The 144,179-nt window shown below is 40.2% G+C and overlaps 1 protein-coding gene across 1 annotated transcript; it reads left to right on the plus strand.

Moving 5' to 3' along the window:
- The first annotated feature begins 29,889 nt into the window (after positions 1–29,889).
- On the plus strand, positions 29,890–89,404 carry NOX3 (NADPH oxidase 3). The gene is made up of 13 exons (XM_039234124.1): positions 29,890–29,937; positions 30,565–30,660; positions 30,762–30,872; positions 32,115–32,199; positions 40,754–40,899; positions 43,936–44,117; positions 47,609–47,738; positions 53,153–53,245; positions 55,953–56,206; positions 63,534–63,693; positions 74,784–74,930; positions 79,213–79,337; positions 89,278–89,404. The coding sequence occupies exons 1-13, from the start codon at positions 29,890–29,892 to the stop codon at positions 89,402–89,404; spliced, it is 1,704 nt and encodes a 567-aa protein (XP_039090055.1).
- Positions 89,405–144,179: the final 54,775 nt, after the last annotated feature.

The raw sequence follows: 144,179 nt of genomic DNA on the forward strand, positions 1-144,179 counted from the left end.
CATTGGTGACCTTTGAGAAATCAATTGGATAGTATCCCAGGAAAATAAATGATCTAACTTCCCTATAAATTGATGACCTTAAAAGACATGTGCCATCCCTACCAAATATGGGAGAGCACTTTTCACAGTTAGAGTGATGACAGCCTCTTACGTCCGAATGGGAAACTTTGAGTCCCCGCAAAAAGAAAGAATGAAGGAGCAGACAGCTCTGAATTTGGGAGTCAGCAGAAATATTGAGCAATTTTTGTAGGTACTTTGTGTGGCCTTACTCATTGTTTTGACTGCTTGAATAAAAATAAAATCACTTTTGGGGTATCTGGGTGGCTCAGTTGGTTAAGGGTCTGATTTCAGCTCAGGTCATGATCTTGCAGTCCGTGAGTTCGAGCCCCATGTCGGGCTCTCTGCTGACAGCTCAGAGCCTGGAGTCTGCTTCAGATTCTGTGTCTCCCTCTGTCTCTGCCCTTCCCCCACTCCTGGTTTATCTTTCCTCTCAAAAATAAACATTAGAAAATTGTAAAAAAGTTAAACTCACTTTTTAATGTTTTTATTTTAATTCCAGTTAGTTAACGTACACTGTAATACTAGTTTCAGACGTACCAGACAGTGATTCAACACTTTCATACATCACTCAGTGATCATCACAGCAAGCACACTCCTTAATCCCCATCACCTATTTAACCCATCCCCCCACTGCCCTCCCCTCTGGTAACTATCAGTTTGTTCCTTATAAAGTACTTTTTTAAATTGAAATCTTTTATCTTTTAAAACATTTATTTATCTATTTTGAGAGAGAGGGAGAGTGCCATATATGTTACCAGAAGAGGGGCAGAGAGAGAGGGAAAGAGGGAATCCCAAGCAGGCTCCAAGCTGCCAGTGCAGAGTCCAACTCGGGGCCCGATTTCACAAATGGTAAGATCACATGACCTGAGCCGAAATCGAGAGTCAGACGCTTAACTGATTGAGCCACACAGACACCCCAGAATGCTTTATTTTAAAAGCAATACATTTCCTTTTCTTTTTTTTAAATTTTTATTTATTTATTTATTTATTTATTTATTTATTTATTTATTTCTGAGAGAGAGAGAGAGACAGCATGAATAGGGGAGGGTCAGAGAGAGACGGAGACACCGAATCTGAAGCAGGCTCCAGGCTCTGAGCTAGCTGTCAGCACAGAGCCTGACACAGGGCTTGAACCCACAAACCCATGAGATCATGACCTGAGCCGAAGTCGGACACTTAACCGACTGAGCCACCTAGATGCCCCAATACATTTCCTTTTCTAAAGGAGATGAAAATCATTCGTATATAGGCAAACTTTGGAGGTAGTCATGGAAATGAAACTTTCAGAATGTAGAAACAAAAAAATCATAGTGATCACCATGAATTGTCATAACTATCCAGGGAATATACCTCCCATGAGTTGCCCTAGCCTGCCGGTGTTCTGCCAAGGGCCCAGGGTCCTTGAATATCCAGATTCAAGAGTTGCTTTCATGTGGCTGAATCTTATTTCTGTTCTTTTTTTTTTTTTTAACCTTTTATTTATTTTTGAGAGAGAGAGAGAGACAGCGTGAGCAGGGGAGGGTCAGAGAGAGAGGGAGATACAGAATCTGAAGACAGGCTCCAGGCTCTGAGCTAGCTGTCAGCACAGAACCTGACATGGGGCTCGAACCCACGAACTGTGAGATCATGACCTGATCCGAAGTCGGCCGCTTAACCGACTGAGCCACCCAGGAGCCCCGTCTGTTCTATTTCTCACCTCTCTGAATGTTGTACAACCGATTGCTGAACATCCCCATCTTTAAGGACCCCTGACATCCCAAACAGCCCTAGACCCATGAAAGCCCAAATCAGGCTCCAGCGTTTCAGCTAGAGAAAGAGGTGATCCTTCCAAATATGTCTGTGATTGACTGCAATCATCAGCTCCTAAATTTTGTGACATTTATTCGTTTCATATATTTACCGATAAGTTTGTACAGAACAATGAGATGACTCGTGCCGGCAGCAGAGTCTTGGAGGTAAACTGAGAACTTGTCCAGAAGATAATGGCAGAGGTGTTAAGATGTCCCATGTTCCCTCTGTTTTCAAAAAGTGTTTGGCAGTCACCCTCTGACTCCCAGTAAGCAATGACTCGGGTCCCCACTCTTATCCGCCTAGCCGACAGAGTTAAACACTGCTTCTCAGGACAGCCTTATATAAATAAGTTATGGACAATATATTGCCAGCTTCCACCACCTAATAACATCATGTATTTTTTATGTATTGTTGGGATTGGTGAGTTGGAGGCACATCCATTGAGATGGATAATGGTTGTGCTTTTTTATTTTATGCACTTAAGCCTTCTTATTGAGAACTGCATTAATCTTGTGTTTTATAATGGTGAATGCCAAAGAGGTGTCTCTCCCTCTCTGTTAAAAATTTTTTTTTTTGCTGTGGTTTCTAAAGTACTTGCTACTTCTGTTTATCCCCTGCTTAGACATTTTTATTAGTATAATTGTTTTTGGAAGCATAAACCAAAAGCTAGAACCTACGGAGACCAAATTCCCGTGGAGCAGATTTATGATCCAATATGAAAAACTCCTGTACTTCGAAATGCAGTCCCCAAAGTCAAGAAGGATTTGATGTCAGAGTGTTTTTAAATCATTTCCTAGAGGAGATCTAATGCAAGTGTCTGGAGATTGCAAAGTTCCAACAAATGGAGTTAAATTTCAGATTAATTTGCATTGATATCAAGGAGCATTAGGTGATTTAACAACCATCATTAGTTTCAACTTGTTATACAGATTAAATAGCTATTTTCTTCTAAATGCAAACACAATGGCAAAACACAGAACTGTGATTTAATTGTTTTAAATAGATTGTAATTTTGAATATTTCTAGTATGACAGATTTCCCCAGCCCGTCTCAGACAGGCAATGCTGCAAATGTGAGAGCAAGCACCAATCCGTGTAAACACACCATTACACACTAGGACAGAAAGCAGAAGCAGACATGGAGGGCTTTGCAACTGCAAATCTACACTGACATTCTAACAAATGTCCCAGCTTACAGGACATCAGCAGTACCAGGAACCCATAAAAGATGATGGAGACTACCGCCTTTATTTTGTAGCTGTTTAGAGGAAGAGGTTAGATCAGAATGCAAGGCTCTGTCTTCTACAATGTTCTTTCCACCAGACCATACTAGGTCTATATGACCTTAGAAAACCAAGGCAATAATATGTGCATGAATTTTCCATCCTTCAATGACAATTTGAAGATCCCCATGATCACTACAGGGAATCTGATGTTAATATTTTTTAATAGTGAAAGTAGATGATAAACAAATTGGTTTTTATCTGTCACCATACAAAATCACACTATACAGTTTTTTCTATTTTATTTTTTTCATTTTTATTGAGGGTTCATGCAACTTATTTTTACTGTTTCTCTAAATTTGAAATCATCCTTTTTTTTTAAAGATTTTATTTTAATTCCAGTTAGTTAACATACAGTATTAAGTTAGTTTCAGGTGAACAATATAGTGATTCAACAATTCCATACATCAATCGGTGTTCATCCCCTATTTAACTCATCACCCCCACCCATGGTAACCATCAGTTTGTTCTCTGTAATTACAGTCTATTTCTTGGTCTCTCTCTCCCTTTGCTCATTTGTTTTGTTTCTTAAATGCAGCATATGAGTGAGATCATATGGTATTTTGAAACCATCTTTAAGAAGTTAATTTTTTGATCTTCATCTATTGCTTTCGCCTAGGGTGTAGTAATTGTGAATACTGTTTTAAAATTTGAAAAGGAATAGCTGCATCATTCTGATAAGGCTGTGAAGAGCTATTACATCTCTACCATCAGTTACTCTACCACATGGATCTGTTTTCATGCTAAGCCTAAGAATGTAATTAAGATCATCAGAATAAGGATCTGAGAGGACAAATCTAAGGTTTATAAGCTGCCATGCTCATATCAACATTAAAAATTGAAATGTTGCACTGTTGGTGGGAAGGTGAACTGGTGCAGCAACTATGGAAAACAGTATGGCAATTCCTCAAAAATTAAAAATAGACCTACCATATGATCCAGCAATTCTACTTCTGAGTATTTATCTAAAGGAAACAGAATCACTATTTCAAATAGATACCTGTACCTCCATGTTCCCTATTGTAGCATTACTTACAATAGCCAAGACAGAGAAATAAACTAAGTGTCCACCAATGGATAAATGGATAAAGAAAATATGTTGTCTATACAATTACGTATTTTATATTATATATTTATGTATAATAATAATAAATAAAATAATAGGTAATTATATTTTGTATATGTAAATAAGCAAAATATTGGCTATAAGAAAAAGAAAATCCCACCATTTGTGGCAACATGGAGGGCCTTCAGGGCATTATGCTAAGGGAAATAAGTCAGACAGAGAAAGACAAATCACTGTATGAGCTCACTATACACATATAATCCTCAAAAAACTCAATGCAGAGATATAGAGACCAGATTGGTGGTTGCCAGAGGCAGAGGTTCATGGTGGGCAAAATGAGAGAAGGTGGTCAAAAGGTACAAACTTCCAGTTGTCTGGTAATTAAGTCCTGAGGATATAATGTACAGCATGAACACTACAGTTATTTACACTGTTTTGTATATGTGAAAGTTGCTAAGAAAGTAGAAGGTAAAAGTTCTCAGCACAAGAAAAAAATTAATAACTGTGACATCACGGATGTTGATTTAACTTATTGCAGTGATCATTTCATAGTATGTACATATATCACATCATTATTGTACACGTAAAACTAATACAATGTTGCATGTCAATTATCTCAATTATTTTTTTGCTGGCTTAATTTTGTTTTTTTGTTTTTTTTTTAAATGTTTTATTTATTTCTGAGAGAGAGAGACAACGTGAACAGGGGAGGGTCAGAGAGAGGGAGACACAGAATCCGAAACAGGCTCCAGGCTCTGAGCTGGCAGCACAGGGCCCGACATGGGGCTCGAACCCACGAACCGTGAGATCATGACCTGAGTCGAAGTCGGACGCTTAATCACTGAGCCACCCAGGCGCCCCCAATTATCTCAGTTTTTAAACATTGAAATGTATGTGTTTTGCAATAGCTAAAATGTACTGGGCACTTACTGTGTGCCAGCCCCTTGCCAAGTGTCTTGATATTATTTTCATTTGATTTTTAGAATAAAAACTATAAGGTGAATAGTATTGATGTTTCTGTGTTCGGTTGATGAAAGAGAAGTTCAGAGAGAACTTGGTCAAGACCATATTGCTAGCCAAAGAGAGAATGAAATTCTGGTCATTGCAGTCTGATTGCAGAGCCTTTGCTATTGACCACTATGATCTGACTGCTACGGTATACTTCCTGTCTTCCATTCTGTTGCAGGTAATTGACAACCCAAACCTGGTCAAAATAGTGGCCTTAGCAAATCTGATTCCAAAAATAACATAATCAGAAAACAACAACACGGTTTCCTGAAGGGGTCCAAAGGCAACCCATGAAGAGCTTCGCTTAGACCAGATTTAGGACCTTTCCATCTTCAACTGTGCAGATCACAACTTCACAAGATTTGAACGCTCTTTTTCCAATGACCTCAATCAATTGCTTTCAATTCCTTATGCAAATGAATTTACAGATACGTAAATGCCAACTCACAGCAGAAACACAAACCTGATAAATCTGTAATGAATGCAGCCCTTATTAACAGTCTATGGTTCCAATGAGAAATCTTGTAATTTACAGCAGTGGCATAATTATTCTATTTCCTGTAAACAGCTACTGTTCTGATACTGAGTTTGTAGCCTGTCACATGGGTGACAGCACAAGTACATACATAGCTGTTTGTTTTAATAAGTCAGATACATTGATGGGTATACTCTAGCAATAGCATTGTGAAATAAATGTATGAATGTGCGGGAACACTTATTAATGGAACAAATTAAAACATTAAATAAGAAGTAAATATGATAGGCAATGAAATCAGCATAAAAATAAGATATTTTATGTGTTTTATAATATTTGCCTTGTTACCTCTATATTTATCCATTTGTGTCACGTTTCTTAGTTAATCTCAGAATGACAGATGTCACCACAATCACATCCCATGTGAAGAAAAACAACCACATCAATGTAGTTATAAAAGGAATGGTAAACCGACAATCAATCAGGACACATAAGCATATGTAGAAATACTTTGGAGTCCTAGTTCTGAAATATTGCTACCAAATACCAAAGAATGACTTAATTATCTGATATCACTGCTTTGAGTAAGCTTTCCATTATTTTACTTCAAAGTCTAAAATACTGATGATGAGATGATTCATAGAGAGTGATGACAGTAATCTTTCACCTTTGTTATATCTTGAAAGGTCACTTGGTTTTATGGACTTTTATAGACACTTCTTTCAAGTAATTGTGTACTATATATCAGTGAAATCGGATGTATAATGTCGGAAGAGAAAAAGATGCTCCAGCCTAATTTTACCCTCCATTTTCCAGATTGAAGGTCACAATGATGTGTTTACACATTAACTTAGTCTGCTCAAAGAAATACATCTTGGATAACTCCAGGACAACAGAAAATGATGTCATGAATCTTAAGTTAGTGATCCACAAGCTTTCCCCATGACAACATGTGTTTTGTTCTGTCTTCTTGCTCTGTAGTTTGTTTATTGGTCTCTCCCCTACCCTAACGTATAAGCTCTTTGAGATGGTTGATTGTAACTTCTTCCTCACTGAAACTTCATGCTCCTCTTTAGATCCTCAGTGCTAGCACACCATAGACATGTGATATGCATTTGTTGAATTGAGAAAGGAGGGGAAAAAGAAGAGGAAAAAAGAAAGGATGAAAAGAAGGAAGGAAGGAGGAAGGACGAAAAGAAGGGAGAAAAAGAAGAGAGAAGGAGGGAAAGGAGGGAGAATGTAAAGAAATGGGAGGGGCAAAGCAAAGAAAGAGGAGGGAGGAAGGGAAGAGAGAGGAAGAAAATCTGCTCCATTCTTTCCATAAACTAAGAGACTCCACCCTTGAAGTCCTAGCAATGACATAAATGTGAAGGAAATAAGAATTTCCAGATGAAGATATTCATGCAGATACTAATGATACCAAGAAAAGGCATCAGCCCAATGTTCTGCTGCTTGCAATTTAGAGAAAACTTCTCTGGTTACAATGTACTTGGAGTTCCATTCAATTAGGTTAATCAAGCATGAGATCATACTGATCACTGTTTTTTAATAATAATTTTAAAACACTCAAGTAGTGTTTTTTAAGTGTCTGGTAAGGGTCCGATATTATGCTAGCCACTGAAAGAAAAGCAAAAGAAGTTGTGCAATCATCCATTCATTCAGCATTTATTGAGTATTTAGTAATTTGCCAGATGTGCTGAACACTTTCTCTGCCCTTGAGATAATTACATTGTTCCTGGGAAGCCAAAGCATGCAAGTATAAAATAGAACACTATGAGAACACTGAGATAAGTATAAGCATTGAATAACAAAGGTAGTATTACCCACCATTTAGTAAGTACTCACTATGTGTCACTCAACGTGCTAAGCACTGTACATGCACTATTTTATTTATTGCTCACTGTGTTATATACCCATTGTCATTGAAATCCACATTTTGCAGCTGAGAAAGCTCAGCTCAATGCAGTTAAATAATTTACCAAAGTCGTCAGCTACTCAATTCTCTTTTTAGCTCCAAAGTTCATGTGCTTAAACATCACACTCTACCACCTCTGATCTGCTGCCTAAATTTGGGGTTGTAGATAATATATTCTAGTGAATAGATATTCTGTTTTGGCTAAAATTAGTTTTCTTAAAAAAATTTCATGGAAGAGATAAAACTTAAGACACAGGTCTTGAAATATCAGCAGGATTTATATTATTTGAATAAATAGAAGAAAAATCTGATAATATAAAGGTGAAGGCAGAGAATAGCAAGTTCAAACATGTGAGTGCAAATTTATGTAAAATGATGAGATCTGTCAAGATGAAGATACTTTAATAGGATGGAAGTTTTAGCCCATAACTCTACCAATGGATATGCCCAGCACGGTAACCTGAAGTTCATGAAACACCATCTTCCTCTTTCCCATCACCACTCACTGAATGATACCAAATTCTGTTCCCTTTTGAGGCAGTTTTCTGATTCAATTCATTGGTAGATCAATTTTAAAAGTAAAGAAACCCCTCCTATGTGCCAGGAATTATTCTAGATATGTAACAACAACAAAGCAAAACAAAACAATAGGCTATATTTTTAGGTGATTTTTGGTGAAGTGAAAGAGAGAGAGATCTCTCCACTCCCACCCCTGTATCCCCATTCAGCCAAAGGCTGAATTTTCTCTGGCCAGTACTTTTCAACCTGGGCTTCTTAGTAGAACCACTTCAAGAAACTTTAAAAGATAATGATATCCAGGCCAAATACAAAAATTCATTTCCAACTGATTTTGAAATACTGCTGACATCTACATTGTTTTAAAGCTTCAAAAGTGAGGGGTGCCTGGGTGGTTCAGTCAGTTAAGGATCCAACTCTTGATCTCAGGGTCTTGAGTTTAAGCCCCACATTGGGTTCCACGCTGGGCATGGAGCCTACTTGAAAAAATACATTAAAGCTTCAAAAGTAGTTTGAATTTGCAGCCAAGTTTGAGGACTATTATCACAGGGGACAGGGAAGAAAGCAAGCACAAGCTCCCTGCTATCTCATGGAAGAAATCTGTAGATTTCTGTTGCATGGCAGGGACTATCAGCAAAAATAACTAACATGTTTTATGCATGTTGCTGCACTAGACCCAGGAATGGAGGTATACCATCCTAATGTATCTTTACAATCACCTTATGAGTATTCATCATCCCCCTTACATGACTGTGGAAACTGAGGGTCAGGAAGGTTTGTACTTCAGCCAACGTTAGCTAGCTGGTAAGAGCAGAGCCAGGAGTCACAGGAACCCAACCTGTGTGCCTAAATCTGCTGCCTGTCAGGTTTAAATCACCAATCCCATCACCAAAGTGCCAAGGCTGGCAATGCAGAATGACCAAATCATTAGTGCCCACCGGTACACAGACCAAAGAATAAAGCCAGAAGTGAACATTTAGGACTGACACAAAATGAACTGTATTATAGATTCTACACAAAGATTGAGGAATATCATGTTGTCAATTTCCAAAGTTATCCTTACATCGTTTACTTGGCTAACTATGTACTGTGCACATTTAATTAGCAGATCCAGCACCATCCAGATAAACGACTAGACAGATAATTAATTTTGCTTAAACCCAACACTGAACCTGAATGGCATTTCTATTCTACCTTCCTAAGTGACCCAAAACTGAATGGATACAATGACATAAGCTTAAATAATGATTTAGTAGAGCAATTACCAAACATTAAAAATTTTTTTCTAAATTATCTGCATGATAAAGACTACTAAATTTGCACATAAGTGAAAGTTTGTAAATTACTCAAGCCAGGTGAGCCGAAGAGTATTACCAGCTGCCCTAAATTGTAACTCATTGTAACTAAAATTCATTTTGGTACACACACAAATAAATCATGCCTGTCCTCAAGGAGCAGACATAAATATGTCCGTGTGCGTGTGTGGATTAGCACAATATTCACATGTTCTTTAACATGGAAGAGCTTAGATCAATCACAGCGTCTGCATGCACTGGCAAGCCACAGCATTACTGGATCTAAATAAACAATGGATACTTTTTTAATTTGTAAGTGACAGAATGAAGAATATTGTAGCTTTCCCCAGCAGACTGTAACAATATTAAGGTAAATCAAATTTTGCACCTCATTTATTTAACAATGTCGTTTTTCAGTTGCTATAGGGTTTTTTTTAGCCTCTCCGAACACAAGGCTGCACAAATTTCCCAGAACTTATTTTTGAAAAGAAAAAAAAAAAAAAAAAACTGTTAGCTCTCGAACACTTAATTATAATTGGCTACGCTTCTTTTCTTTTATTAAGTGATAATTTATGAAAGACTACTTCAAGATCGTCTAAAATGCCTGCCTTTGGAAAGATTGAAGCAAGGGAATATGTAATCACTATGTAATGTAATCAGAATATTTAATTAACATGTAATCATAAAAGAAGAAAATACTCTCATAGCATTTGTGCCCCAAAGTCAACACAAGAGGACTGTGTTTAAAAGGCTATATATGATTTTAGAAATATTTTTAATGGCGATAACATGGTTTTTTAATAAAATATTTGCTCAATAATTTTTTTTATTTCAAATAGAGAATAAAGCACTTGACCTAGAACAGTATTGGAAGGCTACTACCTCTGGTTTTTAAATCAGTTCACATTCCTTTCCACAGTCCCCAGTAGCCACAGAGCTCTGATCACTGTTCAGTTCAAACACTCCCTCCACCCCAAAAATTTCTTCTTTCTCTTGAGTCCTGGGTTACTATTCGGGGCTATCCTCCGACACCAAGCCTTTTTTATTTTTAATTTCATTTGTTTTCCTATTTCAGGATCCATAAGAACATAAAGAAATGCAATCACAGAAAAATCACTGAAAAAAAGAGGAGGCCACACAATTTTATACACCAAATCAATGGCAAAATGCAGGTCAAGAGAGGAATTTGAGTAAGAATCATAAAAGTAGGGGCATGCAGGTGGCTCAGCCGGTTAAATATCCGACTCTGGATTGCAGCTCGGGTCATGATCTCGCAGTTTGTTTAGATAGAGCCTCGCAGTGGGCTTTGTGCTGATGGTGAGGAACCTGCTTGGGATTCTCTCTCGCCCTCTCTCTCTGCCCCTCCCCTGCTTATGTGCTTTCGTTCTCTCAAAATAAATAAATAAACTTAAAAAAAGAATCATAAAGCTAATACTCAGAATTATGGCAACAAATGTAGCTCAGAATCAAATGCCTTTAGTATATTCTATCCCTGGACACCAGGTGGCTTAAAATGTATTACTTCTTTTGAAAAAAATCTTCAACACACTGCATATATCTCCTTGGATACATGTGTGAAAGTTTCGTTAAAGCAAGTACCTAGAAGAGTTGCTAGGTGGCAGGGTGTGCAAATATTCAGGATAGCCTCTTATTACCAAATGGCTTTCCAAGGTTGTTGTAACTATTAACACACTCACCCACAGCCTGGAAGACTTTCTTTCTCCTTACCCTTGCCAACTCGATAGAGCCTGGCATTTTAATACTTGCCAATGAAGCAAGTATAAAAGGAGACTTGGTTTCTTCAGTTTGTATATCTCTGATTATTAATAAAGTTAAATTTCCTTTTACACGTGTATTGACCAATTTGATTTCCTTTTCGCATTCTTGCTGAAACTCATTGTCCGGTTTCATTTGCCTAGTTTTCTGTTAAAAAATTTTATAGTGTTTATCTTCCTTATATTTTATCTTCCTTATATTAAAGATTCTAATTCTGGGGTGCCTGGGTGGCTTAGTCGGTTAAGCGTCCGACTTTCGCTCAGGTCATGATCTCACGGTTCATGGGTTCGAGCCCCGCATCGGGCTCTGTGCCGACAGCCAGCTCAGAGCCTGGAGCCTATTTCAGAGTCTGTGTCTCCCTCTCTCTCTGACCCTCCCCTGCTCACGCTGTCTCTCTCTCTTTCCTAGAAATAAATTTAAAAAAATAAAATAAAAAAATAAAGATACTAATTCCAATCAGTTATGCACGTTAAAAATTTTTTCTTAGTTTTTATATTCTTCAAGTACATATGTTGTGCTTTATTATATGAATTAGAATTTTAATTTCAATGTAGTCAAATTTATAAATCTTCTTTAGAGTTGTACTTTTTATACCTTGCTTAAGATGTCCTTTTCTATTCCCAGATAAATTTATCTTCTGTATTTTCTTCTTTTTTGGGGGGGGGGGGGTTTTTTTTTGTTTTGTTTTGTTTTGTTTTTAATAGTTTATTGTCAAGTTGGTTTCCATATAACACCCATTGCTCATCCCAAGTGCCCTCCTCCATGCCCATCACCCCCCTTCGCCTCCCCTCCACCCCCATCAGCCCTCAGTTTGTTCTCAGCATTCAAGGGTCTCTCATAATTTGCCCTTTAGGCACTTAATCCACACAGAAATGATGTGTGTTTGATGTGAGATGAAGAACAGATTCTATTTTTCCTCTATTGAAAGCCATGCTATCTTCTTATCATGTATTAAATAGCCCATCTCCTGCCCACTTGCAGAAGCCACCTCTCATATAAGATTTCAAACAAGATGAATCTGCTTCTAGACATTATATTCTGTACTGTTCAACCACTGTTCTTATCCCCTAAACACACCTTTTTATACTGCTTTATATTATGCCATATGTTTTAAAAGGAGCTTTATATTGTTACCTGATACAGAAATTGTCTTTGTTTACACCTGGTTTTTTTGTTTGTTTGTTTGTTTTGTTTTTAGAATTTTCTTAAATACTTTGGGGGAACTATTTTCCATTTTAATTTTTGAATGTCACTCAAATTCTAAAAACTTAGTGATGGGATTTTAATTTCAAGTGCATTGAACTTAAAAACTAATTGGGAGGGACAATGGGATCTTCCCATTCATGAAAATGGTATATATTTTTTATTACTTCAAGACTCCTTCAATGTTCTTCAACAAAGTTTTGTAATGTTCTTTATATCTTTTGTTAAATTTGCTCCTGGCTACCTTATAAATGATTTTGCCATTGTGAATAGGATTATCTAATTGATTATATTTTATAAATTGGAAGTATATTAACTTATATTTGTTAATCTTATATATACAAACTTCCCTAAAATCTAAATATTTAGTAGCTATAATATTTTGTCAGTTGATTCTCCCAGAGTATATCTGTAGAAGATCATTTGTTGTCTGCCTTTTCTTTAAATTTCTCTATAAATTGTAATTCTATTTCCTTTCTTGGTAATTAGTTTCATGAGAACAAGATTGGGTGACTATAGAACACCTGTGCCTTACATGGTATATTAATGGAAATGCTTTAAAATTGTATCTTTAAGTATGAGATTAATATATCTTTTGTTAGATGACTTGCTTTGGCTTGAAACCTCCTTCTACTCTTAGTTTAAAAAGAGTTGTTATCATAAATGAATAAATGAAGTAATGAATCATTACTTTTATTCAATGATTTTACTTTAATATTGAGATAATTATATGGATTTTGATCTGAATTTGTTAATGTAGTGAGTAATATTTAGAGATTTCCAAATCTCTAAAAAAAATACTTGCTTTTCTTAAATAAACACTAGTTAATCCTAACAAAATATTCTGTACACTCTTATATTCAATTTGCTGGTATTTAGCTTATGAATTTTACATCATGTTTCAAAACAAAATTTGTCTATAATTTTCCTTTCTCTTACTTTCCTTATCTAGTTTGATTGCCAATCTTATACTAGAGTGGAATTGGTTTTATAAGATATAGATCTCTTTTAAAGTTTCCATAAAACTTTCTTCTAGGGGCATCTGGGTGGCTCAGTCGGTTAAACATCCAACTTTGGCTCAGGTCATGATCTCATGGCTCATGAGTTTGAGTCCTGTGTTGGGCTCTGTGCTGACAGCTCAGAGCCTGGAGCTGCTTCAGATTCTGTGTCTGCCTCTATCTCTCTGCCCCTCCCCTACTCACACTTTGTCTCTCTCTCTGTTTCTCAAAAATAAATAAACATTTTTAAAAAATTTTTTAAACTTGCTTCTAAAACTTCTTGGGCCTATTTTCTTATCATTGCTTTGGGGAAGGAGAGGGTTGGATTTTGACTACTCATTTTGTGAATCATTACCATTCTACTCAGGTCTTTTATTTTCCTTGTTGTATATTGCACTAATTCATGTTTTCCTGGAAATCATATATTTTGTCTATTTTGTTTCAAAATTTTACAGTTGTCCATAATAACGGATGCTTTAAAAAATCTCTACTTTGTTGGTTAGTTGCTTCAGTTCTATCTTTGTTATTTTGCTATGCTTACCTTTTATCATTTCATCTATTAGTGATCATCATCCCTTTATTACTTCTTTGTCTAGAACTCATTATTGTGTTATGGATCATAGAGGGTGATATTACGAACACCCCCATGTGTCTGTCTCACAGTCAAAAATAATAAAACTCTTGGCCAATCTTTATTCATTTGTTGTACCATTCACCTTCTCTTACTGCTTGATTATTTTAAAACAAATCTCAGATATTATATCATTGTATCCATATATATTTCAGTATATATCTCTAATAATAAGAACTCTTTAAAAATATAACCATAGTAGCATAGTCATACCTAAAGATTAAAATATATATATTTAATATCACCAGATCCACTTAGTGTTCAATTTTCCTTGCTGTCTTATACATTTTATAGTTTTATTTTCCTGTAAGTTTTTATTAAGGTCCATACACTACAAATGGTTAATGTCTCTTAAGTCTCTTTTGATGTATAGATTTTCTCCAACTTTTGCATTGTTTTTTGAAGAAATCAAGCCAGTTATCCTACAGAGTATCTCTTAGTCTGGAATTTGGTAAATACAACCAGATATTACTTTACATAGTACTCCTTTTATAGCCCATATTTCCTGAAAACTGGTGGTTATGTATAGAAATCTGATCAAATAAAAGTTTGGGATATTTTGTTTGGTAAGTACTAAATAATGTTATGTACCATAAAGAGATGTGTAATGTCTTGTTGAATTTCTTTTTTCTTTCTATTCATAATTTCTGGTTAAATTTCTTTTTCTTCCTCTCTCTCCCTCTTTTTTTTTTAATGTTAACAGTTAGTGGCATAATTTGCCTAAATTCATTTCAGTCGGAATTCGTGTCAGAGTTTTAGTCAGGGTGCAAAATGATAATTTAAAAATTGTATTGGGGCGTCTGGGTGGCTCAGTCAGTTAAGCGACCAACTTCGGCTCCGGTCCTGATCTCACTGTCTGTGGGTTCGAGCCCCGCATCGGGCTCTATGCTGACAGCTCAAAGCCTGGAGCCTGTTTCGGATTCTGTGTCTCCCTCTCTCTGACCCTCCCTTGCTCACGCTGTCTCTCTCTCTCTCTCTCGGAAATAAATAAAACATTAAAAAAATTTTTTAATTGTATTGTTCCCTTTGGAAACATAAGCTTTCAGTACTCTGAAAAAGAGGAATTTTGCTTCATCAATTGTTTGGTTCCCTTCTGTACAATTTAAACAGAAATATAAAATTAAAATATAAAACTGTTAGGGATGCCTGAGTGGCTCAGTCAGTAAAGCTTCCAACATTTGCAGGTCATGATCTCACCGTTTGTAGGATTGAGCCCCACAGCAGGCTCTGTGCTGGCAGTGCCAGGTCTGCATGGGGTTCTATGTCTTCCTGTCTCTCTGCCCTTCCACCCCCCATTCGTGCTTTCTCTATGTCTCTCAAAATAAATAAAACTTAAAAAAAATTCTTTTATAAAAATTTAGATTTTTTCCATTTATCAGTTTTCAAATTAATGAATTGGTGTTCCAACAGCTTCCAGAGGTGACAAAAAAGTACTTCTTTTTTAATATCTTTTATGATGTCATGGATTTAACCATATATTTGCTGAGACACTCTGGTGGCTTAGTTGGGTAAGTGTTTGACTTCGGCTCAGGTCATGATCTCACAGTTTTTGAATTTGAGCCCCGCATCGGGCTCTCTGCTGACAGTTCAGAACTTGCTAGCTCTCTGCCTATCCCCCTCTCATGCTCTGTCTCTCTCTTTCTCTCTCAAAAATAACAAAATAAACATCTTTAAAAAATTTTTAAATAAAAAATAAACATATATTTGCTATTTTTATTGATCCTCAAATTGTCTCATCTCTGGCCAGTGGGAACTTTTTCAATTTGGCTCTTACGACTTCCTGACATGTTACTGGGAGTCTTTGATAGAAAGCTCCCTTGCTTTCTGATATGACAAGATATTCCAGGCTCTCATAAATTTCCTGCTCCAGACCTGGACTCAGCACTTCTCCATGGATTTGTGGTTTCTTTTATTGGTAAATGGTATTTAGAAACCACCACCTGAGCCAAGAGATGCTCATTGTCAATTGTCATGTCATTGTTCTTTTTTCCTCCTCCTAAGCCTTTTTAATTAACAAATTAGAAGATAACCTTTTAGAGAAATATATAGCATGACTTTATACGAATACCTCTAGTGCGAATCTGTAATTATAGAGTTTCTTCTTAGCCCCATTGTTCTCACACCTATGTTAGTGTTTCCTCACCACTGAAAGCCTTGGTTTTCTTTTCTTTTTTTTTTTTTAATGTTTTATTTATTTCTAGGAGAGAGAGAGAGAGAGAGAGAGAGACAGCGTGAGCAGGGAGGGGTCAGAGAGAGAGGGAGTCACAGACTCTGAAACAGGCTCCAGGCTCTGAGCTGGCAGTCAGCACAGAGCCTGATGCGGAGCTCAAACCCACGAACCGCGAGATCATGACCTAAGTGAAAGTCGGATGCTTAACCGACTAAGCCACCCAGGCGCCCCTGAAAGCCTTGGTTTTCAATGACGTCCAAATAAATATTCATTTTCTTTATCCTTCATTTACACACAACAGTCTCAGAATGATATTACCACTAAATGTGTATTTTATTTTTGTCCTTGTGGTATATATCTCGAAATGTAGTCCAGTTGTCTTTTAAAAATAACTGGGAATAATTCCTCTTTGCATAGTTATTGTTCTTTCATTCTTAATAATTCAGATAGAAGTGCCGGGGTGGCTCAGTCGGTTAAGCATTCAACTCTTGATTTCTGCTCAGGTCATGACCTCACAGTTCATGAGTTGGAGCTCTGTGTTGGGCTCCACAGTCAGCATGGAAACTGTTGGGATTCTCTCTCTCTCTCTCTTTCTCTCTCTCCCCTCTCTCTCTCTCTCTCCCTCTGTCTCTATTTCTCCTTGACTTGCACTCTCTGTCTCTCAAGATAAATATATAAACTTAAAAAAAAAAAGTGACAGAATCAATCCCCTGCATCTAGTAAGGTCACAGCCTTGACCAGAAGTCTAGAAATTAAACTTATACAGATACATGTTCACACAATCCATGAAATCCAGATGAAAATTGGAAGCTTTCTTCATCCAGATATTTTGGTATTTGCAAACATCTGAATAGCTGAATTGTTTTGCCTGGACACTTGAGTTCATGTGGATAAACATCCAGTTTAATTTCTGGTATTTATTTCAAAAGGTTTTTAAACACTTAATCTATGTTCTGTGATATTTTAACCTTGAACATGATACTTAAACGCTCAGGCACCCAATGAGGATACTCTACTGCAATCTAGGTCATGTGATTTGAACTGAGGTGTAAATGCACTGAAGAAAACCTAGTAGATCTCACAGGTTCAAAAGCTTTTTCTCTGGATGTACACTAAGTGGGTTTTAGGGGCACCATCTTTTCCAGGTCATTTAGTCAGTTGTCTGACAGAGACTTCACAGCTCCTCAGATGTGTCATTTTCCTTTATGTTATCGGGTTCCTCAAATTTAGCCCCCCATCTCATCCTAAAAGTTTTATTTCTTAATGGAGAGTCATATATTTCAGCACTTCCTTTTTCTATGTCTTAAATACATCTTAACACGATTTTTAAAAGATATTTAAAAATTAAATTTATCAGGGTGCCTAGGTGCCTCAGGAGTTTAAGTGTCTGACTCTTGGTTTTGACTCAGGTCATGATCTCATGGTTCGTGGATTCGAACCCCACATCGGGCTCTTCACTGACAGCATGAAGCCTGCTTGGAATTCTCTCTCTTCCTCTCTCTCTCTGTCTCTCCTCTGTTTGTGCTCTCTCTCTCTCTCTAAAAATAAATAAATAAACTTAAAAAAATAATGATAGAAAAAAGAAAACTTCTTTAAAAAAACTAAATGTATCCCTTGGCAATTTGATTTGTAGGCTAAGGAGAGCTAAGTTTTACAAATGGAATACTTTTAAATAAATCATAGTTAATTATGCAAATATATCAAATAAATTTGGATACATAGTTAGATGGCTAATTACAGTTCAGAAAGGTTAGAAATTGTAATACTGTTTTTTAACTTGGTTAATATAATATTATAATTGGGGTTGCTTTGATCATGGGGAATGTCGGAGGCAATAATTTTCCAAGCTCGGCTGATTTTGAAATCATATGGGTATGTGTATTAACAGCTTAATATAAAGTGTGGTACTGTCCACAAAGTTAAAAGAAATTATTTTTGTCATAATAAGCTATATTAATTTAATTAGCTGTGTATATAGTTATATTATTCATTTGAAAATGAAAGGAGAATATTAGTTGATAGATCTAGTTTTTAAAAGAGACAGAAAAGAATTATTTGATATTTTAAGTCCATAGGAAAATATTTCTGCTTCGTTGGGTTGGTTTTATTATCGTATATGTCCTAGAATTTGTGGATAACCACTAATTCCTGTATTCCTTCAGTAAGTGTTCATATGGGGCTTGCCAATGTATTAGTGGCTTCCCTCCTTGGTTCAACTTTCAAGCACATTCTCTTGGGCTATTGCAACATCCTCCTACTTTGCCTTCTGGTTTCCTAGCTCACCCTTTCCAGTCCATTCTCCACCCAGACACCAAGGTCATCTTCTGATATAGCAAATCTGAGGCCTGTCCCCCTCTGTTTCATGCTTTGACAGGGCTTATCATCCCCTATGGCGGCAGTTCTAGGCTAATAGTCTATGAGTCACTTCCAGCCAATGGATCTGTTTCTTGGTCTCATACTGTGATGTAAGTCCTGTTTTGGGGTTTTAATTTAAATGTGTTTCCCAATTTTAAAATAAGTAGATTTCAGGGGTGCCTGGGTTGCTCAGTTGACTGAGTGTCCAACTTCAGCTCAGGTCATGATCTCACAGTTCACAAGTTCGAGCCCCACGTCAGGCTCTGTGCTGACAGCTTGGAGCCTGGAGCCTGCTTCAGATTCTGTGTCTCCCTCTCTCTGCTCCTCCCCTGCTTGTGCTCTGTCTCTGTCTCTCAAAAGTAAATGTCAAAAAAATTTTTATTTATAGAATAAAGAGATTTCATATAAAATTCTAAAAAGCTAACTTTTCTTCAAAAATTAAAAAGATCTGATAATGTTGGCCCACATTGCTTCTGGAACTAAGGAGAGGCTACCCCTTTCAGATGAGGTTGATGGCAGCGGCATCTTAGGCCCTGGACTCACTGACATCAGCTCCACAACCATCTGAGTCTGTGACCCCTGAATACAGACTGAGATCCCAACCGATTCTTCTTACAAGGCAGGAGTGGGTTGTATTGTGTCCCCCAAAAGATATGTCCAGCAGGACTGTCAGAATGAGACTTTAGTGTAATACGGTAAGTAACACAATAAAGGTAAATGATCTCAGGATGAGGTCAGTGGATGAGGATGGGCCTTAAATATGATGACCAGTGTTCTTATAAGAGACAGAAGAGGAGAGGACACAGAGACACCCAAAGGTAAGAAGGCCATATGATGGCAGAGACAGAGGTTGGGATTATACAGCCCCAAGCTGAGGAACACCAAGAGTCCCCACCAGCAGCCCTGAGAGAAGCACAGAAGGGGTTCCCCCTAGGAGCTTCCAGAGGAAACTAATCCTGCCCAAGTTTTGATTTCACACTTCTGAACTCCAGAACTGTGAGACAATACATTTCTGTGATGTGAAGCTGCCAACGTTGTAATACTTTGTGATCGCCATCCTAGAAAACTACTAGGTCATCCTAGGAAACTACATCCCCATTCGTCTCTCTGGCCTCTCCTGTCTTCTTCACCTCTGTGTCATGCAAGGCACACTCACATCTATGTGGTTTTGTGACTTTGTTTTACACCTGCCTCCCTCCCTGCCCACCTCAGAAAACTCTTACATCTCTTTCTGCCTGGTTGAATTCCAGGCTCATAACACAGGACAAACTCCTCACAGATCTCCTCCTCCACATCCCCCTAACTGAGCAGATTGCTGCTCCCTACTGGGGATACCCCACCTTGCCATATAGCTCCCTTTCTACCACTTACCACACTAGGCTGAAATTATTCTAGGATAAGAAACCTTCCAGAGGAGCTCATATTTGAACCAGTCATTGAAAGAGGTTAAGGTCATGAGGCATGTGCTGGTTAATTTCATACACCAACTTGACTGAGCTATGGCACCCTGTTGTTTGGTCACACGCCTGTCTAGATGTTACTGTGAAGGTATTTTTTAAATGTTTTAATATGCACTTTTTTAAGTTTGAGAGAGAGTGTGAGAGTAGGGGAGAGGGGCAAAAGAAGAGAAGGAGAGAGGGAGAGAATCTCAAGCAGACTTCATGCTCAGCATGGAGCCTGATGTGGGGCTCAATCCCATAACCCTGGGATCATGACCTGAGCTCAAATCAAAACTCAGATGCACAACTGACTGAGCCTCCAAAATGACACCCCAAAATGTATCTAATATTTAAACTAGTGAGGCACCTGGGTGGCTCAGTTGGTTAAGTGTCAGATTTGACTCAAGTTATGAGCTCACGGTTCTCAAGTTCAAGCCCCACATCAGCCTCTGTGCTGACAGCAGAGAGTCTGCTCAGAGTCTCCCTGCTTCGGAGTCTCTGTTCCCCTTTCTCTGTGCTCCTCCCCCACCTGTGCACTTGTTCTCTCTCTCAAAAATAAATGAACATTAAAAAAATAGCTTAATATTTAAACCAGTAAACTTTGAGCAAAACAGATTACTCTCCATCATGTGGATAGGCCTCACTCAATCAGTTGAAGGCATTAAGAATAAAGACTGAGGGTCCTCACAGTAAAAGGAATTCTCTCCAAGATGTCAATGTAGAAACCCTCCTTGAGTTTCAAGCCTGCTTCCCTTTATAACTTGGACTCAAGACTAACATCAGCTCTCACCCAATTATCCAGCCTTCCAGCCTACTCAACAAATTTTAAACTTTCCGGTCCCCACAATCTCATGAGACAATCGCTTAAAATAAAATAAACCGATTGTGTGTATGTGCCCCTGACTAATGTGTGTGCCCCTGACTAATTCAAGGCAGAAAAGAGAAGGAAGAGCATTCCAGAAAGCAGGGACAAACACAGATGTGCTTCTGAGTTCACATGTGGCTGAAACATGCAAGGAGACAAAGCTGGTGTGGGGGCTCCAAGGCCAGCCTCTCACCGGAATCATTTCAGACACAGACACAGAGTCACAGCGTGATTCATTGTGTGCTTGAGACAGACAACTGTGGTTGCAGAGACGAGATGAAAGCACAACAACCACAGATGGACATATCAGTTAGGGACTCCTGCGAAAATCCAAGTGAACCGTAAAAGAGGCAGATAGTGAGGCATGAGGAATAAATGGGACGGGACAGGTTGGGATACAGAGGCAGAGTCAAGTGACGTGAGACTGATGGCCAGCTTGCTGAACAGTAACTTCTGCAGACTGGCCTACGTGTATCCATCTTGGCACCCCAGGGCCCAGCACCCCTGAGACACAAGGCTCAATAAAGTTTGTCAAGTGAGGAGCAAATGGGGGTCCATCCAGGAGGAGAATTGAGAAAGGATGAAAGGCAGTCCTATTGCTGCTACGCAGAATGGCCATTTTCTTTTTCCCTTCGGCAGCCTTTGAAAGCTCTACTTTCATCTTCAAACTCTGTGTCGTCTAAACATAATCAGGAACAGTGTGGGTCTAGTTTCCCACAAAACTTAGTCTCCCTCGAGCTCTGCCTCCAATTTCACAGGCATCCAGTCTCATTCCATTCCCATCTTCCCATTTTCCTTTCCCAAGCCTAGGAAATGTGACTGATGAGGTTGAGGGCAAGGTGATCAGTGAGGAGATCTAGCCTGATGGAAGTACAATCAATGTTGGTTTGGAGAATTATTAAGTTAACAAACTTAGGGGGAAAATTGTATAGGTAGGTGAGACCTACCTATGCAAGGGGAAGAGGCAAAAAATGAAGAAGATGCCAAGGCATCACATGGCATTTTGCAGTCATCTCACAAAACCATTTGAACACAGTTGGAGTTTGACCACACGGTTGAGAGAAAGGCCAAGTTGCATGCTCTACCACCTTCATCACCTTGACAACACATCATCTTTCTTATGACAATAATGACATACCTAGAAACACTTTTGCAAATTAGGTAAATACTAATTATAAGCTGAAAGATATATGGCTAAGCTAGCTCCGCCTAAGGAAATAAGGGGTGGGGTATCTGAAAGGAGGTTGTACTACTAACACAGAATGTGATAAAGAGGGAAAATTGAAGTTATGTATACAAGAGGTAAAGCCTGAAGGGCAGATGGATTTATTCATAACCAGTATCAATTATTCCAATAATGTGCACCTGTGATCTTCAATTCATTGGATCCTTTTGGATCCAGTCACCTCGTGGAAAGGACTTTGAACTGAAAAATAGAAGAGTGGCAGAGACTGTAGCTAGCACCTGCAGCCTCAACAAACACATCCACTGGCTGGAAGAGTAGATGGAGAGGGATGTGGGACTCGAACCAGCCTCAAAAGTAACAAGAGACTGATGTACTCATCTTCAACTTGCTTACAGGAGGTCACTGTTCTTGACGAGCAATCTAAGGTAGACTCTGCCATTACTTTGCTTTCTCCTCATGGCCAAAAGAATTCCTAAACTATTGCAATGGGAAAACTACATTTTAGTTTTAAATTATCTACAAGGCATTTCTTCAAGACAATTATCCTATTAAATTGTACTCTTCCATTGGAAAAATCTACCTTGTAAGTATAAACTTTTAAAGTTCGACATCAAATGTACACTCTTCCAAACATTACACTGTGGTGAGCTAGGGCAGAGTAGCACTAGATGACAGTTCCTGTCATTACATGTGTCAAAAACAGCTTAATGGCACCAGTCATCCTGAATAATATTTTTTTTATTGGATCAAGTTCATCAGTCAGGCCATCATAAAATGTCCCCAGCTCTGAAGACCAATCAAAACAGGAGCATTTATGCACATGGGGGAAGTTGCCATCGATGGTGTGGGAAAGCCCTCTGTGCATCTGTCTTAAAAGCAGCATGATCTTGAACTCTTGGGTGGCTGTCAATTAACCATCCAACTCTTCGTTTTGGCTCAGGTTATGATCTCACAGTTCATAGGTTGGAGCCCCATATCGGCCTCCACACTGATGGTACAAAGTCTGCTTGGGATCTTCTCTTTCCCTCTCTCTCTGCCCCTCCCCTGCTGGTGCCTTCTCGCTCTCTCTCACTCTCAAAATAAATAAACTTTAAAAAAAAAAAAGGCTACATGGAGCAGGCACGACGGGCTTGCAACTCAGCCGTGAGATGTGCTAACTGGGAGATCTTAGCATAGTTGCTGAGTCTCTGCCTCTCCACACCCTCCTCCTCTGTGAAAAGCACCTTGTCATACCTTCCACAGAGTGATTCTGTGGGGATTCTGTATCACAAAATGTGAAATGGCTGGCACCTGGGAGGCGCTCCATTCCCTAGGCTTCTAGAGAGTGATTAAACCCTCCTTGTTAGCACTTCCGGACCCCATCCTGTAGCATCAAGCCTCCTGAAGAAAGCACTTAGGACGTGGGTTTTGCTAATTCTTTTATCTCTACCCCCACACACTACAAAGATGGAAACAGAGGTGTAGGAGAGATGCAATGCAATAGCTAGTGGCCTGGGATATCCCAGGCTCTAGACCTGTTTCTCTGCTAACCAGCAATATGCCTTTAGACTAGCCCCTAACCTCCCCATCTGTTTTCTCCTTTGTAAAATGAGAATATTGCTCTGAATTATCCCTAAGATTTCTCTCCGTCCTTAAGTATTACGATTCTAAGAAATTTTGATTCACCGTATGGGGCTCTGCAAACCATCTCTAAAACAGATCACTCGGTCTTCCTGTGTGTGCATGGCTACGATCATCATGGCGGATGGGTTTGTCCCATTTTGCCATTTTCTTGTTTAGTGCTTACTGAACACTCAAGAGACCTTGCTATGGCACCAAGCAAGCCTACCTCCTTTCTTTCGTTTCCCATTTTTTTAAATTTTGTTTTTAGTTTAGCTTCCTACTGGTCCTTTGTCGACATGATGATTCTTCAAAGTTGTAATAATGCAACTACTGACAGTTGGGCAGAATGATAACAAACTGCACATGAGAAATGAACAGCAGACCATTTCATCCCAGCAGAAAGATGCCACCGAACCTGTTGAATGACTTTGGCAAACACGCAATGCTTTCTCCAGCTTCTTTATCGTATCTGATGATTTTACTTTTTAAAAAATACCAAACCTTTATTTGATCCTCCTGTTCTTTTCTGAACTCTGATCAAACAGTCCCGCAGTTTGGCACACTACCTTCTAAGGCACTAGGAAGATTAAAAGTAAACTTTCCAGCTTTTCTAAACAGATCGTGAGAACAGAACATTTCAATAGATGTTCATTTGCTTTCTTATCTGCTACCAGAAAATTCATGGCAGTTGCAAGAAATATTTATTTATAGGAAGCTTGTTTTATGTTACTTCCCCCCTCCCCTGTCTATTAAATCAAATGGATGTAATTAATTCATCGCGTGACTCCTCAGAACCGGCCCCTACAGCACATGGGGGATCAGGGAGCATGCGGCGTGAATGAGCAGCAGGGAGATGGTTTAGAAGTGCTCTCCTCATCACAAATATGTGGCTTCAATATTTAGTTGTTGTGGCAGAAAAACGGCAACAAATACATGAACTGTAAACCATCTGCCTTGAAATATGTTCAAATATGAATGTTCATCTTGAAAAATGAAATCTATGGAATCCTGGCATCCACTTTGACTTTTGAGAGATGAACAGCTTGAATATGCAAAGAACGGATTTCTAGACTAGCCTTCTTAAACTTTAAATTTTCGTGAACTCCGAAGTTAAATGATTCATTGCCTAGACAGGAAAACTTCCTTCTCGTTTTTCAACTTTAAGGGAAAACCCTGACAGCTTGAAAATTCGGGGACTGTATCTATAGAGGGGTTTGTACAGAATTCTCTTATGTGTTAAGAAACAAAGGAATGAATGTGATTCTGTTTATTTAACATCTACTAAGTTCTGATGCCGGACACACTATAAAACGTGTAAAAAGCACGATAATTCTGGCTTTCACCAGATCCCTAAAACACAAAGCTTAAACTGGCAAAAGTGTACATTGTAGTGCCACTTCGTTTGGGGTAAGAAACGAGTCATTCATTCTGCTCTTTTTTGAACCATTATCCCAAGGTGAGATGATGCCAGTGTCCTATAAGAAGCTTTCCAAAAGGCTTTGAGAAGCGTTGCAGGCAAAACTTGATGAATACAAAGAAGATTTGTGTTGCAAATGTATGTGAGCAATGAGGAAGATAAAGGCAAGAGAATGGGAACCAACAAACTTTGGGAACCAAACCCTCCGGGCTTAGACCAAACCGCAAGTGACCACAGGAAGAGGTTTGGCAGGAATATTTTTTATTTACTGTTTGAGGTTAGGGGGCGGGGAGGTTGGCGCTTTTTAAACTCTCCTTTTAGGAGACACAGAAACTAAAATTTGTTTTCCTCCTTCTCATCTTCACAGCATATAATTTTGAACTTGATCCACCTCTAGACACAATTCTCTCTGGAGTAAATCCTCACCCAGCTCTTTGTGCATCGGTGATCCCACGTGGCCCCGGCCACTCGAGGGTGCGCTCACATTTAATGGTTCTGTACTTATTGCACGTCCACCTGCTGCCTCACTACTACACTGGAAGCTTCTCAGTGATGGAATCCAGATCCCTTCTGCCCACTGTGTCCAGCACTGTGCAATACACGCGCTGGTCTCAGTAACTAATCTTTTGTAATTATGAAAGTTGAATAAATGAAGGAATTATGCCATCAGTAGGGGGAAAGCTTGACCTGGATAAGGTTAACCACATTTGTGACACAGCATCATTTTAAAATGATATTAAGAAAGCACAATGTTTCCTGAAATAAAAATATGATACACTTAATGCAGTAAAAGGTGAGGTATTGATGATATACTTAATTAAAATTCATTTTATGATCAGATATATTTATTGTTTATTTTTTAATGCTTGTTTTCTTTTGGGTGGGGAGACGCGCAGAGAGAAAGGGAGACGGAGGATTCAAAGTGGACTCTCGACTCTTCGCATGGCTCGAACTCACAAACTGTGAGATCATGACTTGAGCCAAAGTCAGATGCTTAAGCGCCTGAGCCACCCAGGCTCCCTGAGATCAGATATATTTGAATGTATGGGCTTTGTTTTTTCTTTTATTCTGCTTTTCCTTTAAAAATGGAATTTATCTAACATGTAATTTGTCTAATATAATTATATAATTATCACAACAGATCCTCCTCAAAATAACCATGTAAGGATGTGAGATGATATGTGTTTGTATTTTATTCTTTATTTTGTTCATCCTTTTTACTTTAATACATGTTTACATTGCTTTAGGGAAAAAAAACAAAAATATGTTTAACACTAGGAAGAGGAAAATTTGACAATGCTATTTTTATACTGTTAAGTACTCTGCTATATCTACAGGGAGCTTAGATTTTAGTATGCAAAAAAGTTAGCAGCAGAAAAATTACTAGATGATCAGTCTTGCCCTGGAGGTTCAAAGCGGTTCTTTGTTGGGTCAACTGTTCAACTATGAAACCAAAAAGGACCAAAAATATAGTAGAGCAAATCCAGTCCTGGAATGTCGTCTAGACAGAGTAGAATTTGTGTTCATACACACAATCAATTAACCTACCTTTATAAATATATATGTTCTGTTTCCCTCCTACTTTTCCCACTTAAAAATCGTTTGTTATCAGTGATCTTCACAAATGAAAAAAACCCACATCATCTTTTGCGGTGAACTGGAAAGGCCAGTGAGTGTGCTCATTTAATTAGAAAGACTGTAATCTGCTTTGGAAACAAACAATGCAAATTTCATTTTGTTTGTTTTGAGGAAATTCTAAGAAATAAAATGGGCACTTCTTATCAGCAATGAAAACAACTAGGTGAAACTAATTCTAAGCCTTTACATCATTTTAGTAGATTTTTTACAATTTCCTCTCTCTTTATATGCAACCCCATTAACCTGGCCCTGATTCTAGGAAAATGATTAAGATAGCCTTGATTTAAATTGTAATCTGTACAGATTCCTTCACTGAAGTGAAAACTGAGGCAGACCTTTGGGTCATGATAGGCATCCCCAAACTTTCCCCAGGTAAATTTAAACTAATGAGAGCAACCACATCTCATTGATCCAAACTGAGAGCTTCAGAAAAGGAACCCAGAAGCTGAATGGAATTGGACGTAGGTGTGTGGTATAAGATATCTTGAGTGTTATGAAATCTGGTTCCAATATTGTAAACCAACCAGTGGTATCATCAGATTATTCTTAAATGTGGAAATAGAAAGGTTGAGATGAAAAGATACGTACATCCATTGCACAAAAGTGTTGAGCTCTGGATGAATTTGAATATAATTTGAAGTTCACATATTTTTCATTTGAGTAAACTAAATATCCCTGCAAGTTCCACAAAATAAAATGTCTGAAGAAAAACACTGAAGTAAAGTCATGAGTTATACTCTTATAATACAACCATGAACCATTTCTGTGGGCTCTAAATGAATAATAGCTACACTTGAACACAACGTGCCTTTACATATTCAAATGAGGAATAAAACACATGGCATTTTGGAAATAAGAAAGGAGCATGAAAAGATGTGTTTTTAAACCTAAGCCGTTACATTTTATTTTTACTGTAGCATTAGGAATATTCTAAGCAATTAACAAAAAAAAATGAGACTATGCATTATTATTCAGCCATACATGCTTCTCATTTGTAACGCTGTGTGAAGAGTACAGAAGGCTGGAAAGTTCCAGCCTTCCTCACACTTAGTGAATCTAAAATAGACAAGATAGTATAACATTCTAGATGTATTCTCTCTGAATTAATTTTTATAACCCAGCTGAATAAGGCCTCTAAGATATGTAAATCCTAAACACTTCAGAAATAACAAATCATTTCATCATGGAAGATTATTGGCTTAAAGAAATGAACATGAAGACTTTACATCTTTATATTGCTCACTATTAAACAGGCTCCTGAAAATTTTTCACTTAGTGTGCTCTAACCTCAGGTTAATGCTGTCAAAATACCTGTACTTTTATCTATTTCTAGAGGGGAAAGTTCCTCAAGAATGATGTCTTTTTCTTAAGAGCAGCAAAGTTGCTAGATTTTTACTGGTAAATTTAACACTTCCCCCAAACAGGCGTCATCTTCCGTGAGTGGGAGTGTGTGTATTTGTGAGTGTGGGTGTCCGCGTGTTGGTTTGGGAAACTGCGGGTGAAGACCGGCTCCAGGAGGTAGATATGATAATGAGCCCAAGAAAACAAATGGAGAAACAGGCTCAAAAGACATCACCTAGTCAGGGCCGAATGACAAATAGAAAATGCATCCATTCATCAAAGCACTTAACCGGCAATTCCAAGTTCAAGATGTCTAGAAATACTGCTTCTCTCTCTTGGCTATTTTAAATAATGTTGCAGTAAATATAGGGGTGCATATATCCTTTTGAATTAGTGTTCTCATTTCCTTGGGGTAAATACCCAGCAGTAGAATTACTGGATCATAGGGATCATTTTCATTCTCTTTATGTTGAAATAGACAATGTACATAATCATGCATAATAACTTATTGTTTGTAATTAATACATTAAATTACACTAATTCCTAGAACTTAAATGTGCCCAATTTATAGGAATGAAATTAATATCTATAATGAAGTATGTTTGATGAACAAATCCATATATTAGTATTTAATAAAAAGCACAGTATAAGGTAGTGGTTAATAATAAAGTTGCTCAAGTCAGAGAGAACCAAATTCAAGTCCCAACTGCTCCTACTGCAAGAAACTTGACTGGGCCGGTTTCCACATTTGTGTAATGGAGCTTTTAATACCTATCCCATAGAGTTAATGTATGATTCAATTGGACAATACTAGAAAAGTTCTTAGCCTAGTGCCTGAATTATTTAGGATTTAGGAGGAGGAAGATGATGATGATGATGATGACTGAAGTGATGAATACCAAATTATTGCTCCTACCAGGTCTAAATTTTTTTTTAATTCTTGTAAGACCACTAAACAGATTCACCACATAAAGACAGAGCTTAGGCAATTGTTTCCTCCTATTTTCATCTTAATTGCCTGAAATTTTTAAATGAAATACTTAGGCCAGGACTAACCAGAAAATTGCCTCAATCAGAACAACTCTGTCTACCATAGTAGTCATAGTTATTGTATTTAACATGTATTTAACCACAAAATCGTGGACTGGCCAGGTTCACACACAGCTCCTCTTGGAATCACTAAGCATAGAAGGACATTCTCATCTATGTCATGAGTGGGCCAAGAGGGATTAGGAGGAAACCTAGAATTTATTCCATCAATCCCACAAATATCATCCACTTCATTCTTTATAGTCATACTCAAAGATCTTTTTTCCCTTTTCTTCTCCATCTTCTGAAAGATTGTTTAATTCATATTTATTTGCCACTATTCTCTATCTTCTATAAAGGATTTTTTTTAAAGAGCAGGGAAAAGAAGTAAAGAAGTAGAGAAAATAAAGTAGAGAAAGTTCAAGTGAAGTGTTTTGCTGTATCCAACCCTCGGCAATGAGGTTATTTCTCGAATTTACATAAAGACGCATTATCATATTGACTGCAATCATGTAGAAAATGAATGGGATATAAAGTACATGAGGATAATTTCATAAAATGAGCTTTCTTTTCTTATGAAATCTTTGAGGAAGAGGATCATTAGACAGAGACTTGCCTTGTATTCAGCCAGGTCAGGAGGCATGTCAGCCTGATGATATGACTTTGGCAAGAAGTCCTTAATTAGAAATTCTTCGAGAGCAGCTCCCACTAGGTGCTTCCTAAGATAAAAAGACAAAATAATCTACCAGGGAAGCCCTTACTCAGGATACAACATCCAGGCTCAGGTGAATGAAAGAAATAATTTGCTGACAGCAAAAGAGCAAAGCTGTCATGATGGGCTGCTGGATTTTGAATGAAAGTGTCTCCATCATATTAGGAGTAAGTATCATTTTTGTTATTCAGTTTAAAATGTATATATTAACTAGTTTTTGATTTTTAAGATAATTGTAAAGGAATGCTAAATAGCTTGAAGTATTACTTGGGTAAAAGACTAAACCTTGTTAGAAAACATTCAGTAGCTATATTTAATTTACCCTTGCAGAATCATGTAAAGTTGTTTTTCGATTGAGTTCATTTTTAATTATTTTTAAAGTCAAGTAGTTTGTTTTTGCATAATGTATGAACTGTTTCTCTAAATCAAATGAAGTCTTTGAATTAGACTATGAAATTGGAATTTTTCTAGAGTACTTTCTGAGTTGTTTTTAAAGATTTCCTCCTTTTGCCATCATCGACTTAAAACATTAGAGCAATGTTGATTAAGAAGGCTTTGTAATTTTCATTAAATGCCTTAAATATACCCATATGTGTTTAAAATCTTTTTTATAAAGTTAACAATTTATTACCATTGTAATCAACAGTTTAATCTATGAGAAATAAGTATCGAGTAAGTGTGATTAATATTGAGAAGCTCTTTATTTCATCCTTTAAAAGAAGAACCCCAAGTGATTTTGAACAGAAGAAAAGATTGAAGATAGTATTGATTGGTCTCTTTTCATTCAACACTAGCTCTCATGGCTGGGAGTGAATTTATATCTGTTTATCGACACATTCCATTGGTATGAAGAGGAAGAGTCTTTCCTTTACACACGAGTTATTCTGGGTGTAAGTAGAGTTGGTGACTACCATCATCATTTCGGAAAGCATTCCATCTTTCCTAGCTTCCTTACTCACTGCATCTCTCTTGTGTCTTTATATATGGACAGTCAACACTGGCTTGGGCGCGAGCATCTGCAGTGTGCCTGAATTTTAACTGCATGCTAATTCTCTTACCCATCAGTCGAAATCTTATTTCATTCGTGAGAGGGACAAGTATTGTAAGTACTAAAATAATTCCAGTTGTTATGATTTACTAGAGCAAGTGCCATGAAAGACAAAAATGTACTTTACTGTGAAATTCCTAATAATTCATGTTGGGATAGAGGTTCATTTCTTTGTAAGAGAAGGCCTAATGGTGAAAACTAAAAATCAGAAATTTGTACATTTAATTTGACTTATGCGCTTGCCATTCACTCCCTGCTTGACATTGGAGTCTTTGTTCAGCCTTTCTCTGATACATTTGCTCCATTGAAAAGAAGATGGCTAATAAAATTGACCTGACTCACTAAGATGCAAGTATTATAACAGTTTGAACTACTACCATTTCTTTTTTTTTTAATTTTTTAATGTTTTATTTATTTCTAGAGAGAGAGAGAGAGAGAGACAGCATGAGCAGGGGAGGGTCAGAGAGAGAGGGAGTCACAGACTCTGAAACAGGCTCCAGGCTCTGAGCTGGCAGTCAGCACAGAGCCCGACGCGGGGCTCGAACCCACAAACCGCAAGATCATGACCTAAGCGAAAGTCGGACGCTTAACTGACTAAGCCACCCAGGCACCCCAGAACTACTACCATTTCTAATTGAAAGGAAACAAATGAGTAGTTGAGTCAAATGCCACTAAGGACACATCTCTCTGAGCTCTCAGCCCAGGAATGCACAGTCATAGCACACAGAATTTAGTATGTAGATTTAATGGGACATAATGGGACATTTCCTAATTATATTAGCTTCACTGTTTTAGATACTGTGTTTCCTGCTAAACAGGGTAATGTGCTATACAGAAAAATGAGAACTTCCATAACTCTTACTAGATGAAATGATTTATTATACAATCATCATCATAATTTTATGAATATTTAGATACAGATGAACATAAGGCCTTTCTTTGTGTAATAAGGAATACTTCATAGATTACTTAAGCCACATCCATGAGGGTGTTGGTTTCCATCTTCATTTTCTAAACTAGTTGTGGCATGGATATTAGCAGGTTTATTCTAGAAGCTTGACTTACAGCCAGGGAACTTTTCTCACTTTCACTTTATTGAGTTGAAATTTCAGTAAAGCCAACAATAACCATTTGGTTTGTCCATTGGGCTAATTAATGGCCACTAACTTCTGGGCCCCACAGCTCCACCTTCAGGAATTTAGAGGCAGAGCCTGAGTCCAGCACCCTTGGCACTCAGGATGCTGTCATCTCTATGATTTTTCTTTAAAATTAGACTTTTACTTTATGTTACTCTAGTGCTGCAGAGGACCATGGAGGAGGCAATTAGACAAAAACCTCAAATTCCACAAACTGGTCGCCTATGGGATAGCCATTAATGCAAGTAAGTGTTTCTTATTTATTGCCCGGTGGATTTTATCCAACCTAATGCCTAATTTGATAATTTTGCTTTAATTTCCCCCTCTGCCAAAGGCTCACCTTAAATAAATCTTTGCCTTCCATTTGACCACATAAAACTTACGTAAAAGGATTTTTAAATTTCTAATTTACACTCATGCAGTTTTCCCTAGCAAGCCTTCAATTTATCAAGGAAAAGTATATGAAACTTCATTTTCATTTGTGAATAATTAAACTTGTTGATAATACAACAATAAATACCTACTTGCAAAATGAATACTGTGCTATTCAATGTAATCCACATTGGAAAGAAAACTGACCTATACTCAAAATCTCATTCACAGTCATAGCAAAATGACTACCAAATGACATCATAGGCAGTAAAAGCAAAAATAAAGCAAGATTGGATGAATAAGGTTCTGAATCGTATTGAGCTAGTGGATATAAAAGGACCTTGAAAAGATATGAAGTTTTATAGCATATAAAGTGTTATTGTTATTTCTTGAATAAGAAAACAAGAGAATTCAAGAGAAATACAATAAAAATTAGCCAAGGTCTAAGGTTAAACCCTAGTGAGGAAGAAGCCAAGTGATAACCACCTCGTTTGTGGTTTTGTTGGACAACAAATAAAAGGCTATCTGCACAATAAAGAGTTATGGTTCAGGACTGTTTCCCTCAAACTAATTTAACTATAAAATGTTTTCCTCATTTGTTTTCATCCTTTCATGCATAAAAAATAGCAGAGTAAAAAGAACACTCAAAACAAATGTGGATTTAATTAAGCAACAAGACATGACAGACAGTGTCCAAGTGCCAATTAACACAACTTTGGGTGTGCAGAGAAGTTGTGGGGAGATTTCCCTATTGATTGTCTTCAGTGCCAGAGTAAACAACCCAGGAAATGTTTGTGAAAGGTCTTTGCAGTTTGTTAAGAAATAAGGGTAAAAAGACATTGTGTCTAGAGAGAAACCAGCCAAGGGATGGGGGGGCAAAAAACAAGCTAATGCATCTTTATGTCCCAAGACCTACAAAGGGCTGAGTCCACAGAGGGACCAAAACCCTCTGATGAATGAATTAAATGCATGAAGGTATGAAGACTCAGGGAAGCAGATTTCAGCTCAGATAGGGAAGTCTTTTCCAGACCTTCCAAATCATCTAAAATTAGAATGAGGTTCCCTGAGAATACGGAGTTCCCTGTCATGGGTGGTGTCAGAGTGGAGTCCAGAATGATCCTTGCAAGCCTCTTCAGAGAAAGAATTCAAGGGATTTCAAGGCTTCCTTTAAAATCTTAATAATATTGGGGTTCCCCAGGTGGCTCCATCAGTTAAGCATTTTCTTGATTTCAGCTCAGGTTTGATCTCACAGGTTGTGAGTTCAAGCCCCACATCAGACTTTGTGCTGATAGCATAGAGCCTGGTTGGGATTCTCTCTCTCCCTTTCCCTCTGCCCCTTCCTTGCTTGGTCACTCGCTTGTGCTCTCTCTCTCTCTCAAAATAAATGAACAAACTTAAAAAAATAAAATATAATCCTAAGAATATTTAGTCCCTGCATTAAAAGAGGAGATAAAACACAGTAAAATGGCAGGAAGAATATTATCACTATGCAATAGGTTTAAGGCAGAACTGGACTCTAAGAGAAAAAGAGAAGGAACCAAACAACCTACAGCATCAAAACACATCAGAAGAGGAAGCAAAAAATAAAGAAAAATGTGTTATGCAATAGTTTTCTCCTTAAACCTTTGGGTATGTATATTTCTATGTAATCATAGATCATTAGAATAGATGCATTCGTGATGTATATCGAATATCTCCCATGTGCAAGATACACTAAGAGAAGCTAAAACCTGAAACTAGCGTAGTCAATACTGTTTTCAGAATGGAGTCTGATTTCGCAGGGGCAGCAGTTGACTAGAATCACATGATCAAATTATTTAATACTCCTGCTGCTGACTGGTCCTGTGATCTAAGTTTTTGTATGCCTTTTTGCTTGATGGAATTAAAAGAACAATAACACAATCTACCCATCTCCAGATGTGCAGACTAGTTCTCAGGACGGCCCTCTTGGAAACCTACACAGTACAAGGTCATGCACTTGCCACTATTGCATAGAGAGTCAAACCCAAGGTTAGGATGGCCCGCATGCCCCGTTCAGTGAGCCCTGCCCCCTCCCCCACCCTCCCTTCTCTCCACTCGCCTTTGCTTCTTCCCATTGGCAATACCCAGCCACTGGGTCCCTGAGTGGGCTGTGCCCTTGTCCCTGTTAAATGCTCTGCCTTTCCTTTCTCAATGCAGAAGACGGCATATGCAGGACTCTCTGCCGGGCCCGCCTTCCCCCTGAGCCACCTTTCCTGGGGACCTCAGCGACACCTCCTACCACCTAGTGAAGTTTCTCAGACGCGGATGGCCTCCAGGGCTGAGATGTGCCTTATGCACCTTGCCTTTCCTTGCCCCTGGCACATAATAGGTCCTCAACAAATATGGTCAAGCCTGAGGATGAGCAGGAGTCGGCCAGCAGGGGATTAGAGGAATTTGTGGGAAAGGTCCAAGCCGCGACAGTGCAGGGGCTCAGGGACCCAGCAGCGGCTGGGGTGGGGGAAACACGGCGTGGGCAGAGAACAGATTCACAATGAAGCTGGTTGTCCCGGAGGAATTCACATTCTGCCGCTACAAGATGAATCAGGGCGCTCTTTCTCCCTCCTTCCTTCACGAATCCCTGGAGAGAAGGAAGCATCCCCTCGGGGCCTTCTTCTGCTTGAACCCCCACTGCCTTGCCGGGCTCCCAAACCCCCCAAGGGCTCCCCAGCAGGGTCAGACTGCTTCTGAGAGCCAAGCGCTGGTCTCCCACCTCCATGGCAACCAGCAGCACGGGGCTGTTTCCATTTCCAGCAAAGGCAGGAGGGTGGGGAGAAAGCTCTCTGCTTCTCCCAAACCCTGACATAGCAATTATTACATTTCACACTAACTAAGAAATGCGGCTGGCAACTGCGCTTTTAGAAGAGGGGAAAAAATGTTAAGCCCTCGTTTCGTAGATGCCCCGTGCTTTTCACATTTTGTCCTTCTGGTGTATTCACTTGGGAAAAGCTGAAAATGTCCCCGTGCTTATTTTATTAGCATCGCCCATTATGCTGCTTTTCAAATAGCCGACTGGCTTAATAGAGGTGTGTAACCTTGGAAGAAGTGCATCCACATCGGAGTTTGCGTGCCAGCCCCTAATTTCTCATCCGTTCCTCTAGAAGTTGAACTGCAGGCTTTAATTGGTCAAATCATTAAAGGATGTAATTAGAGGCTGGTGGAAGGAGGCTGGGGAGGAGGAGGGGAGAGGCAAACAATGGTATCTATAATCAAGGGCATCACCGAAAACGCAGTGACAGGAACTCTTCTTTTGGCTTCCTGCCTTCCCGCTCGCCTGCCTATGATAAGAGCTGCTGGAGCATTCGCCAACCACTAATAAATCATTTTCAGGGACCTGTAACCCCAGTGGTATAAAAATCCCGGTATCACAGCCTCTGCGTTCTTATTAATGTGGATCTTTTTGGACTCTGTGGTCCACAGTAGACAAAGACCCTTCCAACTGAAGAGTAGTACTGTGAGCCTGAGCTTCCTTCAAAGGGGGGTGCAAATAGTGACCCAGACAGCGTCCATCCAGTAGGCTCCAGGGGTTTGCAGTGACTCACGTGCAGCTTCTGATGAGTTGCTAAAATGAGTTCACAAACCTCAATAAACATACGAGGTTGAGAGGAGTGGTCTCTGAAAAGAGTACTGAGAAAAAAGATTTGGAGAGCCTGAGATAGAGAACAGTGCCAGAGGCCCAAACTCTTCAGGACCACACCCCTAAAGAATTGCTATGAATCCAGTTGTGCCAGAGGCATTGGGGGCTGCAAGGACGCTGTCTCCTTGGTCTTGTCTAGTATGATTTTTTTAATAACTATATTTTTATTTATATTTGAGAGAGAGAATGAGCAGAGAAGGACTAGAGAGAGAGGGGGACAGAGGACCCATAGTGGGCTCCACTCTGACAGCAGAGAGCCCGATGCAGGACTCAAACTCAGGAACTGTGAGATAGTGGTCTGCACTGACATCAGAAGCTTAACTGACTGAGCCACCCAGGTGCCCCCTGTCTGAATGATTTCATGTGGTTTAGAAATGAGTGCATGCACGGGGTGCCAGAGTCCATGTATTTCTGCAGAAATCAGCCCACAAGCTTGAACGTTTGGGTAAAGCGCAGCCAGGATTTGTCCCTGGGTCCCTATTTCTGAAGGCCACTTAATTAGGAGGTGACTAACTCCAAAATGACTGTTATCACTGACAGGCAGGCAGAAAGATAGCAAGAACTGACTGCCCTTCCAAGATTCTCCCTCAATTATGCTTCCTTTGATCTCCGGAAAAATGAAAAAGAAGGAAAGAAAGAAGGAAAAGAAACTTTCTCAGGGCAATTGGCTTTAATTGTAGCCTTTATGATTTTTTTTGTTCATTCTTCAATAAAATCTCCTTATTTGAACTCAGAAGTTCACACACCAATTAAATGTGCATTTTGTGGTTGGTTCAAGACTGCTACTGTCTTTTAACTGTAGAAGTACTTTGGTGTGAAAATAGGATTGTGGAAAGACCCAGTTATAGCATCTTGTAACCTGGCATTTGGGTGGATTCTGGAAACGGGTATCTTAAGCTCTTCCATGGGCTCAACAGAAAGTCCTCAGAGGTATCAGAGCAAGCACACCTGCATAACTGATGGTATCGAATTTGCCACAAACCCCACAAAGCCCCTTTTAGTCAGTGTTGATTTTGAAAACTTATTAAAACATGTGTTTCGTGTTTGCATTACTTTCCCATTGAACTAAGGATCCCTTTGGGATGATAATTGGTCCCAGTTAATTTTGATGGAGATGCGGGAGCCAGACAGCCAGAAAGAAGCCGAGATATTGCCTAGTTAGTTTCAATCAAATTGCCCATTTTACAGATAAGAAAGTGGGCTGAAAGAAAGAAACGAAGTAACGAGAGGCAGCCTTCTCCGTGTCCTGGCTGTAGCAAATCTAATTCTAGTAACATGATAGAATTCTGATGAGTAAGAGAGAGGAAAGGCAAACCATATCACTATTTGATCACATACTGGAAGCACCTGGCCCTGTCAACATAGATGACGTGGCTATTCACATTAAAACAACTGAGGTGTGTAAAGGGAAGACTAGAAAATGCAATGTCTGAAAACAACCCAGCGAAATAAGTGTCTCCTAGGTATTTACCAGGTCCCAGCCACCATGGGGCTGGTAAGTAGGATACCTTGAGTTCCAAGCCAAGATCACAAGAAAATTAGGGTTAGACCTAAGAGGAAATAAAATGTTTGGACAAACCAGACGGCATAAGTAGTTTTCCCTCTGAGAATTCCTGGGATAAATAAAATAAGATATTCTACTTTTTACCTTCTATGTGTAAAAAGAGAACAAAATGGAGGTAGTTAGAGCAAAGGAGCATTTAAGACATGAATTTTAAAGTACATGAAAAAAAAGCTAGAAAGAGTAGTTTTCAACATATTCCCTCAAGAGCTACCTCTTAAAAAGCATCTTGGGTTTTCTTATACTACTTCATTAGTTTCTTGAGCTCTGTTATGGGAGACCTGGCAATAAGAGTAAATAACTAGTTCAATATCTTTGCTCATTCAATACGTGCACTTAAACTTAGTTTAACAGTGTCAAATTCTCATGTGGAAATCAATCTAATAGAAAATAGATTGTGATCAACAACTTCTTACCCAGGTGAAGGATGTTCTAGAATGCAGAATATAAAAGACACAGAATCTATCCTGTTTCCCTTCTGCTTGTCACATGTGGATTATGGAATCGTAACTGTTGTCACTTAAGTTGGTTTGAAGCTCAGTATCTACTTCTGTAAAATGGGGACAGCGCCTCTCTGTCTAGTGTGCTTTCCTCCACAGAGGAGAACTGAGGACAGCCAGAGGCTGAGGGGTAAGGGTAAAGGGGCAGAGAGGGAAGGAGAGTTTCCACCCACCTGCAAAGGTTGTGATTAGTTTTAAGAGCTATTTGACTCTAGATTAAAAACACCAAGTGAACCATTCAAAGAGCTTTAGCTAAGCCTGCAGGAGAAATTAGTTTTCAGTGAACAGTAAAGTATAACAATTATGAATCCGTGAAAAGAAGCAATATAACTTAAAGGTCAAAAATTGAGCTCTGGGGGCATCTGAGTGGCTCAGCTGGTTGAGCATCTGACTCTTGATTTTGGCTCAGGTCATGATCCCAGGGTTGTGGGATTGGATTGAGTTCTGAGTCGGGCTCCACAGTGAGTATAGAGCCTGCTTACGATACTCCCTCTCTTCTTTTGCCCCTCTCCATGCCTGATGGCTCTCTCAAAAAAAAAAAAAAAAAAAAAATGTAAAGGCGCCTGGGTTCAGGCAAATAGGCTTTTATCCCATCCTCGCCATTAATGGACGACAAGTGCCTGAACTTTTTGAAAACTGGTCTGTAAAATGGTAATTGAACAAATACCTGAGGATTAAATGAGATGATATGCCTAGAGCATTTATAATGGCATTTGGAGTATAGTAAGTATTCAATATCTGTTAGTTCTGAGAAGTATTACCTATTGCTTTTTTTTTTTTTTAACTTTAAGATAATTACCAGAAAACAGCAATTAGGAATACTGCTGAACATGTTTGTGTTCAATTTAGCAACTAGTTTCCATTTCAAATAGAGCATATTGGAAGACATGGGTACCAGACAAACTTCCTAGCTCTGTAGATGCTGAGACTAAACAAGGCAGCTCCTTCACAGATATGCCGCATATAGTGACAAATGGAACACAAGGAAGAAACACAATGCCTTTTGGGTGCCACTCTCACAAAACCCATAAGGAGTGAGTCAACATCATGGACTCAGAAATATTATCATGTGCTTTGCCTTCTTAGGTGGGTTTCAACCGAAAGCATATTCAAATGGATTTCTAACTTGAAAGCTGCAGGAAATGGTCAAAAATGTGTATCAGCAGTGAAAACACTACTCCATCTGCATCTGCAGACAACCTCCTGACCCTTTCTCTCTTTCTATAAGCTCATCGTCACTCAGCAAATCCTTTAAGTACACACTGGTAGCAAGCAATGTGTCCAGTGTTGATGTTTCAAGATGAATAAGCCTTGAGGCATCAGAGCCCATTGGGCAACATAGAGGTAAATGAATATTCATAACAGTAATTTCTAGGAAATGTTATAATCAAAGTATCACTGGCGCCTATGGAATTGAAGAACATGTTCATGGAAAACAACTTTTGAGTTGGGTCTTAAAGCATGAATACAACTTTTCAGCGCAGAAAAAGGAATGGTTCTGATCGAAGGAACTCAGGGGGCAGAGAGAAAAGCTAAATAGCAGATGGCATTTCTAAATAAATCTGCTACTCGAACCACAGAGACCAACATGCTACCAATATTCTCAGAAGTTTCTGCTGTTCCTTTTTCCTTCACTCCCCCACACCTCAACCCACAAAGTACAGCCACAGAGGACTCCAAAATTTGCATACAACATGGGGAGACTATAGAATAGTAGTAGCCACTGCTACTTTGCATGGTGGACAGGGAAAACAGGTAGCAACTGGGAAGTTATCTACACCCTGAGTAATGAATTCTCATTTCACACTTGAATCTGATCCCAATGGCTGGTGTCAATGGGTCACCCAATAGGGCTTCCATTTATAGGAACAGCATCAAGAGAGCCTTGTCTGGATGTTGTGACTGCTAGCTTCCCCACAGATTTCACAAGAGCGGCACTGAGCACGGTCTCCTCGGGCTACATGATGCTGTGTTCCCGATCTTACTCTCTTCATTTAAAATGTAGACCTCACCAATTCTCAGAATTAGAACACTGAGTTTTCTTCTGAAGAATATACAAAGAGGATTAGTTCTATAAATACTAGTTTATTTCGATCCTCTAGGAATAACACATCCAAATATATTGTGTATACGTGTCTGTGTAGGAGCATATATACATATATTCTAAAATATATAAAGGAAGAATAGAAAATATAATGTCTGAAAGAGAACAAAAACTCTTCCCTGAAATCTATCATAGATGCCATGTGCACATATGTCCATGTATATGATATACAGTACTCTAGGATAATGCTCTGTGATTGCTTGAAAACTATTATAAGATATAAAATATGGAATATACATATAACAGAATACGTTCTATATAAAATATGGACTACATATACAATGGAACATATATATAATTATGCTGTGATATCCTAATACCTATCCCACTTGCAGAATGAGCATAGGTTTATAATTAAATTAGGATGAATTGAGATTTGCTTTATTTCTTCCTATCATTAATGTGAATGTGGTGAATCATACCATATCTTTAGAAGTGGCCAGTCCACTCCATTCAAGACACGGTGAAAGATGCACAGATAAATCGCTCTTTGCACATTACAAAAACCAGAACAGGGAAACTTGACCATAGAGGCATTGTGTTTTTGAGTAACCACAAAGAAAGAAATCCAGGTGGCGCATGTCTGACGTCATCTCCTTGGCCGTAGCCATCCACACCGTGGCACATTTGTGCAACCTGGAGCGCTACCACTGGAGCCAGTCCGCGGAAGCAGAGGGACTTCTGGCTGCACTTGCCAAACTTGGCAACTCCCCAAATGAGAGCTACCTCAACCCCATCCGGACCTTCCACACAGTGAGTCCTTCCATCCAGGCTCCCCGGTTTCTCATCTGAAACAGCCTTTCCTTTCCCGATCCCTCGATCAGGAACACTGTGTTTCAAAAGCTTTAATAAAAGAGCTGGAGAGAAGTTTTTGCCAAATATGAACATCAATTTCACTTTTAAAAAAACTGCTATTTTGGGGGGCACGTTGATGGCTCAGTCGGTTGAGCGACTGCCTCTTGATTTGGGCTCAGGTCATGATCCCAGGTTTGTGGGATTGAGCCCTGCATGGGGCTCCATGCTGAACGTGGAGCCTGCTTAAGATTTTCTCTGTCCGTCCCTCTGCCTCTTCCCCCTTTTGTATGTGCTCTCTCTCTCTCTCTCTCTCTCAAATTTAAGAGAGAAAAAAAAAAAGATATACTTGGAGTGCTAGGGTGGCTCAGTGAGTTAAGAATCCAACTTCAGCTCAGGTCATGATCTCCCGGGTCATGATGTCCCAGTTCGTGAGTTCAAGGCCCACTTTGGGCTCTGTGCTAACAGCACAGAGACTGGAACTTGCTTCTGATTCTGTGTCTCCCTCTCATACTGCCCCTTCCCCACTTTCACTCTGTCTCACTCTCTCTCTCTCTCTCTGGGAAATAAGCAATTTTTCTTAAAAAGGCATTTTTTCATAAATGTTGCTAAGAGGTTATAAGCAGGAAGAGAAACTGATGCCACTTAATTTATATCCAAACATAATAAATACACCTAAATAGGAAATGCTGCAGCCTGTTAAAACCCTGATATTTTAAATTTTAAAGCAGTTCATGATTAGATATTTTTTGTTGCTGTTGATGTTAGAATCATAAAGCATGTGAAGTGCTGTCTAAATCCAGGGATTATAAATTGGACGTCTTCATTTTCAATTTGCAAATTGGTTTTGGATCTCTTCTCCGGTGTCATATTTTGGCACACATGTGCCTCGCTGGTTTGCCAAATCAGATACTGGGCAAAGTAGCTAATTTCATAATCAGACCTGCATGGCTAGTAGCATCATTAATGCTAATTACCTGTGTGCACAGAGTGGCAGCACATGTGAGAAACAAAAAGAAAACCAAAAAATGTAACGTCAGAAATCCACCTATAGAGATTACGAGCATCCTCTCCCTTCATCCACCACCTACTCCTTTCTTCCTGGTTGATCAAAATATTTTATCATGTCCTGCCCTATTGGAATTTGTATCCAGCATGTTGACCAGGCTAATTAAGAATTAGCCCAAGAAGAACCCTAATACAATGCACTCCAGCAACGGAAATCCCTCTGTTACCATCTGAGCCATCTCTTTAATGACCATTTTGCCCGTACAGCCTTATTTGAAGAAGCAAAATTCAAAGTCTCTTTTTTGGGGAATTCTTCCAAGGCATGTCCCTAATTACACTGTGATGATTTCCAGTATCAGGCTGTTGATGAGGTAGAGCTGCATTTTCTTGGCTGACAAAAATTAGAAGCACAAGTTTCAAAGTTATAAGTTGAAACTAAAGATGGCTGTAAGCCTGTGGGAAGGCCTGCGGGGTCACTCACTTGAGCTGCAGTATTTATCTCGGCACTTACGGAGGGTAATGCTTCTCCCCACCCTGCCCCAAGGCTCTGAAATGCTCGCTGTTACAGACAACCCAACCAAGAATAAGCCTTAATATTTTGAAAAGACTATAGAGTGGATAGTATTTATTATAAATGCTTTTAAAGGAATTTAACAAGATAATTAAGTTACTTCAATATAGTCCTCTCAAAATTTTAGAAGCAGTATACTATGTAAGTGCTACTTAAGTTCAAGTAATACCTTAAGTTAAATAATAACTACCTTGGGGTATTTGGATAAAGATCAATAATACAAACTGATGCGCTTGGAGAAAGTATCAATAACACAAAGTGTACATGATAGAGTATTTCTAAAGAGATGTAACAGCATTATTTGAGAGGATACATGGCAAATCAAACCAGTCTATAAAAGTATGTTGCAAGAAAAGGGAAGTGGGGATTTGCTTTAATAAGGAAAGAAGAATGATTTGAAATTAGCACGTCCTATGATCTAAATGGATTTCTAAAATGCCCGAGTACACTTGAAAAGAAACATCTTTTCAATGTTTTAGACATAGCCCTTTCAATTCTATTTCAACTATTTGCTGTATGAAGAAAAAAATAAACAAGAAGTCCCTATCCAAATTACCTTGAGGTCTCAAAGCAGCCCAAATTAATGAGATTTTACTGACAAAAGATACAGTGTGAGTTTATTGAGCTCATGGTCGGCTCAACGATGGTAACACAACGTATGAATACCAATGACTTGGCAAGAATATGGAAAACTCACAGCAAATACAAAATGCTTTGTGGTTCATATTCTAAAAGGCTATTTAACCATCCTGTGCACTCACAGGTCAGAATTCTGGCCTTTTGGCAGTGTCTCCCCAAAAAGAAGAAGACCTGGATCTTTATTGATCACCTAGGATTTACAAAGCCATTTTCCAACCCTCCCTGAGGTGGCATGAAAGAAATGCAAGTCATGGTCCTTCCAATTAAAAAGCAAGAGCAAGGAATAACTACCAGGGGGACAGAATGTGCAGCTGCTTTATTAGGAATGCCCCTGAGGGATCTCTCAAAAAAAAAAAAGTGTTTATTAATGTTAAAATGCAATTACACATGGCAATCCACACTTTTATTTTAAAAAATCAAAAACTTGAAACTTGGATTTGTTTTACAGGATTTTATCTTAAAAATGCATTTTTATATGTTTTCTTAATTTCAATTGCTCATAATAACTTTGACCTGAAAGTTGATTTATACAGATGGAAAAGATGTAAATGATTAAATGGCGTTTGATGAAATTTGAGCAAAGCAAAAGTCTGCCACCAGATGGAACAAAGGAAAGAACAGAGAGGCTCCATTCTTGGGTCATAGAGGGACCCTTTTTGAAGCTCATATGCCCCTGATTAGGACGTTTTGAATGACTCCTTGCTTGGACTCTCAAATATTGACCCTAAAATGGAAAAATAGAACCAGGGTATTAATGTCATGGTGCTTGTTTCTTTTAGAACACCATCACTGTGTCACTAACGACAATTGCGGGTGTTACTGGCCTGATCATCTCTCTGACTTTGATCTTGATCATGACCTCTTCCACCGAGTTCATCAGACAGGTCTCCTATGAGCTGTTCTGGTACACACATCATGTGTTCATCATCTTCTTCATCAGCCTGGCTATCCACGGCGCAGGGTAAGTCCACACTGTGCTCAGAGTATAAGATTTTATCTCTGCGAACCTCAGAATCAACTTAGCAACCCTTTGGATGGGGAATAAGAAATGGCAGGGACTAAAGGAACTTTCACTGGAGCAAGCACCTTATTTTAGAAACTGGAAAGAAGCAACATAGATGGTGAAGTATATTTCTTTTTCTTGCTAACTGTTGGGGGAGACTTGACCTGTTTATAAAAAGCAGAAATTTTAATGAATGCTGAAAAAACAGTAGACCTATGTTTCATTCAGAATATACTTCTGTGATCGAAATGACCTGCAGTTAGTCAAGATATATATTTTGGACACCTCGATTTCACTTCTGCTTAACCAAAACTGCCCACTAGGAAACCCTGTGATGGAGAGAGAAGGGTGTGTGAGATGACAATCAGACCCAGGCTCTGCCTCTAGTCATCAGGGTGGCTACGTGCAAGCCCCTTATATTCTCTGAACCTCAGGGCACCTGGGCAGCTCACTCGGTTAAATGTCCAACTCTTGATTTCCGCTCAAGTCATGATCTCATGGGTCGTTGGGTGGAGCCCTGCATCAGGCTCTCTGCTGTCACTGCAGAGCCTGCTTGGGATTCTATGTTCCCCCCTCTCTCTGCCCCTTCCCTGATAGTTCTCTCTCTTTCTCTCTCTCAGAAATAAATATTTTTTAAAAAATTCTTTGGACCTCAATTTTGCCATCTGACTTCTGGGATTCTTTCTTGCCCAAACATCCCATATAAAGCTGTTCTGGCATTCAACACCTGTCTGAAACTGTTAGTCTCCTCATCAGGAAGCTAGAGTAGACCCTGAAACATAGCACCCTCAAATATAATGTTTTCAGTTCCTTGAACAGTCTTAAAATGGCTCTGGACAAACCCACCAATGAATGTCTATTAACTAGTTTTTTCCAACATTAATTATTTCATAAGTTGATGTCTTTTTTTTTCCATTTCACAATTTTCAAAACACATCCATGTGCATGATCCGTTTGACCCCAACAACAGTCCTGTCCAATAAAGACCCCACTTCACAAGGAGGAAACAAGTTCAGAGGGTTAAGTGATTCCCTCAAGGTCCCAGAACAAATAAATGCCAGTATCAGATGTAGGGCACCAGGCTTCAGACAATCAAACCTTTTCTGGTCACAAGCCCCTAGAAGAGCCCTTCACGTGCTCTCATTAAACATCCCTCCACACCTGCAGCAACGTGGGCAGGGATGTTGCAAACACCCTGTGTGGTGCTCCACCAGCTCTTCCTCTGCTTCCCACACCAGCAGACGCCCTCTCTTGCACACCTTCGCCTCCCAACATTGCAGCTGCTGCATGTAGAGGGGTCTGGTACTGGAGGCAGGCTCTGCTTCTGCCCTGACCCAGAAGCACACGGCCGCAGAGACTGTGGGACCTAGCAAGTCACACACACGACACAATCACCGTGAGTCCCGCCTCGGGGCCCCTCTGCAGCTCTGCGTGATTCTCCACCACCAATCCTCTTCCCCACACTAAATGCTCCTTCCAGCTCAGCCCTCCACGTCTTGAAGTGGGTCACTTCTGCTACGGCCACAGCCTAAGCCTGACAAAGAGGCCCCCACCATCCTCCACCTCCTCTGACACACAGACCTTGTAGACAGAAGCATTCCCTCAGGGGACTTTACCTGGAAAAACTGTCCATCACTCTGCTCATCCTTACAATCCTAGTCAATGTTTACATTTATGTGCTGTCTAACTAATGCCTTTCTAGTCTTTAAAATTTCGGCAGTTGCCTCTTCTGCACATGTGATCCCTCACCCTGACCTTCTGTATTTTGGGTAACAGGATGGATGGTCCCAAAGGGCTCCCCCAAAGACTGTCAGTCCTCACTTTCTCTGTGGATTCTCCTCCTGAGGCTGGGCAGTTACCTCGGAATCACATTTGAGAGGCTCTTCATAACCCATGTGTGTCTAGAATTCCTTGTCCCCAAAATTACACACACAGCGCCCTGATCCTGCCTTCACGCAAGAGGATTTCAATGGGTGGTGTTGTGTTGGAGATATTTTTTAATATCCAAATACATTTCATAAGATGAAATATTTTAGTCATTTTAACTTAGTTGAAAGGCTTATTTTGGGATAAGGGTCTCATTTAATCCTCTCAGCTTGAAGTATTCTACAGCTACTGTTTACAGCGAAAAGTAATTTGCAAATTCTATACAAAATGCCAAGTAAAGGAGGATTATTGGAATGTGTTAAAGCCCACTAATCTTTCTATTATGGGATAGCATAGATGAAGACATAATTTTTTTTTTTAATTTTTAAAAAGATACCGCATCTGTGAAATGTTCTGAGGTTTCTTTAGATAATCTGGGGAATGTTACCTAGAGCTTGAGAATGATGGTGTTAAAATTTACAGAATTTTTTCCTCGGGTTTTTATTTATTATTTGCCCTTCCTGTGTCTGGTAATCATCTGCTCACGGGAGATTCACAGATAGTTGTGCTCTTCTAAATCAAAGGGATGTTATCATGTTTGGATGACTTTCATGAAACAGACTGGGCCAAAGGCCGAAATATCAGTTCCCTAGGCTGATGTCTAAGGTCCCCAAGGCCATTGCCACTCCCTCCTCCCATACCCAACAGGGCAAAAGGGGACATGTTACTTCACATGTTACTGCCCAAGATGGGAGCCTGTATGATGCTACAGTTTCTCAGTAGCCTATTTCTCAAAAATAAGTCAATGTATTTTACTCATAAACACCAAGGAAGTGAGCAACTCCCAGATTACATAACCTCAATCGCTACGCTTTGCGGCCCGGTACACCATTGGGTATACCAAAGCAGCTTGCCAAAGGTCAGTCAGTATTACATTTGTGGCAAATATAGCACAGCATGATTACAGAATTCTTGATCCAGTGCTCCATTCACGAAGGCAGGCTTCCTTTTAGCTCTCAAATTCATCAACACAGACCTGAAGACATACTTCACGCTGACCTATTTTGACTCTGCTGAACACTACACCTACTAGTGGTCACCAGGGAAAAGAATATCATTATTCAGGGCACTTCTGACTTTACTTGAAAACTTCTAGGTGCTCAGAAACAAATCCAAAAAGGGGAGATGTTAAATAAATCTGAAAAAGACCCAAATAGTACAAAGTTAGCCAATTAGCCCGAATCAGCAATCAGGACGAGATGTAACCTAATTAAATTCAACAGTCTACAAAAGGGTGTGTTCAAACAATTTCCCTTCATTATGAATTCTCTAATATAGACACTTTCAATTTAACACAGGATACCGCAGAGGGGCACTTCTTTTCTGGGATCTTCAAAGTTACTTGAAGCTTCTTAAATTCCTATTTTTAAAGATGCTTAGAGAAATGAATGACAGTCCAAATTTCAAGACAGTTGAAGTGTTATTTCAGAGCCCACTGTAGAGGATATATCTGTAGTGTCACAAGACTGCACAAAATCAACTTTAAATGTTTAGGTTTTGTTTTGTTTTGTTTTAATGGCAAGTCGGATAGTTCGAGGCCAAACTCCCGAGAGTCGACTGCTCCACAATGTCACCTTCTGCAGAGACCACTATGCTCAATGGCAGACGGCCGCCCAGTGCCCCATGCCTCAATTTTCTGGCAAGGAGCCTTCGGTAAGAACGCACCCAAGAGCTTTTAAAAATAGCTGTCTCCACAGTTAAAATAGCTAGAGCTTTATGTGCTTGAGAAAAGAGCAGCCCATGTCACCACTAGACAAAGCCAGCTCTTTATTAAGTGTGCTAATGGAGAAATCTAGTTCTGGATCATTTTAAAAGAGGTTTACTGCCAAAAGTACTCTGTCCATTTTGAAATGGGCTTTTGTGCTCACATGTAAATGCGGACGTCTGATATGGTAGAATTCATAGCACCGCAAACACGAATGACCGACCCTGTATCTGATTTACCACCCTCTGCTCAGCAAACTGGGCTCCTTGGCCCCCTGCGAAACTGCCTTCTCCATCCTAGGAATTACTGGCCACACTTCTCAAATGAACATTAAGCAACAACCAAGTGAGAAGCATGCCCTCTTTATTAAGCTTGCCTTCTTGCTTCCTACAGTTTCAGGGATCAAAAAAAATGGGGTCCTAAACACATTTACTTCCTATTCTAATTAAGCTTCCATGACTGAAATAATGATGTGAGGCAAAAAGAGACCTAATTTATTAGAGTCAATGACAATGTCCACAAGATCTGAAAAGGAAGATTTCCTGGGCATGCTGTAATCATTACCATTTGTGGCATAGGTAAATAGAAATATTTACGGTTTTCTTAGAACAATGCAAACTTTGGGGCACCTGGGTGATTCATGAAAGCAAATAAATGAAGCCAGCAGATTAAAACTAGAAGGACACAGTACCCCAAAATATGTGTCATTAAAAACGGGGTAATAGTATATAAATGGTGGGGATTCAGGAAATTAAGTCATCAACTTATGAAGACTCTAATAATTGGCTGTTTCTGAAATCTTCAAATATATTAAATTAAGCACTGGATTTTAAAAGTGAAAACTGCCTGGAGGAATGTTTAAAACCAAGAGAAACAAAATGGATGTGCCCATTAGACTGTGGTTCTTTTAATGGTCAGTATAGATTGTCTCTGTCTTAAACTCAACTATCAGTAGCCACTACCCAGCCTTCATATTAATGAGGAACGGGAATGCCTCTCTAAAATCTTCAGCTACAGCGTCTCCATAAAAAAAAAAAAAAATCAATACTCTCCCACACCTCATGAATACAGACCAGAGCCCGCTCCAGCAGCGCATGCTGACATTAATTATTATTAAAAGGGGGGAACTTACCCATCTCTCAGTTAACTCTCCCCTGCTACACCTCCTTGCACACCCAAACTCATGTTGTCACTCTTTCTCATTATTTTTAATGGATCCTGATTCAAAGCATGTGTGGGCTGTGCAATTACTACTTGGCTGGATGTACAATATTCTCTCTGATGTCTCATAGACACTGAATCCAGGAGGCATCCCAAGGACGAGGAAGGGCTCTGCATTTCACTGCACCACGTCTACCCATCGCTTCCTCTTTGCCTCTCTTAACTGCATTTTCCCAGTACTTTTATCGATAGAACATTTATCAATTCACCTTCAGTGGTGCGCTACGGACCGTGTACGGTCTCCGAATGGAGAACACACTTTGTACAGCACGTCGTAGGCACTGAACGGATCCAGGGAGCTGATTACACCCGTGGTCCCCTTCTATCTCAGACTCACAGACACGTTCAAGGCTCCAGACTCTAGGACTGCTCATGCAATCTATTCTCCAAAGAAGCCTGGTCTTTCTTAGACAAAGAAGCGCCTCATTTTATTTAACTGTAACATCAGCCACAGTAATAATAGTAATAATAACAACGACAATAGTAATAATGACAATAATAAGACTAACGCTTTCTAAACTATTAGGGAATTATGTCAACAGTATAGGAGGAAGCTTTCACTGAGGGAAAGCCAATTCAGCAAATGTTTTCTCAATAGCTGTTATATGCGTGGAGCTGCTCTATGTGGAAACTTCAGAGGCATGGTTCCTGCCTCTGAAAATCTTATTGTCTAGAAAAAGAGGCCATTTATAAACACACACATAAAATAAAATCAGAGCCAGTGTGTTCTTATTTTCTTGTAGGAATGAAAAACCAGGAGTGAGAGTGGAAGAAACAAGTTTCATTATTGCAGCTTTTAAATCAATGTAGCTTTATTTCTATCATAAAATATTCACTGTTGCATGACTTTTTGAGTATTTTTGGAGGAGAAAAAGTCAAGCAAAGAAGCCACAGAGTATTTTAGCATTAAAGAAACTCAGATGCCTAATAAGCCTGCCCCTTTGTTGAACAGATGGAGGGCTAGTGGCCTAAGATGTGGTTTCTGACCCGTGGTCACAAAGGCCATTCCCAGGAAAGCCACTTCAGGGAACCAGAGCTTCAACTCCATGGCTATGAACTTTCATCTCTACATGCTTCAACATTCATTCTGAAACTCTAGCCATCTCTCATCCCTCATTTTTCTGCTCTCTGCTGCTATCTATGAGAACATACCCCTGACACTGTATTTATCTTAGTGAATAAAGCTAAAACATTTAAGGGCCTGGAGGAAACCCAATTAATAATTTCCTCCAACTGTCTCATTTTACAAAACAGACACTTTCAACATAAAAGGCCAAAGATGTGGGGCGCCTGGATGGCTCAGTCGGTTAAGCGTCCAACTTCAGCTCAGGTCATGATCTCGCAGTACGTGAGACGCGAGAGATCGCCCACATTGGGCTCTGCACTGACAGCTTTAAGTCTGGAACCTGCTACAGATTCTGCATCTCCCTCTTTCCCTGCCCCTCCCCTGCTCACGCTCTGTCTCTGTCTCTCTCAAAAAGTAAACATTTTTTTAAAAGGTCCAAGATTTGCTTCAAGGCATAGGGGAAGAATGGTAACCCCAAGATCAGAAGCCAGGTCTTCTAAGACCCTGTCCAAATTCTACCTCACACGCGCCCTTCTTGCTCTGGGGTATGGCCTCCTTCTGTCTTTACTCACTCTTGTCTATCCAGATCTTTGCTGTAAGATAACCTACTATTCACCTCTGGCCATTCCCAGCCCTCACTCCCTAACTTCCAGGGGCTCCAGAAATACCATCCAATGAAATCAAACTGAGCTTTTTCATCCTGAAGCATTTTACATACTAGAGTAGAGAGAGAGCTGAGGATTAATAGCTTACATTCCCCTTCCTGACTAACTGTACGAAGAAAAACAATCCACTCCATTTTATCAACATGGAAAAATCAGAGACCATGACTGATGTGACACCACCAGAATGAAGTGTGTGGTGTCTAAAACTTCCTACAATGGGTGCGGAAGATTATTTGTAAAAATAAGTAGAGACTATGTGAGTGGTTTTGCAAATCTCTCTCTAAGCTTATACAGAAAGAATTGCATTCTTGCTATCATTTCTGTAAATATCCACACCAATTCTGAAAAAGCTTTCTGGTTCTTTCAAGCATAGGAGACCTAAAGACTCACTCCTTTGATCCAATCCCGTCCTTCTTGTCTACCCCTTGCTATCTTCTCCTTTACTCTGCTCATCATACTGCCTAAGCACAGCCTAGGTGGACAAAAGGCTTTGTTCCCTCTGCTATTCTGAACATGTTGCTGAACCCCACTGAGGCAGAAAAGAATAAGCAGGTCAAATTGCTTTGTGTTGCCTGCGTAAATTGAGCCTTTATCAGGCAAACAAGAGGCTCCCCAGGAAAAAGCAAAGAGGGCTGATGTCGGTGAGAAGAGGTGCCACGCAAACAGAGCCAACAGTAAACAAAAGAGACCCAAAAACACAAGAAAGATAACAGAAGCAAAAATAACACTAAAGGGCTTGTGACCTGTCAACACAACAGGCAGAGCAGGATAATGGGTAAGAGAGTAATGATCAACAAAGATGGGGAGTCAGCCAGAGAGGGGTTAGTGAACCTGGGTTCAAAAGTGTGAGACATCCTTCCCACTCCTAAGGTAGTGTGTTAAGGTAGTGTGTCAGGAGGCAGGTCCCAGTGCATTTGGGATCCCAAGCAGGGAATTTAGGAGGATTATGAAAGGCTCGAGTCCCGGTGCTGGCTCCCCAACCTGGAGTTCTGTCTCCCTCGGCAGTTCTACCCATTCCCACAACATCGGGGCTTTTTCTTCTTTAGATGAAGAATTAAGCTAGATTTCTAAGAATGTGTGATATCCTAAAATTCAACAAATGACTGAGTATCTCATGTTTGGTAAAACAAGGGTCAGGACCAATGTCAGCATTAGACAGAAAGAAGCATGATTACATGGAAAGTACACAGGCCAGGCAGTCGGACCCTTCTGGGATCAGGTGTTCCTGGTGCACCAAATTGCCCTTGTGACCCTGGACAATCTGTTTGATCTTGTTGAACCTCAGTTTCCTCTTCTGTAAAACAAAGAGAATACCATATGCCTCGTAGGGTTGTTTGGTATCTGACCTGGTACAAATCTTCCACCAGTTTATGTATTTATTTTTTAATTTTTTTACTTATTTTTGAGAGACAGAGAGAGACAGAGCAAACAGGGGAGGGTCAGAGCGAGAAGGAGATACAGAATATGAAGACAGTCTCCAGGCTCTGAGCTAGCAGTCAGCACAGAGCCCAACACGGGACTCAAACCCACAAACCGTGAGATCATGACCTGAGCCCAAGTCAAATGCTTAACCGACTGAGCCACACAGGTGCCCCAGTTTTCCACCATTTTAAGTTCCCATTCCTTCCAAGGGAGGAGGATGCCTTATGTTGTATACAACCACCGGTACAAGACTAGCCCACTGGCAAACCCATCATTAATAATGCAGATTGTTCTTATAAAAGGTTGACATAGGATGGAATTTATTAAGAATGAAAATGTTCACCATCACAATTGTCCAGAAAATAGTGGAGGATTGTGTTCTGATTCTGCAAACCTAGATTTAAAGTTCTGAGATACCACCTTTAAGTTTTATTCCTGATAACACTGGATATGCACGCCTGTGTGGGTGTGTGTGGATATGGGTGTGGATTTGGGTGCTTCGTCAGGCAGACACCCACGTTGTGATTCATCATTGGCCCAAAAGTATTACTGTTCAAAATGTTTTTGTGTAATTTCCCGTGTCCTTTGTTGGCTCAGGAATGTAGTTTCATAAGCCTTTGACTCTGGCTGAGTTGGGAGCATTTATACGACCCTGTCGTATGTAACATAAACATCAATCTGCTTTCCTATTTCTTTGCAAATTCAATTATTTCTAATTACATAAAGGCATCATTGATCAAGTAAGCATAAAAACCAATACAGGAGAGTTTAATCTCTTAAATAAGCTTGTACACTTCAAAGAATAATTGAATGTTATAGTATTTAATACAAGGAGATATCTTTATTGTTGATAACTGGCCCAAAGTTAAAGGAAAATGTCTGAATCCCATCATGTTATATATTGATTTCGTTCAAATTGAAAAGATTTGGATTCTATTTTCATTTCATTTTCCTCTCTCTCTCTCTCTCTCTCTGCTGCTCTCCGCAGGCTTGGAAATGGGTTTTAGGCCCTGTGGTCTTATATGCGTGTGAAAGAATAATTAGGTTCTGGCGGTCTCAACAAGAAGTTGTCATTACCAAGGTACGCGTGTAGCTTTATGTCTGAATAAAAGCCGGAATGTAGATGAAAATTTTTTATTAGCCCAAGCTTTTAATTTGCCATTTTTATGGCAGAACTGTCTGTAATTTAGAGGCCCATCTTCTGTTCTAATAATTGCTTGTATCCTGCACATCTTTTAGTGTGACTAATTTTACTGAAGACAGGGATCAGGGCTCCAGACTGGTACATGGACTTCTGTCTGATAAAGGTTATGGTGCTGCATAGAAGCCATCGCTTTTTCTCTTTCTTTCAGTTTCTCATTAGAGGACTTGGGGGGGGTGCTGGGTGGGGGGACTAAGCTTTACATTGGTCATGGTAACTTACACTATAATCACTTCCTTCCACATATGAAGTCAGGAATTTTGTAAGCACACTAATAATAGACATACATTTTCAAGGGCACACGCTCCCACTCAGAACTACTGAGCAGAAGACGGGGGGGTGGGGGGGAACAGTCACACTCAGGTTCAGAGAGGAAGAATGACAGTGCCCCACCTAGTGAGTGAGGGCTCTAAGGAGTGTTTTCCAAACTTGTACCCCTCCTCACAGCTCTCCAATTCTACCGTGTGCTGGAAGAAGATATGAGTACCTAGACCAGGAAACATGTCTAGGAGATTGAAACGTACCAAATACCCCGCCCCCGGTGTTTTAAACATCCAAGAAGAAATACTCTGCTAACCAAACCTGTATTGCTAATACAATATTAACAGAGTGCTCTGACTCCTAAACTGTCTTCATGGAAGCAGATGCATAGAAATTGCTTCATATTTCTGTTTTAAGCTGTTTCCATGTTGCTGCTTTTAAGTTAAGCACCAAAGGATATCAGGCTACGTCAAAAGCCAGACAGTAAAACTTCTGGAAATCCACTAGAGCCGTTACTAGGGAGACAATTTAACAGCAGAATCAGAACAAATATCAGTAGGGAGATGGGTGACAGAGCTAATGATTAAAATGCTGTGAGATTCTCTTCTGAATGGAAAAATACTGTCACAGGATCTAGACATTTGATTTCTTTTTCCCTCCACCTCCTGCCACAAAAGAGGACACAGAGACCTAGACAGATTTTTTTTTTCTTCAGAAAATGAGATGGAAATCGAAGAAGGGAAATTAGTTCTTTCCTTCCAATAAGCACCAAGTTGCAAAGCTCCTTTTTTTTAAAGTTTATTTATTTATTCTGAGAGAGAGAGAGTGAGAGAGAGAGGGAGAGAGAGAGGGAGACAGAGAGAGAGAGAGAGAAACTCAAGCAGGCTCCAAGCTGTCAGCACAGAACCGAATGTGCGTTTGATCTCAGAAACAATGAGACCATGACCTGAGCCAAAACCAAGAGTCAGATGTTTACCCAACTGAGCCACCCAGGGCACCCCATAAGGCTCTTAAAAGAGCGATTAAGAGGGATGCCTGGGTGGCTCAGTAAGTTAAGCACTGGACTCTTGGTTTTAAGTCAGGTCATGATCTCATGGTTCGTGAGCTCAAGCCCCATGTCCAGATTGGTGCTGAAAGTGAGGAGCCTGCTTGGGATTTTTTTTCTGCCTCTCTTTCTCAGAATAAGTAAACTTTAAAAAAAAAAAAAACAAAACAATAAGAAGAGTCTTTGCATGCTGCTTCTCTCCACCTAAAACTCAGAGCTTAAGCAGGATACTGGAAGAGACCCAACTAAAATAAAACAAAACAAAACAAAACATTTCACAGGGAATTTGAAGATTGGTTTCCACCTAGAATGAAACAATCACAGGATTGGGGCATCTGGGTGGTTTAGTCAGTCAGTTAAGCGTCTAACTTCAGCTTAGGTCATGGTCTCACCGTTGGTGAGTTCAAGCCCTGTGATGGGGCTCTGTGCTGACCGCTCACAGTCTGAGACCTACTTCTGATTCTGTGTCTTCCTCTCTCTCTGCCCCTCCCCAACTTGTGCTCTCTTTCTCTCTGTCTCAAAAATAAATAAACTTAAAAAAATTCTTTTAGAAAAAGAAAAAAATCACAGAGTTAATCAACCAGAGATTGAGAAAAGATACAGATTATTGAAAACAGTAAGAAACTTGGGTCTACATTTTAAAAACATGGAGATACTTCTGTAAGTATTTTAATAACTCTAAGCATAATTAAGTGCAATGGCTGACATGCTAGCTTCTATTCTCTTGGTCCTGGTCAACTGTGCTACCGAAAGCTTAGCCATTTGAGACCTAAAGTCACATGCCAGGCACCACATGGCACCTGGGTGCAGCTACCCACTTTTCAAACAGTGATCCAAGAGAGACAGACTTCATGCTTCCTAGAGTTGCTGAGCCAGATATGAAAAGGATGACCAAGATCCTTGGAAGTTAATGGAAAATACTAAAATGCCTCCAAAAAGCTGATTTTAAGATTTAAAAACCAGGGCGTCTGGGTGGCTCAGTTGGTTGAATGTCCGGCTTCGGCTCAGGTCATGATCTTGTGGTCCGTGAGTTCAAGTCCTGAGCTGGGCTCTGTGCTGACATCTCAGAGCCCAGAGCCTGCTTTGGATTCTGTGTCTCCCTCTCTCTCTGTCCCTCCCCCACTCGTGCTCTGGCACTTTCTGTCTCTCAAACATAAATAAACGTTAAGAATTTTTTTAAATAAATAAATAAAATGTTAAAACCTCTGATGGAACAAAAAGCCAGTCTCTTCTTCTTTAACCTGAGGAAAAAAACCAAATGATCCCTCTGCTCTGATTTAGGTGGTGAGCCACCCATGTGGAGTTCTGGAACTTCACATGAAAAAGCGTAACTTTAAAATGGCGCCAGGGCAATACGTCTTGATACAGTGCCCGTCCATATCCTGGCTGGAATGGCACCCCTTCACCCTCACGTCCGCCCCGCAGGAGGACTTCTTCAGTGTGCATATCCGCGAAGCAGGAGACTGGACGGAAGCTCTATGTAAGGCCTTTGGGGCAGGGGAACAGGCCTTGAAGGAGCCCTGGAGCCTGCCAAGGTCAGAGCCCATTTCTTTTTTACATACAAGTTAGAACCGTAGAACAAATAAGGCATTTTAGTGCATCGACGTGCTTACCAAATCCAGCAATACCTTTATTCTAGATGGCAAATTTTAATCCACTTTTTAACTTTGAGAACCTATACAAAACGTATAATTTAGTGGATTTCCAGTAGAGGCAAGTACATTTCTTTAAAAAAAAAACAACAACAACAAACAAATGTTCAACAAAGGCAGGCAGCAATCCAGGAAGAAGGAACATTTTGCTTCCTCGGCTACAAAACAGCCCTTGGCTAATAATTATACGCAGGCTGTCAAGAGTAAGAAAGCCCCGTGAACTTTTTTGCTCTTCCCTTCTGAGGTCTTTAAATTATATTTGTCGTTTTGGTCTTCATAAGGAGGACACTTTACGGTCAGGATGAATCCAGCGGGCCCCCTCCACTGAAGAAAGAGCTAAACAGTGATTGATGGAAGCTCACAGAATGACAAAATGATCTGAGAGTCAAGAAAGTTAGTTGTGCCTCTTTATTCAGCCAGTCTTGCTTGTGTGTAGACAACAAGTATTAATTAACCTCCACTGTGTGCCAGAAACACGGAGATGGCAAGGTGCCACCTCCATTCTCTAGAACTCTTGGGGGTCCAATGGAATCAACATCAACATGGACGCAGAGGGTTTAATTGTGCTGGAGGAGGATGCGCAGAGGGTCGGTCTGAGAAGGGTGAAGAATGCTCATGGCTTCTGTATTCATTTTTTAGGGTTGTGGTAACAAAGGAACACAAACTGGTTGGCCTAAAGCAACAGAAATGTCTTTTCTCCCAGTTCTGGGAGCCCCAGGGCTGCATCTGAAACCCCTAGGGAAGAATCCTTCCTTGCCTCCTCCTGGCCTCCGTGGGTTTGCCAGAAATCCATGGTGTTCCTTGGTTTGCAACTACAGCAATTCGGTCTCTGCCTTTGTCTCCACAGGGCGTTCTTCCCTGTGTCTGTGTCTCTGCGGCATCTTATAAATACGAGTCATATTGGACTAAGGGCCCACCCTCCTCCTGTATGACCTCATCTTAACTTGATTAATTACATCTGTGACAGCCCTATTTCCAAATAAGGTCACGTTCTAAGGCACCGAGGTTAGAACCTCAACATATCAGCGGGGAGACACAACCCAACCCACAATGACAGCCTATTCAGACTTGCCTGGGCACCAGACCGAAGTCCCAGAGAAAATTACCAGGTCTTGGCCTCTGTTAGCAAACAATGGCTTAAAGTCTATTCCCACTCTTACAGCAGGATTACCCAATAAGCAGGCAAAACCTGTTGTTTAGGCCCCCAAGAAAGAGGGACACACACACAAAATGTTGAGAAAGACAGTTTGAAAGGATCTGATATTTCAAAAGAACCATCAAGAGACTCCTTCTTCTCGGGGCACCTGTGTAGCTCAGTAGGTTAAGTGTCCGACTTCAGCTCAGGTCATGATCTCCTGGCTCATGTGTTTGAGCCCCACATCCGGCTCTGTGCTAACAGTTTGGAGCCTGGAGCCTGCTTCAGATTCTGTGTCTCCCTCTCTCTCTGCCCCTGCCCTGCTCACACTCTGTCTCTGTCTCTCTCTCAAAAATAACTAAACATTATAGAAATTTTAAAAATTAAAAAAACAAACAGAGATTCCTTCCTCCGCCATCCTTGGAGGGTATCAGGAACTACCAAGCAGTGGCCAGTGCCCTAAGAAACTAGGTGGTGAGCACTGTCAGGATACACTTAGAATGGAACTTCCTGAGGGCAAGGCATTGTCTGACCTCCTCTATACGTCCAGTGCCCAGAACAGTGTCTGACATGTATTGGGTACAGAGTAAATATTTAATGAAGAATTCATGAATACCTAGACCCAATATGGATGCCTTAGCTCATTTACTTTAACAAATATTTACAGGAGGCAAACTAGGCACTAGAATAAATGTAAGGCTCAGAATCTATTCAGCTTCTTGTCCCTCTTTCCCCCTTCCCATAGGACACTGAACTTTAACTATGTAGCACTGTGCTTGGTCATGTTCAGTAGGTAGGAAGACTCACATGGCTTCATTTCAAACGTTGGAACTAAAGAGTGGTATGATAACAAACCAAGTACAGTAAAACCTTGGTCTGTGAGCATAATTCTTTCCAGAAACATGCTTATAATCCAAAGCACTTGTATACCAAAGCGAATTTCCCTATAAGAAATAATGGAAACTCAGATGTTTTGTTCCACGACCCAAAAATATTCATATAAAAATGATCCCAATGATGTAATATCATATAAGATAATAAAGAAAGTACAAAATATTTAAAATTATGAACAGATTAACCTGCACCAACCTTTGAAAACCTTCGAGGCTGGTGTGAGGGAGACGAGAGAGAGGAGGGTGATTGTGTAGGACGACTTTCACTATCACTAACGGAATCACTGCTATCTATTGGCTCCAAGGAATCTTTTTCTTTTCACGCAACTTTACCAAGGAACTTATCCAATGACATAGAATGAAGTAAAGCATTCCTAAGCTTATTCTTGTCTGGAAAAACAAAGGACTGTCCATAGGTGCTTTGAAGTGACAAAAAAAATACACTAGTGCCAGTTGTGGGCACCTTCCATTATTCTGAAAAATCACTGATGTCTGCCAAACACCAGGGCCTGAGACCGAGCATCCGGGCATGGGAGACAATCACCCAAAATCCCATAGAGAAGGAGGGGGGAGAGAAGAGTCATTGGCTCAGTTGTGGTCATGTGACATTCGGCCTCACATACTACTCGTATTGCAAGACATCACTCCTTTATTGAGTCCAAATTTATTCGACATGTTTGGGTGTCTTGTGGAATACTCGCAGAACGAGTTACCTGCAACCCAAGGTTTTACTGTATAAGCAACATCTATTGAGACCAGAGCCCCAAGTCAGCTGACAATACCTAACTACTACTCCATTTAAGACCTTCTCCTTTTAATCATGGAAAGGAGGGGCCCCTGGGTGGCTTAGTCAGTTAAGCATCCGACTTTCGCTTAGGTCATGATCTCGCGGTTCGTGGGTTCAAGCCCCGCTACGGGCTCTGTGCTGACTGCCAGCTCGGAGCCTGGAGCCTGTTTCAGAGTCTGTGACTCCCTCTCTCTCTGACCCTCCCCTGCTCACGCTGTCTCTCTCTCTCTCTCCTAGAAATAAATAAAACATTAAAAAATAAAAAAAAATTAAAGAAAAAGGAAAGGAAGCCATGTCGCAGAATTCTAAGATTCAGAATGCAGTGCAAATGGTTAAAATTGGGAGTAAAATTAGACACGTACACATCCCTTCCCTCCTTTTGGCGTTGCCCAGATCACCACTTTCATCCTGTTTCTAGCCTGGTCTCGCTGTTAGTGTATACACTTACCTGGTCTATTAACCAGCCTTCCCTTCTGCAAACCAGCTGGCATTTCAGCCAATACCCCAACAAGAACTCAGTACATGTTTCTCAGTAGTCAATATGCCTTCTATCTGTGGAGTGCGCCGTCAGCTCAAGGCCCAACACGATACGTCCTCTCCCACACCCCAAAGCCTCCCTGGGCTTCTCTGCCCCACCCCCTGAGTTTCAGCCCCCCCTTGAACTCCGCCGTTCTTCCAGCCTTCCTTCTTGTTTTTCTCTTCTAATCACCTTTACCGCTTCTGTCCCCTCCATCCTGAGCACGCCTCCCCAGATCTCTGCTTGGCTGTTCCCTTACTTCCCACAAGCGTTTGCTCAGAGGTCTCCTAGTGAGGCGTTTCCTTCCTGCCCTGTCTGAAGCAACAACCCCTAACTGACTCTGAGTAACCGCTTTGTCCTGTGCCCCACTTCATTCTTCTGCAGCGTACTCATCACCACCTGACACACTGAATGTCTGCTTGTTGATCTGTTTCCCAGATATCTTCCCACACTAGAATGGAAGTTCCACAAGAAAAGGGACATTATCCATTCGGCTCACGTTGTTGTGTTCAGTGTCTAAAATGGGCCCTAACCCTTAGTTGATACTCAGTAAATATTTATTGAATGACTAAAAATGAGTTGTTGGAAACAGTGCAGTTTTCCTTCATTTGTTAAGCTCATTGACCTCTGCCTCTATACATGTGGAGGCATATTTGTTTAACTCTTCAACATATGAAGAATCAGAATTTTACTGGACTTCCTTGGATAGTTTTATCTCTTAATGTTAGTTTGATTTTGAATTGAATCAAACATGTTGGAGGGAGCACTATAATTGTTCACTGCTTTGGACCCAGAAAGGATTTTTGTAAGTTTATTTATTTATTTTGAAAGAGAGAGAGAAACAGACTAAAAATGCAAGTGGGGCAAGGGGTAGAGAGAGAGAAGGAAAGAGAGAGAATCCCAAGCAGACTCTGCACTGTCAGCACAGAGCCTGACTTGGGGCCTGAACCCACGAACCAAGAGATCACAACCTGATCAGTACACTTAATCGACTAAGCCACCCAGGTGTCCCCAGAAAGAATTTGAATCAGCCCCAGCAATCTGTGAGGCCAAGGCGAGAAGCAAACCTGTACAAAAAGCTGGGAAACGTCTTTATTCCAAGCCCAGGAAAAAGGAAGAAAATGTGAGCTATTTTAAAACACTTTGCCTTTTGAGGTAAAACGGAGGAATTTCTCAGAGTTGATGCTAGAGATTTACCCTAGCTTCCTAAAGCCCAGGATTCCAGTGTTTGACAGCCTCGATTCAAAGCCCAGTTTTGCATGTCATCTCAGAGAATGTATGTCACTGTGTGCCTCAGTTTCCCCATCTGTAAAATAAAGATGATAATAGTAGTACCTAAGAATTTGTTTAGGTTTAAATATGAAAGTTTTTAAAAAGCCCTTAACATAATGCATAGTGTAAAAAAAAAAAAAAAAAACCTGGCTATTATGATTAGCAAACTGTGAAAGGTCACCTACCCCAGAGATGTCCGGAACGGCAATGATGATGGGGAGGACGTGTATATGAGCAAAGGCCGCGGGTGCAGAGTGGAGGGTGGAATTGATGAAGTGGACGGGTGTGCCCCTGACTATAAGCAACAAGGAATGTGCGGTGTGGATGTCAGAAATGGTCATCCTTTCCTAAGCGGCATCCTTAAACTCTGGATCCAAATTGAAGAGGAAGTAGCTAAGTGAATTCGATACAAGAATTTGGGCAAAAAGAGTCAATTCAGGATTGCAAAAGGTCTCCAGAAAGGGAGACATTTTTGTCCAAAAAAAGAACAATCAAGGTGTAACGATAGCTACAATCGCCCATTTAAAGACCTGAGACGAGAAAGGGAAGAGAGCTGGTGCGTGTTCCTCGGGAAGGCAAGTGGGGGAAGCTGTCAGAAGACAGACTTCGGTGAGACGTGAGAAAACCGACCTACTGCATTGAACTGTTCCTGCGTGGAACATGGTGTCTGGGCAAGTTAACAGAAGAATGCGATCCACTGTCGGGTCGTGGAAGGAAGGAGCGCTATAGTTTCAGGAAAGTCGGACTCAGTATTTCCTCCTGCCTTTTCCAGCTTAGATTCACAATTCATAAATAAGCGGAAATTTATTTATTGTATATTTCTGCGGATTATATGACACAATTCTCCTTTGGGTTTAATTGTTATCTTTTCAAATCAGTGTCAAATAAATCCCCAATACAACTAATTATAAAAACAATTAACGGTAAGATATTTTAATCCTTGGACAGTTTCATTTTTTCTCTCTCAATTCCCCTTATCTAATTATTTATAAAATAATCTACAGTGGGCTGAGATACTAACCCTTTCTGGTTAATGACCTTTTATTTTTATTCTTCCATTTCCATATATCAATATGTAATAAGGCCTTATTAATTAAGATTAACTTGAAGAGAGTTAATTTGAATTATTAGGAGGTCTGGCATATGGAATATTTAAAAATAAAACCCAATTGAACTTTCATGAACACAAAGTAAGCCCAAATGGGCCAACCTCGGGTACCTTCAACAGACACCCCTTAGGGAATGGTTATGAATAACTTAGAAGCCTTTTAATTAGCATATCTTTGTTCATATGTAAATGTGTGCTTTTGGAATAGTTGAGGTTATTTAATACATTCTGCTGACTGAAATATTTTCAACGTCCCCTTTACAATTTATTCAACAAATTGTTACCAAACAGCTCCATTGCAGAGGGCATGTGGGGAGTGAAGATGGACCCGGCCCCTCTCTCCGGAGAACGTGTTGTCTAGTGATCAGGACAGATGCAAACCAAATCATGCGCACACACCCAAAAAACTGTAAAATTACAACTGTGATGCGTACTCCAGAGGGGGGGTACATGGGGCTATGAAGCATATAAGAGGGGATTTAGCCTAAATCCAAAGGATCCACAAAGCTTCCCCAGGGAAATGATGATCCAGATAAGACCTAACAAAAGGATAACTATGAACCAAGACCAAGTATTCCTAGTGATTGCTTGGATTAACACATGCAAAGGCCCTGTGGCAGAAGGGGGTACTGAGTATTTTAGGAAATGAAAGAAAAGCCAGTGTGGAGAACTGGTGTTGAGAAATGGAGTCGAATCCGAGGGCCAGTCTCTTCCAGACCATGTTACAGATGATCATATTTATTCCATAATATATGCTTCATCCTTACAAGGAAAAAATTGCTAAGCAAAGACAAAACATCTGTACCATTCCTGGCCTGATTATCACAGGTTCTGAGCTCACGTAATCTGAAACAACAAATTTTAGAAATTCCACATACCTGACAAATGATCTCAAAATTATATTTATTCCAAATGAATGGTTTCTGTTAGATGAAAATGATATGAACGTACTAAGATGTGGGACTGAATAAGTAAAATTAGAGGAGAAGCATGTTAGCAAAAAGACAGATAAGCCTTCTAAACCTCCTTCTGCTTTATTCCTTTGATGGTATAAGAAAGAAGAGGAGAGGAGGAAAGGGGAAAGAAAGGCAGAGGAGAGGAGAGGAGGGGAGGGGAAGGGAAGGAAGAGGAAGGGGAGGGGAGGGAAAGGAAGGGGAGAGGAGAGGAGAGGTTTCATAATACCTGGAGCCGAAACAAGCTCTAGGAACTATAAGAGGAGCTGGCCATGTGGAAGGGGTGTGGGCTCAAGCCAGAAAAGTCATGCTTTGTCCCACCATGAATGCACCTGGGCTGGCCTATCCAGTCATCCCCGCCGTGAGTCTAGATCCCCAGTTCCTCATGCTAAGTCCAGGCTCTCCAGACAGGGCATTTTCAAACTCAGAGCCAAGACCCTGCACCCAGTTACAAACACATCCTGCAAAGAGCAGTGGTTGAGGATGGCTTTGTTTTCAAGAGTGGAGCATTTGAACGTCACAAAGGCCACACTTTGTGATTGCAGGCTGGCGGTGGACGGGCCGTTTGGAACCGCACTGACGGACGTGTTCCACTACCCGGTGAGCGTGTGCATCGCTGCAGGAATAGGGGTCACACCCTTCGCCTCCCTCCTGAAATCTATATGGTACAAATGTGAGTCACACACCCAGCTGAAGCTGAGCAAGGTATGCGAAAAAAAAATCATTAGTTCACACTTAACGTGGATTAAAAGGTTCCACATCTTTCTATCTATCATCTGCCAATTCTTGGGGAGGATTTTAATTAACTATGAGGGATAAATTCAAGGATCCTTAACTATACTTATGTTCTTAAAAATCTCCATTCAGTATTACATTTATGAGAAGGGTTATGTCTAATCTTGTTAAAGATGACAAGACATAAATTTTATTGCTTCATTGCCATTACAGGACATGTAATTGCTCATGTCAGTAAAATATGGACAGGCTGCAAATGGCTTTGTGACTGGGCTACAGTTCGTGATATGAACAGGCAGCCTGCCCCGTAGTCTCTTTAGCTTGATGCTATGGTTACAGGGTGCAATTCAACATCTTCCTTCCGTGGACTCATAGTCTTAACGAGAATGCCACTGTTGGAATTCATTGGCCTGCCTACTTGGTATTGTCAGGCTCAGAATCTCTTCTGTCATTTTTCGTGTGTTCTCTGACCAGATCCCTCCATGGTTACCTTCCTTCCTTTGTCCTACCCAGAGACTGTCCATACTTTAACCATCTGAGGACCAGCAGCAGACACCAGAGCGGCAGGAAAAAGGGAGCCATGTTGACGCCGAGTGGTGTCAATTCAGGAGGACTCAGGATGTTAGGCGAGCCTGGTTCTGGTCCTGATGCTGCCGCTTCTTCTCTGGTTCACACTTTGGCTGCACTTTCCCCAACTGACAAAGGGATTTGCTTAATTAGATTAGCCTATCTGTCTAACATACTTAGATATGAGCATCAGTCTTATGATATGGCCCACAAAAGAGAACTCTGTGGTCAAAAGAACTTAAAGTACTACAAATCTCACTCTAGAAGATTCACATCATCTCTTACCCTATTAAATAAGTTCTATAGAGAAGGACCTCGTTCAGTTTTGTTTCACCCACTTTTGTCAAGCTTCATTAGCCGTGGAAAGTTTCTCCACCTAATATTTATTAAGGAATAGCCTTCTCTGAAGCACCGCGGCAGTACGGACTAGAAGATCTCTACAGCTGGGGCTTTCCCAGCTAAGAAATAAGAATAAAATTAGCTACCATTTCATGAGTTTCCAATGACAGGTGCTTGACATATATTTTTCCCATTTGATTGTTATAACCTTCCCAACAACCTTATAAAGTAGGTAATACAAAGCCTTTTTCCCAGAAAAGGAAGGTTAGAGAAACCAAAGTGTCTTCCCTAAAAATACATGGGTAATAAAAGGCAGAATCAGGATTCAAATTAGATCCATCTGGCTCTTTCCACGACATAACCAACATATGGTTGATATGACTGCCACCTTTGTGTTATACGCAGACAGGGATTCTCTGACCAGGTTTCCTGATCTGCACAATGGAGAAATATGAGTCCATATCCAACATGGAGTTTTAATACCAAATAAAACAAATAAATAATGTAATGTGTAAAGAATGTAATGTAAATGTGTATTAACTGATATAAAAGTTCATTATCACTGGCAAAGATGTGGATAGATTACTAATACTGCTGCTACTGCTAATAGCTTACACTCTTCAAGCCTTGACTACCTGGCAGATAGGAAGTTAGGGCATTTTACCCATACTTACCATTTTTATTCCCATTTACAGATGAGAAAATTGAAGCTGATCACAATGATAATAGGAATGATAGAGTCATATTATCAAATTGTCATAATCGCTCTTTCAGACAAGTAACATCTTCAATTTACTACTGAGGAACCCAAAGCACAGAGAGCCAGTAAATAGTAGAAGAGACCAAATCCAGACACTTCTTGTGCTAAAGCCCATCATCTCTCTTCTCTACCAAAATTAGTTCAACAGTGTCTTAGTCATTTGGGGCTTCTATCCCATGATACCAACAGAAACGTATTTCTCATAGTTCCGGCTGCTGGGAAGTCCAAGGTCAATGGACTGGCTGACGTGGTGTCTGATGAGAGTCTGCTTTCTGGTTTATAGATGGCAGTCTTCTAGCCTATAACTTCCATAGCAGAAGGGAGTGACAGGGCTTTTTTCAGTCTTTTCTTGTTTTTGAATCAGCAAGAGTCAAATTTGTTGTCTTGCAGTTTTCAACTCAATGAAGACAAAATAGATACAGAAGTCTAGAAGTCTGGAGTCTTTTTTATGAGGGCACTGCTCCCACTCCTGAGGGTTCCTCCTGTATGAACAAATCACCTCCCAAATACCCAACTTTCCAATATGATCGTCTTTGGTGATTAGGTTTCAAAATATGAATTTTAGGGGACATAGGCATTCAGTCTATGGAAGAAAACAAGTAAAACAGCTACTGTTCTATTTATTTGGACCTCACAGCAATGCTTTGTTGTGTTTTGTGGTGATTTCCCAATCCTCCTAAGCTTTCTCTTTCCTCTTGCGGTCTATGGAGTAAAACTGATCCATACAGGCTGCTTCTGCCTTCATGGTTTTCACAACACTAAAGGTCATGTTATATTTCACATGGAAATGGCAATGGATTGTGGGTCTGACTTTCAGTCACTTATTTACTCAATGAATATCTATTCAGCACCTACTATGTGCCAGGCCCTTGGATACCAACATGACAAGCCTCTCACTTTCCTCACACCAGACTCAATAACACCTCACCCTTCTCTCAATATTTGTTAGCCTTATACTTTTATGTCATGTTCACAAAGGATCTCATTTCCCTTAACTAATTCTGAGCTCCTTGCATGTGGCTTCTTTAGATACACATAATGAGATATAGACACACACACACACACACACACACACACACACACTATAACTTTTTAATAAATCACTTAGTGAATAAATGTCTCCATGCCAAAACGAATGAACAAATGGTTTCTATGCAGTTTTTGATAAAATTCTAGATTACTAAGATTAATTCATTTTTATTTAACCAAAAAGGCTATCTGTTCAGTAATGTTATAATCCAAATAATATGTTCCAATTATTTTACTACAAATAGGAAAAATTCTTATAAGAACCCACAAAATCTTAAAGCTCATATAGGAACCCACAAAATCCTAATGTCACCTCTTTCATCACTATTTCATTGTTATTTCTGGGCTCTGTTTATGGGGTTTCTCAAGGCTGTTCAGTGGGAGAGTTAAGCAGTTACCAGAAAACTGTAAAGCAGAGACATTGATCTCTATCCAAAAAAAGCAAAAAAAAAAAAAAGCAAAAGAACAGAAACCAAAGGATTGGAAATTTAAAAATGTTTTTATAACTTACAGAAACTGGGGGCAATATTGGGGCAATAGTCCACTAAAAAATAAAGGTCAGAATACTGGCGTATGGGAGAAGACAGCTAAAAGCATAAGATCACAAAATAATTTGAGAGGTCTTAACTTCCCAGCTTTGCATATGACTGTGAAAGTCAGCATCAGTACTGAGACTGGAAAATGATTCCTCTGAAGTCACCCAGCTGGTTAACCACAGAGTCAGGGTTGGGCCCTATGTTTCTAATTTCCACATCAAGGCTCTTTTATGCAAGAAGTGAGATTTCAAGCTATTGAATGTTTAGGCTGAAAATTATGCTTACGATCCACCTTGTTAGAATCTACAAGTAGGAAAAGAAGTTTAAGAATTTTTGGGTTTTTTTTTTTAATGTTTTATTTATTTCTGAGAGAGAGCGAGCGAGCGAGCGTGAGCAGGGGAGGGTCAGAGAGAGAGACACACACAGAATCTGAAGCAGGCTCCAGGCTCTGAGCTGGCTGTCAGCACAGAGCCCGATGCGGGGCTCAAACCCACAAACCGTGAGATCATGACCTGAGCCGATGCTTAACCAATTGAGCCACCCAGGCACCCTGAAGTTTTTCTGTTTTAAAGCCATGTGTTGGTTTGAGTATGGCTATCATTAGGCTTATGTAACTAATATTTGTCAGGTCCGCCTACATTCTTTTGAGATATAAATACTCTTTCCATGAAACTGTCAACATCTATGTAATTTTTAAGTGCAGGAGAGCACAGCGGTACATATTTATCTAACAGCGTCTTCGCAATTATAGATCTGGCCTATAGTTTTCAGATTGTTCTCTTCTGTAATAAGGAAAGGGGAAAATGCAGCATGGGGTTCTGAGCTAGAATTTTAAGCCTAGATGGTTGACTGAACTAGGTGGGATTTCATCCTCCCTGTATAAAAGACCGGTTGGCATAAAAGCATATATTTTTACATACAAGCATGATGTTGCAAGTCTACAATAACAAAACCAAAAGTTTTGTTGGTTGTTACCATTGTGAACTGTTCTCTCTTTACCCTTCTCCTCTGCCACATTATTCTAGAACACTTCTAAGTTAAATGCAGGAGAATAGCCAATGGGATGCCAGCTGCTTTTTTTAGGATCGTGTGTAGCATTTTCTATTTGAAGCTGGTGTTTTAAATTTTCTTTCTAACTATCTTTTATTTTTAAAGATGGTGGGGAGGAGGGGGAGAAGTGGTTAGGAGGAAATTTCCCAAGAAAGCAAAGTAACGGTAAGTAGAATGATGGCTCACCAGGGGAAAAGAAAAGGGGAAAGGCTGTAATAAGTGAAAGGTGTGTTTTCAACACCGTCGCTGAAGGCAGATGAGCACAGAACACACCTTCGGGATGAGGGAAGGAGATGTGGGTGGTTGACGAGCCCCTGAAACAAGTCGAAGGAAGCTGAGTGCTGGGGGTGTAAATACCCCATCGCAATGAATGTCCTCCAGCGCCTGCCTAACGGGATGATTAATTCCACATCACACTCAATTTGTGAAGAGAGCTTTTGAAAAAAATTAGGACAGTTTGCTTGTGCAAACTGTCAAAATGATGAATGAAATAGGTGTGTACGAATGGGGAGGGGGGATTGCAGGCATAAATATATTGGCTTATACATTTTAGTTCCCCTAATGTCACAGCTGTGTAGACAGGGCTAAGAGAACGGCCAACTGGAAGATTTGGTTCATTTTCTTAACTGCATATGTAATGGTCAGACTATAATAAGATAGATTACAAAAAAACCTGAGATAATCTCATTTCTTTATAAATTGTCTTCCTTCATCGCCTCAATAATACATAACCATGATAATGGGTATTTATAGTGTGTCCCATGCAAGATGGCCTTGGGTTCTTAACCTAATATAATAAACAGATAATTCAAATAAAAAGACAGCATGGGCCAGTGGGAACAAGGCAAGGCAGCCAAGAAAGGCAAAAATCCATACTCTACTTAAATATATTAATAAAACAAAGGAGGGCCCACTCTCTTTTCTAATGAATGAAAAATGCACTTAATTTAATCTGTTTAGTTTGAGAAATTATTTGCTTTCCCTTTTCCTCACGCTGAAGCTCTGGCTACTCCTGGAATTGATCATCTCTGCTAACCACTGACAGTGCTGTAATAAATTGAACTGGGCCACAGAGGCCACGTTTACCTCTCCAGAAGACACCTGTGTCCCCCATCTTTCACTAGACAGCCTCAAAAGACTTCAGTTCTTCATCAGGACTCACCTTTGCCCTGTGGGGAGGTGACTAGTATTAATAGTTTTAATATTTTGGTTTATTAACCACACAAGCCATGCAAGACTATAATGTCCTTGTAAAAGATTCAAATAAGATACTCAGTCAAAAATCTCCCTTCATTGGCCTTTGTCCCCAGAGTACCACCACCACCATTTTGTTCTCAGGGATTCACCATCAACAAGGGTGAGTGTCGGGTCGTTCCCTTGCTTCTCCCTGCATCTACATGCACAAACTCACCCATATACATATCAGGGTGTTATTTTATTCACACATAAACAGAGATGTGGGTAGGGAGAGACAGAGATGTGCACTGTGTTTTTTTCTTGTTTCCTTTTATATAACATGGCTTCGAGCACCTTCAATGTCAATACCTACTGATTGGCTTTCATTTTACTCAGTGCCTTCGGAGCATCCCAAAGTATGGATATCTCACAATGTATATGATGATTTTAGTATTAATGAACATTTTGGCTGTCCAACAAGTCTTATTAATGAGAACAAACAGAGGCACAAACAAGGTCAGTCCTCACAGGGCAAAACAGTAGTATAGCCATGAAATAATTAACGTTAAAGATCTTTTAAAGAAAAAGTCTGGGAGACTAAAAGTGAATGACAAAGACTGGCCTCAGTCTTATAATGGTTAATCAGAAAAATTATTCTATAATTATATTTCCGTAAAACGGAACATGGAAGCCACAGTAAGGAAGTTTCTCAATAAGAAAAAATATTGCTTCAAAATTTGTTTGCAATTATATTCATCCAGAGGACTTTCACAACATCAACAAAATAGAAGCCAGGACAGTAATAGCTACCCTTTATTGAGGATAAGAATCATTTATTTATGTTTTCAAATCAGCCACGATCTTTATCTTTTTAGAGCGAAAAATTCATTTTTTGGAAAATGGTCATGATTCCCTCAGTAGAAAGTCTCCGTCACCCTACTTGTTTGGAGTTTCTATCAGTTCTGTATTTTGTACTGCATGGCTGTCTTAGCATATAGCATTTAGTTCAGGCTGCTATAACAGAAAAACCATGCACTGGGTGTCTTAAAGAACACATGTTTATTTTTTTTCACAGTTCTTGAGGCTCAAAGTCTGAGATCAGGGAGCCCACATGATTGGGTTCTGATGAGACCTCTCCGGTTTCCAGATGGCCACCTTCTGGCTGTGTCTTCACATGACACATAGAGAGAGCTCTGGTTTCTTCCTCTTCTCCGAAGGACACTAATCCCATCACTCTCCTGGTCATAAAGGCCCCACCTCCCAACACCATCACATTGGGTTTCAACCTATACATTTGGAGACAACATAAACATTCAGTTCATGATAGTGGGGAACAGAGGGCGCTGTCCAGAAGGAGGAAGGTCACAGTGTAACTCCACTGGCCTTCTCCTGGGTGGAGGCCTTGGTCAAGGTCAAGGTCAACCATGGCACTCTTTAAATGCCTCCAGTGGGTTTAGTACACACAGAGCCTGGAGTGCACTTGGCTGGTAAAGAGGTTCCTTGTTTAGGACAGCATCCTTTGATCAATGTTGATGTTCAGAGACTAGTGTTGGAGATAAAGCTTGGTTTCACCTCTTCTCAGTGATCACCACCTCTCTAATTCACAAGTGACCAGTGGGAACACAGACCCCCGAGTAAGGCAAACGACTCCCTTTGCTCTCTCCAATATAGATTTGTGGTATACATTCTGGAAGCTCCTCCAAACAACAGGGAAGAGAGCAGAGATCACAAACCACAGCTCTGAGCACCTAATGCGTGTGTCCCACATTGTGCCGATGCTTCCGTGACCACAGACCCTCTCTCTCATCCTCACAATAATCTTGTAGGCTGTTGTTCTAGAGGGTGGTGGGGTTTCTGCTATTTTACGTACGTGGTCATCTAGGTTCGTGTTAAATAACCTGCCTCCAGGTACCCAGCCTGGAGCTGGTGAAGCCGGAAGTGTAGGACAGGTTAGAGGACTCACGAGCTCACAATGTCTAATTACTCTGCCTCACCACATCATAAAACCGTGTCTTCAGGTACAATCGCCTTCTCTGGAGAGGAAATAAATAAATAATTGTTGGCCTCGGGAAATTGATTTAGGGTCTGAAGAAACACAGATTGCATCTGTGGAGGTATCCTCTGCCTGTGTTCAGAGATCACTCTCCAGGCGGTGAGACAGGAGCCTCTAACAGAACACCTGTGGACCCTGCTAGTAAAGGCAACGGGTAGCTGTTCTTGTTTCATTTTCTGAGATTGCTTCTCCAAAAGCAGCACAGATCCATTTCCTTCTGGCCCCAGATCACCTTGACCTGGTCCACATGCAATTCTGCAGAGGACCAGCTGCACAGATTGTGGGTGGCACTCGCAAGAGAATACAGTGCCGCATGTTGCTCAGACCCAGGCCTGCTTAGGTGGAGGTGGCTGAATCTGGCGTGGTGGTTCATGCCAGGAATGATGTGACATGAAGTCTTGTGACAGGCCATGTGTACACAGAGCACTCTAAACCCATTGTGAGCTGCTGGAGCAGTCTCCTAAAACGTCTAGGGATCTATTATACCTCCAGAAATGTGTGGGATGAGTCCTGTAAAAGCAATAACTTTGTTACTGTGAAAGTTCTGAACTTTCATCTCTTTACTGAACATGATTTTCTACTTAACAAAACTTTTTAAAGTAGACTTAAGTATTTGGGGCCCCTGACACCAGCTACAGAATTCTGGAAGCCACGCTTTCAACAGGTAACTGATTTCAGGTTTTTTTATTTTGCATTTTTGGAGACTGAGGAGAGGTGAGTGTGGGGAAGATCACAGGTGTAGCCTGTAGTTTGGGATATTTGTTCTACCAGTGACCAGGTCCTTCCTACTGGACGAAATGCTGAAGTCGAACTGTCCTGTCCCTTCACAGTGAGTATCCCTCACCGTTAGAAGGATGAAAGGGAGTCAGAGTAAATAGCCTCTTTCTCCGTTCAAAGTCTCTTTTCTTCTTTTTCTGCCTGAAGCACTTCTGAGCCTATTCAGCTTTCCTTCATTGCCTCTTGCACCAAAGCTGCTCTGTGTCACCTATAAGTCAATTACAGAGGGAAAAACACACAAAGCCATTATAAGGAAGTAAAAAGTATAAAAGGCTTGGAAAGCCCTAAGAACGCTGACACGCTGCCAAGCCACAAGAAAGCAAGAACAGGCATGATTTCTGTTTGAAAGGATGAGGGTCAGAATGTGCAGGAAGCTAAGATGTGGGCATTTTTCAAATAAGGATGATTGAGACTGGATTTGAAATTGACAAGTTTTCAAAAAAGTAAACGGGGTATTTTTCCTACATGAATGTATGCTAAGCACGTTCCTTAAGGAGTGGAAATAATAGAAAATAAGTCAATGGTGTTTGTTCTAATCCGAATGCCATCATTAATGCTCCTGGGTAAAACAACCTACTGAGAATAAGAAGGAAGGGGAGGTGCATAAGTAAGAATGGTATTAAACCCAATCAATAGGTTTTCTGTTTCCACCAAGAGCAAAGCAAGTCAAAAGGAAGGCTAAGGTTTTCAAAGAATAAGTTTTTTAGGTTTATTTATTTATTTTAAGAGTGGAGTGTGCACTCCCATGTCAGGGAGGGGCAGAGAGCGAGAGAATCCCAAGGAGGCTCCATACTGTGAGCGCAGAGCCAGACATCTCAGGTTCATGAGATCATGACCTGAGCCAAAATAAAGAGGCAGACGCTTAACCAACTGAGCCACCCAGGTGCCCCGCAAAGAATAATTTAGATTAGGCACTACACGAAGTGAAAGGAAAGAAGATAGCAGTACTCATCGGCAACCTAGGATGCAAAACCAGCCTCCCTTGCCTCGGGATTCTTCGTCAGACTTGGTGCAACACTCCCCGGTGCCTCCCCATCTCATGCAAAGTCAAGATGGCACCAAGCCCCACATCTGTGCTTCCTGGCCTTCCTCTCAGACCTCATCTCTTACTGGCCCCCCCTTCACAATCCAGCCACACCAGCCCCCTGGCTCTTCCCCAGAGGTCCCACTCCTTGTTTCCTCCATCAGTAGGACTCCTGTCCTAACCGTGGCTCCCCCTGCCTCCTGTGCATCTTTGCTCAAATGTTCCCTTCCCTTGACCATTCGACTTAGTATTGCCGCCCTTTCCAGCCTGCCTTGTGTTTCTCCATAGTACTTATCACCCTCTGATGTTTTCTATGTTGTGCTTATTATCTTCTTTCTTCTCCATCTAAATGCAAACCCTAGGAGAACGGTAAATTTTTGCTTTTTTTGTTTGCTCTTAAAGTGCCAGAGCCAAGAAGAGTCTTGACATAGAGTATGCATGTAATATACATTTGTTGAGTCAACAAGTGAGTAGATAAACACAATCACTGTACTTGTGGGGGTCCCTGGGGTGCTCACCAGAAGCAACCATGGCTCAGATTTACGACTGCCAAGAAACAGTCACTCCTTTGGGGGCTAACGCACTTAGAGATTATTATTTGAGCTACAGTAGTGCTGTCCAACAAATATTGGGCTCTAATTCTTAAGAGAAAACGTCTTAACCTCACTAGCTTTTGCTCTTACTGACTGTTAATATTAGAAATTCCTGCACAAACCTGGGGGAAATAGGCAAGATGTTTAACCTTCAAATACATACTGTGGTATGTTTTTTTCTTCAGGAAGTTGATCTGTTAATTAAATCTCGTCTATAAGATTCATCATGATTGTGAGCTTGCAGGCTGGTTGGTGGAGACAGGAGGCAGAGAATACCACCTAGCAGAGGAGATGTTTCCTGGTGGAGGTCAAGGCCAGCCCCCTGGTAGATCTTGTTAAATAACAGGGATGTCTCTTTAGTGGGGGATGCAAGAAACAGTCATGAGCAGCAAGGAATAGGCTGTGAGAAAAATCAGGAGAATTAACAGATCTATCTCCTGTGGTTTCTTCTAGGCACAATTATCTAAAACTCAAAGCACAAAAACTAAGCCTTTATTTCAGCAGATCCATACTACTTCTTGCCACACACCATTTGTTAAACACAGAGTTAAAAAAAATGTTCATAGACATAATTTCATTATAGTAGTTGACACACAACCGTTACTGCCAGCCACTAGCTTTCTTGGACACTGATATGTCTGGCTGAGGGGAAACTTCTGGCCTGTGGGCTTCATTCAGCAAATTACCATAATATCCACCCTCCGGAGGTCATGATGGTGAAGTGGATTAGCGCACAAGCCTTTGGGGTCTCTGGAGAAGAGAGTTCAAATCCCGAGCTTAGGTCATAAGTAAAGATGAAGGGGGTTGGTCTAACGGTTTATCCCCCTTGGGGAGCCACGAAAGGCACAGCTAGTTATGATTATTAACCTCACTGAAAAGAAGCACAGCCAGGAATGTGGTGAATTGATCCTCATCCAGTGAAACTGGCAACAGCCCACAGACTCCTGACTCTGAATTCACTCTGGACTTTTTCAAACACAATGTGAATTTTTTCAAAAGAAATCACAGTGTGACTGTTCCCTGGCAGAGAGAAGCATGTCATTTTGCAGAAGTGCCCATTTGAGCTCAAATGATTTAATGGAGATAAAGTAGTCTGTGATTATCAGCACATTATGAAAAGAGGGACAGATCATGCTCTTGTCTTCTCTCTTGACAGGTGTATTTCTACTGGATTTGCCGGGATCCAAGGGCTTTTGAATGGTTTGCTGATCTCTTACTCTCACTGGAAACACTCATGAGTGAGCAAGGGAAAGCTCACTTTCTGAGTTATCATATATTTCTTACCAGCTGGGATGAAAATCAGGTATTGATAAGATGCTTAAAATGATCAATATTACGTAAGTCATCTAATAATAGAGCGAAGGGAAGAGAAACAATGTCAATATTGAGCTATATAGTTATCTGGCAGCATGGAAGACTTATTTGCATGTTCTTAAATAGGAAAGAAGAATAAAATAAAACCAGATTAGAAGGGTTATTCAAATCATAGCAATAAAAAACATCTACAGTTAACTTGCTGAGGAATAGATAAGACGATTAGAAAAGAGGTTAGTTAATGGAAGATAATCCCAAGCATGGAAATCCAAGAAAAATTATGTCACTAAAAGTTGCATTTGTCATTTCAGTGATACCAAGCAAATATAATTGATTGCTGTATTGTCTTGTTCAGCTCCTGATTGGGTCTAATTCTGTGCTTTGAGCTATTCAGAGTTAAATAGGAAAAACCCCCAAGTGTTTACATTCAACATTTTGTATTGTAAGGTATGTGAACGTCTACAGAAAATAAGCGGTAGGAATACATGATTTATCTAGAGACTTCTTTTTCTTAAGGCATTCTTAGAAATTGTGTGTACACATGTTTATTCACCTAAGATCAAGATGATCTTCTGTTGTGGAAGGTGTTTGGAAGCATATTGTATTAATGAAATATTAAGGTGGAGCTTACCAAAAATAATGTATATCAAAATATTGCACTAGGGCAGTATTTCAGTGTTGATAATATTGAATGATAACTACTAAGTTTTATTTTTTTTAGCTCTTCAAATGTGGAAGCTAACAATGAAGAGATCGCTAGGTTTATGAAATGTTATGTTCTAATCAACACTTCTGTAGCTGCTCAGATTGATATTTACTTTAAGGAAAGTATGTTTGAACCAAGATTTGCATTAATCACTAAATTTACAAATGAATGTGCTCCTGAGAGTGGGTGTTGGGAGTGCCTTCTCTTTCTCTCCCTCCCTTTCTGTCTCCCTCCTTCTCTCTCTCTGTCTCTCTGTCTCTGTCTGTCTGTCTGTCTGTCTCTCTCTCACACACACACACACACACATGCATGCAGACTATACAGGACATCACTGAAATTTGTCCAGTAAGACTTAGCTTGAAAATAAATAGCTAAATGAATTTTTAGGGTCTTATTTGCAATAGGCCTTAGATATTTATTCCTCTGGGATAATTTGAAAGACAGGTTCATTGGGAACCAGGCTTAAAACATCTTAATGAACTAAATAGTGTTAATTATGTTTTCCAAACAAACATTTTCCTTATTCAAATGGGATTTTTGACTAATGATCCTCTTGATGAAATACAGACACAGCCTTTGTGTTTTGCTTTCAAGTACAGTGCTTGCCCTCTGCTTCTAAAGTGAATGGATTCTGAGTGTCCACCTAGAAATTTCCAGTCTTTTGGGAGTTTTGAGACTGAGGCTCTGTTTGATTTTGTGACAGTACAACTCTGCCTGGTCCTATCTCTGCCACTTCTAACAGTGTGCTGTAAGAAACACTTTTTTCTGAATACAAGTAAATTAAAATAGACGTGTTCCTAAATTTTTGTCGTGACATGTTGAAACTCTTTAGATGCTCAAATTCCAGGAAAAAATAATTGGTGCATTCTGTCAGCGAGGAATCAAAAGGCTGTTTTAGAAATAGCCAATTGTTAAGCTGAATTCAACAACCTCAAAGTGGCAGAACGACAAGAACAGAAGGGACAGATGGAAAAGGTATTATGAAGGGCAAATCAACAGGGTTTGGAGATTAATTGGATGTTGGGCTGAGAAATATGGAACAAATATCATTCCAAATGTTTGAACATCACTGATTGGTAGTTCGACAGGATCACTAACATAAGTAGAAAAGTGCCCTTCTTTCTATTAAATAATGCCCAACCTTCTTAGCAGGTGCTTTAAGGCCCTTCCTGACCTGATGGCAAAGAACTTGTTCCATTCCATTCTCACCATGCTTCTCTGGGCTCCTCCAGCACAGGAGCCACCGGAACAATGGCTTGTATTTGCATGCCTGTGGGTCTTCCCTCTTTGTTCCCGCTCCCTGACAATCACTTAACGTCTTCTGTCCTCCCCACTGCCTACTGCAATGCATGGTTCTTTAAAGCTCCATTCCCTATATAGCCATCCCCAGTTTTCTTAGTCAAAATTACTGGGGGCTTCAGCAGGGAAATTTGTTTACTTCTCAGGAGCCCTTTGTTTCTGTCTCTAGTTTAAAAAAAAAAAAAGGATCAGTGGTCTGACTTATGTCATTGTAGTTGTACACTTGAGCTTGCCCTTCCTTTGATGACTAGCTCCTCACAAAGCATAGACCTTCTCTATTTCTTTTTGTGCCACTCACTCATTCCTGCTTATAGGAATCGTTCAACAATTGTATGGGGAAGTAAATTGAAGTCACAAAATATTTGACAATTCATTTTTAGCTAAGGCGATCAATCTGGAGGGCCAGAAAAAATTCTACATAAAAATATGCTTGGAGAGTTCAAGTTCCAAGACTCTTGGAGAGTTCAAGTTCCAAGACTCTACCCAAGCAGGAAGATGAGGTCATGGGAGAGAAAGTTTGGAGTCATCTTTATAGGGTCGGCTAATTGGGAGCATGAAAATGAAAGTTCTTTGGAGAGAAGTGCCCCAAAAGTGACTACGGACTGGGAAGGCAGCTCTATTGTGAGACAGGATAATGTCCTAGGAAAAAAAATGTAACATTTCATCCTTGAATGAAGAGTCGGAGAGAAGTAGAAGAAATAGGATTATACAATGCATATAAAATCAAGGAGAAGCAATGTTCAGCCCTGTGGTTGGCCGAGAAGCCAAGGAGGGCAGCTCTGAGTTGGTCACTAGATTTGGCACTTGGTCAAGGGTAAATTGGCTGCCTCTGCCTTTTTACCTGCTCACAGCTGAAACCAACTAACTGCATGGCATCAGTCAATCCTACTGTTAAGCAAGAGGGCCGTGGGGATGCAATACCACACTCTCATCTGGAGGCTGATACTACTCCCTCTGACCTTGAGTTCCAGTTCTGATAAGAGGGCTTCTTTGAGTTCTCAAAGCTCAATCCCCAACTACACCTCAGTTCTCATTCCTGAGCTCTTCTCTCATACTTCATGCTTCACTCTTCGTCTTAATAAACCTGCCCGAGAAGAGGATCCCACCATCCTCTCATTATTGCTCCCTCTCCTGGAGTCGCTATTCGCAAACTCGATTCCAATAGGAATCTGGACACCTGGAGTCAGGCTTGCCTAATGGCAACTTCCTGCAGCCCGGGTTTCTGCGCTTCTACCATTGTCGGCCATCACCTACTTGCTCATTGGGGCACCTCCATTGTTTTCTGCTCACCCATCCTATCTCTGGCTGCTTTCCTGGCCTGATGAGACCAGCCTGGGAGGGCAAGTATGCAGCAGAAACCTGGGGTAAGAGTTGAGCCTAGCACTTGTGAGCCAAACTAGTCAGGAGGAGAACAAGTCAGGGGATATGAGCAAATGGAGTGCCAAAGAGTGAACTACATGAACTCAGGAGCTGTAGGGGGGTCTAAGGGATAAGCATGGAGGACATAAATCCCAGAAGGTAAGAAGGAAAGTAGCTACCAGGATTCAGCAACTTAAAAAAATCATCAGTAGACAGTGCTATGCCCCAGGCTCTTAATTATCAACCGCTACTTACCTGATGGTTGGGTGCATCTGTCTAATTTGAAGATAAACAGTTGGGCACAGAGCTCCAACCATGGATGGCTATGCTTGGCCATCGTGGTCCATCTGCCAGACTCAGCATCCTCCAAGCATTGAACCTGGACAGTACACTTCAAACTGTTTCAACCCAGTCGGTGGATCTTATTGTAAGATCTAGCTTCTTCCTAGACATTTCCCATTCATTTTAATCTGGCAGTGCCCTTCTCAAATCCCTGAGGTTTAATATTAAGTGAAAGAAGACAGGGGTAGAGATTAATTTTTCAGAAGTTTGGAAGAAAAAAAGGAAGTACCTTAATGTTTACTTTCCTTTACCCATATTTACTGTATCACTCTCAGCCCTCAGCCTTGCAAAGAAAAATCTTTCCAGGCTCACATTATTACACATCAACCATGGCAAAGGCCCTGTGTTTCAGTAGTGCCCGAGGCAGAATACAAAGATAAATGAGATGTGATGCCTATCCCAAAATGCAAAAGCAGTGATTTCTGATAATAACGATAAGCATTTCCAGCCCATGAAGAAGTTTTTTGAGTATTAAATCTGCAAATGAACATAATTGCCTGATCTTTAGTAGCACATTTCCATTTTTTTGGGTAAGTTTCACCTGATAGCACAATTTTTCTTTTAGGCTGTTCACATAGCTTTACATTGGGATGCAAATATTGATGTGATCACAGGGTTAAAGCAGAAAACGTTCTATGGAAGACCTGACTGGAACCATGAGTTCCGGCAGATGGCCTACACCCACCCCAGGTAAGGTGCTCTCTTTCCTCTGCCTGTGGGAGCCTCACGGGAGGTTGCTGCTCAAGCAGAAAAGTCTAGGGCACAAGCTACTTCATGTGCAGTAGTGGGCACCTTGGGCACCTTGTTTAGAAATAAAACCTAGACCTGAGAAATGGTGGTCGTGGGATTTCCTAGGAACCATGGACCTCTGTGTGACTAGCTTACAACATTTGAACATTAGCAGTGGAGCTGAATTTTTTCCCACTTAAACTCAATTAAAGATGACATTTCTTAAACTACCTATGTCTTGAGGAAATGTTCAGTGAACACAGTTGATCTCAACTTACCCAACTGGAGAATTCACATATGTCCAACTGTAAACTGTACCTAACATGTTTAGCAAGACAGACAAAAAATGTTATAAGACCAAGCAGAGATTTAATATGGCAGTTAAAGACCCAGGATTTGGAGCCTGAGTACTTGGGTGTAGATCCTGACTCTGCCATTATCACCAGCTTACCTTGGACAGGTTATTTATCCTACCACTGACTTAGTCTCCTCTGTAAATTGCAACTACTAACAGTGCTTACCTCTCAGGCTTCTGTGTGGGTTAAGTGTGTGAATACATATAAAACACCTAAAGGAATGAATTCAGTAATATTAGCAGCTATTATCATCATCATCATTATATCACTTATTACTGTATCATTAACATTATATAATAAACTTCAATATAGAGAAGGAAGAGCATTTGCTCTGGGACCATAAGACAGGAGTGAAGGCTGTGTTTTCTGATTCTAGAAGTTACTGGCTCTGTGACCTTAGTGAAATATAGATGATACCATGAGGTCACAGTGTTTTTTTCATAATTTAAAAAATACATAGCTTGGTAAAATGCCAAGCACTAATGCAAATATTTATCATTGTTATTCTATGTCCCCTAACTTGGTTTTTGCTCTGAATCCCCATCATCTATGGCTCTTGAAAGTCAGTATGTCTTATGACTGTCTTTGTTTAAAGAGTAGTTTCCATATTTGAAGAAAGGCCAAGGAAGTGAGGGAGTATGCCATGTAGATAACTGGAAAGGAGCAGAACAGCATGTGCTAAGACCCTGAAGCACCAGACACTGTTCCCAGCATGATCCATGAGGCTAGTAAGGGTGAACACAGTGGGTAAGAGGAAGAATAGCAGAAGGCATATAGGAGAGGTAACTGGGGGACTTTTGCAGACCATTGTAAGGCTTTGGATTTTATTCTGAGAAGAGAAGTCACTTAAAGGTTTGAACAGAAGAGTGACATGATCTGTCTTATGTTTAATGAGATCACTTCTGGCTGTTGTGAGAGAATAGATTATAAGTGCCCTCGGGCAGAAGTGGAGAGTCCAGGGAGGGGGTAAACAGTGGTAGTGGTTTGGATTAGGACAGAGCAGGTGCTGAGTGGTGGTTGGATGCTGGTATTTTGTGAAGGTAGAGCTGACATGGCTTGTTGATGGATTAGATGAGAGACTGGCATGACCCAAGCTAGAATGGGAGTTACCCTTACTCATTCGGGGATGGCTAAGAAAAGCAACTTTGCAGGTAAAGAGTATCAAGAGCTCCATTTTTTGACATGTTAATTTGAGATCCCTATTATACATCCAAGTGGAGACCTCAAGTAAGCAGGTGAATATGAGTCAGGCGTCAGAGTTCAGGCTGGAGATACACAGATGTGATGTCAGATGTGAACTGTGTTAGAACCATGAAACTAGACGAGATGGACAAAGAAGCAAATTCAGACAGACAAGAGTTCAAAGAACCACCATATTTGGAGGAAAGGACAATATATTCTTTGTTTGCAGGTCACAGAGTATAATATAAATTACTCATAGCTATCAGATTAATCATGTTATTTACATCTTCTACATCCTGACCTTTCTTCTGTCCACTTTATCAATATTGAACCATGAAGAGTAAATTAAAATCTACTAGGGTCTTTCTGACTAACTCCCTGTTTCCATCTCTCCTCTCCCTGCAGTGGTGGTCTTCTCTCCTCAGGGTCATTGCTTTACAAAACCTTCTATAATTCCCTAGCATGTTTTCTGCTCTTTGGAATGCTCTTCTGGTGAATATTATTCATCTTTTGGTCAATTTGGTTGCTCTTCCTTACATTTTTCTTATACTCTCTTTGTGCCAGCACTATTCCATTTTCTTTTTTTATTAATTGTCACTGAATGTGTGAAACTTCCCCCAGACCAGCTGTTTGAAGGAGGTATGGTAAGGAGGGGTGTGTGGAAGGAGTTACCAAGTCCAAGGTTCATAACCCATCCAATTCAAGCTTTGTGAGACCCCCAGCCAATGCTCCGTACCCTGTGCCATGGCAGCCTGCCCAAGAAACCCCAGGCCCAAGCCAAGAGCATTCACTGCAGAGGCTCTGTACTCCATGCCTGCCTGCATCCACCTAGGAAGGAGTCCATTGGAGGTGGTGGGAACCATTTCCTGACCTTGAATCATCCTGAGAGTAAAAGATTTCCAATAAGAGGGGCCAGAAAAGTTTAACCTTTAACTTGGTTGAGGGAGAAAGGGAGAAGACCAGCTGTGCAATCACTCCCACCCTCAGGTTTAGCCTCAGGTGACCTGTAAGAGCTAGACAAGCTCACAGCAAGTGGTCTTGGAACTCTCCAGGCCCCAGTCCTGAAGCCCACCAGCTCCACTTTACTCCTTGCCTTGACTCTTGCTAACACTAGGCCTACAGTCCTGACCAGTGCCCCATCCTCTCTCTAGATGTGGTGCTTTGAACCTCCCAGCTTCCGGAGCCTCAGAATCTGATTCCCTTGAGCTGCCTGCTCAATGTTCAGTTCCAGCTCCTAGACCTCTGGCCTCCTCTGAGGCCTGAGAGTCACTACTCTTCATCTCACACGCATTGAGTATTTGTCCAGAGGAAGAGATCGGATCATTTTATCTGTGGGTTTCTTTTTTTTTTTTTTTTTTTTTAGTTATAGGTATAAAACTAACAAAATGTTACAAGAGCATATGTTACAATCATGACCAGATTTTTTTGTTGGTATCTTCTCCTTTTGGAGACAAACATCTATTCATTTGATAAATGTTCTACACTTCGTTTTCAATTATAGGATGAATGTTACCATTTGCAGGCTTTTGACACAAACACATACATCTCTGTTTTGAGTTCTTGGAGATAAGGCCACTCCTTGCTATGATTGCCCCTTATTGACGTGTTACATTGCATTTCTTTATTTTTGTTTTACCTGAAGTTTGCGGCCCAGTGGGGAAGGTCTTTCAAACCAAACCATTTAATTAGCTCCCTTCCCTCAGAAAGGTGTGAGCCAGAAACAGCACCAGGAGACCAAGAGCAGAGCTAAATTTGCACAAACTCTGCCCAAACAATTATGGTGAGTCGTGCTGAAAAGTGAGTCTGTCCAAGTTTCAGAGAATGAGGAGGAGAAAACAATTTGAAAGCAGGAGAAACATGTAGTTGGTACTTCTCTTGTTGCCATTGTGAGGAGAGTGCTTGTTCCTTTTCAGAAGCTTTAATCAAAGTTTAGTATGTAAATGTACTTAAAACCCAATTGAACTTTTCAGCACATTAGCTATGTAAACTCTTCCTGATGGATGACTTCATCTCCCCCAGAGTAAAAGAGGCCACCTAAGGGTGTCACTGAATCAAGCCTCTACAGCATACTTCCTAGCCCCCAATTTTAAAAATAGGGTATTTGTAACAGCCTTGGGCACTAGACCACAACTTGTTACATAGCTCCAACTATCAATGCAATTAATATTAGACCCATGTAGGCAAAGACCACTGATCATTTTTTCCCTGGAATGCCAGATCCTGGTTACAAGTCACCGGTAAAGAGCGTAGCCCTTCCAAAAGACTTTTAAAATGACCTCCTTAAAATAATTTTGCTTTCTGCTGTGTAAAAGAAGATTTATGTTTAATGAAGCTTTTAATGAAGAAATCTCAGAAAGGGAATGCCAATAAAATCTAATTTTTAAACAAGAAAATCTAATTTTGAGAAGTATTTCAATATCCTGGCCTTTGTCCAGATATAAATGAAACACACAATCCAATTATTGTTCCACACAAAGGACAAAGTAACATTAATTTTCTTCAAGATGGTTATTAAAGAGATAAACAGTATGTTTTTCATTGATTATGTCAAGGATATGTTTGTTCCCAAGCCTACTTGGCTACTCTTACAAGACAGGTCTTTCCTGTCATTAGCTCATATCTTTTGGCAAAGATGGGTCAGAAAGAATTGGTGGATTTGTTAGTGGCCTCAGAAAAGGTTCTTTGTTCTTGAGGGCCTTTGAAGTAGGCTCTCAACCATTTCTATTCATCAGCACGAAGCCAAGGATTCTTAGGGCTTACTCTTTTAAAAACATTTACCTGCTCACTCAAAGCTGGAGTTCATTCTTGTTCTAAGAAGAAGGAGTTAAATCAAAAGAATAAAGAGAAGAGGGGCAAAAATATTTTTTTACAGAACATGAAAAACAGCACCGAAAATAAAGCTTGAAGGGAAGCAGATCAAAGAGAATAGTGCAAGCTCCAAAGGAACCAGAAAATTGCAAAAATAACAGTAATAGAGAAACAAATTGATGGGCATCAAAATGAATACAAATAAGGAAGAGGGAGGAAAAAATTAAAAAAACATCAAAGACCAAAAGTAGAAAATGGAAAAGTGCATTCTATTGTTTTTATTTGCAATGAATTTTTGTAATTTTATCAGAACACAAGCATAGTTTTAAAAGAAGAGCAACAACTAGTAAGTGGGTATATAGAAAGGAAGCCTTTGACTGACATGGCCAAAGTCACAGGCATGTGATGCTTGCCATCCACTGCTTAAGCTGGGCAAGCACAGAAAAGTACTTCAACCACAAACCAATGAAAACCATTCTACCAACTAAAATATGGTTGGTAAATAAATACATGCATTGATAGTCATGTCTTAGTCATCTCTAGAAATGTGTATTGTTCACAAAAATGGAAGCTGTATTTCACTTTTTGTAAGCATTCTCAATATGTTCCCAAGCTTTAACAAATATTCAGAAAATCAGGGAACCGTTTCCAAGAAGGTACAGAGAATGAAAATAAATATACCTTTGCCATATCTAGCTACTTTCTTTGATAAACACACATTGTGCACATACCAAACCGTCTGGGTTTCTGGATCACTTTTTTTTTTAATTAATTGAGTAAAATGATTTTCCACTGGACTCCACTCATCGCTCTTCCATTTCACATTGTATTTATCATTTGTCACTTTTGGCTTATCTGGAGATAACTTCACCATGCCATGGAAATGTAAAACTTTATGTAATTAATTACCATAAAAACTTTGGAGATTTGGCCATTTCTTCATAACTTGAGTGGAAGTGTCTCCCGTATCTCGAAGGAATAAAGAGTAAAAGAACACTACCATTGGTTAGAACTGTTCAATCCAACCCAACGATAAAGAAAGGTGCCGACTTACCATATGATTGGGAGATTCTAATCCATATTGCACAAATGTATTTTAGACCACCCATTGTTTTCAGAAATGTAAAAATACCTTTAGACTAAATTGAGTAAATGTGTCCATCTGGAACCCCATTTGCTTGTGTGCACACTCTCCAGTCCTCATTTGTACATGCATATGTGCAAAATGTTTTTAAATGATATTTTTAAGAAATTAACATTCTGACTATAGCATACAGGGCCCTCTATCTAATAGGATATTCATTATATGACTAAAATGTTCAGAGTACCCAAAGAAAGAGGCTTAAGTGGAAATCCCAAACATGATAAATCATAGCTTTATGAGAAAAGTAAAGCCACCATTAACTTATGACTGGGATGTTGTTAGCATATTTCAGCAGTACCTTCCCACCCAAGGACATCTAGCTATAGTCAAGGGAAGATTCAATGGAAATTACGTGCTTTACTCTATTTGTGGTAGTGAAGATTAGGGAGGTGAGTGAGCACAAGTGGATTTGTCATTATTCTGCAAAGTGCCTTTGATGACATTACCTAGAAAATCATTAGACGTGACAAATATATTAGGATATTTCTGGATGAATATTTTAGTGTTTTATCAGGAGGGGTTGGCAGAAAAAATGGCTCCACCATTCCCTGGCATCCAATGCCACAATATCACTACTTTTATTTCTCTCTTATTTCATTTTCTATTTGACCATGACCATCCTCAAGGGCAGCAACTTAATCTGTGCTCCACAGAGCTGAGCACAGTAGCCAGCATCTGCAAGAGAAGGAACAAAGAGAAGGGTGTGGAAGCTGGGACCAAATTCCAAGCTCTTTCCAAAGAAAATGGAGTTGGTGGGAATAGCAAGTCACTTCTCAGCAGTGAGCAACCGCTGTTAGGGACCTTTGTAACTCCTAATGAACCACTGAGTAATTAGGATGCAGAGAAAAGTAACAGAGGAGGCTGCTACAAATCAACCGGGAGATGGGTTTTTAAAAATGCTGGCCAACACAATTATCATCTGTGGTTGTGAAAACAAGGTGTTGTACAAAATATAATTATACAATGAATCATTTGGAGGAATTTCTAATGAAAAACACTCACTGGAAAAGCTTAACCAGAAGTCGTGTCCATTGTCTGATACCAAGTTTGTAGCCCTCCTTGTCTCCTTTCTAAGCCTCCATAAATCCACGGGAAGCTTCTGTTTATCGATTTTATTTGCAGAATGCACTCAGGGTATAAAGTAATTTGATTTCTTTTAAAATGGGGTTTAGGGTCTGCCCCTACAGGGTTATAACTTACCAAGCATAAAAGCCAACACATAAAAACAAACATACAATTTAAAGAGAGAAGGGCTCAAGGCAGCAGAACCTGGGAATCCAGCAAGATGGTGGGATTACTCCCGGGCACACCCACTCTCCCATTTATCTGCTGAGCAGAAATCTCCTGGTGGGTGACATTTTGGATGCCTTTCATGCATGGCGTTCCTGAACTGTTTTTGAAAAATGCATCAACCCCGCAGAAAAGAGCACAATAGTTATTTAGCAAATAAGAGGGGGACAGAAGGATTTTCTTTACAGTTTATCAGAACTAAAAATAGTACTGCTAATGTTAACCATCTTTGCAGCTCATGTAAAATTTGTCCTTTTCTCATCAAAGTCAGCAGCCCAGACTGATCGATGCCGTTAATGTTGTCCTGGACCCAACCCCTCATTCACTGGCAAGTTCTGCAGCTCGCAGGCTGTAAACTGGAGAATAATGTCTTGTGTTTTTATACTTCTTTTGCGGAGAAACTCCTTTATTTTTCTAATTCTAAGCAATCGTGGGTAATTAAACTTTATAGAAGAATTTTTCTTTACCAACCCCATTAAGGTTCTGTTGCACTTGTCCGTTGTCTCATAAAAGTAAAAAAAAAAAATGCTGCCACATCTGTGCCTCAACCACTTTGTGAGGCTTCTCAGCTCTGATTCACACAGTGTGCATTCATGACCAGAAATCTCCATCCCTGAAACCACAAATGCCGAGGAGGGTAAGCACAGCACATGAAAGACGGTCATGTGTGGGGACAGTAATGCACAGAGCATTAGCAAAGGACTGGCTTCTCTGCCTCAGCAGAAGGTAGATAATGAGTGGCCTTTGTGAGACTTTTTGGTGACTGCATAACCATGACAGTTACATGAATACAGAAGAGTGTGTACTTAGCTGTGCAGAGTAATAGCCACAACTTCAAAAGAGGCAGGATTGCTGTGAGCTGCTGGGGACACCAGTGGTACACCTGCCCAAGAGCAATCAGAAGCCTTTGAAATGGAGTCTTAAAGGCAGAGCATCAAAGGGTAGCCTCAGGATCTGCAAACAGCCACTGTGGCTGCAAACGAAAGGGCACCGTTAGCCTGTTGGGAATGGGCCAGTGGGCAATCTCTTCGGTGACGCCTACACGAATGGAAAAATATCACCACCATAACAGAGTCTTTGAACTTAGATGCAAGGATACCTCTGGGCATCAGACACAAAGCCAAGCTGCGACTCCTTGCTGGAAAGGGTTTTGCCTGACCCATCTATCATTCAAAATGTTTCACTCCAGAATTCAAACAACCCAGTGCTGGAGTGCTGATCCAGGAAGACTGTTAATCATCGTTGGGTCAACGGTCCACATCACAACTTCTGTTCAGCTCCACTGACATCCATGATGATGACAGCGATAGTGTAAGCTGTTACTGAAGCTCACTATGCACCAAGCACGGGATGGAAGGCTGTACCTGCCATGTCTTGTCTACTCTCCTCTGAGGTTCTAGGAGCTAGGTAATTATAATGCACCCCATTTCATAAATAAGGACCAGGGTCTTTGAGGAGATAATGTGCCCAACGCTTCTCAGCAATGAATGGTGGAACAAACAGCATTCTTAACCACTGCCTTAAATTTTCATAAACACTGTAAAGTTGCTTCATTAAGTCATAAACTCATATTTCTCAGTGAAAACTATTTTATAAAAAGACGCTTCCTTAAATTTAGCCATGGGAATAATGCCTTCAAAAATGCTACTTAGATATTTTCAAAATATTGTCATTTACAAATGAGTCCACTTGATAAGTTCCTTTGAAGCTAGAGTTTGAAATGTAATTGAACCATCAATTTCTACCGTAGTTATTATGGTCCTGGAACACATAATTAAAATGTGGATTGGACACATGGCAGAAAACAATGATGGTATATAAGCTAAGAAGAAGGAGCCTATAGAGGAGCTTCCCAACAAAAGGCAGCCATGAAGAAGAGGTGTTCAATGGGCTGGTCCTAGAGTCCCAGGAATTTCTCCAGGATGATGTTTCTCCAAGTGTGGCTCACAGAAACACGTGCTTCAGTATTAACCTGGGGCCTTGCTCAAAATGCATTCCTTGGATTCAAGCCTGGGAATCTGTGTTTTAACAATCTGCCTAGGTGATTTCATGCAAAGTATGAGAACTTTTGCTTTAGACTAGAGTCACTAATTCAACTTGGGCCAGAGATGGGGAAAATGCTATAAGGAATAGAACATTGCAAGACAAGGGAAAACATTGTCCATAAGTCCCTGTAGAGGCTGGCTGCACCTGACTTTCAAAGACAACCTGAATCCTTGCTCCATTGGATTCTTTATCTATAAGCAGAGCTGGCAGCCATGGTCCCAAGGGATGTGAGCAGCCCTGGAACAGTCATTATATGCATAATACCTCTTCAACAGTTTTCTGAAATGCCATGACTAGAGAGGACAGCTTTTGGGTGACTCCATTTTCAGCAATGTCTTCTTCCTTTCCAATTCTTTTTTATTTATTTATTTTTTTGGCCTTCTTTGAGAACCAAAGGCATTCCAACATAAGAAATAAACTAAGTTGCTATCACTTTAGTATAAGTCTCATTATCTATAAAAAGGCAGAGTTGAACAAGATATTCATAATAACTAACACTTCTAAAACCTTTTTGAATGCATTATCTCATTCTGTTCTTAAGAAAACATATAATGTATTCATTAGTTTCTTTGTTTTACGTGCACAGAGACTGAAATCCAGGGTCTTGCTAAAGACCATGCAGATAATAATCACCAGAGCTCAATACTCAACAAATGTATATTTCCTACTATATGCCAAGCACTATTCCAGGCTCTGGGATGACAGTGATGAGTAATGCAGAGCGGGCCCCTCACATTCTAGCCACTGATCCAGGAGGATGTCAATCAGGGTCACCTGACCAGAAATCCACGTGATAGCACCTCTGTTATTGATGCCCTCTCCCCAGTCATCAGGGCCCTGCTAGTCTAAGCCTGTTGGCTCCACCTGCCTGTGTGACTCAGGGTCTTACAAGACTCTAGGAACCTGTGGGAGAGCGTGGTACTGAGAGTGGGAAAGAGATCTAAGAAAAAGAAAGTGAGCAGAGAAAACTAAAGTCACAACCCCAACCACTTCACTAATTGTGTAACTCCGTCTTGGTTTCTGGCGAGCCTTGGCCCTGCATAACACGTTCTTTCCTTGTCTCGCCCCACTGTAGCAGCAACATTGGCGTGTTCTTTTGTGGACCCAAAGCTCTCTCGAAGACGCTTCAAAAGATGTGCCGCTTGTATTCTTCAGCCGACCCCAGGGGGGTCCATTTTTATTACAATAAAGAAAGCTTCTAGACTTCAGAGAAAAAATTCCATGTACTATATAAGGGGCTACAATCATATAGGTCAGCAGTCAGGAAATGTATAGGGCCTGTATAGGGCCATAGAGTAATTATTTTAGGTTCTACACACCATATGATCTCAGTAACAACTACCCTGCTCTGCACCAAATGCCACCAAAATAACCACAAACAATACATCAAGGTACGACATGCTGTGTTCCAATAAAACTTTATTTATGGGCATTGAAATAGAATTTTATATAAGTCTTTTTTGTCATGGAACATTCTTTTGATTTGTTTCTAATGATTTATAATGTAAAAGTCATTCTTAGCGCATGGGCTGTCCCAAAATCAGATGATGGTCCAGGGGTGGGCTATGGGAGGTAGTTTGCTGACCCCCGATGGACATCATTTTTCTCAAACTCATTTTCATGCTCAGCAGTGCATCCAACATGGAGACTGATAAGGCTGCCTGGCTCAGAGTCTCCTTTGGAAGTCATTTCATATTTCTGTCACCCTCATGGCAGAGACATCTGCCTTATATCCAAACCTGATCTTTTCTGCTTAAACTTAAGCTTCTTTGTGCTTTCTTTTCATCCTCTATAGACCTAAGAAATCACCAATGGGGGCTATCTTTCACAAAAATCCTTTCTATCTTGAAAGTGGTAAAATCATCTCTTACCTATCCCCTTTCTAGTCCAAACAATACTAAATTCTTAACCTTTCAGCCTGGATATATATTCTAGTCCTTCAATCATTCTTGTTGCTCTTCTTCAAATCCATTTCCATTTCTTCACATCCTTTTAAAATGTGTGGCCTAAAAAGAAACATAATATCTAATAGGCATATGACTAGTGTTGGGGGAAAAAGTGATTTTTTAGATCTCATGTGCCATGTTTTTCAATACAACTAAATTCTATATTTGCCTCTCTTTCCTTCTTTCCTTCCATATTTCTTTCTGACTCTCTTTTAATGCATGCTTTTTTTTCTTTCTTTCTTTCTTTTCTTTTTTTTTTTAAGTAAGCTCTACACCCAACCTGGGGCTTGAACTCACAACCCTGAGATTAAGGGTCACATGCTCTATCAACTGAGCCAGCCAGTGGCCCCTACTATCATATTTTGATCTATGATCATCTTGACACTTAAGCCCCAACTCAACTTCTGCCCCAAAAATATGTTGGGAATTTCTTCTTAATTTTATACTTCCATTGAGCCAATCTATTTTTACCATGCAGCTATTTTACCTCCCCCACCAAATGTTCCCAAAGTATTCCCCACATCTTACAGTTTTCTCTAATAATATTGATTAATCATTAATATTTTTCTAATATATCAAGATTGTTTTGAAGCTCAGCCCCAAATAACAATACTAGTATTTAACTTCATAATATCCACAAATTTAATTAGTAAAATCTCAAATCTTTTGTTTAGGTTTTCAACCAAATTATTGAATCCAAAGAACTCCACCATGAATTCTTGCAACTACCTGATAATATGAGTTCCCAGTTGGGAACAGGCTAATGATAACTAGCCATTGAAAATGATACCCAACATCATACTCTCTTAGCTTATAATTAACATGACATATACAACAGAACAAAAACATTTCTTGAAGTTAAAATAGATTACGTTTTACAAATGCTTCTTATCTTTGTAGACCGTCATTCTGCCATAAAAGAGGATTAAATTGGTTCAACATGATTTGTTTTTACAAAGTTAGGCAGACACTTAAGCTCTTTTAGAGATTTCTAAATTATAAATTGATCATTTCTTTCACTTTATCCTCAGATATTAACTTTAATTCTATGATTTCTAAGACCTACTTTAGTATATGAAAAAGAGGTGGCTATATTCCCTGATGTCTCAAAAATTATTTCTACTACCTCTGAATTGAAATTTCTTAGTATTTTTAAGTATCATTTGATAGATATCACTCAAGCTCTTGTAACTTTAATATATGAGGTCATTCTGTGTGTGTATTTCTCCATTAAGTTTGATTCAGCTTTTATAACCAGAACATTCTGCAATGTATATATCTAATATCTAGCAGGAAAATTAAATGTATTAAAAGATTTTTTGGTTGTATTCAATTATTAGTTTTCTTTCCCTGTCTATCTGAAATGCACTCTTTAGTCATTGAATTTTGAATGGTATTGAATTTTGTCTGATGAATTAAAATATACTTGTTCTTAAAAACAGATCTCTTTAAAAAAAAAGATTTCAATCCTTCTACATTTCTCTCAATTATGTTGTAAACCTAAAACAGTTCTTTAAAAAAATAAAGTCTTGATTTTTTTTAAAAAAAAACTGATTTTCCTGCATCTTTAAAAACAATCTCTGTTCTTTGAATCATCTTTTTAGTTTTGACCTTTGTGCTACTTCCCTACATACTGTGTAGAATCTGACATATCCTGATAGAAAAAATATAAAATATCAGTAGTTTTCTTTAATGCAGCAATAACCAATAGAAAATGTAGATTTTGTTTAAAAAAAATAATTAACTCAAAATAGAAACAAAAATGTAGCAAACTCATAAATTTATGTCATATAAATGAGGCAAGATGATTTGATAAATGACCGAACATTTATAGAGAGACATTTTCTTTTTTTTTTTTTTTTTTTTTTTTACAAATAGTTTATTGTCAAATTAGTTTCCACATAACACACAGTGCTCATCCCCACAAGTGCCCTCCTCCATGCCCATCCCTACTCCCCCCCACATCCATCAGTCCTCAGTTTTTGTCAGCATTCAAGAGTCTCTCATGGTTTGCCTAGAGAGACATTTTCAAATGGATAGAAAAAGTACATTACTAAATGGGAATATCAATTTTTTGATACTAAAAATATCAATTGGTTCCAAATTAATTAATAGGTTACACAAAAATCCAAATCAAAACTTAACTTCTCTTTACAATTTTTGAAATGTTAGATATTCTAAAGTTCATTTGGAAGACTATAGGAGAAAGACACAAGCAACGATATGTGAAAAAGATAAGGGAAGAGAAGGAGAGGAAAGAAAAGAAAGAAGAAAAAAAGGAAGAGAAAGGAAAAGAAAATTTAGCATCCAGGGTTATCACGAAAGAGAAGACCCTACGGTAACCAAAGAGAAAATGCTAAATTACCTACAAATGAACAACTAATCTGACAGCCGCCTTCTCAAAAGCATGAGTAGAGACCAACAGATAATGAAGTAATACCTTCCAAGTGCTGAAGGAACATGACTCAGTTGAGAATTTTGTACTGAGTGAAATTATTACTCAAAAGTGAAGGCAAAATACAGATATTTTCAAACAAAAGAAAACTTAAAACTGATCTACCTCACTGAAACAACCACTGAAGGATATATTTAAGGAAGGAGAAAATTCGATTAATGGGATACAAGAGGCAGTGATGAGCAAAGAAATTGAAATACATTTTGTCAAAAGCTCTAAGCATCGACTGTAAAAGAAAATGAATATTTCAGGAGGAATGCCTTCAAAAGTAAAATGGAAATGGTAGACAACAATAGTATGGAAGATGGGGGCATAACACTGAACTCAAGGTATTCCAAGGTCCGCATACATTCAGGAGGATAAAAGAGATATTGATTCAAGGTAGCCTTTGTAATTTTCTATAAATAACATAAAAGGGAAAACTTGAAACCTATTCCCTGCTCACCACCATTCCTTTTAACCTAACTTTCTCCATTTTTGGGTTTTCATTGAGCCCAAACTACTAATTTTTTGGATTGTCAAGCATTTTGTTTTAAGAAAGACTCATGAGTGTTCTACTCCCTGATTTAATTCATATTTGAGAATGCAGTCTCTTGCTTTTCCACTCAAATGATAGTTACCTGGATGTAGTGTTCTTGGACCATATTCTCTTCCCCTCAGAACTTTCTAGATATTCCTCCAATGTTTGCTGTCATTGAATATTGCTGTGGTGATGTACAAAGCCAAATTTATTCTTTCCCCTTTATAAATAAGTCACCTTCTTAATGTTTTTTTTTCAATAAAACGGATAAATATGAATACTCAAATTAAGTGGGAAAAGCAATGATTATAAATAACCTCACATCTGTTCAGGACAGGCTAGGCTACCACATTGATTACCAAAAAAATAACCCTCTAAATTTTCTTAGTTTTTTGGATTTTGGAATTTCAGCATAGGGAGAGATTATGGACTTGGAATTCAGCTTCCTGTAATGTCTATTTTATTCCTTACTGCTTACAATTTTTTAATTAGTTTTATAAGGATGTTACTTGTAGCCCCAACTTAGATCTGCAGTCTCCCTTTTGATCTCATTCTGTTGTTTCATAATTTTGTCTTTTTTCTCTGCCTTATTAACTTAATGTTCTCATTAAATTTGGCACTACATGAAGCAATATGAAAGAATCACCTGCGTTGTAATTTCTACTGGATTGGGTTTGTTTTTTCTTATTCTACATGGTCATTTCCCTTTTTATTCCTATAGTCCTTCTGCACAGTTTCTATGCATCCTATATATATTTTTTATTACCTTGTTTATGTTAGTTAACTCTGCCCAGACATTGTAATGATTCTTCCATATTGTGAATGAATACTTTTGGTGTGTTTTTCTCAGTGCCTTCTCTAAGACCATGTTCTCTCTCTCTCTCTCTTTTTAACTTTAAAAGCTTTATTGAGATATAGTTCACATACCATAAAATTAACGCATTTAAAGTACACTATTCAAAGTTTTTTGTAGATTTTTAACCCATGCAATATTACCGCAATTAATTTTAGGGCATTTTTACATTTCAAAAAAGGAACCCATACCAACCAACAGTGATTCCCCATTTTCTTCCAGCCTGCTCCCAGCCCTAGGCAACCATTAAAGTACTTTCTGTGTCCACAAATTTACCTGTTCTGAACATATAAATGGATTCTACTTCATATAAAAGGAGCCATATAATATGTGTCCTTTTGTGGCTGGCTTCTATCACCTAGCATGTTTTCAAGATTCAACCACATGGTAGCATATATCAGTATTTTGTTTCTTTATTTTTGCCAGATAATATCCCACTGTGCACAATGTTGGGTTGTCTCCACTTTGGGGGCCATTACAAATAATGCTGCTATGAACATTTAAGTACCAATTTTTGTGTGGATCATGTTTTCTCTTCTACACTTTGGCTTTAGCTCAAATATTTCATGTTTTATCCACTTTTTGTGGTCTGAGAAAGCAGCAGCTGGGATGGAGCCGTATGCTACAGAGGAAGGACTCTCACCTTGGGTCGTATGCAGACTAAGTTGGATTTCCTGGACTCCACTTAGCTTCTGAGACTATTGACTGTCCTGTACCTTGATTTGATCTAGCTAATGGGGACAAGGGAAGAGGATAGAATACATTTCCATAAGGAGGCGACACTTCCAGGCTTCAGACTCTATCTCCCAATTAAATGTGAAGCTTGGTTCCTTCTTTTCCAACAAGAAATGTCAGTTCTGCTGATTTCTTTCTGGATTCATTCAAAACTTCCCATCAGAAGAGGAAAAAAGTGAACATTCTCTCTCTTCACTTCTTTCCAAAATCAAGAGTATTTAGTGAAACGTTTCAGGAATTTTTTGACTCATGAATGGGACTCCAGATTAGTAGGGTGAGATCAAAGCCAAGTCATACTGCTGATCTCCATTCTGCTCCAGAATCCTCTGTTCCTCTCCTCCTGCAGACAAGCTTTGGAAATTTATCATATTGGGTTTGTCCTTTATCTGCTCTGTTCATGAATGTGTATGTGTTCCCTGCAGTATCAATCAGTTCTCCACAGTTGAGTGTCCACAACTTTCTCTCTTTAACATAATCTGGTAAGAATGTTATCTGCACAACTGTAATGATCTTCAAGGTCCACCATAATCTCCAGGATGTGAGATCCAACTGGTTTTTTTGTTTTGTTTTGTTTTGTTTTGTTTTGTTTTTTTAGCAGCAACTGGAACAGTTGACCACTTCTCCTTTCTTGAAACATTTTCTTCTTTTGACTTGGGTGACATAACAGTCTCTGTTTTCTCCCCAGCTTTTTCTGTCCAACTTTAAAGTGTTGGAGTGTCCTGGGACTTGGCCATAGTCCTTCTTCTCTTTTTCGATCTACCTTATTCCCTTGAAGAATCTCACACTTTCCTATGGCTTCAAACACCATCTGCTTGCTGATGAGTCCCACAGTTAAAACTCCATCATAGACTTGTCTAAATTCCAGTCTGATATATCCAACTACACACCACCATTGGAAATACAGTAGGCATCTCAAATTTTCCATATCCAAAACCAGGCACTTTATTTTTCTCCTCATAATCCTACTCTTTCTCCACTTTTTCTCATCTCAGTTAATAGCACCATCATCTGATATCAAAATCCCTAGGATAAAAAACACAAAATATCTCTGAGTCACCTTTAATTTCTCTCTTGCTTTCAGCACATCCTCCAACACCTATTCCAAACTACTACTTCATCATCTTATTTGTTCCACGTTTTCCTATAAACATTTCAATAAAGTACAAGATGTGTTTTTATGACCTCCAATATGTATAATAGAAATTACAAGTTAAGGGGCACCTGGGTGGCTCAGTCACTTAAGCGTCCCACTTCAGCTCAGGTCATGATCTCATGGTTCATGGGTTCAAGCCCCGCATAGGTCTCTTTGCTGACAGCTCAGAGTCTGGAGCCTGCTTCAGATTCTGTGTCTCCCTCTCTCTGCCCCTCCCCTGCTCACACACTCTCTCTCTCTCTCTCTCAAAAATAAATAAACATTAAACAAATTTTCTAAAAGAAAAAAAAGAAATTACAAGTCAATGCCACCACTTATGTGTATTCCAACACAGACAATCTGTCCACACTTATAGGCAAAGCTGGTCCATGCTACTAGCACAAATAAAGCCTTGCTTATCCAGTTAGCTAGTGTTTCCCTTCTCTAAGAGGTGGCTGGCATCCCAGTTTTTATCTACGTAAGATGCCTTGTTACCAAATAAACTAAAGTACCTTCTTAGATATCAACCAGCCTCATCATGCTGGACTTCATTCTCCTCTCTTCTTTGTTTCTTTTCAGTTCTTACATCATTCTCCTTATAAATTTTCATAAGAATATCTGCAGCCTTTTAAGTTACTTTCTCCCAGTTCTTCCCCTCAGACTGAAGAGAATTTCGGCTTTAAGAATTCTTTTTGGGCTCCAAGTGTCTTCAAATTATTATGAAAATTCCTGATTGGTCTCAAAGGCAACAGCTCAATAATGACCCATTGTCAATATGTTAATTCAATTAAGAAATCCCCTAAGAAAAGACCATCACTATTACCTTATTTATATGATAATTTTGTGCCACACCATCCAAATATCCAGCCAACTTACCTCAAAATCCAAATGTACTTTCTATAAATGTTTGGAAGTGGAAGAAGAGCACCAATGTAAGGTGCCAACAAACAATTCTAACAAAATGCATGAAGCCTTCACAAAGAAAATTATAAAACTCTATCAACCATATCTATGCTGAGCTATATGAACACTAGTTGTTACTCCTTCACTCCCCCACCACCCCTCCCACCCCCGGGTGGCAGGGGAGGAAGTGGATGGTACAGAAAGAAGGGACATCTTCTAAATATGAAGTCCTGCTCAAATTCTCCAGAGGCCAATGTGCTAAACCAACCCAAATCAACACAGCAAAAGACCTGAGATTTGAACTCCAGTGAGGGCTACCACCCAGGTTGCAGATTGGCCTCTGGGGTGCACACAAGTATAGCGTACCAGAATAGCAACACAAGGCTTTGAAAACTAAATGGATACTGGAACCACAAGCCACAAAAGTGGGCCAGGATGTATGTTCTGAACCTAAACCTGCTAACTGCCAGCTAAAATTAAAGATCTAAATAAGAACCAGAGTGTCATACCATTATACTTAAAATGTATAGGATACAATCCAAAAATTTTGTCATACAAAGAACTAGGAAAATCTCAACTCAAATGAGAAAAGAAAATCAACAGATGCCAACACCAAGATGACACGAACATTGGAATTATCTAACAAGACTTTTAAAGCAGCTGTCATAAAAATGTTCCAGCAAACAACTGCAATTGCTCGTGAAGCAAATGGAAAAAGAGACAGCCTCAGCAAAGATGTACAAAGAACCAAATGCAAGTTGTAGAACTTAGAAACATAATCGCTGAAAGAAAAAACTCATGCGATGGGCCTGTGGTAGGCAGACGGGTACCTCAAAGATGTCCACATCCTCATCCCTGGTACCTATGAATATGTGAACTTTTATGGCAATGGGGAATTAAGGTTCCAGAGGAAATCATGGTTGCTTTGAGATGGGTCCCCTGAGAAGGGAAGATGATCCAGATGATCTGGGTGGACCCAATGTTATCTCGAGGGTCGTTAGAGATGGAAGAGGGAGGCAAAGAAGTCAGTCAGAGTCAAAAAAGGTGACATCATGGCCAAAGTGGAAGCTAGAATGATGTGATTGATGGTTTTGAAGAAGGAAGGAGCTACAACCCAAGGAATGCAAGCAGCCTCTGGAAACTGGGAGAGGCAAGGAAGTCATGTCTGCTAGAGCCTTCAGAAAACAACACAGCTCCAAAACACCTTGATTTTAGCCCAGTGAGATGCATAGTGGAGTGTGACCTAAAAATAATAATAATAATAATAATAATAAAGTTCAGTTGTCTCAGACTTCGGCATAATTTACTATTGTAGCAATAGATCATACAGATGGAAAGGCACAATACCATAAATGCATCAGTTCCTTTCAAAACAATCTATAAATTCAAAGTACTTTCATTCAGAATCCTAAGAAGGTTTTTCATGAAATTTGGCAGGCTATTTTTTAAATGTGTTTTAGAAGGATATAGGAATAAGAATAACCCAGACAAAACATAAGAACAAAAACTGTCAAACTTTTTCTGTAAAGGACCAGATAATACATGTTTGGAGCATCACTGGCCACAGATGGCCTCTGTCATGTCTCCTGCTTTGATTTTGTTTATTATTGAATCCTTTACCAATGCAAAAACTGTCCTTAGCTCAAGGAGTCTATAAACACGGAGCACCAGCAGAATGTGCCCCATGGGCCATAGTTTGCAGATCCCAGGGTCAGAAAGCATGAACAAGCCTCATAATCATATTGAGTAAAAGGTGGTAGAAGAATATACAACAAGTATAACTGCTCCAGACTGAAAACTGCAGAATAACACTATTCCTACAAACACATGCATAATCACATACATGGAAGTAAACACAAATGCACAAAAATTAGATTACAAGCTCCAAATTCAGAACAATTGCTATTTCTCTTTTTTAACATTTGTTTGTTTATTTTGAAAGAAAGAATGGGAGAGAGACTATGCATGCGAGTGGAGGGGAGGGACAGAGAGAGAGAGAGAGAGAGAGAGAGAGAGAGAGAATCCCAAGCAGGCTCCACACCAGTGCAGAGACTGACACAGGACTCCAACTCACGAACCATGAGATCATGAACTGAGTTGAAACCAAGAGTCAGGAACTTGATCTACTGAGCCACACAGGCTCTCACAATAGCTATTTCTGATGAGAAGAGACAATGGGAACACTCACAGGTCTCTCATAGTCTCAGTAATATTTATTTCTTAAACTGTATTTTTAAAATTTTTTATGTTTTTATTTTATTTTTGAGAGAGAGAGAGAGAGAGACAGAGTGTGAGTAGGGAGGGGCTGAGAGAGAGAAAGATCCAGAATCCGAAGCAGGCTCCAGGCTCTGAGCTGTTGGCACAGAGTCGGATGCGGGGCTTGAACTCACAGGCTGTGAGATCATGACCTGAGCTGAAGTCAGACGCTTAACCGGCTGAGCCACCCAGTTGTCCCTTAAACTGAATTTTAAAATTTATATTCTTTAAGGTGTAATTTATATGCACATGATACATTTCATCATATGCAAACTTTCTTGGTAGATTTTTGCTCTACTAGACTATGAATGCTTCCTCAAGTCACTGTGGCACAAATGGAGTTTCCTCCCTGAATGGAGTGTCCCAAGTTCATCCTCACTGAGGGTTCTGTATGTGCATCTCATAAATTGCAGGTGAGATTTTGGACACTTGGCTCTCTGGGACTGAGGAAAATGTGTCCAGCTCTTCATTGTGTCTGTGAGAGGAAACCTGACTTATCTTTCAATGACGGAGGTCTAGAAACTTTCCAGAAGTCTGTAGTTAAAAAGCCCCGGGATCTCCACCGCCACCATCCCTCAACACACACGTTCATTTGTCTCAACCTCTTCAGGATTCGGGGTCTTAAGACTATGCCAAGATACTCCAGTCCACAAACATGGCCTTTTCTAGTGCTCAGTGTTGTTGGCCACAGATGCATTACCTGTTCTTCTAGGAACCTCTGCTCCACTTCTATTCATTTATTTTCTTTGAACCTTGGAGTAAGGGTCAGAGTGTGGATAGACAGAAAATACGAGAAGGCGTCTGCCTCAAACCTCACAAACTACAGCAGAGTGAGGGCTGGAAGGCAGATCCAACCCAGGTGCAAAAGAAACCAGTAGGGGCTACAAAGCCTGATGCCTGAAGAAGAGCTGTGGGTCAGGCAAACGTGGGATTTAAGATTTGTGAGAAAAGATAGATAGGTGCATCCCATGAAGGAAAGTAGACCAGGCTAGCAAAAACCCCAAGTGAAAGTGGGGGGCACCTGCATGGCTCAGTCAGTTAAGCACCGACTTAGGCTTGGGCTGTGATCTCATGGTTCATGGGTTCGAGCCCCCCATTGGGTGCCACACTGACAGCACAGAGAATCCTGCTTCGGATTCTCTGTCTCCTTCTCTTTGTTCCCTTCCCCCACTCAAAATAAATAAATAAACATTTAAAAACAAAAACAGGGGAGCCTGGGTGGCTCAGTGGGTTAAGCGTCTAACTTCGGCTCAGGTCATGATCTCACAGCTTGTGGGTTCGAGCCCTTATCAAGCTCTGTGCTGACAGCTCAGAACCTGGAGCCTGATTCGGATTCTGTGTTTCCCTTGCTCTCTGCCCTTCCCCCGCTGGCGCTCGCTCTGTCTCTCTCTCTCTCTCTCAAAAATAAATAAACATTGGGGCACCTGGGTGGCTTAGTCGGTTAAGCGTCCGACTTTCGCTTAGGTCATGATCTCGCGGTTCGTGGGATCGAGCCCCGCGTCGGGCTCTGTGCTGACTGCCAGCTCAGAGCCTGGAGACTGATTCAGTCTGTGACTCCCTCTCTCTCTGACCCTCCCCTGCTCACGCTGTCTCTCACTCTCTCTCCTAGAAATAAATAAAACATTAAAAATATTTTTTTAAATAAATAAATAAATAAATAAACATTGAAAAAATTAAAAATAAAAACAAAACAACAACAAAATCCCGAGTGGGTAGCATATTGGATTGGAGATGGCAAGTTGCAACATCAGGAAGCAAATCAGGGTGCTGGTTACACAGCTGGATGTCAGAAGCAGCAGTCCATGGACTCATTCGAGGTCTACAGGGTGGCGAGCCCCAAATCGGGGCTCGGTTCTTAGCAGCAGAGCACACAGGAGCGCAGGGATATCACAGGGCTCTGGGGTCTGGGAAGCTGGCAGATTAAATTCCGTGGGATGAAGTGATGGAGCTGTTTAAATACGGCCCATCTGTCGTTTGACTCGGTCCAGGAACCAGTGCAGAGCTAAGCCTTGTGGCGAATAGGAAGACTGGCCCAGCTCCTGTGATCTGGGGAAGGCCGTGGAAAGAAGAGGGCAGCTGCCCTCTGCTCAGTCCCTCTGTTTATTCCTGCCTCTTCCTCCTGTCCCCACCCAGGCATTAATTATTTGTACTAACATCTGCAGCACATTTTTCAGATCCACTGCTGGTACAAAGAAAGCAACGCAAAATAAAGTTATGTTATTGTATTTTTTTAAATGGTGCATCTTTGTTTGAAAATTGCTTAAGTTTTGAAACGTCTCCCCATCCAGCATGATTAATGCGATACACAGAGTGGAGCGGCAGAGTGAGTGGAGAATTAGTCAGCGCTGGCTCACCCCAGAGGCATTTATCTTTGCTTTTTTTTCCCCTGGTGCCTGCGCTGAGCCTGAGGGTAAGCTGACACTTTTTTTTTTCGTTCTTTAACAAATTAAGCTTCATTTTCTTTTTTGCGGGTGTGTTAAGAACCTTGAAGGGAATGAGCAATGTCTGCAGCCTCCAATACCAGCTGCCAAGGCAGGAAAGAAAGAGGTGACAATTTCCTGCAGATTCAGAATGATTGTTTTAATGGGGCTGGGGCGGAGGTAACAGGCGCAAAGATAGCGTGCGGCCAGGAAAAAGCAGGCTCTCTCCTTCCCAAGCCTGGCGCTACATGATGTAACATTTAGCTTCTGGCTTAAGGTGCATCTCTCCTCTGCTTTGATTTATTCTCACTTTTGCAAATCACAGAGGTATGTTACAGGAGATGCATTTAGAGCCGATGTTATAGCTCATTGAGGAGCAAGGGCTGTTTATTCCCACCAGAGAAAAAATCTCCGGGGTACCAAGGGTGAGTGACCTAGAATAAAAGGAAAGAAAGAAAAAGAGAGAGAGAGAGAGAACAGCAATGTAGATGTTATGCTGGGATGAAATTGTATTCACCTTGATTGAAAACTCTTTTATTATGAACATAATTTAGATCGGAATGGAAAATAGAGCTCATGGGCACCTTGCCCGGCCAGTGCTGCTCCCATAATGTAAGTGCATATGTGATGACTGTGTTATTGTGTTTATATACGAAAGCATTATGCTCCATCAAAGGAAATGAAAAATATCTTCAAGGGTTTACTCAGTCAGCTTCTTTAGCAGAAAATGCTTGGAGGTGTGGAATTGTAACATGGCCAAAACAGAGTAGCAAAGAACTATGCAGCCTTATGTGGAAGTTGTCTATCTATCCGAAAGAGTGAAATGCTGACCTGGACCCTGGCATCCTCAGAGTGGCTCGTGCCAGGGCCCTGATTGTGATTCTCCTCGAGCAAAATGTTTGCCCACAGCCGCTGAGCTGGGTGAGACACTGTGTTAGACACTGGTGCTGTCTGCAAGGAGCTCACAGTCCAGCTGCACAGGCAAAACAAATGCACATAGAGAGATCATTAGAAATACGTGTCAGGGTGGGGGGTACCTGAGTAGCTTAGTTGGTTAAGCGTCTCACTTTGGCTCAGGTCATGGTCTCGTTCATGAGTTCAAGCTCTGCATCAGGCTCTGTGCTGACACCTCGGAGCCTGGAGCCTGCTTTGGATTCAGTATCTCCCTCTCTCTGTGTTCCTCCCCCTCTCACATTCTGCCTGTCTGTCTGTCTCTCTCTCTCTCAAAAATAAAGGTTTTTTAAAAATTAAAAAAAAGAAATGCAAGTGGGGGTATTTCAAGTGAGGTACTAAAATGATCCCAATTCAGGGGCAGCAGGTGGCTCAGTCAGTTAAGCATACAATTCTTGATCTGTGGCCCAGGTCATGATCTCATGGTTTGTGGGTTTGAGCTCCACATCAGGCTATCTGCTGACCATGCAGAGCCCGTTTGAGATTCTCTCCCTCCCATTCTCTCTGCTCTCTCTCTCTCTCTCTCTCAAAATAAATAAACTTTAAAAACTGTGATCCAAATTCAAAGGAAAATGTCCCAGGAATCCAGCCTCTCTCTCTCCACAATGTGTTTGTATACATACATACATATTTATTTACATTTCTGCGTATCAAAGCCACACTATGGACTACAGATCTGTACGACAGTGGAAGCATTTGTCTTCACATCACAGCCACAGCAGTGTAGATGAGCATCTAGACATTTTTACCGTGTCAACTTGTAATTGACTACCTACCCCATAGGGCGACATAGTGCTGGACGCCAAGTACAGTCCAGAGGACATCAAAGAAGATAACCAGCTCTGAGCTCCATGCTGTGCTGGAATGATGGGAAATATTTCACTTGATAGCATCTGATTCGCGGAAGTTCAATGAGAGCAGGAATTTTGTCTCAGAAGCCACATTGTACTCCTCTTGCTTAGGGGTGAGCTGCTCAAATAGAACATGCTTGGTAAATATTTGCTGAATGAATGAATGAATCCATATAGCAAATTTGTGATGTTTTATCATTACCCCATCTTGCTACTGAGGATGCTCAGAGTCAGAAATCGAACCATTTCTACATGATCACACAAGAAATACATATTGTAACCCATATTCAACACTAATTGGTTCTGACTCCAAACACCAGCTTCATGCCACATAAACATTGCTTCTAAAAGGCAAAATGCCCAAGCCTTCCCGCAAAGGGCTTACCATCAGATAGAGAAGCAACACTCAGCATGTAAATGACACAAACTGCCCAAGGTAGGACATGATGAAGAGAAAAGAGAATGCGCCCAGTCAGGGCTGTGCATATGATCTTCCCGAGCCTTCCTCACACATACTCAGCCCCAGCATCCTGGTGTCTGGCCACAGTGACCAACCCATTCACACCCACATCTACATCATGAAGGGGAAGGTAAGTCACTATGAACACACTTGGCTTTGTCTAACCATATTTTCCACACCAAAATAACTTAGAGTGTAAACAAATACAAAATTTAAACTTATGATACCAGTTTAGAAAAAAAAATCCAAATTCTGCTCTTATAAATTTCTATCGGATGAACTGGGAATACCCAGAATAGCAATCTGTCATTTTCTGCTTCTGTCACACCAGCTCACTGTGGGAATATGTATCACTTATAAAAGGACAGCCACACCTCCTCTGACCCAGGGTAAAGGTACTAACAGGTGGCAGGGTGAGGGTGTGCTCAAGCACATAGAATCTGGGGTCAGATGCCACTGCCAGACACCAGTCAAAATGTGCAAAATAACACCGTTGAGAGGCTTAGATGATATAATGCAACAAAGGGAAGATCAGGCTATAATGCCCCTTTAACCAGTAATCAATTTTATTTATTTTTTAATTTTTTTTAACGTTTATTTATTTTTGAGACAGAGAGAGACAGAATGCGAGCTGGGGAGGGGCAGAGAGAGAGGGAGACACAGAATCTGAAACAGGCTCCAGGCTCTGAGCTGTCAGCACAGAGCCCAACGCGGGGCTCAAACTCACGGACTGCGAGGTCATGACCTGAGCCGAAGTCAGATGCTTAACCAGCTGAGCCACCCAGGCGCCCCATCAGTAATCAATTTTAGTATCATTAAGTGAGATAACCAGAAATTAGTGGCGCCCCATGCAACGCAGGATGAAATACACAGCAAGGCCTATGAAGTATTCTTAACAAATGTTTAACCTCAATCCAATCAGGACTTTACACACTGGAGCTAGAGGAATAGGCTACATGACACCGCAAGGAAACAACTAAATAAACACAGAAGAAGGACATCATAAAGGGCAATAGTCCTGCTCTCTCAAGCAAGCCAATGTCAAGGTTTAGGAGAAACCAAAACACATAAAAAGCAATGATGGAGTATTAAAAAAAATGGAAGGGAAGACTTTTCTAGATCAAAAAATATTTAAGAGGTATAATATATGTGACACTTGGTGGACACTGAGGAGGGCACTTGTTGGGATGAGCACTGGGTGTTGTATGCAAGCAATGAACCATGAGAATCGAACCCCAAGACCAAGAGCGCACTGTACATGCTGTGTGTTAGCCAATTGGACAATAAATTATATTTAAAAAAGAAATAAAAAATAAATATAACCATTGGATTCTGGTTTAAACATATGAACTATAAAAGACACTTATAGGGAAGAACCGGGGAAATCTGAGTAAATAGAGAGTAAGTATTAGATGATTTGGGGGAATTATTGTTCATTTCTTCAAGGATGCTGTTCCGGTTATGTAAAAAAATGTCCTTATTTTTAGAAGCATATATTAAAATAGGAGTATAACGTCACGATATTTGTAACTTAGTTTAAGTATTTACCCCCCCAAAAAAGACACAGAGACAGAAAGATATGAATAATTATTAAATGTGGAAGAGAGGGTTATGGATAGTCCCTATTCATATTCTGATTTTCAGTGTGTAAATTTTCATAATAAGAAAATTTTAAATGATAATATAATGCCTGTGGATTATTTAATGAAATTCCTGGCACACGACAGATGCTTATTAGCATTGGCTTATATCATGATTATTGTTTTTATTATTTCTGGGCTATCACTGCGGCTACTGATGCCTGCCAACATGCCCGCAAAGGCGACTGCGTCCGAAGGTCAGGGCATTGCTTCCGTGTGGGTCGCTGTCCCCAGGCCCTGCCTAAGCCAGAGTTGCTGGGGCCTATGCTCTCAATAAGCAAGATTTTTTTTAAAGCTTTCGGTCACTCTTTTTTTTTTTTAATGTTTGTTTGTTTATTTACTTATTTTAAGTTTATTTGCTAATTACATGTTGATTTTTGATCATTTATTTTCACGGAAACATTTCTATCAGTGACATTTTATCACTGTTTATGTATTTATTTATTTAATTTTTTAATGTTTATTCTTTATTTTTGAGAGAGAGAGAGAGAGAGCGGGGGAGAGGCAGAGAGAAAGGGAGACACAGGATCCCAAGGAGGCTCCAGGCTCCAAGCTGTCAGCACAGAGCCCGACACAAGGCTCAAACCCACGAAGTGTGAGATCATGACATGAGCCAAAGTCAGATGCTTAACTGACTGAGCCACCCAGGTGCCCCTTTTGATCACTCTTAATGCAACCTCTTTCCTGGGAGCTGGACCAGAGGAGAGCCTGTGTGGCAGGCATTGTGCCTGACTCAGAAACATAGCTCTGAATACAGAGATGACTTAGCTGTGCTGTAGTGGGAAGAGGGATGGGGAAGGGAAGGCTCCTGACCTTGGCTTCATCTCCTGCATGAAGGAACAACAGAGAGAGGACACTATACTCCTCACTCACTCTTCTCTAAGGGGGGATTGCTTTATTTTATTGGCAAATTTGGGAGTGAGCACTAGGCACAAACCACTCAGCCCCTTCCCCTGGCAGGACATATTATCTGGTGTGCTCTCCACAGGCCTACACCATGCTCTCCAGTATCATAAGAAAACTGGCCTTTTTTCCTTCATCTCTTTATCCCATTATCTCATTTGGCTTATAACTTAGATGGAAAAAGAAGATATGTGTCCGCCTCCTTGAACCCCAACGTCCTGGACTAAAACATGTGAGCCTCTGATTTTTCCTTGGAGATAAGTTCTTTCCTGGGTCCTTCCTGTAACCAGATCTATGTTCAGCCCTGAGGCCATGCAGAAATGCCCAGAAATTCCTGAATTTTAGGAAAACACAGTTGATTTGGGATATCTGTTCCGTGCTTTTAAATAAGCTCAGTATACTAGATATTACTAGAAAACAGACGTAGCTTGGCAAAAGGTTTCCTATGAGTCTTATATTTAAGAAATGTTCAAGTTGGAAAACATTCTGAGTGAAGCTAAATGAAAAACGAACTTACCACCAGCTCTCCTAGGTATTCTAATTTTTCAAATTAAAAAAAAGAAAGAAAGCCAGGCTCCAGACATTACAAGTGTGGAATTAGTAGGTCCTTTAGTGATTAATTCTCTCTATGGTTGGGGAAATGCTGAAGTCAAGCTTGGGGTTGAAATGTCCACGGCATACTGGAAGCCCTCCCAGTGACCATCTTGACCTTTTCCTCACCTAATAATTTCAACCATCAGGAGATGAATTCCTAGGAGGCTAAGTCAGTAAATTCACAGGCAAAACAACCGATACGGTGGGTTTTGATGGCAGCACAAAACAGCTACACGCTGCACATAAGGCAAATACAAACAATTATTTTTAAATGTTTTTCAATTATGGTAAAATGTGTAAAACGACACTTACCTTCTTAACTATTTTTAAGGGTATGGTTCAGGGGCGTTGAGTACAGGGACATTATTCTGTGACCATCGTCATGTCCATCTCCAGAACTCTTTCACTCTTTCATCTTGCAAAACTGAAACTCTGTACTGATTAAACAATAACCACCCCGTTTTACCCCAAGCTCCTCCAGTATTTGTCTTTTTTTTTTTTTAAAGGCAATTATTTTTAAGTGAGTTCTTTCATGCCCTCTGCCTGTCACTTAAAGTGTGCCTTACCATGGGCTTTTTTGCCTGATAGACCTACCAATTGCACCAACACATAAGCCAGGCCAGTTTACATTCAAAAGTCTACATCTTTCCACTTGACTTTTGAATCTAGTCATCACCATGTCAGCTAAACCCTCTGCGCTGTGGCCTGTTTGCTTTGTCCGAAGTCAAATTCATAAGGTCAGAACACTCTCAGATTGGTCTGGTGCAAAAAGTGTCCTCTGCACCAGAAGTCTCCCACATGTGGGCCTGGGCCATGGGCACCAGATAACCAAAAAAAGGGGCCAAAGCCAAACTCAGAGCAAAACCAGCCAGTCAGAAAACTAAAGGCAAGGCCATCAAAAAACAATAAAAGTCATCATAGACAAAGAAGCCAAAACTAAATCAAGTTCCACTGTGCATTTTATTAAAAAAAAATTTTTTTAATGTTTATTCATTTTAAAGAGAGAGAGACAGAGCACAAGCAAGGGAGGGGCAGAGAGAGAGAGAGGGAGACACAGAAACCAAAGCAGGCTCCAGGCTCTGAGCTGTCAGCGCAGAGCCTGATGCCCAGGCTAGAACTCACAAACTATGAGATCATGACCTGAACCAAAGTCAAATGCTTAACCGACTGAGCCACCCAGGTACCCCTCCACTGTGCCTTTTCAACAGCACCACTGGAGGCCAGCAGCTTGTTACATGGGGCAGATCCTGACCTCTACCAGCAAAACATGTCCAGCATATGAGACATATGAGGAAAATACTTCATATTCTCCATTTTCATTGTTTATTTCATATATTAATAAACCATTTAAATCATATTTATTAACTCAATCATCTCATTTCTACCTCTGGAGATACCAAATCCAAAATCTTAATGGGGTCTTGCTTAAGTGTTATATTATTTCTTCTACATTAACACCTTACTTTATTATTTTTTAAAAAAGAAAAAAAAAACCACTTTGGTATGAAAACCCAGAAGAAAAAGATATCTTTTGTCCTGAATAGTTGTTAACTCTTTTGAAAAGTGACTTTGGGAAAAAGAAGTCAAAACTAGTTTGAACTTTGGTCCTGAGACAACACACACTGAATATCATGAAACCATCATTAGAAATAATATTCAGGAGCAATAATGCTTTTTCTCAAACTGAAACTCCTGTATGTTAAACTTTACAATTAATTCTGGCACGTGGCACTTATCTTATCATTTAAGAAGAGTCTGCCTTTCTGAGCCCTACATTCTTCATGTACAGAGTCAAGCCAGTGTTTTTCAAAGTTCTTTGAGGTCCTGACATGGTCATTTCCATCATCAATAATGAAAAAAAAAAAAAACATGCTCTAAAGAATTAGGCAATTAAAACGTAAGACTTCATTTCACCTGAAAGTGTCACAGCCCTGGAAAGCACATCTCCATGTGCCAGTCATCCTACCACTTGGGTACATCATCCTTCCTAATGTGCAGTCCACTACAGAGCCTCAGAATGTTGAAGATAGAGTCTTGAAGGCCACCTACATCAAAGTCTTTGTTTTTCAGTTGAGGAAACTTAGGTCCAGACTGACTGGATCAACTCACTTAATTAAGGTTTGTATAACTAGAAGCAAAATTCAGATCTCCCGAACTCATTTCTATGCTTTTTTCATCACACCAAATAAAAATATCTAATTAGTGAGAAAAGAAATTGATTTTTATCTGGAATCAAACTCTTAAGAGATTTCCAAAGTCATCCTGCTCTGACTAAACTTCTCCAAGATGATGCTGAACAGAGAGGGGCTAGGTTCATGAGTAATAGATAGTGTTGGCCACGATCCATGTACTGAACTGCTGTCATAACACCTTTGTAAAACAGGCCACTAATGTGGGGGAGGATAAATGTTTAACATTCATGGGAATGGAGTTTGAATCATGCCTGGGTTTAATTTAAGTTCTAAAGCAAGTAGCTTCAGTTCAATCTCCTGAAGTATGTCAATTCTATGAAGAAATGCAAAGGTAAGCAGATTTCCAGAGTCTGAAAATATAGACAAGTGAATGGTATAGGAAGAGATGTATAAATTCACCAAGAACCGGGATATCTGCTGGGTAAATAGAGCCTCTATAGAAAAAGGTAGGCAACTGTCTGAGGTCAAATAGTTATGGATATTTTTCAAGTTTCAGAAAGTTTAAAACTAAGAAATGTGGAGGAAAATGGATGAAAATGTAATATTTGAGTTAGGGAGCAATCAGGGAGGAAGAGGAGAATGCATCTGAGAAAAATAAAAGGAATAAAATACAGAGACCCTAACTAAGAACTAATGAATGGGAGAAGTGGCGAAAGACCAATCCAGTATGCAAAACTGCTTCAAACAAACATTAAAGACTTACCAGACCAAATGGCCAGATGGGAGTACTTGGCAACAAATGTTATAACTATGATATAATTAGCACGTAAGGAGCCAGATAGCCTCTTGCTGCCAAACGAAAACTCTGTATGGGAAGGATACGGTGTAGGCACACAGGAGGGGACGTAGCTTCGTATTTTAGGACATCTTAAAGCAAGTTGCAGAACTTTATGGGAAAAGGAAATAAAATAGAATCACGGTGGGTAGGAATGCCATACTTAAATATCTAGATCAGAGGTTGGCAGATTACAGCCTACAGGCCAAGTCCAACCCACAGCCTATTTCTATGCAGCCTGCAAGCTAAACGAGGTTTAAGAGAAAAGATAATATTTCAAAAGACATCATATTAAAAAAAAAAGTGCCCAAGAAGAAAAATACAAGAGGTGTCATACATAGGAGAAAAGATGCAAACAAAAATAATTAAAGCTAAAAGAGAATTGGGGGATATTTCTGGGGAACCAACCCCAGTATTGAAATCTTTGTTGGAAACATGGGAGGCAGAAAGACAGCAAGAGAATCAATGAGACCAATTGATTGATGATCACAATAGAAAAAGACCATGCCAGCCTGAAAAGGAGATAACAGAATGAATCAGTTTATAAAGGAAGGCATTAGTGACATTCCTGCTCTTAAATTAACTTTTGAAGCGTATCGGTCACAGATACAAAATCAAATAGCAATAAATAAACTAGATGTTCTTGGCTGAATCAATAATGCATTTTGTCACAAGTTTCTATCCCAAACTTGAGTAATCACTGGAAATAAATGTGCTCTACCCAAGAGTTTAGAAGAAACTCAAGGGTGAAATTTTGGATCCATTGAAATTTGTGTAGACAGATCAATTTAATAGAGGGCTGCCATACATAGAGCTAATGTGACAGGCATTCATGAATAAGGATGAAAGGATATGATTCCCTGTGCATTTAAGAACAAGATAATCTACAGTAAGAAAGGGAAAGTATCTTCTGAAAGGGAGATTATACTCTCATACTTTTAAGGAAGTATGTGGGAAAGAAAATACAATGGATGTCCTCTATTTAAATACTTAGTAAGACTGGGATAAGATTCCATGAAAAACTATGCATATTTAATAACATTTCTTATTACAAAAGCAATATATATTCTTTGTAGAAAATATGGAAAATACAGAGAACCAAAATGAATAAAATTAAAATCATCTATAACCCAGCTAACCAGAGATGTCCACTGTTAATATTTTGCCGTATATTATTTGGGACCTAACGTGGAATTTAATTAACTATTTTATCTTCAAAGAGAACTGACACTGGCTCCAAAAAAAAAAGAGAGCGAGCGAGAGAGAAAGGAGCGAGGATAAATATTTTTTAAATAGTTCCAACTCACAAATGGATGCTAAGATGTAACAAGAGACTGTTTACAATAAAGTCCTCAGGTTTGCCCATGACGCTAACTTCTTTTTAATAATGAAATATTATGCCATTTATGCAGAGGAAACTGAAAATTTCACAAGACTACATATGGGAGCAGAAAACTGGCAGATGAAATTCCTTATGGGCAAGTGTAAGAGAATTCAGGAGACTGTAAGACCAATTATCACGGAAAGCAATGGATTCCAAAGTTTCCGTCAGTGTCTAGAACATGGAACATGCCATCACTGCCCACTATCCCTTAAAGGCAACGTACTCATTGGAGAAAAGGATTGAAAATGAGGCAGAAACCAATATTCTACTCTCTAAAATAATTGCATATCCACAGCTAAAATGTTCTGTGCATGAAGAAGGGTCAAAATAACTCAAAGAAATGATCAAAAAGGTCAAAGAAGTGAAGACACTAGCCTATGTGAGTCAGTGTTAGTAACAGCCACTCTCAAATCTGCAAAATCTAACTGTGATAGCCGAAATCTAAATGAGATAAGGTCTATAAAATGGTGATGATTCTAGACTAGGTGATCATCTTTAACCTAGGATGCGTGGACTTTAGTCGATCTATAAACTCCTTAAAATGGCATGCACATTTACATGTATACATGCATGTACATATGCATGTACCTATTTACATATCTTTGTATAGAAATATATATATAAATTTTAAAAATGTATAATTTTCAAATATATATTTTCTCTGCTGAGTGGGTACATAGTTATCAACAGATTCTTAACAGGGTTCAGAACTCAAAATCTCAAGAACTAGTGGTCTAGAGGTAAGCATGTAGATCTGGTCACTAACTTCTAGGAGCAGATCTTGAGGCTTAGAAGAGAAAGGTTGAGAACAAATTAAGTTGTATTCACCCCATGAAAAACAAACATGTACTAGTCATTTCCCTGAGAAATGCTGTAGAATAAGAAGACAATGAGTTCATGAGAATGTTTGAGGGAGATGTTTGAAGTAGGTCTCTAAGCTTCTGATATTGGGGTGCCGTAAGGGCAATGACTGAGGTCTGTTTTGTTGGCTGCTCTATTCCCTAGAGTTTAGAACAGTGCTTGGAACATAGTAGGCACTCGAGGACACTTGTTGCTCACTCAAGAGCTAGACTGATCTTGGCGGTACTCTCAGAAGCAATGGCTGTATGAATCTGTCCCCAGTAGCACTTCTGTCATTTACAGGGTGAGGCTGCTTCACTCCGTCTCTCCTTCCCCCATCCACATGTCAGTTTCATGCTTGAGGATCTACAACTATGAGCCCTTGGATCGTGGGGGAGAAATGGCACCATGTTAGCAAAGAACTATGCTAATTTGGCCTTGAAAGAAGCCAGGAAACAAAAACTAGAAATGAGATATCAAAGCAATAAAAGCTTATAAGAGTTTATGAACATAAAATGTGTATAAATGGAACACTGTCAAGCAGATTAATTAGTTAACATTTGGAAAGTGCATTGAAGATGAAAATTGCCAAATAAGGGTTTTGTACATTGAACCAATTTCTCACTGTTACAACTGGATGACATAAAAAACCAGTCTACTAACATTTGAGAAAAATATTCTGCCCAGTTTGGGTTAGGGAAGGCCTTTGGCCTTTGATCTTTGGCTGAGCCCGGCATAACCTTTCTCTGGGAAAGGTTTCCCAACTAGCTGTGGGGTTACAGCTCTGGATCCCTAGTGCCCTGTAGTTCCTTGCTTTTGTCTGCCAATTCTTCTGACTCCCCATAGACCCACTGCTGGAGGCCTCCTAAGGCCAACTGAAGACTTTATAAATAACCATGTTGATGCTTCCAACTTGAATTTAGATTTTGTGAAAATAGAAGTTTAGTCAATATGCCCTGGAAGGATGTCATGCTAATCTTGAATAATACTGAAATATTGTGCCATCCAAACATTCGTGAAACCCAGCAGGACACGAGCCAGAACTCAGCACCAAGAGCTGCCTCTGGCTTGTGCAGTCAGAACAGATACCCGCCCTGAAAGCAGGAATCAGTGAAGGGAGAATCCTGATTTAAAAATCACCTGGACTGGGGAGCCAATGGTGCATAAAGCCAAATTCTTTCAGTATGAATTATCTCTGGAGAAAGAAAAAGAAAAACAGGGACAGGAAACTACCTGTTTGATATAGTTTTACCTGTCCATCTAAATCACATTTTTATTGTGACCGACATTTGTTTTGATTTATTCAAGTTTTAAGATCCCTCCCACATCCAAACTGAATCGAGGCAGCTTATAGATTAAAATGAAGTGCAAAATGCGAAAGCATTTAGGGATAAAATCGGATAGATAATGCATTCCTATGTTGGAATTCATAAGACACAGTATACTCTAGTAGAAAAAATACTGGAACTGATGTTAAAAAATCCTGGGCTCCAGCCATAACTCTATCTCTACTGAGCTGTGTGGTCTTATGTAATCTTTAGTCCATTGGCAAAACAAAGTCTCTGGAAATTTTTCAACATGATTTTTTTTTTACATGTTTAAAAAATAGTATCGTGGCCGTTAGTATGTCAGGCCAAATGGAGTGGGTGAGGTTGTAGAGAGAACTGGTAAGAGGCTAAAGTGTAACCCAGGCACAGAGGGATTAACAGTACACATGGAAAGAAGAGGAAGAAGAAACGATTTTTAAGGAAAACCTGACAGAACTTGGAAATTAACTGGATACAGGAATGAGCAAGATGACTCAAAGATGACTTTGAGCCTTTGTGGCTAGAAGCATGACCTCACCATGAAGAGAAACAGGAAAAATGTTTCTAGAAGAAGTGAGGCCAGGACTGAGGAGGGCAGACTCAGCGTGTGGTGTCTACAGTGCCTGGAAACCATCCAAGGGAAATACGGCATAGTCTTGTCTGGTGTGAGCTGAACGTGCGGCAGTAGATCAAAGCTCTAGAGCCATTAGCATTTCAGAGAAAAAGCAGATGAGGACACGCATGAAGTGCAAGGGGAAGTGGAGGGCTGAGGGCTGAATCAGCCAGGTGCAGACAGCCAAAAACAGGCCCTGAGACCAGGTTACTCAGCATCCAGCGTTTGTCTCTGTCATTAATTAGTTCCAATATTTGCTCTTTTCGGTTGTGCCTAATTCCAGTCAAGAGTTTGCAAAAAGGAGGCCCTCAAGGGAGGAAGGGAGGATGAGCAGAGAGACAAGAAGCTAGAAGCTGAGTTTCTGGCAGGTGTAGTGTTGGCTATGAGTACGATTCTTCCAGCCCCTCCCCCCCATGGCTTCAGCACTTCTTCAGCATTCATTCTTGTTTTGTTGGATGGACCCACTTAGGTGAATGTCCTTTTCTGAATGCGTATTGACTTCCGGCAACTTGGGATCTCCTCAACTATTTAGGGAAGATCAGTGTGTCATCCAACTGTGTTTCATTTACATTTCGCCAAAGCTGCCCCTGTGCATTCCAAGCTTCCGTGCTTCTAAGGACCATCTTCTGTGCTGGGCTCACTGTCACCTTCTCCAGAAAACTTGGCCAAGTTAGTCATGAGTTTGTTAAGATCTCTTTCCTGCCATTTATCAAGGGCAATTGCACAGATCCTGTATCCAACTGCATGAGTCCCCATGATTCCTTCTTGTGTGTAATAACACTCAACTTTGTTAATTCTCGGAGGCAGGCAAATAGTTCCAGAGTTTTCCTTTGTATGGTATTTACTAGTGGCCACATAATAAATTATAGACCAATTTATTAAATTACCAAGACACTCATCAAGAAATTTCTCTATTTCCCATTTTGTCCTTCCCCTCCTAATCTTATCATCAAAGACACCGCAGTTAGTAAAATAGAGGGAAATATAATTTGTTAGAATAATTAGCTTCTGTGAAATATAAAATGGATATCTTCTCAGTACAACACACATATATAGTATATTATAATATGTACTACAATTATGTGATAATATATATTACATATAATCACTATTATACTTTTATTATTAATATATTATGATGGAGTGTTTACCATCATAATATGTGCTGTAATATATATACACATGTCTTAGTAATTGGAAAACTTGATGTCTGTCACTCAGATTTTCAAATAAGTTATAGATGATATTATCACGGTAGTTTATGCTAACATTTGCTAAGCCAGCTTTCCTAGTGATATTCGTGTAAGATACAAATATAACAATAATAAGGACTGACACAGGAAGAAATGATGTGTATGATATAAAGAAAAGAGGCACCTAAGGGTAGAAACTGGACATGACTTTGGCTTTCTTGGAAAGCTGCCACTCGCCCTGGTAGTCTATGAGTAAGATTCTTCTAGTCTCTCCACTCCATGGCTCTCAGCTGTTTCTGAACAAATGTCGGTCTCTGATTGAAGCACGGTAAGCACTTAGGGACAGCTGGGGTACAGAGCAGCCGCAGCAAAATGGTCTTCCCTCCGCAAAATCAGATGTATCAGTCTAAGGGCAGAAGACAGTACAGAACCTGGCTGGTAAAATAAAAGTAAAAGAAAGAGAAAAAGCATAAGCATCTGAGACCCCCCAAAAAACGAACAAAGTTGTAGAGGTTTCTGATAGGAAATATTAACCTTTGAAAGAATGAGATCCCTGCATTTTGTACTGTTAAGAATTATTTGTGCCTGACGTGTCATCAAAGATTTATTTTGAATAGAAGCAGAAAGTTCCGAAGGCATATAGAACAACTGGTAGAATTAGAACCAGAGGGTTATGTGGTCACTATGCTACTTCCTAGCTGTGGGACGTTCAAGCAAGTTACTTTACCTCTTGAGCCTGTTGTTTTAATCTGTAAAATGGGAATGGTGATTATAATGTATCCCTTGCAAAAATGTAGGAATTAGTAAGATCACACCGCTAAAAATATTTTTGTAAAATGTTAGTGCCAGGCAATGGCCAGTTATTAGCAGTTCTCGAAGATCAATGCCATGTTTATCTATTTATCATGACTGAGAATGACGTCAGTTCACCTCGGGTGGAGCAATTGGAGGACACTCGCGCAGTTGTGGGGGTGATTTGAGAAGAAGCTCCCCAGTGTTGGGGGAGACGAAGTTTGCAGAAGGTAGGAAGTAGACTGCAAGAGGGGATCCACTGTGTCGAAGCCGCCTAACAGGGACCCCACTGGACTTGCAGGAGTTACGGCATCACAGGTTCGGTGCCCGCCCCACACCCGCCTCGTGGGTGCCTTCACTGCCAGAGAAGCAGGGGTGAGACTCTCACCGGTCAAGCGCCAACTCCACCTGCGGCCTGGCTGCACCTGCCATGCGACAAAACCAAGGAACTTCGTCCCACAGAAGGCCTGCCTGAGCTGGCCCAGCCTCAGGGTGTCAGACTCGCAGCCCTGCGCACAGTGGTTCTTGGAGAATCACTATTTATTTCAGAGGGCTTTCGACGATAAAATGGGAGCAGTGACCAACAGAGATTTAGGGTTCATCAGTTTCCTTCATTCCACTGACTCAGTCCTTCTCTTACCTTTTATATCATTCGCGACTCTTTCCCTTTAAATGGTCATGGTAGCAGGGGTGCATCTGACTCTCTATCTTGGCTTAGCTCGTGACCTCATGGTTTGTGAATTCGAGGCCCATATCAGGCTCCACATCAGGCTCCACACTGTCAGCTTGGAATTCTCTCTCTCTCTCTGCGCCTACCCAAGTCCTCCTCTCTCTCCCTCTCCTTCCCCCGCTCTCTCTCTCTTTCTCTCTCTCTCAAAATAAATAAATAAACTTAAAACATTTTTAAACAGTCATGGCAGTAAGTCAAAACACATCAGTATCCCTTTTGTGGTAAAGAAGTTGTTAGATTCTCTGCTCTTGAAGCTACAATAATTTACAAATTTTTCTCTGTCAACAAAACAACAATGAAATTCTGTTGGTTTAATTAATGTTGTGGTAACATTTACTTTTTTTTCCCCTCTTGGGGAACCCTGATAGGAATTTGAATTTGAAGCAGCTCTAAGTGAGAAATCGTCCACAGTTGTACCACGATGAGCTCCCAAAAAACTCTATCATGAAATATCCCTGTAATGCCGACTGTACGTTCCCAGAGAACCCAGCTTATAACTAGGGGTTCTTGATCAAGGATTCAAGTCCAATAAACCACAGATATGACTAAAAATATGTCATAAAGGAAAAGATGCAAGGGGTGTCTGGATGGCTTGGTCGGGTAGGCATCTACTTTGGCTGAGGTCATGGTCTCACGACTCATGAGTTTGAGCCCCATGTCAGCCTCTGTGCTAAAAGCTCAGAGCCTGGAGCCTGCTTTGGATTCTGTGTCTCCCTCTTTCTCTCTCTGTCCCTCCCCTGCTTGCACTCTATCTCTCTCTCTCTCTCAAAAATAAGTAAACATTAAAAAAATAATAGGGGTGCCTGGGAGGCTCAGTCAGTAAACTGTCCAACTGTGGCTCAGGTCATGATTTCACAGCCTATGAGTTCGAGCCCCACGTCTGGCTCTGTGCTGGCAGCTCAGAGCCTGGAGCCTGCTTGGGATTCTGTGTCTCCCTCTCTCTCTGCCCCTCCCCTGCTCATGCTCTCTTTCTCTTAAAAATAAATAAACATAAAAGAAATAATTAATTAATTAATTAATTAAAAAGGAAGAGACACAATTATAAAATTTGACAGTCAATTGAACTTTATCTAATAATAAAATTAGGTCCCAGATCTTCTACAACGAACAAAAATAGAATGTGCACAATTGTTGTGAAAGGCCCCTAGCCTACCAGTAGGAACATTGATTCCATAAAAATACAACTCTATCTTGTCATGAACATGACTAAAATTAATATGTTATCTGCAATAAGTATTAAACTTGAATTACCAAGAACACTATTTGCTGTCCTCAATTTTAGAACAACTTTCTAGCAAGGCTTTAGATGAGTTGAGCCTCCTTACAGAGCCAGCTGGTGAGCAGGGACCATGGCAGCCAATGAGGGTCAGCCCCCCATGGAGTTCTATTGTACACTTTTATTATCACTTAGATAAATGAACTGAGGACATGCTAATTAAATTTGGAGGGGATGCTCCACAAGTTTAAGACCTTGTCTCACATTAATAAGGATCACAAGTTGGAGACGTGGAGACAGACATACACGGATGAAATTGGATGGGGATTCATGAAAGATTGTCATCATCTAAGTGGGAGAGGAACAACTGCCTATCGTTACTATCAAGAAAGCATTTCCTGAATATTCGCCAAGCTAGGGGAGATATAACTATGATGGAAGAGGTTTAGAAGTAGAAAAAGGGCTGATCGTCAGTGAGGAATTTAATACCCTATGTTAAAAGCAAAACAAGATAGACACAAATAGTTATGAAATGGGCACATTTTGTAAGTATAACAGACCTGAAATAGTCAATACAAGCAGAAATTCTGGGGTTTGGGGGTTCCTCAGCCCTTCATCTACTTGAGCATAGCACAAAATTCCTGTGGTGTCACCTGTGAGTCACTCTCTACAGAGTGGCACGGCCATCTTTCTACTTGGCCCTGTATCCAATGCGTTTTTCCATCTCTACCATTCTGTCTCAATATAGGCACTCAGTAAATGTTTGTTGAATGAAAAAGCAAATCAATGTTCTGTTTTGCTGTGAGAAGCACTTGGGTAAAAGTCAGAATTCCTGACTTTTAACCTTGCCTCAAGTACTCTGGGCATTTGGATCCAGAGTAAGTTCTGATGAGGAGTCTCTTACCTTTTGAACACAAAGGGGCATAGTTATTACTTCTCCCCCATGTTGGGCTCATGCTGGGAAAATTTTGGACTGCCAAATCCCCTTCATTAGGTGATAAGGTTTTACTTTTCTCTTGAGACGACCAGTGTTAATGCACTAAGTTGATATGATTATTGCCAAGACCTGAAAACTTACATTTTTACAGTCTATAATTTATGACTGGTAAATATTCCCCTTTTGAAAACTGAAAATAGATCATTGCTACCCTTGCATTACTACTGCCAGAGACCAGCCCCCAAGTTGAAAGCCAGTCTTGATCCTATCTCTGGGTCCTTCTTGCTCCAACAACCTTGAACTCTGTATAATTTTGGGTTATACCCTAGAGAAGAAAAGGCTGGTACTTGATAACAGTCTACATTCAAACATACATGATTATGGATAATTATTTGTGAAGGACAGGGAAAGTGAAAACAGGGAAAGAAAATATGAAAGGAATTATCAATTTAAATAGAAGCAAGAGGAATGTACATTTGCTTTTTAAAAAAATCCTCACAACAGGCATTTCCATGCACAATACAAAATTACCACAGACGCTGGTGAATCCCACGGTCCTCCTTGAGCAGCCAAAGAGAGTCGGGAATCCATTTCACAGTGTGTGAGACCCAGTGCACACCTGTGCAACGCCTCCCCAAACATACGATGTACAGATCGAGAACTATGTTATTACCCATGCTCTCAGAGAATGGGGGGCAGGGTGGGTAAGGGAGAAGAGAGAAGTAGAGCAAGAAACACTGCCTTCCCAGGAGACAGATGAGAAGGAATAGAGAGATTCCCATCTAGAATCTAGGGTGGGAAGCCTGGACCAGCTCTATGCTGGTGGCCGGCCCGCATAGCCACTGTGGGACTCAGGAGACACCCTCATCCTGGCTCTCCTCCGGCTACCCCATGCCTCCAATGGAGATGGTCATCTTGCCTCATTCAGGTTGCTGGGGGTAATATCAGGCTGAGGTACTTTGACAAGGTGAGAAAGTTATGAAACGACAGAGTCATTTTGAACGTTTTCAAAAAAAAGGGTAAGCAGGGAGGTGGGGGGTGGGGGAAACAGGTGATGGGGATTAAGAAGCACACGTGTCATGATGAGCACAGGTGATATATGGAATTGTGGAATCACTATATTGTACACCTGACACTAATGTAATATAATATGTTGACTAACTGGAATTAAAATAAAAGCTTAGGAAAAAAGAGAGCAAAACCTAAAGCCCAAGAACGACAAAGAAAAGATGCCACCTTAAAAAACAAATAAACAAACAAACACACCGAAAAAGGACATGTGTCCTCTCCTGTTGGACCACATAAAAATCAAGTTTATCAAACAAAGAACAGCATGGAAAAAACACAAGACTTCTACTGCTTCTCATAAAACACGCATGCCTTTTCTTGTACTTTGTACATTTCCAGTAGTGTCTTTTTGGTTTGTTCCCTTTCCTAATCGTTTTTCTCTTGGGATATTCATCTGCAAGGTGTTCCAAACAATAAAGATGTCATTTTTCTGTCACAAAGAAAAGGACAGGCAGCTGTGTGCATCTGGGCTGAGAGAGAACTCTTGCGTAGAGGCTGAGGCGTGGGCTCCTGGCTGCATCTTCAGCCTCCGATGCTCTGATCACAGGGCTGGGGAGGGCAGGTTCTCAAACACAGTGCCACCTGGGTTGTGCTTAGCAGGTGGACACAGAATGTGTGCCCTTTCCTGACAATGGCTTAAAAAAAAGTTTCCAAATCTTTCTTCCCTTAAAGTACTAAGTCAGAATAAAAGAACTGGAAGAAGGAAGAAGGAGATCACAAAAGAGAAAACAAAGAGGGTATATTGGGAAATTTGAAAAATGAGGGAAGGAAATGAGGAGAGAGGGAAAGATCAGAGAGAAAAGAAAGACATATTGAGAAGAAGAATAAAGAGAGAAACGGAGAGCGGACACAGGCCAACTTGAAAAGAAATGGTAGAATGTGTAAAAACACTGCCTTCACTGAGCACAGGAATAAAAGCAATACCAAATAAAAGGCAAAAGAAAAAAAGCACTAAAATGAAAGAGCTATCAGAAAAAGAAAAATGTCACGTAGAGATAAAAGAGACAAAAAATTGGGGTAAAAAACTCCTCCGAGCATTTTTATTTAGTTATGAATTCGAGAGGATCAGGGAACTAAGAACGACAAACAGTTGTCTAAGAACTTAAATGATCCCAAAGAACAAGGAAGAGAGGAGACAATTTGGGCAAAGGAAAAACTCTTATATAAGAAATTTTCAGCAGCTAAATTAGGTTAAAAGCCTTGTTGTAAACATCATCGTTAATAAAAAGAGTTTATTGAACTCACTTTGAACCTGGCAGACACAGGTAGTGAGAACAGAGAGCCCCCTTAGAGAGGAACCAGAACAAATCAGAAAACAAACTAGTTACCCTGGAGTTAAAGCTCCAGGACACACAAATCAGTCCTTTATGCTGCCACCTGACACAGACCAGGCGTTCTAAAAATATCTGTGAAATGAATGAATGAACGAATGGATGAATGAACAAAGGAACCTATGAATAAATCTATGGAGCGTCATATATACCAGGGGCTCCTAATGACATAGAAGCATTCTGGGTTCCCCAACACGTATTCCTACCTCACATGGAAATTCCTTTGCCTCCTCCTGTCCTGCCAGAAAAAATGACAAAATCCCTGGGATCCAAGGTCACCCAGCCCCATTTCCCATTAGTAGGGGAGAAGGGAAATGGTGAGAATTTTCAACTTTTCAAAGCATTTATGAAATACCGCCTTTTATCTCTGGCAAGTTGAGCAAGGCAACGTAATTATCTTTAATTAAAGTCAACACTGAGATGTCTAGTAGTTATTTGATCGACCCCAGAAAAGGAGAGCAGTAGAGGTGAGAATGGCTAAGTAGAAAGGCCCCCTGACACCTGATTAAGAGAGATTTTGTAACTGCTATGGAGCGAGTCAAGGTAGCTTCATTCGGAATATCTTTGAGGAAGTGATATGTTAGTTGAGTTTTAAAATTGGAAAATATAAAGCTTGAAGATCTTAGATTAGGGAATGGAATACCCTCAAGGGCACACACACAGCAACACAAATACACAATTACACTACACTTAAAGCAGTAAAAATCAACACTGAGAATTCTAGTGTTATTTAAATGGCCCTGAACAAAGGCTGCAACACTCTCTCTGGTTACTTCGATTGTGTTTATAACAGACTCTCCATCCTACCTGTCTAAGCCTATTACTAAATTTAGGCATTTTTTCCTTTAAAGAGTATCCCTTTCTAAGGCAAAGAGCATGATAAAACTAAGGAGGCACTAGGCAATAATTTAAAATAATTAAATGTATGTCAATCTCAGGCTTGGAAGTATACAACGACAAAGCATAGTTTCAGAATAGAGTTTATATTACAGAAACTGATCCGAAGACCTGGGGAATTTCTCATCAGTTCCTTGAGAGCCTGAGAAGCCAGACTAAGAAATATGGCCAGGCTTTAGAATAGCAAATCAGAGTTAGACAAATACGTGTTCATGTCAGCCCAGAGATTTTCAAGTTGCATATTAAGTATGGCACATTTAAATAAATGCATTTAAAATCACGGCATAGAGTAAGCCATGTTTCATTTTAAATTGTCAAGAAACCCATTAGATAAACTGCATGGATTTGTCCTTTTAAAAAGTATAACATTTAACTGGGAAGCTTAATTTATATAGTATTTTAAAGAGTCACACACATTAATGGAATTATCAAAGGTCGCTGGGTGCATTAAGTTTCTTCCGTATTTCAGGTTAACTGGACTTTCTTTCATGTCTGCTTTCTTCAGATTTGAAGTAACCTAGGTGTTCAGGGAGCTACTGTGATATTATTACTACCTTCAACTCTAACACATCAAAATATTAACATCCGTTTTCAAGGTGAATACAATTATTTAATTTATTTAATATGACTCATTATTTTCTTAGCTTGTGACACTAGAAATAGGTGTTATTTTTCTCTTCAATCGAGCAGAGTTTAAACTCAGACTCATGTGTTAAATCAGGGTCATAGAATCAGAAATTAAGATGGTTTACTCAAGAAAAGAATAATAGAATTTTCTTGGAATTAGAAGGAAACTTGATAATCATCATCATCACTTAATAAATACATGTCAACTTGAAAATCTTACCAATAATGAAGAGACTGAATCTTGAAAGAAAGTGCCAGTTATATATGAGTCCATCCTAATCACTGACTATTTTCAGTAATTTCTACTTTCAATGGTTGAACTTTTTATTATTTTTTTGCAGCACAAGACAATGTGGAACTGAGCAATAGCATAGCAACAGCAGAATAAGTTTCTGCTGTTGAATTAATTGCCAGAAGTCACTTTTTAGTGGTCATGGTCTCTTTGGGAGCCCTTTAATGAGACCTAGGAGGAAAAAAGAGATCAGAAGATGACCACAATAAACGATACTGTGAATGGAATGCAGTTAGAAATGGACCAGAAACACTGATCCCCGGTAAACATTTCCTGGAACAAAATGGATCTCTTCTCATCCACTTTTATTTGTTTTTTAAATTTTTTAAATGTTTAATTATTTTTGAGAGAGAGAGACAGAGACAGAGCACAAGCGGCAGAGGAGCAGACAGAGAGGGAGACACAGAATCCAAAGCAGGCTTCAGGCTCTGAGCTATCAGCACAGAGCCCAAGGCAGGGCTCGAACCCACACACCGTGAGATCATGACCTCAGCCGAAGTCAGATGCTTAACCGACTGAGCCACCCAGGTGCCCCTCTCCTCAACTTTTAAAAGCTCCTGATGGCAGCAGTTAATGCCATGTAAAAAGTATTTGCCAAAGGAACCCTTGTGTACTAGAAGACCATAAGTGAAGAACTAATTCTCAGAAGAGATGTTGGTCATATTGGATCACCATGGGATCAAGTGGAGAGAACGCAACAGAATCCCAGAGCTCTTTCCTTGCTGAAATTTATGCATTGGCTAGTTGATTCAGCTGATATTAGGTGGATTTACAGCAACTGCAGTGAATTTGTTAGGCAATACTTATGCCTCCATGAGCATTCTTTTTTTTTTTTTCATTGAAACAGAAATAAGTAAGGTGGAACATTCATTCTCCACCCTATTTTTATTTATTTTATTTTATCTTTTGGCCTAGGTGGCCATGTCTGATTCCTGTTTGGGTAGTGATTGGAACAGACTGACAGATGTGGAAGCATGATTCAAAACTCAACCAGGGCAACTCTTCCAAAAAATAATTGAAGACTGTGTTCGAGCCTTGCATATACATAGACACCTGCTATATTTGCATAGCCCAAGCTTGCAGGAAGCTTTAATCAATCATTTTCTGTGTGGAATTATCCAACCAGAAAACCATTACTTATTTCACCAGAAAAAAAAATGTGTTTTTCCTTGCTGCTAGATTCGTTGCATCTCATCTTCCACTCACCTCCCTCCACCAGCTAACAAAGTTTATACCAAAATATACGGACCAAGGTCTCAGTTTATAAACAGTCTTGGCTTTATGTTTAAATCTCCAAAAAGGCATATTTTTTCACTTCCTTTGCCAATATTCATAAAAATTCTATCTTCTCTCACATACCTCTTCATTTGTATTTATTGAGTGTTCCTTAACATGCCAGGTGCTAAGAAACTAATAAACAAAAGAAGGAGACAAATATTGATTAAATAATCATAAAAAGTACATAATTACAAATCATGGTGACTTAAGCATGCTCTAAGAAAGGCTAATCTTAGAGGGGAATCTGATACAGGGGGAGGCGGTGGGTCAAGAAAGAAGCAGTATTTGGGCTGAGATTTGAATACATAGACATGAACCCAGCAGAAGGTAGGTGGCGGGGGAGGGGGGGAGGGGGGGAAATCAAGAGTGGGAGGAGAAAGTTGCAGGCAAGGAAAAACATCATCTGCAAAGGCCCTGGGGCAGGAAGGAGTCTGCTCATTGAAGACCTGAAAGGCTTAATAGAATGCAACATAGAAAAAAGTTGTAGAAGAGTAGAAAGGTGGAATGAGATAAAGCTGGAGAGAAATGGGTCCAAAGCATGGGAAGCTTTGCAGACCTTACAAGGAAGTTGATCTTCAAGAGCAAGTAGAAGCCATTCAAAGTTTTTCGGAATCATATTTTTAAAAGCTTCTCCTGCGTGCAGGGTGGGAAACACACTTCAATGAAGAGGTCTTCCAGTCCACCTGAGTTACAGGGCACCGATGCCTGTGACAGAGATACGTGTGAGTTAGAAAGGAGCACGTGCATTCTAGGGACACATAGGACTTGGCTTGGTTGAATAAATATATGAATATTATTAGTGAATCAGCCCTCAAAACAATTTGCACCCATTCTTCCCACTACCATACCAGCTGAATTTTAGAAAAATTATCTATACAGATGGTAACATTAAAAAGGAGAAAGTAAAAGGTCCAGCCAATAGTAGTGTTTTACAAAACAAGGCACACGAACCCTTACCTCTTATGGGCCTTATTTCATGTTATAGACGAACAGTCTTTAATTTAGTTACTTTTTCCCCTTTGAATATTTTTGCAAGAGACTCTTCCAGTTTTCTAATTTATTCTCTACATTTATTAATATGTAAACATGAGTAGCCTTCAATTTAGGGCGAGTCTACAGATCACTATTTTTTAAAATGTGTTCCCTAGAGTTAGCCCTGGTGGATAGATGTTACTTACAACATTACTATTTAGTAAAGAAACAACGGTAAGCAATATTTAAAAGTTTCCTTACTGAAGGGCTGTTCAGAGCCCTTACTATGTTAATATGCATTATGAACTTCCAAGAGAGAAATATGTAGCATGTCGCAACTCATGTGTCTAAGGAATGCTTTCCACTAGATCATCTCAGGAGAGTGACATTCTATAAGATCCTTTGGATAACAGAGCCATATACATATTAGCTTAGCTCCTTGAAAAGGATTTTACATTCAACAGGTCTTTATAATTTGTTGAATGAATGAACATACAGATTAAGAGTCACAAATTCTAAGATTAAGTCTCTTAGATGACAGAGGGCCATCATTAGAAGAAGGACAGCCACTCACTACTCAGTTCCCCACCAACTCGTTGACATGAAATAGTCTAATTTTTCTGAGAAGCCAGAAATCTACATTTTTACATGAAATTTCATTACTTAAAATTATTTTTAAATAACTTCAGCTCAAACAGGACATTTAGGCTACCAGTTTTCAACTTGAGGTAAATTATTTTCACCACGTAAAACAAAATTACAGTGAACAGCCGGAAGAGGCTGCTCTAGTGGAATAGCCAAGAACCCTCCTGTGAAATCCATAAAAGCTTTCCTCCCTTTGAAGGACCTCTCTGCCCGTTTGAGGAAAATTAACTCCTTTGTGGCCTGGAGGCATCTTCAGAAGCCTGAAAATAGGTATCTTCCCAAATAACACTGTCAGACGTTGAAAGAAATAATTATTTCATTAAGATATGCACATTTTCTCCCTATTTAGGAAAGATCAGGTCATTCAGGAAGAATGAGCAATAGAAAAGCAATCCTACTTGAGAAAGTGCATTATTACACCAGAGGCAATACTTAGACACAGAACACAATCAGGCCGGAGTTTAATTACAGATGGGATTGTTTGTTTTGCTAAAGAGAAGAAATGCCATTGCTTAAAAGAAAGTCAACTCTCAGTTATTTAGGAAGTAATCCATCATCTTATTGGTTATCCAGCTCCACCTTTTTTCCTTTCTCGCTTAGAATAATTGTCCTTTTCAACATAAAAAGGTACAGGAAAAAATCTTATAGAGTTTATAGTTCTTAAGTTGAATTAAAACTGTTACATACACACACACACACACACACACACACACACACACACACTCCATACACACAGGGCTAGGTATTCTGTGTTCTGTTTTTTGCCTTATTTGTGCTATTGCAATAATGACTGATTTATTGCTTCTCCTTTGCTTAGAATTCTGCTTGTATATCTTTTTCTTTGTTTTATCATTTAGAAGTCTAGCACAAACAGTGGGGAAAAAATTATAGGGGTAGCATGTGTCTATTTTGTAAAAATCAATTGTATTTTTAAATGAAGTGTTAACTTGAAAACATGAGATTTTTTACTGCTACAGGAACCATATATCGATATAATAACACCTCTCTAATCTGGAGATAACTTGTTTCATGACCTCAACAATCTAAAACATATCCAAGAAAATGGAATTGAACTAATAAGCCTATGAAAGCCAGAATAGATCATAACAACCAAAAATAATACCACTACTTCAAGTTGCCAGGGCAGCTTTTCTTTAAATTATTTTAAAACACTTTCATAAGCATAATCTCATTTGGTCCTCTTAACAGGATTGTACAAAAGAAAGGGTTGGCAATATTATCCCCATTTTTCAGATGAGAAATGTAGGGTTACCATATAAGATGTCATCCAAATCAGGACAATAATTGGGGCCCTATTAACTATAACGCCAGGACAACAAATGTAAAATATGAGCCCAGGCAAATCAGAACACACACTCACTCTAGAAATATAATGGCTCAAAGCCATGCCCTTACATAAGGAACCCTCCAGACCTTCTCTCAGAGCTTATCTGCTCCTTGTAATAGCTGATGTGTTCCACTGCGAGGCAGGATGCCACCCGTAGGTGACAGGAGAGGGGCACAGAGTCAGCCTAAAAGGACAGGGTTGAACCTGGGAGTCTCACACAGACGAATAAGGCCAATGGCCCAAACCACAATGGGCATTGAGTGAACTTGTGGCTAATGTCTGATTCAAATATCAAATCAGTGCTAAGCACCCATGCGGTACCCAGACTCCAGGCTCAGGCAATGGAAGAGTCTTGGTCTCGGGATTTTGTACCCAGTATTTCCAGGGAGTCGTTGGGCTACAGGGATCGGTCAGGAGAGGTAAGAAATGATGAAGGAGAAAAGGACAGTGAAAGTCAAGAAGGTGGGTCTGGGAGAAGAGAGTTAATTCAGAGCAGTCCCATGTTCGAACAGAGGACAGAGCTAAATAGGAGTCACAGGAAAGAGTCAGGGCTCTAGACCAGGTATGTGTGTGAGAAGCTTCTAGAGCAGTGGCTCCTGGGGAGTTCACATGGTGAGGGACCCATGGACCACATATCAGATTTATGACAACAATACCATTGGGCACCTGGGTGGCTCAGTCGGTTAAGCATCTGACTTCAGCTCAGGTCACGATCTCACAATTCGTGGGTTCGAGCCCTACGTCGGGCTCTGTGCTGACAGCTCAGAGCCTGGAGCCTGCTTCGGATTCTGCGTCTCATTCTCTCTCTGCCCCTCCTCCACTTAATGCTCTGTCTCTCAAAAATAAATAAATGTAAAAAATATTAATTAAAAAAGGACAACAATACCAAACGCAGGAATGAGGCTTCTAATTTCTGCTAGGCTAGCAGCTAGGGGAAGATCTCCATTAGTTACAGCCAGGCAGGAAGAAGTGAAGGACAGAGAGTCTCCAGCAAACCCCAGCGGTGACAAGCTTCATCATCTGATCCTCTTGGTCATCGACTGTGGGTGGGGAATGGGATGCTGTTGGGCATAGGCACTGTCAGTCAGAGAACCGCTGACCAACTGACGTCTGCAAAGACACAGATGCCCTTGAACGAGGGAACAGGGACCTGCAAAGGCTGAGCAGGATTCTGAGACCCAGAAGTTCCTGAGGCCCTCAGTTAGATGACATCTAATGGGCTTCTTAACTCCAAAATTGATCTTTTTTTTTAAATGACAAACATGATTCTCCTTTTACACAAAGGTCAAATTATATGCTGTTTAAAAAGGGGTGGCCAAACATCACAGACCTCAGAAAGATCATTTCTCCAATTAACCATGTTAATTAACATGGAAATTGTTGCTATGGAACATGGTGCTATGAGAGCAAGCCCTCTGAGCTTCTCGGAAGCCTCGATTTTCCAGAGAGAAGCATTCAAAAAGTGTGTGAGAGTCTGAATTCCATTGCAATTAAGTTTTATTTTGCTTTACAATATTAAGAGCCCTACAAAACTTTTTTATAAGAAAAGGGGGGCACCTGGGTGGCTCAGTCGGTTAAGCATCCGATTTCGGCTCAGGTCATGATCTCACAGTTTGTGGGTTAGAGCCCCGCGTCGGGCTCTGTGCTGACAGCTTAGAGCCTGGAGCCTGTTTCAGATTCTGTGTCTCCCCCACTCTCTCTCTCTAACCCTCCCCTGCTCACACTGTCTCTCTCTCTCTCAGAAATAACTAAAACATTAAAAAAAAAAAAAAAAGATCGAGAGCCTGCCAGAATTAGCATATACCTAAACACTTCTTGTTCTCCACTTCATACCAGTGGGTTGTGATGTTCGGGGGAACTTACTGCAATGGCAGAGCTGAGGGCCAGCAACAGAGGCTGTATGGCCCCACGAAGACTGAAACATTATCTACTGCATGACTAATTATTCCTGATTTTATAATGTAGACAGATATACAAGTACAGAAGTGTGTGCACATGTAATAGAAAAACTGTTCCCATTATTAATGATTTCCCTTCCTCAGAGCTTAGACTTCTCCTTTCTTCACTCTCTCTCTGCTTCTCTCTACTAGTTTTCTCACTGATCACAGCACTCACCCTTTACCTCCCTCGAAAGCTTTTTCTGGTGTTCATTGTCTCCTCCTCTCACTCTCTTCTTCATGTCCAACTTCCAGAAACATTTGTCCATAATTAGCTCCATATATAATGAAGTTTTGAAATGTTACAGGATTTTTCTTTAAAAAAAAAAAAAAGGCTTCAGGTGCCAGTCAGTTATGTGATCGACTTCAGCTCAGGTCATGATCTCATGGTACGTGAGTTCGAGCCCTGCATTGGGCTCTGTGCTGACGGCTCAGAGCCGGACTCTGCTTCAGATTCTATGTCTTCCTTTCTCTCTGCCCCTCCCCACTTCTCTCTCTCTCTCTCTCTCTCTCTCTCTCTCTTCCAAAAACAAATAAACATTTAAAACAAAGAAACAAACAAAGGTCTCAGGGCACCTGGGTGCCTCAAGTCATCCAGCCTAGGACTTGGGCTCAGATCATGATCCAGGTTCGTGGGTTTGAGCTCCACCTCCAGCTCTGCAATGGCAGCACAGAGCTGCTTGGGATCCTGTCCCCCTCTCTCTCTGCTCCTCCCCCACTCGCTCACTTTCTCTCTCAAAGTGAATAAATAAACTTAAAACACACACACACACACACACACACACAAAGTTCTTTGAAATTAGTGTGACATGGCAGCAAAGACAAAGTAACTTTGTAAAACAGAAAACAAAACACAAGACTGAGGTTTTCTCCCTTCCTGCAGAAGTGACCGCTGGCTGCAGCTCCGCAGGCAGGAACGCCAGGCTTGGCTTCAGCTGGGCTGTGTCTCTGCTCTGCTCTGGTCCTCACGCTCTCAACCTTGCATTTCAAGTGGGGTTTTCACCTTTGTCTGCACGCTGCTTCCCAAACCAGTGCCGCTGCCCCTCCCCACTGTCCACTTCCCCACACCGCTTCCTCTCCTGCTTCTTGGGCACATCTTCATGGTCTTCAGATCGTAACAGAAGCATTTGGGCTAACTAGCATCTTCGTTATATGAAAATCTCTCCCACATCTTTTTTCTCTGTTCTCCTAAATCTGTTTAAATCACATTGGAAGTTTCTCTTATTCACCTCTACCTTAAATATGCTTACCATTGAGCATTCATTGGCTCCCATTTCTCTCCCTTGAATATCCCAATATGGAAAACTTATTGGGCAACTAGTCATTTGTATTTTAGCCATTGGCATTGGACTTCCTTTCCCAGTCTCTCGCCATTAAGAGGACTAAAGCAAAACACAAACCAAAATGCGGCTTTTTCTCTGCAGTGAATCTGCGAACAAGTAATCCAGTTCAACTGATAGCAAAGCACTGGCCACCCCGTTATTATAGTTATACCTGCGGTGGTGTGGTCCTGGAGAAGAGGGGAGTTCACTGAGAAAGCACGTGTGTGATGTACTTAAGCATCACTCTGTAAACTGCATTATCCACACTGACAATGAACATTCAGTACTAACTGAAAAGCCAGCTAGGACTAAGGCAAGAACATTTTTATCCTACAATGCCTCTAGTACATGTAGGTTTAATAACTAAAAATAAAAAGCCAACATTTGTGATCACTCAATGTAGGACAGTCCCCTTGTATGTTAAGTACTTTAGAGAATTATCTCTTGTAATCCTGCCCACAACCACTGCATACAGTGGTTTAGGTTGCACACTGCACAGAAGTAGCACATCTAAGGAGAATGTTACATCATAGCCATCTTACAGTTTTGAGATTTTTTAAAATTTTTACTGTAAGTTCAAACTTAGCTTCAAAGATGAGCAAGTTACATATTTATTAATACAATTTTGTGGTAGGTGACTGTAAAATGTCTTTTTCAATAGGATTGATATATATCCTTTTCTACTTAGACTTACAAAGAGTGAATATGTCTGATTATTAAAATAATTTGATGATTGGGGTGCTTGGGTGGCTCAGTCGGTTAAGCGTCTGACTTTGGCTCAGGTCATGATCTCACGGTTCATGGGTTCAAGCCATGCATCAGGCTCTGTGCTGACAGCTCAGAGCCTGGAGCCTACTTTGGATTCTGTGTCTTCCTCTCTCTCTGACCCTCCCCTGCTCAGGCTGCCTCTCTCTCTCTCCCTCTCTCTCTCTGTCTCTCTCTCTCTCAGAAATAAATAAATTTTAAAAAAAGCATTAAAATAATTTGATGATTTAACAACATTAGAATAGCTTCTGTTTCTAAATAAAAAGTTGCTTTCTTACTGAACTATTGATCAGTTTCTTAAAAAAATGAATCTCTATCAGTGTCAATATACTACAATTCATACACTCTGCCAATTCGTTTTCTGTACTGAGTGAGATCACACAGTTCCCATTTTAAATATACAGGCACTTTCTTTATGAAACAAATAACTAGGTAATAACTAATATTAATTTAGCATTAATAATATACAAAGTAAGTATTAAATTGACAAATTAGAGGTTACTATGTAACAAGCTGCTAATTACATTAGAGCACTTGTTTATTTGTTGCTATGGAAATTTCATAATTAACTGCTATTAAAATTTTTGGCTTGTTATGTATCTATTATTTTTAAATTTGATTTTCTAATTATTGTGATTAAAAATTCAAATTGGCTATTATATATGCTTAATAATTTGATTTGTATTATTTATTCAAAATGATTTTGTTTGTATAAATATAATTAATTAAAAATATATCATATGTGAACTTCAAAAAAAGATTTTTTTTTTATGTGAGAATGGGAACGTTTCTCTAACTCATTCAGAGGTGTCCTGTGAGCTAGCAACAACCTGGATTCTGCCACCAAACCTGTGATGGAGAAGACACTATTATAAGTCTTCCTTCACAGGTGGGGAAAAAACAGCTCTAAAATATTAATTTGTCTTATGTCAAAGAGATCACAAGTCACGAGGAATAGAGTCAAACCCTAACAGTTTGAGCCCGAGCATTCCTGCCTCACTGCTGAACGACAAGGTCGGTGGCATTACAGGTGTCCCTCCCAAAAGGGACATCCCTCACGTTCCTGTCTGGCTGGACATTTCTGCTACTGATGTCACTACAGAGCAGACAACAAAGGTGAAGTGCATTTCTTCAAGAACTGATCACAGTGACACAGTGGAAGCTGATCACAATTAGCAAGTGGGAAGTGCATTTCGATATCAGATTTCCAGAAATGCGTGTGTGTGTTACTCAAATAGAGTACGTTTTGATGAGAAACAGAGCTAGATTCAAATGCTGCCTCTGCCCCTTAAGAGCTTGCCCCAAACTCGTGGTCCTCTCTCGAATCTCCAGCCGTTCATTTGTCCAAGCCAGAAACCTGGGAACCAGCCTCGACACCTGCCTTCTGCTCACCACCCCATCTGTTCGTGCTCATCACCAAAACCTGTGCACTTGGCTTTCCAAAGAATCTCACAACCCAGTGTGTTTCTCACCATCTCTACCACGGCCACCCCGGTCTGACTGTCATCTCCACCCAAACTATTACAACACCCTCCGTGTCAGAGACCCCTTGCACACTCGGACTGTTCGGCAGGTTATTCTCGTCGCTGTATGTAGATGGACTCTTCCTCTGATGGAGGTAGCATTTACTTAAAATCCTTGAATACCCATTGCCCCTAAACATCAAATTCCACCCTAGCCTACAGAGTCTGATGAGATCACATTAAGGCCTTTGCATTCACTGTTCACTTTGACCCGTTATTTTTCAAGACTCAGCTAAACATCAGGGCCTTCAGGTACACCTTCCTTGACCTTGGCCTTTCCTACATATCTGTCCCCATCTCACAGGCCTGTGAACAAATCAGGTCACCCTGTGCGAGCTTCTCCTATCCTGCACCTTTCATTTTTCCTTCATGGTCTTTCTCACAGGTTGTAATTCCATGTTGATATGTAGTTATTATTTGATGAATGTCTGTCTGCTCTTTTGGTCTCTAAGCTCAAAATAGGAAGTGACCACATCTGTTTTGCTCACCATTGGGATCTCTGTGCTTAGCACAAAGCATAGGTCACCAAATTCCTTTTAAATGGCTGAAAGAACTATGTGGCTTCGAGCAAATTACTTAAACATTTTAAGTCCTTGTTCCTCAACTGTAAAAAAGGGTAACAACAATAGCTGCCTCAAAGGTCATTGTGAGGCTCAGCCAAGACCAGCATTGTGAAGCACTAAACAGCAGTACTCAACACATGGTGGCTATTCATGCTATTATTTCCTACAAAATAGCTGTGTGCTATAAGAATTAGCACCTCTTTTCAAATTGTTTCTATTCCCATAAAAAAGGAAGACATCCCACGAATAATAAAAACACTACAGAATATGTGTTTATAATATTAGCCAATAGAAGGCCTAGCCTAAGGCAAAAATGTGAAGTAGCCAATATTCAGGACACCTTACTTCTCTCTCCTCTCCCTGGGGTCTTCAGGAGCCCCACTGCTGGACTCACAGCCAACACCTCCCCAGTGCGGTCCTTCACCAGGAGAACTGCTCCTTCCTCCTTCGGCATCTTCCAGGAGGAGTGTGTGCTGGTGTATCTTCTAGAAAATAAAAGTTTCTGAACACAGCAATCATTTGAGCATCAGGTTCTTTTTCTTTATACATTGCTGCCCAAATCAACAACAATAAGTACTCGATTAAGGTAGAAGAAAGGAAAGAAAGAAAGAGAGAGAAAGAATGAAAGAAGAAAGAAAGAAAGAAAGAAAGAAAGAAAGAAAGAAAGAAAGAAAGAAGAAAAGGGAATGAAGTTTCAGAGAAAAACATGGATAAGTAGAAAAGACAATAAGAGCAAGAAGAATCAGGTCTCAGGGGGTGGGGCAGTATCCAAGTCCAGAACAAGGTTCTGTTCAGAGGATTTTCAACAGGCAGATCAAAGGAAATGGAACCTCAGAAAGGGGCACCTTCGGTCTGTTTACCCTTTAGCCACTTCATAATTTACCTGCAATTCCCACCCGTGGGTCTGCTCTGACCTGAGATCTTTAAATAATGGGGGTGCAGGGAATCACCTAACTGCTATCACCTAATCACCTAACTGATTCTCCATCCACAAAATACAGCTAATGACACTGACCTTCCTCAAAGAGCTATTGTGTGGGATAATTAATAATTGCAGGATCCTTTGAGAGTATAAAGTGCGACATAAATGCTAAGCATTATTTCCATACAGTCTCTGCTGGCTCTTCTAAAGTACATTCTGGTCTCGGTGCCTTTGATCTGCTGTTATCACCTGAAATAGAGCAAACAATGCCTTTGTATCATTAAGCAAATGCCTAATGAATGCTATTCATTGTTAAAGGTTACTTAGCAATATAAGTTTTTTTTTTTCCTTTTGAATGGGGACATCCTCCTGCCAGAGGATTATGTAAGCTAATAGCGAATGTATCCAAGAAGGGGGAGGAAGGCAGCCGCCATGGCAACTAGAGCCATGAGGCCCACACTTGGCCTTCAGGAGAACCCTGCACCCACCTTCCGAGGGAGGATAGGGTGTAAGTGGGAGAAGACCAGCGGAGAAGGCAAGCAGGGGAATCAGCAGTGGAAAATGGCAGGCTGTGGCCAACCCCTCTTTCTGCCATGGGCTCTCAGCTTTCTGTACGAGACATGATTTGCAAGACAGGCAAGGGCAAAGCTTATATGCCAGAGTCTAGTTCTCCAGCACTGCCCTCTTCCCCAAGCCCTTGGGTTTTCCTCTTCATGTTCACTTTATTGGATGAGATTCATGATGCTTTATTGGAGAGATTCTGTTTTCCTTGTGAATATAACCTTTCCTAGACATAGAGGTGGGCAGCACTGTGATCAGAAAGCCTCTATCCTCCCCTGCATTCCTACTCATACTCCACAGAAAAGGACCTTGACTCAAAGCCCTGCGGACACCAGTCTAGATCATTAACTCTAGGAGCAATATTTCCCAAATCCTAAAGGTAAGCTAGATAACCTGACAGGGACCGGGGTCTCTGATAAAATGCGAAGAAGCTCAAAACTTGTTGATTGGTTCATGTTCTTTAATGCTAAAATATTGGAACAGGATTAGAATTCCCTTCTGTGTCTCCTTTAGGTTTAGACAAAAGAAATCACTGAAACTTGGTTTAGTTTTCATAGGTGTAGGCTTTTACTCTCCAGCAGTTTTAAGGTATTTGGTTACTCTACAAGTTAAATCTTTAAATGGTACAGTTAACTTTTAAATCATGTTTTTCAAAAACCATATAAATTTACAATGTACTCCTCTCCCTATATTCCTTTAAATAATACCCGAAACACAACTCTCATATACCCCTATATGTTTTACTGCCTGGACTATAGGGATTTTATGTCTTCTATTTGGCATTGCTATTTATTGTCAATCCACCATAATTCTGGGTTTTTGCTGACCTGATTTTATTTCAGTATCCTTTTGAAAATCTTTCTTCACTGTGCTTGGTTAATTCAAACTTTGTCACTATTGGTAAAAGCTATAAAATCCTTTGTTAACATGGAACAAGATCGCCACCCAGTGGCCAAGCTAGGCTTCCTTCTGTGCAAGCTTCCAGATATCTCCCCTGCCACATTTTTTATTTCATTGGATTGTGTATAGCAGAGGTGTCCTTGAAGAATATCTAACCCAGCCCCTTCATTTTTCATTTGACAAAACTGAAGTTCAAAAAGGTTTACCTATTTGGCCAAGGCCACAGTGTCACAGTAAGACCCATGCCTCATGACACACAAGGCTTTAATTTTTCCAGTGACAGAGACGGAAGTGAATTTTAGGGTCACTCAATCCAAGCCTTCTCTCATACAGATGAGGAAACTGAGCCTCAGAGAAAGGAAACGCTTCTCAAGGTTCGTAAAGTTGATCGGCTTTGGATAAGAACCAAATGTTTTCCTGTTCTCCCTTGAACCGTCATAATTCCAGTCTTAAATAGGTGACCATAGTACCTGAGAATAAAGTGGTCAAGTTTTCCTTCCTCACAATGAAGAGAATACACCACAGGAGCCCTTAGAAAGGCGATATTCATGGGGTGCCTGGGTGGCTAAGTCGGTTGAGCATCTGACTTCAGGTCAGGTCACGATCTCGTGGTTCGTGAGTTCATGCCCCACATGTCAGCACCAGAGCCCATTTTGAATCCTCTGACCCCTTCTCTCTGCCCCTCCTCCACTTGCACTCTTCCAAAAATAAATATTAAAAATAATAAATAAAATGTAAAAAATAAAAAATTTTACAAAAAGGCAATATTCATTCTCACCGGTGAATGGTTTCTTGTTGGCATATACAAAAATATTTCACTACTTTTCTTTACACCTCGAAGGGAATGAAGGGAATCAGAAATTTGAACTGTGCTTGCTCCCTTGGGGCTTAAAGAAAATACTTATCTTTAGCTCAAAATGTCTTGATTCTATAATTTAATTGCACTGATTACAGAACTTTCGTTGGCAAGTTGGGACAATGCCACACTGTCTTTCAACCTCCTCTCCTCTCACTTCACTCATCATGATGAAATAAGAATGGTTCATGGCACTGAAGATTCCTTATCGCTCTAAATAACTGTGAGTCCCTAAATTCCCAGGTGGGCTACGATTTACACAGCAAAGCAGGTGCCACACATCCTTGCCCTATTTCCACAGGTCCTCCCAACGTCACCCGCAGCTGGGTGACAGGTGGGCAGAATGAGCACTAGCCCCCCCCCCCCCCACATCACCCCACCTTGCTGTCTTCTGTTCTGAGGGCTTGGGAGTCTCCCTAAGCTTCTGGTGGGGAAACTCAGTGTTGGGCTTTACAAACTTTTTCAAAGGGTCTCTGGTGGGATTGAACCTTAGTTGTTGTAGAGCCCTACTATTCATTAAACTACTTTTTAACCACATTAATTGGGGCTTCTCCCTTTCCTATCACATGTTTCCAATTTCCTCACTTGTGATACCTGGCCCCACCTGCCAGATAAAATTACCTGCCTGCATCCCAAGTCCTTGCCTTAGAATCTGACTTCGAGGAGGTAGGAACGATGATGCCCATATTGTAAAGGAGCTCTTAGGGGCGCCTGGGTGGCTTAGTCGGTTAAGCGTCCGACTTTCGCTTAGGTCATGATCTAGCGGTTTGTGGGTTCGACCCCCCCGCGTCGGGCTCTGTGCTGACTGCCAGCTCGGATCCTGGAGCCTGTTTCAGTCTGTGACTCCCTCTCTCTCTGACCCTCCCCTGCTCAAAGCTGTCTCTCTCTCTCTCCTAGAAGTGAATAAAACATTTAAAAAAAAAAAAAGGAGCTCTTGTATTGCCTTTGTGGCATGAAGACTCCTCTGATAACGGTGTCCCTGGAGGCCGCTGAGTCCAGTCATCCTACACACAACAGGTGGGCCCTGAAGCTCAGGAAGCCGGCAGGCTTCTCACCTGAACAAGTCTCTCTCAAGGCCCTAGGAAGTACCCTGCAAATGTACCCACGTGGTTGTATGTCTTTCTAAAATTGGCAAAACTAAGACATTTTCACCACAGTTAAGACCATTGTCCCTTTCCAGGAGGTATTCTGGTTGCCGGACGGTCCCTTGAAAATCTGGCAAAAGGGGAAAAAATTAGGAATACACATTTTAATTGAAATGCGGAATAATATGTTAGAACATTTCAGTAAAACAAATGCAGAATTATAGACAGCTGATTTGTGAGACTTTGGAGTGCATTTTCTGTTATCTTTAGATATAAGTATTTAAAGAATTGAGGGATAATTTAGATTAGAAAAAGTAATGGGGTAAAACACACAAGAAATAGGCTGATGAATGGAGCAATAAATCAGTAGCAAGTATTCCTATATCAAAAAGTGAACTACACCAAAAAATTCCATCATATCAAATGCGGGAATTTATTAAGAGGAATAAATAAATTGAGTAGAAGTAATGAATAGGCTCCTGGATTGTTTGATAACTCAATTAATAAAGAGGTGTGAATCATATAAATACACTGGAAAGAATTAAATATCTTGATTACTTAACACCAGATGCTGACAACAATGAATATAACATAAACTTACAATACATCCCTACAATGAGGACATCTATGACAAATTGGGTAATGAGTGCCATTAATTCAAACTGTTTAAAATTAGACACTGCATAAAAAAACTTGAAATGCTCTAAAAACATACAGATCATATATGCAAAAAGTAGGTTTTCCAAATATGACAATAATCCTGACAATTTATATGACATTGCCCATAATAAGTTATAAAGCTGGAGAAATGTTTCTAAACTATCAAGAACAAAAATGAAATTTTATTCAATCATGGTAGAGGAAACACTAAATTATCTTTCTATTCTTTCTATGGAAAATATTCCCCAGACCTTATCATATGAAGAGGCCACCAAAGAGTTTGCTTCCAAAAATGTAGGGGAAACATTATCAAAGAAGTAGTTAATTATAAAAATTATTCAGTTACTTTTATGGGTGTTGTGATGTTTATGCTCTTTGTCATTAAATATTTGTCATTGCTTAGGATTTCTTTCCTTATTCCAAACAACTACTGCTTTCATATCTAATTGTGGATTTATAATTCTTTATTCTTTTTTTTTAAAGAGGGCCTTCCAATTGTAGAAGCTTCTGAGCCCATCTCTTTCCAAGTCTTTCCCCAATAGTGAAAGTATGCAACAGATACATCCAACAGAAAAGAAGCAACCTGCTCTGTGTTCTGCTTATATTCCAGAAATGAGTATGTACCATAAGACCTCCCCCACCAAAAGGCAATCCATATGAGTGAGAAAATAGCTTTTGATATTCTGATATGACATAAATCAGTATATTTTATAATAACTGGAGTGTGCATTTATTCAAGGAAGAAAAATCCTACCCATCTATTGCATTTGCTGGCGATCTGTCCTGCTCACACCTCAAAATTTAAAAAAACAAACAAAATAAATGTGTCCTATGAATCACAAAATAGTCACCACAGATAAAGGAAGGGGAAGGATGACAGAGATCTCGGCAGATCATAATCCATCACTGAATGGTAAAAATTAGTATAATGTGTTGTAACAATCATTTTTTTTGGAAAAGAAACTCACGATTAAAACAGAATAGAGTAGTTTAGAAAATAGAGTGCATCACACATAGTTAGCTTAAGTGTTTTCTGAAAATTGTGCATGTGGATGTGTGTACAGGGCTACAACATAAATGGCATTTTTGCTGTGAGTCATAGCCTAAAAAGTTTGAAAAATACATATAAAGAATATAACATGGCTACAGACTGAAGTGCAAGAGGGGGAGAACCACCAGAATAGTCCAGAACACAGTTTGGCAATTTGTGGCAGATTATCTGTAAATTTGCTGGAATTTGGGAGGCATTACTCCTAAAGAAATAATAGTTTGTCATTACTGGATGTCTAGCTAAAACCACAAGCTTCATTTAACTCATAATATAGGTCATATATGAATTATAATATGATATATGGTATAATGTGATATGATAGGATTAATATAATGATGTGATATAATATAATGGACATAATATAATGTAAATTAACAATTGTAGTTATGATAGCCCTAAGCCAGCACTTGCAGTTTTCTCCCCATATCTCTCCCTTTCACGGGACTCCTGAGCAAACTGTTTTTAGTTTGTTTGTTTTAAATAGGCTTCACACACAACATAAACCCCAATGCAGGGCTTGAACTCACAACCTCAAGACCAAGACCTGAGTGAGATCAAGAGTCAGGCACTTAACCAACTGAGCAATCCAGGTGCCTGTCCCCCCCCGCCCCCGCCCCCAATAAACTGTTTTAAAGTCTAAAGTTAAAAGATTTCAGTCATGACGTCATGCACATGCATTTCACAACACAATTTAACATTTTATAATGATAATTTAATATTTTATGTTTTGTATTGCCAGCTGATTTGGTATAATTGTTACCTGAACCTCTCTGCCTAATTACAACCCCTTACCCTTCTTTGCCTTCCCGTTCCCAAAAAGAACAAGAAAAAATTGAAAGGGCAAAATTATGACAGTTTTTAAACTGGGTAGTAATGAGATCAAACGACACATTTTTTTCCTAAAGTAGAACATTTGTAATTCTATCCTTAAGATAATTCTCTATCGTTAAAATTGTCAGTGTCTCTGAATAATGAAAAAAAGAATAAAGAGTTAATATTCAACCGCCAGGCTCAATAAAAATCTGCAGAAGGGAAAGTCATCTTTCATGAGAGCCACAGAATAATAAATGAGCAGGTAATCCTCTGAGCTCACTTTGTCATATGGTACAACAATAAAGGAACAATATTCTAATGGTTATTTGATTTCAATACTGTAAGAGTATTAACAATTCAATGTTGATTGTGTATAGCTAGATTTATATCTATCCGCTAGATAAGTGTGTTCAGACAGGAAGAGAGAAGGGGAAAAGCATTAACATTTATGAAATACTTTCAATGTGATGGCACTATATTTGGTCTCTCATATGCATTATCTTATGAGATATAGTGATATAGTATTTTGTCATATTTTAATATTGCAAAATTTTTGTAATATGTTATCTATCACTATTCTCACATTACAGTTAAAGAAACTATGTTAGTTTCCTTGGTGGCTGTAACAAATTACCACAAACTTGTTGGCTCGAAACGACATACATTTATCTCACAATTCCATACTTTAGAGTGTGAAGTGGGTCTCACGGGCTACCACCAAGATGTTGGCAGATCTGTGTTATTCTCTACAGTTTCTGTGGAAGGATTCATTTCCTTATCATTCCATTTTCTAGAGGCTTCCATCTTCTAGAGACCCACACCTTGAAGTTTTTATCCTCTGAGCTCTTAACGCCTTTCTTCCATCTTCAAAGTCAACAACTTTGGGCCACTTTCTTTTCATGCTGCAGTTTCTTTGGGTCTCTCTTGCAATTCCGTCTTCCAATTTTAGGGCCCCTGGTGATTATATCAGGCTCACCCAGATACTCCAGGATAATCTACCTTAAAAGAAGCCAGGTGGCAAGCTAAATTTCATCTGCAATCTTAATTCCCCTTGGCTGTGTAACCTAACATATTCACAGATTCCAGAAAGTTGGATGCGGCCATCTTCAGGAGTTCTTATTTTGCCTACCGCAGAAACTGAGTTTCAAAAAGCTGAAATACTTTGCCCAAGGTCACATAAGTAGAAGGAGAGTGGAGCCTGGATTCTGACTCAGATTTGCCTGACTTCACCGCCTCTGCTGCTCTATGCACTGCACCTTGCTGAACAGTTTATGTGTCTAAAATCAGAAAGAAATCTCCACAGGTTGGGTCGGTTCAAGAAATGGTATCTTGGGGCACCGGGTGGCTCAGTTGGTTAAACGTCCGGCTTCGGCTCAGGTCATGAGCTCACGGTTCGTGCGTTCGAGCCCTGCGTCGGGCTCTGTGCTGACAGCTCAGAGCCTGGAGCCTGTTTCAGATTCTGTGTCTCCCTCTCTCTCTGACCCTCCCCTGCTCACGCTGCCTCTCTCTCTCTCTCTCTCTCCCTCTCTCTCAGAAATAAATTTAAAAAACAAAAAATCATTTAAAAAGAAATAAATGTGTCTTGAGCAACTGTTGTGTGCCAGGCATGGTGTTAATGCAAAGTACATAAAGATGAACAAAATACATTGTTCCTTTTGTAGAACTGAGGGTCTGACAAAGGAGATCCTATGTTCTATTATTATAGTGCAGTATATTATGATGCATTTTATACTGCAATATGGTATGTAGGACAAGAAGCTTGAATTTTTCCTCTAAGTGAGGAATAGGAACCAGGAACAAAAATTTTAAGCTAGACAGGACATGAGAGGATATGGAAAGCCTGGAGAAAGAGAGACTGTTTGGAAGGGATGGTGTGATCATTTCATTATAGGTGCTCTCAGGAAGGAATGCCAGGCAGTCTACAAAAAGTCTATCCAAACTTTTTAAGGTTTGAGAATAATTTGCATTTTTAGAGTCTCACATTCCTGTAGAGAAAATACAGTCTTCTTTAATCAGAAGGGAATAATTTTCATTCACATATTTAGCAAATATTTATTAATTTAGAGAGAAAGAGATCACGAGCAGTAGAGGGAGATAGAATCTTTTTTTCTTTTAAATGTTTTTATTTATTTCTGAGAGAGAGAGAGAGACAGCATGAGCAGGGGAGGGTCAGAGAGAGAGGGAGATACAGAATCCGAAGCAGGCTCCAGGCTCTGAGCTGTCAGCACAGAGCCCGACGTGGAGCTCAAACTCACAAACCACGAGATCATGACCTGAACTAAAGTCTGATGCTTAACCAACTGAGCCACCCAGGCGCCCTGAGGGAGATAGAATCTTAAGCGGGCTCCAAGGCAAGCACAGAGCCCAACATGAGGCTCGATTCCCATGACCCTGAGATCATGACCTGAGCCAAAATCAAGAGTTGGATGCTCAACTGACTGAGTCACCCAGGTGCCCCAATTTAGCAAATATTTATTAAGTAGTTAACTGTGTTTCAGGCTTCATGCCAGGTGAATAATCATTGAGGTTAGTGAACAAATACATACTGAGCTGTTGTCATGGTTCCCACATTTTAGTAGAAAGAAAGAAAGAGAGAGAGAGAAAGAAAGAGAGAGAGAGAGAGAGAGAGAAAGAAAGAAAGAAAGAAAGAAAGAAAGAAAGAAAGAAAGAAAGAAAGAAAGAAAGAAAGAAAGAAATCCAACAACAGAAAGTGTAGTTGCACCAAGGAGACAAGGACTCCACAGAAACAAAGGACTGAGACAGAGAGTCATACAGGAGTCAGTCCCTTGGGTAAAACCAGGACTGATTAGGACCTACCCTGAGTGCCCCATACTTGTTAAAATATTACAATAGGGTACAGTCACCCCTGTTGTGCCGTATTTTAATAGATGTTTTCAGGTTCCCTAAGCACCTCCACATGGTACGGGAGCCACACTGGATTCTCCCACGGAACTCCCTAGAAGTCCTCATCAACTAGCAACCAAGGAATTGTGCTTGGACTGAAAGGAGCCTCCAGGGTCCTGATACAGTTCCAGGACCTCTGCCATCCTTGCTGATTCTGAGACATTGACTGCCACCTCTTGGTCAGTGCATTAACAGACACGTAGAGAGAAAAGGCAGCAGTTGCTAGCTCCGGGTTTGTTCTACCAAAATGGACCCTTTTGAGGAAATGTGTTGATATGACAGTTATTTAGACTATGCTAGGGGTGCCTGGCTGGCTCGGTTCATTTAGTGTCCGACTCCTGATTTCAGCTCTGGTCATGATCTCAGAGTCGTAAGATTGAGCCCCAAGTCAGGCTCTGCACGGGGCTGTGGAGCTTGCTTAGGACTCTCTCTGCCCTTTCCCCATACATGTGCATGCACATGTGCACTCTCTCTCTCTCTCAAAAAAAAAAAAAAAAAAAAGGCTCTTCCAGAAATAAAATATTAGAGAAGCAATGTAAAAGCTAACTTTATGGAAAAGTAATCAAAGGTCAAATTAGCTTTCTTTCCTGTTAGTATTTGACAAGAAAAGTTCAAGCTGAGGAGGTAACCTTACTGATCACAGATGGAAAAAAAGACGGCAACCAAAAAGTAGAAGGTAGAAAAACTACATGTGCAGCAAGAGAGAGGAAACAAGAACTTGGCATGCCTCAGGGACGAAGAAGACCAGCAAGGCTGTAGCTTACTGGGAAGAGGCTGGAGAGACACAATGGCCAGATGAGGCTTGTTCAGGCCACAGCAAGCGATTGGAGTTTTATTTTAAATGCAATTGGAGGCCCCTGAAGGGTTGAACACAGATGACTGAAGGGATCCAACTTACAGTTGTAAGATCATTTTGCAGCTAAATATAAATGGATTGTAGAGGAAGAGGACTGGAGGCTATTGCAAGGATGTCCATGAAAGATGCCGGCCACGCAAACGTGGAAGCGGGAGTCAGCTTGAGATCTGTTGTCGAGATGTGTCTTCAGGTGTGAAGATGGT

This window comes from Hyaena hyaena, unplaced genomic scaffold (genome assembly GCF_003009895.1).
Source record: "Hyaena hyaena isolate Hyena2069 unplaced genomic scaffold, ASM300989v1 scaffold_81, whole genome shotgun sequence".
In the NCBI taxonomy this organism is placed as follows: domain Eukaryota; kingdom Metazoa; phylum Chordata; class Mammalia; order Carnivora; family Hyaenidae; genus Hyaena; species Hyaena hyaena.

Coding starts and splice junctions, on each gene's coding strand:
- NOX3 (XM_039234124.1), top strand. CDS start 29,890: ATGATGGGCTGCTGGATTTTGAATGAAAGTGTCTCCATCATATTAGGA. Junction 30,873..32,114: donor TCGTGAGAGGGACAAGTATT/GTAAGTACTAAA, acceptor ATGTTACTCTAG/TGCTGCAGAGGACCATGGAG. Junction 79,338..89,277: donor ATGGCCTACACCCACCCCAG/GTAAGGTGCTCT, acceptor GCCCCACTGTAG/CAGCAACATTGGCGTGTTCT.